The sequence below is a fragment of the Lissotriton helveticus genome, chromosome 2_2, assembly GCF_964261635.1.
Source record: "Lissotriton helveticus chromosome 2_2, aLisHel1.1, whole genome shotgun sequence".
Classification (NCBI taxonomy): domain Eukaryota; kingdom Metazoa; phylum Chordata; class Amphibia; order Caudata; family Salamandridae; genus Lissotriton; species Lissotriton helveticus.
The window spans coordinates 455,504,180-455,648,358 of NC_136060.1; positions in this window are offsets into that span (position 1 = coordinate 455,504,180).

Genomic DNA, 144,179 nt, shown 5'->3' on the forward strand with positions numbered 1-144,179 from the left:
GAGGCGTTCATATGTATCAGTCTGTCAGTAAAAAAAATGTTTATTGGGGCAGTAGTCTGTCAAACTATGTAAAAATGTGTTACTCAAAATGCAAATATGCTCTTTGCAATGCATATACATTTATGTGGTTGTATGATAGACTATTGCGAGCCACAATATTATGACACAAAAAATAAGAAACATATACATAAGAAAAAGTTAAGTACAAACTAATTTAAAAAAAATCATATTCATCTTTACATATTATATTAATATTTACACAAATTAAATAATTGTGTGAGTTAAATATATAGATAAAATACATATGTCTATTCTTTTTTTAAAACAATACACTAAAAATTGCTAAAACTCTAAAATTAACCAAATCATATCTCAAATTTTAAAACAATTACTAAAAAAGCACATAAACACAATTTAAATTAAAAAATGTTTTTTATAAATGATATGTACATTAAAGAAAAAGATAAACAATAGTAAATAAACAAACATTGGACTTCAAAAGGAGTCATATTTACTATTGTATCTTCAATTTAAACACCTTTGGAGGGGTTAGATTTCTTATTCCCACTCCAGCGTAATCAACAGTAATTAATCAACTTATCAACCGACGCCTCACCAACCACTTTAGCAATCACAAGTTCCTCAATGTCACGCAGTCTGGATTCAGGTCAAACTAGAGTACAGAAACAGCATACATCACATCTGCATGATCCTTGACAAAGAAGACACAGCAGCTCTCATTCTCCTAGACCTCTCTGCAGCATTTGACATGGTTGCACACTCCATCCTCATCAGGTCCCGAAATGAGGTTGGCTTCCAAGGAACCCCTCTCTGCTGGATCTGCTCCTTCTTAAAAGATAGAATAAAAGCTAAATCAAGAAGAGGGGTGAAAGGTGGTGTCTCTCAGCGTTCACCTGACAGTTAACACAATACCTCTCAATTCAAACAAATCAAAGTGGTGTTCATAAGGGAGAAATGATCACCCCACATTCACAACTAGGAACCCCTCACAGGGCCATGTACAATATATATGAACCCAATTGGCACACATAAATAGTACATTTACGTAATTGCATTCATAATATTCTACTCTTGAATTGTTGTGTTCCTTTAGATCCTGGACTCCACACGTCAATATGTTATTCCAAGTCTTGGACTCCACAAGTAATTTATTTTGCTTGTAGACAAAGCTGATTCTTACCGTAGCCAACACGTGTTTCCTCGACAATTTCGACTTCGTCAATGCTCAAAATTCTTAGTGAAGTCAAACTAGCAACACAGCCTCTCTTGTAAAACACCACTTGTACACCCTATCCTGTTGGACTCAACATTGTACAGTATATTCATTCTGTGTATCAACACTCCAATATTAAAACCAGAACACAGACCGTTCTCCCATTGCAGATACGCAATGGTAATTATTTAAATCAGGAATTCCTCTAGGTCGGAGTAGGCCCAAATCCTTCTGGTACCAAGGTGTGCTGAGTCTCAGGTGACTCTCCAGACTTGTGGAGTCCAAAACTTGGAATAAAATATTGATGTGTGGAGTCCAGAATCTAAGGAGCACAACAATTGAAGAGTGGAATATTATGAATGCAAATTACACATATGTACTGATTAGTGTGTGCCAATTGTGTTTATATAGAATAAAAGCTGTCAGATTGGCACCTTACTTCTCGGAAGCCCTCAAACTCATCTTCGAATTGCCTCAAGGTTCATCTCTCAAGCGCCTCTCTTCAATGCATACATGATCCCTCTGGCTAACGTAATCTGCACACACAACATTAACATCCTTTGCTATGCCAATGATGCATAACTCATACTCTCTGTCTTGGACAAGGCCACCAACACAAGAAAAAAGCTCACCGCCTGCAAGATTGAAGTTGCTAACTGGATGAAAGCCAACTGTCTCAAGCTCAATAACAGAAATAAAAAGTAGCGATTTTTGGCAAGAACACCACACCGTAAGACTCCAGCTGGTGGCCAGGAACCTCAGAATAATCATCAACAGCAAACTAGATGTGACCGTACAAGTCAAAGTGTCACTGCATTCTGCTTCCACACCCTGAAGATGCTGAGGAAGATTTTCAAGTGGCTCTCAAGCAACACTAAAAAAACTGTCACTCACAACCTAGTTACCAGCACCTACAGGACAACACCCTTACCCTTACCCTTCCCAAGCAACTCGCTGGAAGATTGCAAACCACCCAGAACATGGCATTGAGACTCATCCTCAACCTCCCACAGAGATCTCCCATCACTCCTTACCTTGGGGATCTCCTCTGGCTCCCATTACACAAACACATTAATTTCAAACTCCTCACACACATTCAAGGCACTACACAACTTAGGTCTCCTACATGAATACTCGCACCTTCTTCCACCAACCACCCAGACACCTCCGCTCATCAGCACTCCTACTTGCACACATCCCACACATACACACAACCAGATCAGGAGGGCAGATGTTATTTTATATTGCTTCTTAAGCATGCAAGGGCCTCTCATTCCACAAAAGAGCCTTCTCCTCTCTTCTTGAATTCTACAAGCTGGAGATCTGTCTTTTCAATAAACCAACCTACCACAGGCTGAGCTGAGGACACATACCTGCTCAGTGCCAGGATGCCCTTGCGGGCAGTAGTGCGCTTTGCAAATACACATAACATAACATGACAACAGTAAGGAAAGTGTTGGGCTTTGGAAGAGTTAGATTTACCATTCCCATCACAATCTGAGCAACAGTAGGGAAAGTGCTGAACTTTGGATGGTTAAATTTACTATTTCCACTTCAATGTAGCAAAAGTAGAGAATTTGTTGGACTTTTAAAGGGGTTAGATTTACCATTCCCACTAGAATCTAAACAACAATAGGGGAAGTGTTTCACTTTGAAGAGTTTAGATTTACTTTTTTTACTCCATCATCAGCAATATCAAGCAAAGTAATGTCCAACAGCATCATCTAAGGGTTCAAGGGGAGACTCCGCATTATCACCCCGCCCAGAAATTGATGTATCATCTTCCAATATCTCTTAATAATCTGACTTTCCAGGATTACATGGAATATATTGGCCTCAAAGTGTCCACATCTGAGACAGACAAGTCTAGGAGCAGTTAGTGTTATCCAAAGCCTCCATGGGTGATAATATAGCCTATAGAGGAAATTGAATTGAATGGGTCGGAGCTTAGAGGCTATGGTCACAGTTCTCGGGGCCATGCGAGCCCACAACCAGTCTTCATCCTCCAACTTCCCCAAATCAGCCTGTAGCTCCGCTGAAGCTTCCCAAAAACATCTGGGTCATTTACCATCAGAGCCCTGTATACTCTAGAGATCCACCCAGAGGTTCACTTGTGATCTAATCCTCGAGCGGTTTGAATTTCAGCACCTGCATTAAACAGTCCTCATAATATACCAAAGAATATCATACCTGAAAGTATTGGTAGAACTGAGACCTTCAGAGCTCAAATTCATTGGAAATGTGGTCAAAGGATTTGATACTAGCAAAATCCCAAATATCTGCCAATACTGAGCACTCTATAATGTGCCAGGCACGGAAAACTACAAGCAGGACACCCGATGCAACCATGAACCACACAAAAGGTGGGTATGAGGTAGTGGGGAGTCATGCAACAAAGAGTGTATTCCATAAGGCCACAACATGGCCAATTCTGACTGATTCGATGAGTCAGACCTGTCACCATACAACAAGTCAATAATGCAAGTTGCTGTGTGGCCCAGTCGTATGCCACGAGATCAGGAGTCCTGTGACCCCCATCATACTGAGGCTGGCTCAATTTAACCGTGGACAGCCTAGGTGACTTTCCTCCTCACGTGTATGTACATCCTAAGGACTCTAACTACTGGAAGAAGGAAACCTAGAAGGGAAAAGGAAAGTCTTAGAGGGTATAGGGAAATCTTGGGATGGAAGCCATTTTAAAAAGTGCTCTGTGACCCATGATAGTCAAGGGCATGCCAGACCAACCTTCCAGCTCAATCCTAGATCTTCTAAACAGTGTTGTAATGTTCCATTCTCCAGGACAGGTGTTCGTCATATTCCAAAGTACCAGAAATGGTCCCCAGAGATCTTGAGTGGGATGTGCAAGAGACCCTCTGGATTAGGGTAGGTTGTCTTATTCAAATGTATCTACAGTCCAGAGGTATCTCCAAAGACTGTGAGGATCATTTCTATTCTGGGTAGGTAGGTTGTGGCTGTTGATGTATAATACGCATATAGCAACAGCCTATCCTCCTGACCATCTGCCTAATAGAATCTCAACAACTGAGTCTCATATCTAATCCAACAGGCCAGGGGCTCCACCACAACTGCAAATAAAGGAGGTCGGGGGGACACCCATGCATAGTACCTGTCAGTCTTCAAATAGTAAAGACAGGACACCATTAACCTGCACCTGCACCCTTCAAATGGGTCTGTGCAGAGTATCCACATAAATCTGTGGAAGTTGGGCCCAAATTCCGTTTTATGGAGTATCATATGGAGAAACAGCCAGAAAATTGTATTGAAGGCCTTTTCAAAGTCACCAAAATAAAGAAGGTGCCCCATCCCAACTCCTTTGTGTAGTCCAATGCAGCATTTCCTCTACAAAGAGGGTGGCGAATGTCACGCGAGGGAATTAAACTCTTTTAGTCAGTGTGGACCAGAAAACTATAACCCTAGAAAGCTTGTTGGCCAGTATCTCTGTCAAAATCTAGTAGGAGCTGAAGCCCTGTGGTGTTTACCCTCCTTTAATATCACCACCATAGCAGCTTAATGCAGATCCAGTGGTAAGGATCCCACACAGTGGGCTCCACAAAGTTCTATAAAAGCTGTGGTTGTAGAAGTGAAGAGATTTCTTTTTAAAACTTAGCTGGATATCTGTTTTGCCCAGGGTATTGATTGAAGGCATCATGGTGATCCCCTGCTGGAACTTCTCTTGGAAGATAGGGAGATCTAACTCATGTTGATACACCTTAGAAAGGCAAATGAATCAATATTGGACATGCCAGCGTAAGGAGGTGGGATGGCAGCGTAGAGATTCTTTTAATCTTGGTCAAAAATGCCAAAGATCCCCAAACAGGTAGTGGCCAGATTTCCATCCCCATTCTTAAAGCTGTCTGTTTGCCAGCCAGTATACCTTTTCCCTGATTTGCTCATCCACTCTTAGGGGCTTATTTATGAGGGGCCTGCGCCGCTGTTGCGTCAATATTTTTGACGCAGCGCAGGCAATATTTGCAAATGGAAGCATGTGGGAAAATGCAACAGTTTTGGTAGACCTGCTTCAGAAAATACCTCTGCCTGAACTGGCTGAGCCACACAGAAACTAATATATTCAAGGTAGGCATTCCCCCATAAAATCCATCATCAAACTTGCGCAGTAGTATTCACAGTTTTGATGCATCATCTGCAAGCGGCACGCAGAGTCTGAAATGCATCAGCATTTCTGCTCATTGGCAACCAAGACATAGGAAATGATGCATTGGCTGTGGCACATAAAGACAAGTCACTCAAAACTGTTTGCCAAGCTCAACTATGCCATGGAGGTGCTCACTTTGCAGCTGGGAGTTGCAAAGAGACCACCATCCCCACCTCCAACTCCCCAAACCCACCACATAGGCAGCGCCAGAGAAGGGAGCACGTTTTTTGCCAGCAGACTTTCCACATTGACCTCAGGGAGGATGTGGTCATCACATACTACCAACTCAGGAGGGAGTCCATAAAAGAACTGCTAAGCCAGATAATACCAAGGCTTCAGACACCAACTGCCAGGCCCACCAACATCCCTCCGCAGGACAAGCTGATGGGTGTCCTCCCCTGGTTGCATCTAGGTAATTCCAGATCTCTACAGCCAGAGTGGTAAGAGAATATCGCAGCTGTATTTTTTGGCCTTTCAACCCTCTGTCCTAGATGTCATCATCCGCCTCACACCCCATTGCCTCCTCTTTCCCATTAAACAACAACAGCAGCTGGACACCAAGCAAAGTTTCTATGCCACTGCCTGATTTCCACATGTGCTGGGTGCCATGGATTGCGCACACATGTGCAAATGGTCCTTCTTGCTGCAACATCACACCTGTACAGGAAACTGAAGCACACATACTCTATCAATGTCCAGGCCATTGTGGACCATCGGGGGATGTTTATAAATGAGCTGGCAAAATACTAAGGGAGTGCACATGATGCCTACATCTTCAGGCACTCCATCATCAGTGATTGCTTCCATAACGGCCAATATACAAATGGACTACTTGTTGGTAAGCAAAACTGAAGTACATAACAGACCTAACAGTAACAAATGGATGACACAATAGCCATCTCAGTGTCTGTTGACGAACATAGGACCATATGTATGAGGGGTGTGCCTCATACATGCACTATGCATCATGGTGCACATGTAATGCAAACCTCCATGTTATACATGTTAAGACTCGCAAAGCCACTTTGTGTGCCTTTGAATGGGGTAACGGTACAGAGCAATGCAACACTGGCCAAAATGTAGTGTAGCATCACAGTGTGGAAGGGAGGTTTTCGATGAGCATTGTGGGGGTGGCTCCAGGCACCTACCATGGTTTTTGAGGCATGTCACGTATCACACACCAGGTAAACTTTGGAATGTGACAAATCAATAGGTTTCCCCAGGTCATATGTAACAATGAAAATGAACTGAGGTCATCCTAGTCACTCCTACTTTCTAGGTGTGATGCAGTCTTGGCACACAACATAGACGATCATTTCTCTGATGGTTAATCATGCACAAAGGCAATCCAGCATGTAATGCAGGCACCTGAGTGCCATGGCGCAAGTGTGTTGTTCTAGGCAGCACATTGTGTGCAAATTTAGTCTGAAAGGTCAGGAATGTGCTGCATGGCCTAAATATTGTGCACTACTGCCCTTTCTCAGTGACACAGTGCAGACAGCTGCACTGTACAGAGGCACTTTGCCAAATATCTGGCCCCTTGTGTCCTTTGAATGTAGTGGTAAGAATGCACTGCAATCAATCAATCAATCAATCAGTACATTTGTAGAGCGCACATCTCACCCGTGAGCGTCTCAAGGCGCTGGGGGGGGGGGGATGCTGCTACTGCTCGAACAGCCAGGTCTTGAGGAGTAACCTGAAGGCTAGTAGGTCCTGGGTCTGTCTTAGGTGGATGGGGAGGGTGTTCCAGGATTTTGCGGTGAGGTGGGAGAACGATCTGCCGCCGGTGGTCGCTCGGCTGATGCAGGGGACGGTGGCGAGGTCGGTGGAGCAAAGTTGGCGGTTCGGTGTAGAAGGTGAATCGTTCGTTGATTTACGCTGGTCCGGTGTTGTGGAGAGCTTTGTGAGCATGGGTGATGAGCTTGAAGGTGATCCTCTTGCTGACTGGGAACCAGTGAAGGTCTTTCAGGTGGGCTGTGATGTGGTGGGGGATGTCAAGGATGAGGCGTGCAGAGGCATTCTGTATGCGTTGTAGTCGCTTCTGGAATTTGGCCGATGTTCCTACATAGAGAGCATTGCCGTAGTGCAGTCTGCTGGTGACAAGGGCCTGGGTGACTGTCCTTCTGGTACCGGTGGGGATCCATCTGTAGATCTTGGGGAGCATGTGGAGGGTGTTGAAGCAGGAGGAGGAGACGGCGTTCACTTGCTGGGTCATTGACAGTGAGGAGTCCATGGGCGTCCGAAAGGGGGGCAAGGAGGGGTGATTGCCCCCCCTGGAGCACCCCTCCTTGCCCCCCCTGCGTACGCCCATGCTTTTATGGACGCCTTTTGTCTGTAATTCTGGGCCCTGCAGGGAGCAGAGCTGTTCGCTGTCAGAGGCCACAACTCCCATATGGAGCGCCTCGCACTCCTCCCCGCAGCCCGTCCTGACCATTGTCATTCTGTCTGTGGCTAATTGTCACATACAGAATGACAATGGCCAGTTTGAGCTTCTAAAGCATACTGCCCCACCCTGGAACCTCTAAAGTGCCTTAGCTTAAAATCACCAAGGAGCCCAGCGGAAGGGAAAGTTCAAAGTTGAAGCTTAAGTATGACACAAATGGTAGGAAAAGCAGAAGAGCACTGCTGAGTTAAAATAAGTCTCCTCTTGCAGTTGGGGCACACAGTGAAGGCAGTGAGGGTACCCTGGGGTGTAGGGGATCTGTGCAGTTGAAAGCATAATCTTGCCCTTCTCTAATAAGAAGACGCTTATCTTCTAACAGATGTACCTGCTTGTGTTCAATAAATTGTGAGGTCTTGTTACTCTCCGGTGCCATTTCATTTTGTAGTGTGAAAGGAACGGACAACGCTTTATCTCGCTGTGAAACTGTTGAAGAAATGTAAATCAATCAGTTGTTTTAATTGTCTGTAATGAAAGAGAGAGATAAAGAAATGTTTGTGCATGTCTGTCTGTATACAATAATAAACACAAACAGCTCCAATAAAAATACAAGGGCCATTTAGAAAAATACCAGACTTACTTCAGGCAGCAGTAGAAAAGATTTGATCGTGCCAGTAAAGGCGAGCAGTAGGGGATGTGAAAGAACAGTAGTGTGCGCGTGTGTGCCCTGTCCTGGGAGTTCCCACCCTTCACACCACCAATTATGAAAGATAGATCAGTAAAAGGATGGCTTGATGAGTGAAAGGGTGGATGATGGGAGAGTAAATGGGTGGATGGATGAGAGAAATGATGGATGGATTGATGAATTAATAAGTGAAAGGGTGAATGAATGGATGGATGGATGACTGAACGGATGGATGAGTGGAAGAGTGGATGGATGAGTGAAAATTGTGGCCTGGGTGAAAAGGTAAATGGTTGGATGGATGAGTGATTAGAATTCATGAGTGGAAGAGTGGGTGAATGAGTGAGAGGATGGATTGGGTAAAAGGGTGGATGGATGATGGATAATTGAAAGGAAGGACTGGGTGAAAGGGTGGATGGTTGATGGATGGATGGATAAGTGAAAGGGTGGCTGGAATGAGTGAAAGGGTAAGTGGTTGGATGGAGGAGTGGATGGATCGGTGGAAGTGTGGATGGATGAGTGAAAGGATGGCTTGGGTGAAAGGGTAAATGGTTGGATGATGAGTGAATGGATGGATTGGTGGAAGGGTGGATGGATGAGTGAAATGATGGATTTGGTGAAAGGGTGGATGGATGATGGCTGGATTGGGTGAAAGGGTGGATGGAAGGATGTATGAGTGAAATGATGGATGGAAGAATAGACGTTGGATAGGTTTGCATATGGTTGAAAAGGTTTGAATATGGATGGGAACACATAATGAATGGTGAAAGACTGAATGGTGGATGAAAGAAATAATAGATAACAGAAAGTACATTTGAATTGGTGGATGTCAGGGGTTTGATGGAAGGATGAATGGCTAGATCCTTGGACAAGAGAGCTCTTCTGGGGAGGGTTGTGATGACTTACTTTGCTTTCTTGGTGCCATAAGAGCTTTAGTTCAAAGTCGGAGGTATTTCAATTTTCTGGCTACTCCCTTGCCTATGTATTAATATTCTGTATTTGCTGTGTGCTCATGTGTGGGATCCATACATCATGCATACAACATTTTGAATTGCAAAAAACACAGTTGATGGACAGAATGTAGAACAATGTCATACATTCACCCCAGTACAAGGATCTGGGCCTAAATCCATCGTTTTTTTGCACTCCACACCACCCTGGGTTAGACACTGGCTATATGCAAATCAGCTCTGACCCTGTGCCTCATGGGAACAGTCCAGTCCGAACTACCAAGCCATGTCTTTCCCAGACCGGAATCAAGCATCCAAGGACCGGTTTCTGTCTATCAGCCTTCATCAGCCTGGATAGCTTGACTCCAGTGGTATGGAGAGCCTGGGACTCACGTCTGAGCATACCCAGCCCACTCGGGGTGAAAATTGCTAAAAATACAGTTGATGGACAGAATGTAGAACAATGTCATACATTCACCCCAGTACAAGGATCTGGGCCTAAATCCATCGTTTTTTTGCACTGCACACCACCCTGGGTTAGACACTGGCTATATGCAAATCAGCTCTGACCCTGTGTCTCATGGGAACAGTCCAGTCCGAACTACCAAGCCATGTCTTTCCCAGACCGGAATCAAGCATCCAAGGACCGGTTTCTGGCTATCAGCCTTCATCAGCCTGGATAGCTTGACTCCAGTGGTGTGGAGAGCCTGGACGACAGCAGGAATTACTTTACAAAGAAAAAGCTTCACCTGAACTGCCATCCCTGTCCCCTTGCTTTCTGTGCACTTGTATGGAATACACATCCACTGTGCTGCTCACCAGATGAATGGTCAACAGGGCCATGGATCTGTCTCCTTTTGGATCCAAGGGCACCGGCAAAGAAGCAGAGGAGGCCCAGGCAAGCAGAAACCAGGAGACATTTTAACCCACATCTATCTACACAGTGAGACCTTCGGGAGGGGCTGGATGCCAGAACGACAGTGCTGCTGATCAGCCCAACTCCACTGAATAGTGTCATAAGAGCATTACCTACTGGCTGCATATCTAGGTTAGTCTAAGTGTACGGTGTTCTAGACTCACATGCATGGAAACGTCAAGGAGGACAGTCCCCTCCGAATATGCAAATGTAGTATAAGCTTGTAGTGTTCAGCTTTTAGGGTACCAGGGGGTAACTTTAGGGTTCTGGTTGGGTGTGGGTTTTAGGGTGCCAGGGAGTAATTTTAGTGTTCAGGGTGGGTTAGTGTTTGGGGTTCCATGGGGTAATTTTAGGGTTCCGGTGGGCATGGGTTTTGGGGTGCCAATGGGTAATTTTAAGATTCCAGGCGGGAATAGGTGTTGGTGTGCCAGGGGGTAATTTTAGGGTTCAGTGGGGGTATGGGTTTTGGGGTGCCAGGGGGATAATTTTAGGGTTCAGGGAGGGTTCAGGGTGGGTATGGGTTTTAGGGTACCAGGGAGGTAATTTTAGGGTTCAGGGTGGGTATGGGTTTTAAGGGGCAAGGGGGTCATTTTAGGGCTCAGGGTGGGTATGAGTTTTGGGGGGCAGGGGTAATTTTAGGGTTCAGGGTGGGTCTGGGTTTTGGGGTGCCAGGGGGATCATTTTAGGGTTCATGGTGGGTATGAGTTTGGGGGGACAGGGGTAATTTTAGGGTTCAGGGTGGGTCTGAGTTTTGGGGTGCCAGGGGGTAATTTTAGAGTTCTGGGTGGGTATTGGTTTTGAGGTGGCAGGGTTAATTTTAGGGTCCCAGGTGGGTATGGGTGTTGGTGTGCCAGGGGGTAATTTTAGGGTTCAGTGTAGGGTATGGGTTTTGGGATGCCTGGGGGTTAATTTTAAGGTTCTGGGTTGGTAGGGGTGTTGAGGTACCAGGGGGGTAATTTTAGGGTTCAGGGTGTGTATGGGTTTTAAGGGGTCAGGGGTAATTTTAGGGTTCAGGGAGGGTATGTGTTTGGGGGGCAGGGGTAATTTTAGGGTTCAGGGTGGGAATGGGTTTTGGGGTGCCAGGGGGATAATTCTAAGGTTCATGATGGGTATGGGCTTTGGGGTTCCAGGGGGTAATTTTAGGGTTCAGGGTGGGTATGTGTTTTGAGGTGCAAGGGGGAACATTTTAGGGTTCAGGGCGGGCATGGGTTTTGGGGTGCCTGGGGGACAGTTTTAGGGGTCAGGGCGGGTATGGGCTATGGGTTTTGGGGTGCCAGGGGGCTAATTTTAGGGATCAGGGAATGTATGAGTTTTAAGGGGACAGGGAGGTAATTTTAGGGTTCATGTGTGCTCTAATTGTTGTCCAGTTTCAAATGCAAAATTGACCACTTTTTTCTCAGTTTGGACTGAGCATAACCCGATCCTGATTGTCTGACATTTTAGCCCTGTCCCCTATTGATTAAAATTAGCCATGCCCCTTCATTTTCCAGGTTAGCCCCCCTGGAAAAATGTCTGTGGACGCCCATGGCGGAGTCCAGGATGACTCCCAGGTTGTGTGCGTGGTCAGTGGGCGTCGGTGCAGCTCCCAGTGCGGCCGGCCACCATGAGTCATCCCAGGCGGAGGGACTGGATCCGATGATGAGGACCTCCGTCTTGTCTGAGTTCAGTTTCAGGTGGCTGATCATCATCCATTCAGGGATGGTCTTCATTCCTTCATGGAGGTTGGATTTGGCGTTGGTGGGGGCCTTGATGAGGGAGAGGATCAGCTGGGTGTCATCGGCACATGAGACGATGTTGAGGTTGTGCGATCTGGCGATGTTGGCGAGCGGTGCCATGTAGATGTTGAAGAGTGTCGGGCTGAGAGACGATCCTTGGGATACACCGCAGATGATCTTGGTGTCTTTAGAGCGGAATAAGGGGAGGGGGACACTCTGGGTTCTTCCGATGAGGAAGGAGGTGGTCCAGTCCAGTGCTTTGTTGCGGATCCCTGCGTTGTGGAGGCGTGTGCGGAGGGTGTGGTGGCAGACGGTGTTGAAGGCGGTCGAGAGGTCAAGGAGGATGAGGGCCGTGGTTTCTCCATTGTCCAACATGGCCCTGATGTTGTCGGTTGCTGCGATGAGGGCTGTTTCGGTGCTGTGGTTGTTGCAGAAGCGAAATTGGTATGGGTCCAGAAGGCTGTTCTTTTCGAGGAAGGAGGTCAGTTGTCTGTTGACGATTTTCTCAATGACTTTCACTGGGAAAGGGAGGAGAGAGATGGGCCAGAAGTTCTTGATGTCCTTTGCGTCAGCTTTGGGTTTCTTGAGAAGGGCGTTGATCTCGGCGTGCTTCCAGCTCTCTGGCAAGGTGGCGGTCTCGAAGGAGCTGTTGATGATTTTGCGGCGATGGGGTGCGATGGTGGAGCTTGCTTTGTTGAAGATTTGGTGCAGGCAGGGGTCAGATGGTGAACCGGAGTGGATGGTGTTCATGGTTTTGATGGCGTCTTTGTCGTTGATGTGGGTCCAGGAGAGCAGGGGGTCGATGTTGATGTGGCGGGGGGCAGTGAGTCTGAGGTGTCTGTGTCAGTCAGGGAGGCCTGTTTGCTGAAGCTGTTGTGGATGTCTGCGATCTTGCGATGGAAGAAGGTGGCAAGGGAATCGCAGAGGTCCTGTGATGGCAGGATGTCATTGGAGTTGGAGCTGGGGTTGGATAGTTCCCTCACGATGTTGAAGAGCTCTTTGCTGTTCTGTGCGTTGTTGTCAATGTACTCTTTGAAGGATGTCCTTTTGGCGGTACGGATGAGTTGGTGGTGTATGCGGATGGCGTTCTTGTAGGCTGTGTTGCTGTCTGGTGTCTGTTCGTGGTGCCACCTCTTCTTGAGCCTACGGCAGGCCTGCTTGGATACCTGGAGGTCGGTGGTGAACCAGATGGCTTTTCTGTCACAGCATCTGTTCGAGGGTTCTTGATCCGGCCGGGAGTGTTGGCGGAGTCGTCGATCCATTGACTGAAGTTGTGAGCGGCGGAGTCGGTGTCGGTAGTGTACATTGGTGGGCTTCGGGTGAGGGTGTTGACTAGCTGGTCTTCGATGACTTTGCTCCAGTTGTGGTGGGGGGCCCGTTGTGTGTGGTGATGTGTTGTTGGCTTCTCGAAGGTGAAGTGGACGCAATGGTGGTCGGTCCAGTTGAGTTCGTGGTGTGGTTGAAGGTGACCTGGAAGCAATGTGTACACAATGATGTGCCACATTGACATGCACTCACTAATCTATCAATGGCAGTAGTGACAGAATGTCAGTGAGTAGCAATGTATCATTTCAATCTGTGTGGATGGATGTAACCAAATCAACTGCAATGGGTAAGGAATCATTATGGACATCAGGTGTCATGACAGACAATCTAATTATGATTACAAACCCAACACAACAGAAAATTCTGAGGTGAGTGTGTCCTCAAAGGCCTTACAACCCTTGGTATCAGTCAAAAGTCTACAAGATCAGAGGTGTGAGAACAAGAACTGTTAAACTCAGCAAGAGTGTTACACAAGGCAGAATACATGTATATTGGCTAAAGTTTCAGGAAGAACACAGGAAGAAGTATTTTGAAAGGCTATGAGTGGCATGCCATGTCAGTGTAGATCCCAGACATATGGAAATGTCAATGCAGGATAAAATTGTGACATCAACATTTCGAAACACACATATATCTCAGCAATACCGACAGTGTACATACACACAAACACGTAGGCAGAAACCAGCATTGAGTGAATTAACCAATGTGATGTCTCACCTGTTCCGTGAATTAAGTAGCCCAGAAGGAAAGCATATGAAACCAACAATGTGAAACCCACAAAGTCAAACACAATGCTGCCAAACATGACATACATCAGTGATCAACATTATTATTATATTTAAGCTTATAAAGCGCGCAGCTACCCGAAGGTTTCCCGGCGCTAGAGACCAAAAAGTGGGGGAAAAACAGATTGATAGCTGAAGCGGCATTATTGGTTAAATAACCAGGTCTTGACTTCTCTACGTAGAATTAAATCCAACCAGGACAAGGAACCAAAGTGCACTCAGGATACCAATCTCAACATACATGTGCCACAGCAATGAGGAAAAAAATCAAGGTATAGAAGTACACAATCCCCTATAAGTTGGAGCCATGTACATAGATTTGAAAAAATATTGTATTGTGCCTACTTTTGTAGTAGACAGCTCCTTGTAACAACATCGGGATCTGTCCCACAGAAGGATGGCCCACATTCCAATACATATGTGTCAATGAAAGCGGACCATTACAACTCATCTGCCAAAAACAATAGTTTAAGCCTAACAATGAATAGCATTGCAATCCATGTGACAAGTTTGAACTGCACTAAATGTATGTCCCAACATCACATGGCACATCAATGACATCCATGGTTTACCATGGACATTTATGTGTGTGAGTGTAATACAGGTTGGAAATGTCACTACCGAACTTGAGTGGACCAACGAGCCAAAAATCTGTCCCTTCACACATATAGTGAGTGCACATAACATAGAGCTATCAGGAACATCTCCAGATAGCCATCACAGTAAGTTACTGGATAAATATGAGAGTCGGGATGTTGAACAATATGATGTATACTCATCATTTACCATTACATAGAGAAATGGAAGAGACATGTGTAAACCTATTGCCAACTGTGTAAATAACGCATATTGTGTAATACTGTCAGAAATGTGAATGAATGATTCACTACACATAGCAAACATGAACAGGAATGTTGCCGTAATAGAGAGCTAAATCATTGGCAGGTGTTATTTTTTTGTAATTTTCAGCTGATCAAGGATATGGTCCCCAGACATGGGTCATGACCCCAATAGCACATCAAACAAGAAAGAGAGTATGCCGTTCCTAACAGCCACCAAAGAAAGAGGAAGAAGAGATTGGCTATATGTGGGACAATATCCACTATATCGCAGGAGGAAAAAGGGGGAATTTCTCCTTTCGGAATTAGTGCCCTTACATACCCAGCCTTCTAGGTGTCATGCTTCATCATAGGGCATGCTCCTCATCAGGTTGGCGCTGCAATACCGACGGGCACCCTATGAGGTGCTCTTTGCTGGAGATCCTTCATTGCATGCCACTTGGTGCAGTGGGTGTGAGGGACCCCAAAGTGTAGATGTGTGGAATGTAGGTCAATAGACCATGTGAGGAATAAAACAGGAAGACAATTTTAATGAAACTGGCTTCTATCCTGATTAAAAATTACAATGTGGCATATCCCTATTGTAATGCTATTACACGCTAAGATGTGGTCAACATCTTTCCTGCCATTGTGTCAAGTTGACAGCAATTCTTCAGGACCAAAACAATATTTCTACACTGTTGTTGGTTGTCTGGTTAAGTAACAATGATGTAACAATGATGAACCACGAACGGCACCCTAGGTGTGGTACCTGTAAACTTGTTCAGCCAGCCCCACTTCAATTACTGACTCAAAACAGCGACTCCCGGCATGTAAAGTCACCATGTGTATAGTGTTGTGCTCTCATCACAAGACAGTCAGTGAACCTACCCCAAACACTGCTGATCCCGGCATAAAACATGTCGACCACATCTTAGCTCGTAATATCCTGTAGCATTACAACAGGGATACACCACATTGTCATTTTTAATCAGGATAGAGGCCAGTTTGATTAAAAAGCTTAGATGGGGTGACATGTTGGCATGAGAAGCCAATCTCATTGCCTTCCTGGGAATGGAGATTGGCAGACCTGTTGATATGGATGGTTGTTTCCTCTCATGTTTGTAAAGTAGAAATGTAATTCATGCTAAACAAAAGCATATAATGTACATCATTTTTAAAATGTATTTTTAATGACTGCAACATACAAAATGTATATCGAAAGGTGAGGAAGTCATGGACATAATGCACCTAAATTAACATTGTGGTAAAAATCTGAGAGTTTTGCTAGGCCATTGTATCCAGTTTAGTGATGTAGGGCTGGTGCAGACCTTATCTATGAGTCCATGAGGCCACTTAAATTGAGCTTTCAAAGGGGTGGCTTGCAGAGATAAATTGGCTAGGAGCTCAGAATTCTAGCTCCCGGCCGGGGATCACAAACAATCTGAAAATCTCACTGGACCCCCCACATCCACACTGCCAAAAGAATCAGGACTATCCGGAACCGATCAGGAGAAGAATCAGGGTGAAGGCGAGCCTGCATCGGAGTGAGTTCAGCGTCCTGCGCCCGATGTCTCTAGGACGGCTCTCGCTCCTGTCTGCGGTGGTTGTCGCGACGGTGCGAGCCAAATGACCCCATGGCAGCCCTGATCTGGACCTGCGGGATTTGCGAGACCGACGGTTTGCCACACCTGGGCACGGGTTGCTGGGAGCCTGAATCGGACTGCATTTCTCCGCCGTTTCTGCCTAGACTGCTGTCCCGAAAAAAAGACAGACTGACTGACCCCAAAATGACTGCTCCCGCTCCACTCTTAGCTCTCCCCACAACTTCTAATATGCCCTGCCAAGCACCAGAATACCAAGCAGAGCAACTCCCGACTCTCTCCCACTATGACCAGACCAGAGGAGTCTTTTGATTGAAGACACCGGCAATTGAATTTTTATTACATTGAAATTGTATCTTTCTCATTGAGGGAGGAATGAATTGGTAACTGAGGAAAGAACTTGAATTTGAATTAGGGCTTTTAATCGTTAGACCAGATTTGTTTTACTTTACTTGCCACTTCAGTGCCGCTCAGTTTAATCAATTACACATTGTACTTTCACTACACTCCACAGATCAGGAGGGAGAGCCTTCTCCTACATCGCAGCCAAGACCTGGAACGAGCTCCCAGTGAACATCAGATGCTCCCGACCCTGCGGATGTCGTCAGTGCCGGCGATCAGTGCAGTCTCAGTACTATCATTGGTATGAAAACTGGATTGAGAGGAGTCTAGCAGGTTGTTTCTCTCCAGGTTTTGGTGAGCTGCCAGTTGATGGCCTTCTTCAGGACTTTGGCTGGGAAAAGGAGCAGCCACATGGGTACATATATGTTGACTGTTTAGGTCTGTGTGTGCGCTAAGTTACATGTAACATTGTGATGTGTTTTGGGAGAAAATGATTGCCTACTATCAATTTGCTGTCAGTGTGTGAAACACAATGGAACCTGCCGAAAGATTAATTGAGAATGAACAAGGAAGCCTACCATCGTGAATGTAGGGTGTATGTAAGAAGGCGCACATGATGTATGCATGTAAGCATTTTGATAATGTATGCACATCTATAGTCATGTGGCTTTGGGCACAATCACAACCACCTGTTGCTGACTCTGCATGTGTTCAACATAAACACATTAGCTGGTACCAACAATGGCACCTAGCTATACAATTACATTTAAATGCTTGCAGTTGCACAGTGAAATGTGTGTTGCTTACCATGTCTCTCTAGTAGTTAGATGCTAATATAAAAAAAGGAGTTTGCACCGATGATGTGTAATATGTTCACACAGACACTGTTAGTATGCACATATGCCACATGTGTTTCATTGATGTGCAGCTTACTTAGCCCAGAAATGGGACATTCTTTAGATCTCTCCCAATAAATATATGCCTGTTTGACTGCCCATAAGATTTGAAAAAACATACCGACTATGTTACACCTTATTTGTTTGTCAATAACATACCTGTCCATGTAGAAGTATGCCAGATAAAATACATATTACATAAATAATTAATGTCTGTCATCATAAACTAACCTTTTTTGTTATGGATATTAGCAACATTAGTTTGTGAGATGGAAACGTTAATAATTAAAAATGGAAATGATCCATGACAGACAGCAGATAACATGGCTACATGTGTGACTATTGATGTGTTCATCATCTTGTGGATATCTAGATCTTATACTTATTGGCCTTCTGTGAGGTATGACTGTTGTAATGCAACCTCAGTGGTACTTAAGCCTCACTCAGAGACATGGTGCATTGGTATCCACATTATATTCTAGAAAGTTATTGCTCTGATATTTGCTCCAGCATGCATATACCTACCACTGAGTGGCATTGTCTAAATCATGATGTGCGGAGCCAAATATAGGCTTGTGATGATGTGTGTATTAAAAAATTTAAAAATATGATTAGGCATGTTTTTGGCTGCAAGTGTCAACCAGAAGCCACATGTATTATTTCCCAACAGATGCTTGAGGGTACACAATTGATAGCTATTCCAGTCATGTATGCAGGAGATAACTGACATACACATATCCATATATGGACTACCTGACACTGACAAAGTTAAATCAGCAATGCGTGGTGGCTTTTGTAACTCTAAATGGGGTATGCAACATAAAGGTACACTGCATGGATTATATCACCTTAACCACTTTAGCATATATGTATGTGAAAGTCTCTGTCCACTTGCATAATGCAATCTCTCAACCCAATTTACTGGCTCATGGCTATTTGTCCTATATGAAATCTATAAATCATAATGAGTGTGAATCATTGTTAGGTATGATATGGTTTAATTGCATTGTGAGCATATTTACATAAAGTAAAGCTACACAGAAGGCATTAGGCTCAATTTTTCTTGATCAAGTAGGGGAAGTCCATGTAGTGACAGTATTTTGTGCATATATTCATCTCAATTTTGTGAGTTGATCTGGTCATGCACATAAGATTGTGTCAAAGTTATAACAATTTTCACACACATCCTATACATGTGCAGCTTGTGCTAACAAAGTTTTACCATTACCACCCTAGATAACATGTTAGCTGAAGATTCGACATGCGCAGGGACCGGTACCCACACATCAGAAACAGAATGGTTGGAAATGGGTCCCACAAAATGGAAGGGGTTTATACATGTGCAAAGGCAGCGGGTCATGGATTGTCGCTCATTTACCAAGACCATGAGCAAGCAGACCCTAATCAGCTCTCAAAGCACGGCAGGTGCAAGCCAACTACAGACCTCACCTGACCAGGTACCAGTGGCTACATCGGCAGCAACACCAACTCCATCCACACGTGCTAGGAGGTCCAGTCAGAGGAGTGGCTCCCTCTTTAAGTATTTTCTTTTGAGGGAACTTAAGAAGATCACCTCCTGCTTAGAGGAAACAAACCACTCAGCTGTGATGGTAAGACAGAATTTAGGGGTCCCGGCCTCCGATATCCCAACTCCTATGGACTCTGTTTTGGACTTTGTTGTTCGTGGTGGGAGGGTTAGATTTAGTTAATACTGTTCCTATATAGTTATGCACAGAGTTAGTAATTAGGGTAGGTTTATTTTCTGTAGGTTTTATATTTTAGATATTTTTATAGATAAGTGTTTTTCTAGATTTTAGTAATTTTATTGGGATTTTGGTGGGAGGGGGGGTTGGTGTGTAGAATATTTTTTTTAAAAGAACCGAAAAAGACCACAAATAGATATATTTGTTTAGGTTAGTATGTGTAGGTAGTTTATGTTTAGGTATAATTGTTGTTAGTATTGTGCAAATATGTGTTTGTTAATGGGTGGGGGTTGATGTCTAACATGACTTTTGTGCTAAATGTTTTGGATAATTATAGCTGTTTATTTAATTTAAGGTAGTGTTAAGGTAGTAGTTGTAGGATAGGTAGTTTAAGGTAGGTTAGGCAAAGATATCTATAGTAACTTAGCGGCTGATTTCAATGTCGGTTGGAAAGCCACCAACCTCTGACCAAAAGTTTTTCAGCCGCGGTTGGAGGCTTTCTGACCGACACAGTCGGTTTGTTTTATTTCTTTATTTATTTATTTTAACGTTTTATAGAGCTCGAACTTGACCCGTGAGGGTATCAGAGCACTTTACAGGTGCAAGAGTAATACAGAAAGATCGGTTGACAAATGATAACAATAAATCTGGGGGGTATACAGAAACAGGGGTCATAGGGTAGGCAGGGAGTCAAAGGGGTATGTGCAAGGAGGGAGGGGGTGAAAAGGTATATAGGAAAATTTTCCAGAATAAATGGTCATACATTGACACAGTGATCTTTACAGAGTCGGGATTATACAATAGCACAGGGTATCATACAATAGAACAGGGTATCACAAAGGTAATCAGTCTCTCGGTGCTTGTGGAGCAGGTTAGCCAAGGAATTTGGTCATGAGGAAGGATTTGGCTTCTTTTTTAAAGCGTGCAAAGGAGTGGATATTTCTAATGTCAGGGGGGAAGGCATTCCATATTCTTGGAGCAGACACGGTGAAAGAGCGATTGTATTTTTTTTTTCTTAAAACGTGCTGGCCGGAGTAGGAAGGTATTTGCCGATCAAGAGTTTCTGCTTCCTCTGGATATCGCGAGCTTCTGTGCAAGATACGCAGGGGAGTTGGTGTGTAGGGCCTTGTGCGTGATGCATGCCAACTTAAGGTGATTCCTAGCCTCGAGAGGGAGCCAGTTCAACGCTTTCAGGTGGGGGGTGATGTGATCAAATTTTCTAGAGCCCGTAAGTAGTCTGGCAGCTGCATTGAGGCAGGCTTTTAAATGTGCCAGAGTGATCTTGGGTAAGCCAGAGAGGGTGGAGCAGCCATATTCCAACCGAGAGATGACTAGAGATTGTACTGCTAGTTTTAGGTCGGGAGTAGCTAGAAATGGTTTCAGTTTCCATAGGTAACTCAGGTGGAATCTGGCAGATTTGGCCATTGAGTTGATGTGGTTTCTCATGTTTAGGTTGTAATCCAAGGTGATTCCCAGTGATTTGACAGAGTCCACTATGGTCGGGGAACAGTTTAGGGCTGTGATAGCTTTGATCCAAGTCTGTATCTCAGAGTTGCTCTTGGGCGGGGAGATTAGAAGGAATTCAGTTTTGTTAGCATTGAGTTTGAGTTGGTTTGAGGCTAGCCAACGGACGGTCAACTTCAGGGCCTCATTCATGGTGAGGATCTCCGCAAGAGATGAGATTTTAATGTAGATCTGAGTATCATCAGCGTACATATGGAAGGAGATATTAGCATTGCGGAGGATTTCAGCAAGGGTTTCTAGATAGAGATTAAACAGGGTGGGGGACAACGTTGATCCTTGAGGGACTCCCACTGTGACCATGGAGGAGGAGGAGGAAAGTTCACCATTGATTAGGAATCTCTGAGATCTGTTTTGGAGGTACGAACTAAACCAGTCGAGTACTGTGCCGTCTAAACCCATCCTAAGTTTGAGGCGTTCAAGTAGCATCTCGTGGTTGACAGTATCGAAGGCCGAGGATAGATCCAGGAGGATTAGGAGACAAGTTTTGTCTTGGTCCAGGGCTTGAAGAGCATCGTCGACAACGTGGAGCATGGTGGTTTCAGTGCTGTGTCCTGGTCGGAAGCCGGATTGGCAGTCATCGAGTAGATGGAAGTTGCTGATGTGGCGATTTAGCTGTATGTGAACACACTTTTCCAACACTTTTGCCAAGAGGGGAATGTTGGAGATAGGTCTAAAGTTGTTTGGGGAGTTTGTGGTCCGACCGCCCAATTACGATGTTGGCGATTGGAATGTAAACCAGCTGATCATTCTGAGGAGGTTCCGACCAGCTCTTAGAGTCTTGTGGCCATTCAGAACTGCCCCGTAATCCCTTATGAATGGTGTTTCGGCCGTCGGCATTATGATGAGAGTTTCCCACAGCCTTTCTGTGCCGGCCTTTCCGACACAGAAAGTCTGTCAGAAAGTGACTTTGGGTGCCCGCATAACAGGGCCCCCTTGCCTCCCTGGCCTAAGGTTGGTGGTCGAGGGGGTACCTAGGGTACCCCCCTGTAAAATCCTGCAGTGTGTGGCAGGCACTATGGGGTGCCTGCCACAGAGTGCAGGGTTTACACACACACACCCATTATTTTATGGACGCTTGTATTATGGCCAGTTTACAGCTGTAACACAAGCCCCCATAGAGAAAAGTGAGTATGCAATTGAACAGTAATCAGGCAGTCAGAACCGCCGTCCGGAGTTCGGTCGGTCCAGAGACTGTGTTGGTTTGAGGCATCTCTGACCAACATCATAATAAACCCCTTAGTGTACTATAGAAATATTAAGTTCATAAGTATGATATTTTAATATATAAATATTTGTACTACTTTCACAACTTCTTAATCATTTAATGCTGAACAGTTGTCATTGTTGCTTAAGATGAGTTGAGTACATGATGTAAAGATTGCCTGTATTGTTTGTAGATATGTGTAACTTTTTGTGAGGCCTATGGATAATAGTCTGTATACATCACACTTGAGTCACTTAAGTACTCTTCACCATTCTTTATACACTGTGAGTGCTCCACTTCATGTGAATTGACACGCAACCCATCACAGACTGTCACCTATGGTTTTACGGTGTGTGTACAAGATATTGCATGTATACTATGGATGGTTCTGTCTCTCAAGATTACCCATTCTTGGATGTGCCGGGACACGCACTGTTGACTGCCACTTATGCACTCACCCTTGCACCATTGTAGTAGGAGATCATTGATGTTAGCTGGTTGTAAATCCTGGATAACCTCAATCATGCTTACTATTGAGTACATCCTTATACACATCAGGGCTTTGCCTGGCAGATGGGGCATGTTCTGTGGTAGGCAGTTCCTTTGGAGACTCTGTCACACCTTATCGTGTCCACAGAAGGTGTTCCAATGGAGTCCTGGCATTGCTGAAAGGTGTCGTCATCCATGGGGGGCAGGATGTCATCACCAACAGATGTTTTTGTCCAGGAAAGGGTGCTGCTCAGAAGGTGTTCTTTCTCCCTCTGCATTGAAATTGGTATATGCTAATGGTGATCTATGGTAGATGTTGACATGAGCTACTTTGGCTGACATCCAGATGTTATTCTCATTCACTTTGAGTTCAACATTGATGTGTAGGACATATATTACTGGTAGGAATTGTGGACAAGGTGCACTGTAATGGACATTAAACGGTCTGATAATAGCTGCTGATGTGCTCCGGCTCATGCCTTTATTGATATCTTTGCCTATTTTACATCTATACTGCCCTTCTACGCATATACTGTAATCTTATGTCTACAGTAACATCATTCGTATACTGTGATTTTTGCCTATTTTAACTGTTCTCACCAGCTAGAGGCACATCGGACCAGGCGCTGTCTTCCTAGGCGCACTCACCGTCCTTCAAGGCACATCAGCTTAACTCCTCGCCGCACCTGCTCCGCGGGTGCCGCTTCGCACAGGAGTGCGTGGAGCTTTGTTCATCAGGGAAGAGGTGCAGCAAGGCGGCGGCTAGGGCGAGAGGCTCGGCGGGGCTGCGAGCGTGCGGGGACTCCAGCAACCAGGAGTCCCTGCGAGACCAGGGAGACCAGCATCCGGTCTGCTCTCCCCGCTGGCCCGCCCCCCACCTACCTGCGGCTTGTTAAGGCGCCCTCCACCCTTACTTCCTTGGGAAACTGTTCTCACCAGCTAGAGGCACATCGGACCAGGCGCTGTCTTCCTAGGCGCACTCACTGTCCTTCAAGGCACATCAGCTTAACTCCTCGCCGCACCCGCTCCGCGGGTGCCGCTCGCACAGGAGTGCGTGGAGCTTCGTTCATCAGGGAAGAGGTGCAGCAAGGCGGCGGCTAGGGCGAGAGGCTCGGCGGGGCTGCGAGCGTGCGGGGACTCCAGCAACCAGGAGTCCCTGCGAGACCAGGGAGACCAGCATCCGGTCCGCTCTCCCCGCTGGCCCGCCCCCCGCCTACCTGCGGCTTGTTAAGGCGCCCTCCACCCTTACTTCCTTGGGAAACTGTTCTCACCAGCTAGAGGCACATCGGACCAGGCGCTGTCTTCCTAGGCGCACTCACCGTCCTTCAAGGCACATCAGCTTAACTCCTCGCCGCACCCGCTCCGCGGGTGCCGCTCGCACAGGAGTGCGTGGAGCTTCGTTCATCAGGGAAGAGGTGCAGCAAGGCGGCGGCTAGGGCGAGAGGCTCAGCGGGGCTGTGAGCGTGCGGGGACTCCAGCAACCAGGAGTCCCTGCGAGACCAGGGAGACCAGCATCCGGTCCGCTCTCCCCGCTGGCCCGCCCCCCGCCTACCTGCGGCTTGTTAAGGCGCCCTCCACCCTTACTTCCTTGGGAAACTGTTCTCACCAGCTAGAGGCACATTGGACCAGGCACTGTCTTCCTAGGCGCACTCACCGTCCTTCAAGGCACATCAGCTTAACTCCTCGCCGCACCCGCTCCGCGGGTGCCGCTTCGCACAGGAGTGCGTGGAGCTTCGTTCATCAGGGAAGAGGTGCAGCAAGGCGGCGGCTAGGGCGAGAGGCTCGACGGGGCTGCGAGCGTGCGGGGACTCCAGCAACCAGGAGTCCCTGCGAGACCAGGGAGACCAGCATCCGGTCCGCTCTCCCCGCTGGCCCGCCCCCCGCCCATTACGCCCCCAATATCACACCCTCTAACTCCCGCAGCGCGGGACGCAGCTCGGGGCGAAGACCGGGCTAAGAGCGGGCCGTTTGAGGCCGTTCGAGGACAGAGAGGACTGGACTGGCCCACCCCTTTTCGCCCTTCACTTGCTGTTTGGGATCATTGCTTATTATAATTTCTAAACTTTCTTTGTCTTTCTTTATTCAAGTGGCTAAGAGGTGTGTCCAGTTCTTAAAGTATGTGTTCCCGGTTAACCCGGAGTAGGGCCGTTAAGGGTAACCCACCAATTAATGGCCCCATGGATGATTTTATTACTCGCACTAACCTGGCCATAGATAATGAAATTTCCAAATTACAGACTTGTGTTTCCTTGGAGTTGGCAGCTGCTAGAAGGCTGTCCCTGGATATTGCTATCTCGAAAAAATCTTCCTTGGGCAACATAGCATCTGCCGTTACCCCTGAGCGTTTGGCCCTTCCACAGTGTTTACTTACACAAGCAGATGTCCATTGTACCCCGGTCCAATCCACCTCTTCCATGGCTAGGTGCCCACTAACGCAGCCAGGTGATTTGACCATACCTGTGATCATTTCTAATCTGCAAGCCAACCCTATTCCTCCCCCACTGGTATTTTCAACTACACCCGTATGTAATAATGGTAAACTACCTAAAAGGAAACGCAACCATAAGTCCGCTTACTCCCGTAAAAAGGCTAAGATTGCGGTGGCACAACAGTTGAAATTGGGTAGCGTACCTGTGCCCAATGTATCAGGCGAGTGTACACTTCAAGCACAGACCCAACAAGAGGGGGTGAAGGGGGTCCAACCCTTGTTTCTTCTTCTATCATTACAGAGGATGAGAGCTTGCATTTAGAGGACCATGAAGGGAAGGACAGGGAATTCATAGGTATAGTCTGGGAAACCTTAAAGAAACTCCTTTCTCCCCTTGATCTTAGACTCTCGCGTATCGAGAACAATTTGCTAGAGATGGAAAAGAGCATTATTGCCTTAGCCACTCTTGGCTTGAGAAGTCTAGAAAACCAAGGCCTCCGAGTTGAAGACCCAATACCGCAAGCCCCACATCACCCCCCTCTAGTACCAGCTATAGTTCGACCTGTCCCTAAACCTCGAACTGTGGGTGTGGAGCAAAATATTTCTGCTCCTACATCTGGGATTCCTAACCCCTCTATCTCTCAAACTTTTGTAACACCTAACACTAGTGCTCCCTTAAGACCCCCTGCCACTGAAGCTGCTCGCCAGCGAACCAAGGGTCCATGCATTAAGAACAATTTTAGAGGGGGTTACATCGACCTTCCACCTGAGGCCAATGACTACGTAGTTGTACTGACGGGTGTCCCTCAGATTAGAAATGGTCAGCACGAGAATCATTGGTCTCTGAAAAACAAAATAATGCACTGGCTCAATGCGAACAGGCCAATACCAAATGGACGTAGAAGCAGAGTTTTAACGGTTCGTCGTGTTCCCTGGGTAGGCCCCTCGAAGAAAACCAGTCCAGGAGACTGTATAGTGGTGACCTTCGATGACAATCTTACGGCTCACCACGTCTGCACTTGGCCCTTTGGTGTAGGTTCCCCTATCATTCCAAGGCCATTGTCATTTTTCTATCCACCACGCCCTATCCATACCCAGGAGGGTGATTGGTCATTGGTACGACATCATACATGGAGGAACCACTCGAACAACTACCAAACCCTCCCTGGTCGCTGGCACGGCCTTCCACAATGAATAGGTATGCTGGCCTAGAAGATGTAGACTGACTCCCAAGGCAATCCGCTCCTATAGCAATTAAGAAGATTCTATCACCTCTAGCTTTAGGGATCAGAGAGTGTTCAGGATCTATCGCTACCAACATCCTAGCTTTAGAAGAAATACCGCAAGCTCTGTTAAAAGAGGGGGAGTCGATCCCCTCCCAAAGCTATTTAGAATCTCAAGTTGTAGCGCAACATCGGGGTGCTTCTCCCATGTTTTCCCCGCCACCCTTCCAGGAGCCCCTAGCAGTGGGGAAGCGGACTAGTGTAGCCAGGGCTCCTATCCATCCACAGTATGTGCCCCCCCAAAGGTCTAATAGAGTGGTTGCTGTGGAGGCAGGCCCGGAGCCTTCTTCATCTACTTCTACCATACCAATCTGTTCACCGAGTCGAGAAACCCCAGACAAACCCTCGATAAAGATCATAAGTTGGAATGTGGCAGGGCTCACCCGTAACTTTGACATTCCGGAGTGGAATGCTTTCGTGAACCCTTTTGATATTTGCCTCCTGCAAGAAACGTGGTGCACAGAACCAAGGCACAGAGTAGGTTTCACAACCTATTTCACCCCAGCCTCCCAACATCTTGGCAGTAAAGGTCGCCCGTCTGGCGGCCTTCTTATATGGGTCCGCATTGCACTGGGTCTAAAAATAAGCTATAAGGCTACCCAATCTCCTGATCTCCAGAGGGTATCCATACATTGCGAGGGGGGTAGGAAGTTAGAATTGTTTAACCTCTACCTAAGGGGGGCCAGGGGAGGGGTGTCAATGCTACCTTCTACAGGATTAAATCGCGAACTTGAAAACTGTGGTATTGACTCCTACGTCCTCCTTGCTGGCGATTTCAACTGCTGTTTTGAGCCACTGGCTAGGGAAGACATTCTGGACACCTGGGATGAGGAGGCAAGGAGAGGTATCCCCTCGCTGTCTTTAGATCCGATCCAAAAATGGTCACAGAGTGCAATAGACATCAATGCACTCTGTATGGAACATGATTTGAGAGCAACTAATGGCCGTTCCAAATCGGATCTTAGGGGTCTGCACACCTATAATAGGGTGGGACATACCTCTAGAATAGATTACATTATGCTGAATTATAATTTATGGCCATTTCATCAGGACATGGAAGTCATATCGACCTGTGATAGTGACCATAATTCTCTTTCTTTAACTCTCACTGCACCATGGTATGTTAGAATCCCAGCCAAGCCCGCTTACCCGTGGAAAACATCCCATGCACTTGTTCCTTCTAACTGTGGTAGGAGGTTAAAATGGGCTAAAGTAGCATCTGATGAGGGAAGGATGATGCAAGCAAGGTCCATAATGTCAGCTGTGGGGTCAAGCTTTGATGACCCGGGAACCTCTGGACAGGGTGTTTTATCAATATTTACAGATACTATTGAGGCACTAAGCGATCTATTTATTGTTCCTCAATACAGGGTGAGGACTGTATATAGAGGCGCTATCAAAGCAAGAGATAAGTGGTATTCTTCAAAATGCCGGGTTGCCAAAGGTGAACTGATATCTGCAGTAAAGTCAAAGGACCCGGGCAGTATTGGTCTTGCCAGGAAACTCTATAAAAAAACTGTCGCCATGGCAAAGGCGGCTCACGAACACAACTTTTGGAATGAGTTAATGGAGGCGAGTGTTAGGAAAGACTCTAAGGGGTTTTGGGATCTGATGAGAGCCAGGGACAAACCCATTGATTCACAATTCACTTGTAACATTCCTGGAGAGGTCTGGTTTGCCCATTTTTCTAAGTTGTATTCTGTTCCAGCAGGAGTACAACCAACTATGGGTCTTCTATCCAGACCCCCAGAGGTCCTTGCAATTAATGACTGCCTCTTTAGTATCAAGGAAGTAGAGGGGGCGATCAGGTCTCTAGTTATTAACAAGGCTGCTGGCCCAGATGGAATTCCGGGTGATCTGCTTAAGGTAAATCCATTCTTGTGGAGCAGATTGATTGCCTCACTCCTGAATGAGGTCGTGTTGGGAGGTTCTTTCCCTGATTCTTGGAGGGGTGCTGAGGTCGTCCCGATTTTTAAGAAAGGCAGTCGGGACGACCCAGCTAATTACCGCCCAATTAGCCTGCTTGACTCGACACAAAAGGTGGCGGGTAAAGTAGTTCTAGGTAGAATTCTCCAATGGGCCGAGGAGAAACAGGTTTTGTCGGATTTCCAGGCGGGATTTAGGGCGGGGACAGGTACAATCGAGCAGACATTTCGCCTTTTAATGCTGTATTGGAAAGTGGTTGTACTGGGTGGGGGCAGTCTGTATTTAGTCTTCATAGACTTGCGGACTGCCTTTGACCTGGTCCCACGAGCCCAATTGTGGAATGTCTTAGATGGGTTGGGTATCCCCCCTTATCTGTTGTGCTTGCTAATTAAGTTTCATGAGAACAACTTTGCCCAGATTAGGTGGGGAGATCAGGGGGAGAAAACATCTCGTATTCCTGTAGACAGGGGCGTCCGCCAGGGTTGTGTGCTAGCCCCCATCTGTTTTCACTCTATGTTAACGGAGTGGTGGAGCACCTTCTTCAACAACCAGCAGATGCACCAACCCTGGCCGGTAGGAAAATTCCTACGCTCTTGTTTGCTGATGACACTCTCCTCATCTCAAAATCCCCAGCAGGCATCCAAAAGTTGCTTTCCAGCTTTAAGGTCTTTTGTGACACCAAGGGCCTTTTGATAAATATAAGCAAAACCAAATTCCTTGTCCTCAATCCCCCTAGGAAATCTGTCATCCCTCCTGTCCTCGACCTAGCCCCACTGGAAAGAGTCAAGGAGTTTGATTACTTGGGCATTCGTATCTGTGACACCATGAACTGGAAGGCCCACCACCAAAAGGTCTATTTGACTCACAAGAGGGCCACTGGGGCCCTGCTAAAAGAACAACGTGCCTCATCTCTCAAACCTATTGGGGCATTATTGGATATTTACAGAGCGAGAGTGGTGAGTGCAGCGCTGTATGGAGCGGAACTGTGGGGTACACAGAGAGTTAACACCTTAACTTACCTCGAAAATAACTTCCACAAAGATCTTATGAAGTTACCCCACAGTACCCCGACACTCCCCCTCTTGCTTGACGCAGGCACACGCCCAATAGGTGAGTAAGCTAGGTTACGCCCCCTCTTACTATGGGCCCGGATATGGAATGTTCCAGAGCTGAACAGCTATGCTGATGCCTTAAGAGATCTTCTATCCTTATCAGGCTGGCATAAGGTAATCTGGCTTAGGGAGGTCAAGCAGCTCCTATATGATCTGGGTCTGGGAGACGATTGGGTTAATAGGACAGCCCCACCCAAACAGTTGCTTAAGAAAATCTACTGGTCCTGGGTGGCAAATGAGAGACTGTCCAACCCTAAACATTGTAAATCTGCTGTTGAGTTTCTCTTGTTCAAAGAACTCCCCTATAGAGAACCTTATTTGGATCTAATTTGCAATGTGGGAGACAGATCCTTGTACTTCAAATTTAGGGAAGGAGTTCTTCCCTTGAGGCTGCTAACATCTACCTGGAAACCACCTTTACAAACTATCCCAGATTGCCCCTTCTGTGATTCAAGGGTCGAGTCCATCGCACATCTGTTGTTTGAGTGCTATGCCTATGCAGCACCCAGGTCAAGATGGCTGAAGCCACTATGTGGGTCCCTGGGTACCAGATCGCATGTAGAAGCATTGCGCTTATTACGATCAGATGCTCATCCCTTTTACGCTTGTTGCTTGGCAAAATTCTTGGGCTGGGCCTGGCGGATAAGATCTGCCAAGAAACTGTTGCTCCAATAATGTGCTCCTGCTAAAGTCTGTTTAAATTTGTCTCATAGTCTGAATCCAACTCTTTTTTTAAAAATGTTTTTGATGTCATTCCTGATCATTTCATTATCTATTGTCAAACTGTTTTTACTCCTTTTACTCTGTAAATGTAATGCTTTCATGATATGTTTATATATCGAAATAAAGCTATTCAATCAGCATTTAATATTTTTTTACTCATATTCTGTGATTTTAAGGCCACACCACAAACCCCAGCTCCTAGATACCGTGCCCACCAAAGGCCCAGAAAGATCAACATACCTATCTGTGCTTTTTGGCATTCAAGGCCCCCCTAATGCACAGGGATCTAGTTAGATCATCTTGCCTACTTCTCCTCATCACAGCTCTAACACTGGCACTCTACTCTTCCAAAGTAATGGTCACCATCTTTCCCCCTTTCCTTGAGCACATCACCATGATCTAACTGATTTACACATGCTTTCATAATACATAATCCCTAGTCCCCAACCTCTACTCAGCCCCTATAACCCCATACCTAATCCCTTCCCCGAGACCCATCTCTCTCCCTACGCCATACCATGGCCTCACTCACCCATCCCTTGGAAAGTAACGGTCATGATCCTTCCGCATTAAGTTCCAGCCAAATCTCTCCAAATATGCACTTAAAACTACAAACACAAGCTCCTCAAAGAAACACTAATAACAGAAACATTTTACAGCCCAACACATGGAGGCCACATAACAGACCTCATTTTCTTCTCCAAAACACCTGCCAAATGGAGAACCAACTACCTACAGAGCCTACACATAACCAATGCCATCAACATCCCATATGGATCCAAATCCATTATATCCCCTTCACAAATGTTCACTGGTGAACTCTTCATAATCATCTACAAATATGTAAAAATCTTCATTCAAACCACAGAACACAACCTTTCCATATTCGACTGTCTGTTTCCCACCCTCCTCAATGCCCCATCCTCTAACACCAAACCCTCCACCCCACTCACAAGTGCTGAACCTGCCTACTCACCACATGCAGCCAAAACGGATGTATGACGATACAACGCTTGGTATTACCACGCGTACCGTTACAATGCGTTTTTTACAGCACAAGTCGTAACCACGACTTGCGCTGTAGGGGTCCTGGACTTAGAATAGTTAAATTTACTATTCCGACACGAGCCTACGTACCGTAGGGAAGGTGTTGGAATAGTAAATCTACTATTCCTTGTCCTTGAGCGCCCTCCAGCGCAAGTCGTGGTTACGACTTGCGTTGTAAAAGACGCGTCGTAACTGTAGTGCGGGGTAAAATCCACGTTGTAAAGGATGTTCCCCAGCCAAAACAGCTACCCCAACCCCTCCCATCAATCCCAACCACACCCTGCACTCACTCCCCTACATCCGACTCCTACACCCCCACCAATTCCACTAAATACTGCATCTCCATTCACAATTCAGCTTCCCCTCCACTAAGCCTCACAACCTCTACACTAACAAGCCAATCACCGTCCACACAGGTTCTTTTAATCCATAACATCAGACTAGTCCCAACCCCTGCCCCCACCCCAGCCTATGATGTCCACCAGTCCTCCCCGCCACCTCACCCTGAACGAACCACAGCCCAAATGATGACCGCAATCACCCGCTTAGTGCTGTGCAGGCTTCTCCCTAACAAAATGACAGTGTATGAGGAAATAGAACATAGATGTGCAAGCCATTTTCATTCAGTTCTCTCACTATTGATCATGTGTTTTTGTATGGGCTGAAACAAGAATTCACCCTGCATTAGTAAATGATCACACTATGTTAATATGTACCTGTCACTAATTCAAGAGTTAAACGTGCCATTAAAGCGTAGCACCAGCCTTCATAATAAAGTGATTGTGAACTAGTGTCATTGTCATAAATAGGCTTTGCAGTCTCTCTAGACTCTATGGACATAAAATAATAATACCAATTGTAAAGACAAGGCAGGATTATTCATTTCCTTTCCCCATTTATTTCTCTGGAACCATCATAGGAAACACATCAATAACATAAATCAAGAGTATCATGAGTCCTTGAGAAAGAAGAGATCATAGCCAATCCTGTTTAAGCAATGGCAACAAAGCAGTCTTCAAAAGAATATTACTTAATCTTTCTTGGTGTAATTAGCCTTCAACAGTGCAACTTTTCCCAGCATATTTGAAAATCCTGCTTCTGTTCTGTTCCTGTCATCCCTAGCATTTAATTATCTATCTTATACCATATCTCTAGCAAACACAATGGTAATCCACAATAAATGCACATCTCTATAACTGCATACTATAGACACTCGTACCAAACATTGTTGTCTTGTTTCTTTACCCTGGGATGGGTTTTGCAAATTACTAGCAGCTGGGTGTGATAACCCTTGCCTCTGTGTTTATAATATAGATTTAACTTTTCTAACAAGGACATTTTGCATTCTGTGTTTGGACTGAATTCCATCTTGTGCATGTTCAAAGCTTACTGACAACCAATATGGCAATGCCTATCCATGGCTTGACCTCGAACTCTTTAAAAGTAGATTTCATGGACCAATTGGCTGCAATCAAAATATCTACTAAGTAGCTACCTAAAGGAAAGGCTTTCTAAGCCATCCACCCTCTAGTGGAGTCACCCCAAATCTAGAAACATCTATCCAGCTTCAGTTTTCTGTTTGAAATCCCTTTGCCTGACAGACCCACTTGGGTTTTGTCCTCTAAACTGGGACACTTGGCCTCTGCGTTCAGCTGCATGGGTCTACCAGGCCTGGCTCATTACAATTAACAAATGTAAGATATTGGGTTATTGATTGAAAGGAGTGAGAACACTTCTCTAACAATCCTGGGCAGGGTGAGCCACGATTGATGAGTATTTATGCAACACATAAAAATATACAGTAAAATAAAGTTAATAAAATGAGACTAAAATGACAAACATCCAATCAGTAGAACCTGATTCTACCCCGGATGTAGAGGTCTGGTTCAAGTATGTGGTTGGTAAAATATGATTGTAAACTTACTAGTAGTAACCTTGCAGTTTTAAGTTACATTTCTGCCGACTCCACACCCTAAATTGAGAGTTGAGATGTCAGTCTTTACACTTGGAAATGGTGAATAGCCAAAAGTAGTAAAGTTTCTACAAAGTGTAAAAGTAAATGCACATATGAGTAAATCTCCATGTGTAAATTTACCTATGAGAACGGGACCAAGCAGCTCTGCACCATTTCATATATGTAACTGCATGTCCTTTTGCTTTATACATTTTCTGTTTCTAAAAGTTCAACTTCTAATTCAGAATTGGTTGGCATCATAAGAACTTACAGGAGCTGGAAATTAGTAATGAATTCAAAGCTGCATAGAGCAGGGCCCAAAAAATATTTTTCCAAAAATGCTTACCTTGGACCAGTTAATTGTCAACAAACTACAGTGAGTTTTTTGTTATTCCTGTTATGCTTATGAAACTGTCGAGCTAGCTATCAGAAACATTGTACTGTGATACTTTCGAGTTAAAAAATGTGTTAAGAGTGACCCTCCCAACATCTGCTCCAAAAAATGAGAACTAGGAAAAGCCACTAAAACAAGTTGGCCCATTTGGTTGAGATGTGCACAGAAAGAGTGGGAGTTTGCTTTATACTTAGCCACAATGTAAGTAGTCATGTTCCTATTCAAGTACTATTTCATCCTTTTGTCAAATAATTGCGGGGCATATTAACAAGATGTGCGTTAAAAAACGCACATTTCACTATTGCCGGCTATCGCCGGATTTTCTCGCCTTGTTAGCGCGATATTATCAATGCGCAACAAGTAGGCAATAGTAAATCCTGCGATAGCCGGTGATAGTGAACATTAGCGCATGAAAACAAGCGTTGTTTTCACGCGCTAATGTGTGCCTTGATAATATTGGGGGTGGATTCAGCTTTATGATCCACACCCCCATGTTAACAATGCCTAACGCCTGGTCAGAGCAGGCGTTGGGAGACCTGCGATAAACAAGTTTATCGCAGGTCTTTTCCTCCCAACGCCTGCCTTGGTGATAGGGTGTTCCCACCTCCAACCACATTTTACATGTGGTTGGACGTGGGAACGCCCACTTTGCATGTCATTAGTGATGTTTCTCGCTGACATGCAAAGTGGGCTTGTGGCAGGCGTTAGCATGCCCTTGTTAATAGGGCGCTGGAAGTATCGCCGCTTTCTCGGCGAATTGTGCCGAGAAAGCGGCGATACTTCAGCTTGTTAATATGCCCCTGCGTTCTTTATAAACCTCTCACCGTTAAAGCTTCTTAAACAAACACCACAATCACAACAAATCATTCTGTCCTTTTATCACCTTTTAAAATAACAGAGAATCAGTTTTTGGATGAGGAGGAAAAATACATTCTCTGTACCAATGGTAAATATTAATGTTCAACAAAGATTCGTGGTAGTGCAACAGCTTTCAGATTACTCTTTTCTAAACCTTTGGAAGATAAGATAAATCAGGAAATTGGCTTCCTATGCGAAACTTCAGGACGTGTTGTATCTCAAAGTAAATGGTGGGCTTTTTTTGTCAGGGAGCAGTTTGAGAATATTTTGCAATCAAATTCTCTCTCTCTGTTCTGCGATGCTATCTCCAAAGCTCTCCTATTATCCAAGTCATATACTCCTGCTCAATATATCTAAAATGGAAAAAACGCTATTGACCAGATTTAGTGATGCTATTTCACTCTGTTTATCATTCGTATCGCACACTTTATTGCACATAAAGTCAAACAATTACAATTACTCAGCTTTAAAATACTATGAAGTGATGAAAAGGGAGAAAATACTTACATCCAACTTTCTTCTTCTTAATTTTAAAATGTTTACGGTTTGACCTTGGCAATACATTTGTAACGCTACCTATTATCATGCTTACATATGCCTATTTTTAATTTTAGTACTAAATTGTAGGGACGGATAAAAATTGTAATGCGCCATGTTTACAGAAATTCGAGCGAAAATCATGTGTTCTGCAAATCTCACCCCCTAAAATTGCCATTTTAGCATCTTATTTAATTAATAAAGGCGCAAAGGGGGTGTCTTGCATAGTTCTAGTCGAGGTAGACGTCCAATTAGTATGTGATGTCAACAAGCAAGAGTATGCATGTAAGATTTGTAATTTTGTGACAATTGTGCATTATGGGGCCTATTTATTAAATGTTCAAGTAAGTATGATAGCAAGCAAAGTTTCTGTGCTGCGTTTCGTGAATGGGAGATAGTCATCTGCACTAAGATGTGATACGCCTCAGGTCTGTACTTCCGCTGGCAGCTTGAGGCTGCCTGGCGCCAATGCACCATGCCGCAAGGGGGGCTGTAGTGTCCTGCGGGACACGTTCTAGCGTTCAGCAGGAAGTTGCACTCCCAGCCACTCCCTGGAGTGCTGGACACACTCGCACCTCCACACCCATCCATCACGAGTGTCAAGAGTGACGTGGCCCCGCCAATAAAAGGGCCTGGGTGCACGTGCTCGTGGCCAGTTACTACACTACATCCCGAGGTGTCTGTGTCAGTCATTTCCTGTCACTTGGGCCTGAGGCCCAACACTACATTGGCAACGAGGCGGGTAGCTAACCTCGCATGCCTGCTGCTCTGCTTCATCGTCCCTCATGGGGGAGAAAAGTGGCCTGACAGGTGGCACCCCCCACAGCGCTGTCCACGGCCACCAGTGGCGACACCGCTCTCCACTGTCACAGAGCGACGACCGGAGTCTAGCCGTGTCTTACCCCCACTGATGTCAGAAGTGGAGAAGGGTTACCAGGCGATCATGGTGAAGGCGCTGCCACACTCACTGGTATGACTGCAGTGCCCAGTAACCCGCGAGTTAAACCCCCGCTTCACTACCTCTCGCCAGTGCAGACGGCACCCACACAGCGCTACCTCATTGCATGTACCTACCGCTGCGAGGAGGGGCCATGAAAGTGCTGTCACGGTGAAGAGAACACAGCGCGCGAGGGCACAGCTCCCTGTGCAGAATGGTCAGCCCGCCCCAGCAGTGAAAAGAGCCCTCACCGGCAACCCCAGCCCGGTACTGCTTGCCGGTTCACTCGCTCACAAAACAGGACACTCACCACGGGCCACGCGGAACAGCAACCTCCCGAGTCCGATGAGAGCACCGACCTCCGCAGTGACAGAGAGGAAAGCTGCGAAGTCCTAGGATGGCTGCCCGGCACCATGCCGACTCACCTGAAGCAGAGGGTGCCGCCTCCCATCGGTGCCGCCTGAGGGAATGAGAAATATGCCCTGCGCTGCTACAGTGCTGGAGCTGTAGGGCCCTGAGGTCTGGGAGAGAAGACATGAACACGGCAGCGCCACCTGCTTGTCTCACACCACTCCGGCATCCCTGCCTAGCGAGAGTGGTGGGTGACACGGCCCCGGTCCGGAACCAAGGAGTTTCACCACCCCAGCCCCTCTAGAGTCCTCCCAGCAGAGTCATGGAGCAACAGCCAGCAGGGCAACAAGCAGAAAAGCATTCTAGTTGAGTCCTTTGAGCAACAGAGCAGTCCTTTTGATAGAGGTTCAGTTCAAGATCCAGAAATGTCTGATTTCAGGGGTCAGGGACCTAGTACTTATACCCAAAAGTGCCTTTGATGTAGGAGGTGACTTCAAAATAACTCTCTGAAGTGCACTATGATCCTTTCAACCCAGGCCTGTCTGCCAGGCTAACCCTCGGAGGTAGAGCCAAGCTATGTGTGTGGACAGGACGCTATCTATTGAAGTGTAAGTGTCAGCCCCTCCCATTCCTTCCCTGCTCAGGAAGACCCATCAGAATGCAGATGAATGCATATGAAGCTCACCTTCCTGTGTTTGTGTCTGTCTAGAGGGAATGCACAAAGTGTAGCTGTCACTCAGCCCAGACATGTATTGGAGACAGGCTGTCAGGCACAGAGGAAGGTCCACTTTCTAAAAGTAATTGCTTTACAAAATGCTAAAACACTGTTATTCACAATCTACATTTTGTTAATGCGATAATACTCAAACAATAAACTATGGACGATGATCTTCTTCTTGATTTGTTTTTTTTATTGGCACATCTACTGCAGATCTAAATCACGAAAAATTTCAATTGTCCATAACATTAATCAAATACAATGTAATGGAACTCATTCTTCAATCCCAATGCATTTCGGGTGTAACCCCCACCCTTCGTCAGGAGAGATCTACAAACAGAATTAATCACATTTGTCACATACAATAAACCATAACTATATAACTGTAACAAGAGTAAGAGGCTAGGTTTTGAACCTATATATTCCAGGAGGGTTAAAAGCTACAACATAAGTGAACTGAGATGCGTGAGTTGGTGATTAGCCACACTATGCAACTCCTGTGAAATGTGACGATACCGAAGCTCACAAAAAATCAAAAGTACCAAACCACCATTTGCATTAAGTGCGTGAAGGAACGCGGTGCCTGATGTCATGTAAAAACTGTATATCTACCTATTGAATGCAGGACTGGGTCTAACCCCAGAGCTGGTCTTCCAAAGCTGATCAAAGAACCTAAGAAGTCAAAATGAATGCATATAAGCTGAAAGGTGTCCAAGGGGTACAGTTACCACCAGTTAAAACCAGAGTGCAAAAGGCGTCTAAAACACCAGAAATGTCCAAACTTCCTGTTCTATAAAAAGATCAATGAGGTGCTGCTGGTGAATCAGAATGCGTGTTGCTAAAAATAATAAAAATAATCAATATACATTGTGGCAATCAGTTTCACCCGATTAGATCTAATTGGAAGTGTGTTTAAGCTGTATCAAACAAAACTCACTGAATATGGAGAGAGACACATAGAATGCTCGTCTTTGGTAAGTCAAACCACCACCACCATGTGAGGAAGACTGTGCAAAATAGTGTTTAAATTACTAAAAGCATGGATCTCTACACGCGTATCTCAAATTGGTATATCGTGATATTAAAAGACTTACTATTGCTGTCAATGTCTCTTGCTTCAACTCTGCCCGGATGCTGGAATCACCCGGTCTGAAATGCCGCGTTTCATTGTACCCACGACCGCAGCTAACGAGTACGTGCTGCATCTGTTTAATGGAAATGAAGGGAGGACTCCAACTACTGTTAGGTAGTGACCATTTTGGAATGGTGCGCTGGTGCCCTACTTATCTAATGCAAGTGTGGAAGAGTGTACGAGATGTGATATTGTCAGCAGTCTAGTAGTCGGGTGTGGGTGGAGTCATAGGGCTGGGGAAGAGGAGGAGTCAAGACAGGAAAGGGCCAGTTAGAGTAGGGAGAGGGACGAGTAAGGAGTAAGGCAATAAAGCTCCTTGAAACATAAAGTAAGTGTATGTCTTTATTGTATGCAAGACACTACAGCTGGCGACGAGGGTGGGATGAAGTGACCTGCCATCCCCACATGATCAAGGAAAGCGTCCTGTCCCGGGTAGCCCGAAGAACGTGGTCGCCATCGCGACACGTGTGACCCCAGAGAGACCGCCGCCTCAAGAACAAGGCCAGAGGTAATTGTGCCCGCTCCGCGATTTGCTGATCGCGTGGAGCCCTGCCTGACGAGCGCGATCGAGCGCTGGAAGAAATTGCACCCGAGCGCTGTTTCGCGCCAAAGTCGAGAGCTTACCCCGGATGCGTGCAACTCGGCACCGCGTCGGAAGTGGCCAGCGAGTGGAGCAGCCGAGTCGGGAGCCCACCCCGACCCTGTCTGGTGGGTCCAGCAAGTGAAGCTGTGTGGAGCGTCACCACCGCGTTGCTGCCTGCAAGACTGGCGATCCGGTGAGTCCCGGTGATTGAATCGGTGTGAAGGAAATGAATGAAGTTGAAATCTCGCGGGAGCCGAGATTTCTCTAACGGCGGCCATCTTGGAACTAAGCGGCCAACAGGACAATCCCTCTGTGCGGATTGGGAGCGGCCATTTTGAAGTCAGGCAGTACTAGATTCAAGCAAATGAACATTGGTAGATGCAAACAAGCATTGGTAAATGTGCAAGACAAGCATTGGTAAATGTGTAAAACAAGCATTTGTAAATGCAGAATCGAACAGTGGCAAATGCAAAGCAAACATGCACTAGTAAATGCAAACAAGCACTGGCAAAGACAAGAAGCAATCGAACAAGCATTGGTAAATGCAAAATAAGCATTGGTAAATGCAAACCAGCGTTGGTGGATGTGCTGAACAAGCATTGGTAAATGCAGAATGGAACAGTGGCAAATGCAAAGCAAACAAGCACTGGTAAATACAAGCAAGCATTGGCCAAGACAAAAAGCAATCAAACATGCATTGGTAAATGCAAGAAAACATAAGCATTGATAATTTGCAAAACAAACCTTGACGAAAAACAAGAAACAATCAAACAAGCACTGGTAAATGCAAGGCAAGCAATGACAAAGAGCAACGTGTCCAGTAGGTGGAGAGTTATTAGCAACAACTCAGTACAAAAATGTCAAATTCACCAAACCGTGGTGCTGGCGGTGCAGCAGTAGTCGCCCCAGGTGCGACTGGAGCTTCACATCTGCGCCCCCCGGAACCACTGACTCTGGTAGCCGGCGGAAGCATGAGCCCCAGATGGGAGGAGTGGCTCGAGGACTTTGAGGATTATATTGAAGGGTCAAAAGTAACGGGGACAGAGAAAAGCTGATTGCACTGCGCAACTTGGTCGGAAAGGAAATCTGCAAACTGATCAAAGAGTTGCCGACAGAGGACAAAGGAACTTATGACAAAGTGCGAGATGCGTTGAACAAAATTTTCATACACAAACGAAACGTGGACTATGAGAGATATGTATTCCACCAAGCCCGTCAAGACAAAGAGGAGATGATGATCACATTCATATCCAGGCTACGCCGGCTATCTCAGTTTTGCAACTTTGACACGTTCTCAACGGAGGATGCCATCCGACTGTGAGTCATAGAGGGTTGCCACTCAGAGACACTTCGAAAGCGGCTGCTAAGGAAAAGTCATAATCTCGATGAGATAGAGGAAATGACGAGAGTGCATGATCAAGCGGAAGAACATGCCAAAAGCATGGAGACAGGGCGTAGTGAGCGGAAAGAGCAAGCATATTGGATGCAAGCCAATAATACTTGTAGAAGATCATCAAAAGAACGACAGAGAAGGCCCCGTCCAGCATCCCGTCATCAATACAAAGGACGCAGACTTCATGAATCTGGCCGGAAAGACAGAAAACCTGATCGATCAAGGAAATGTTATCGTTGTGGGTACGACTTCCCACACATAGATGCGTGTCCAGCATTGGGGCAACAATGCCGAAAGTGTGGACGAAAGAATCAATTTGAAGTGATGTGCGGAGTATACAGTAAAGAACGACGGAGTGAAGCCACAAGGCCATCTCGCCCGGAGGCAAGGTGACATCATGCGAAAGCAGTCCAGGATCGAGCGATGTCATCATCTGGCTCGTCTCACTCCAGCAGGGAGTCTCGCAAGTCCCAGTGGTTGAGAAGGTCACCAAAAGAGTCGCCGTCAAGAGACTCTAGATCGACATCCCTGGAATCAGAATATACGGATGAATACATTTGCATGGTAGCCGACCCGGATCAACTAAAGAAATACCCCCCATTAGATATTAGAGTGGGGACGCATGCGACTAAATTTGTTCTAGACAGTGGAGCGTCCTTGAATTACATGCCTGTGACCGAATACAGCAAAATGAAGCCATCACCTCTCCTGAGTCCGGCTCATGTTAGAGTATTCACTTGGATGGCGAAAAAACCTCTTCCATGCCTGGGCAAGTTTGCAACGACACTCAAACACGAATCAACCTCTGTGCCAGCATACATTCATGTCATCGAGGGTCCGGAGGCTGATTGTCTCCTCAGTCTGCCTACTGCGGAGCGCCTCCGGCTTGTTGAGATCGTATACCGCGTCAGTGATGATCCGGACATTATCAGTAAGTTCCCCAAGCTATTCACTGGGCTTGGAAAGATGAACAAATGTTTGATTCGCCTACACATCAATGATCAAGTGCGTCCTGTGGCCCAACACCCTAGGCGAGTACCTTTCCATCTTCAGCAAGCGGTGGAGAATGAAATTCAGGAGTTGTTACAAGCAGATATTATTGAAAAAACGGACGGTCCCACACCATGGGTGTCACCGGTTGTCATTGTTCCAAAGAAAGGCACTCCTGAAAAAGTGCGCTTATGTGTGGACATGAGGCTTCCCACCACGGCCATAGAAAGGGAGCGTCACCCAGGACCTCACTTGAGTGACATGATATCAGCATTAAATGGAGCCAGAGTTTTCTCCAAACTTGACTTAAATAAGGGATACCACCAGCTGGAACTACATGAGAAGTCGCGATACATAACAACATTCGCCACTCATCTGGGTTTATTTCGATACAAAAGGCTGAGTTTGGTATCTCCTCTGCGGCGGAAATATTTCAAGATGGGATGTTCACTGCTCACGGCCAACGTCATTTAGCCTGGTGGCAATGTTTGAGCGACAGAAGGAAAAGAATTATGTGCTGCAAGGACCATCTCCTGGAGGAGGAGGATTAATCATAAGCGCAAGTCCCAGCGTGACCGACTCTGGTATTCCGGTTAGCCTTGGTAGAATAGACCTGCTGAATGGGAGCGAGGTTTGTGATGCCGAGACTACAGAGTAGGGGCGCGAGAAAAATATAATATCGAACAGTGGAGCTGTAAATACACAAAAAGAAGGGACAGAGATCTCGGAAGATGAAGCTCTAAACGTGCCAAATTATACAAAATGAGTCCCAGATCCAGGGGAACAGCGAAGTCAATGATTTGGGAGAGTTGGTGGCAGATACTGGGACTTTGGAAATACTTAGTCACTCAATGGGGAAAAGTCTAGAGGTCGGAGAAAAATTCTACTCAATGTCAGATCAATCCTCAGCGGAAAGTCTCAATGTCAGCAAAGACTGGGCGGATTCCTGTGAGGGAAGCTCCTCACCTGACGACTCGAGGACTAGTTTGGTTTCTCCGAATGCAAGTCAATTGACAGTTAAAAAACTTACGAAGAGAGGCCATCAGAATTTTGCTGGGAAGGGAAACAACTCAGCCACTAAGGCTAAAGAAAAGAGTGGTAGAAAGGATTTAGAACCTTTGGATGCTAGTGCGGCAATAATAGATAAAGGCAATCCACAAGAGATAACATTAGCAACCATATACGAAACAATGATGAAACACCGGGAGGAAAGTAAGGCTGAGAATCTACGCACTCAGGCTATGTGTTGCAAAGTTAAAAATGCGGTGAGGAAAGCAATAAAGAACTGCGCTGAGACTGCAGATAGGGTGACAGAAACTGAGTCTCGAATTTCTGTGCTGGAAGACGAGCTGGGTGCTCAGAAGGCGGAACTGGACTTAGTAAAGGGACACAGAGATGATCTTAATAATAAGCTTATGGAATTGGAAAATCAAAGCCGCAGGAATAACTTGCGTTTTCTGGGGGTCCCTGAGGAGAAAGAGGGATCCGATGCACGGAAGTTTGTGGCAGAACTGTTACAGGAAGCCTTTCCGGATCTGACATCATGGGATTGGACGAAAGAACTACAAAGGGCTCATCGCTTCCCGTTTAACAAGAAGCAAAATCGACAGACAGAAGAAAATTTTCCACGGGCAATTCTAGTATGCTTTAATAATTTTTGCCCACGGGAAAATATTTTTTCCCGAGCTTGCCCCGACAAGAGGGCGCTAGCTAAGGGCTGTAGTTTCTTTGTGAGACCTGATTTTTATGCAGCAACAGTTTCTAAACGGTGGCATTTGCACCAATTGATTCCACAATTTCAGAGCAAAGGGGCAGTGGCTTACCTGCAGAATCCTGCCAAGCTAAAAGTGTTGTTTAAAGGGCAGATGACATTCTTTTTTATGGAGAGCAAGGCCAAAGAATACTTAGAATCAATCAGTGGAATTATGTAATAAGAAAGGTGTATAGAGCATAGAGCATATGCTAGAAGACTTAAGACTTGGATATGGTATGCCCATGTTTATGTATAAATATTGGTGTTTTTTCTTCCCGGGCAGACTCGGAAAAAGGAGGCACGGTACTCCATATCATGCGGGGACTAACAGTCCCTGGGCCTCATGTCTTGGGGGTGGTGAGGGGTGGCTGGGGGGGGACTGCGGGGAGGGAGTTGGTGGGGGGGATCGGGGGGGGCGGTGGTGGCAGGGCGAAAATTCAGCATTAGAGCACAAGTGGGTTTTGAAGGCTCAGAAGTATGAGAATTATACTTTCTCGTTAATTTTTTTGAGAGAAGAAGAGGTATTGTTTAACGGCAAGCTGCTGGGGATAGAACGCTTTTTACTTTAATGATGAATAAAAAGGTGAAAATATGTACGTTGAATATTGCCGGTATGAATAATGTTAAGAAGCAACAAATGTTGGCAAAAATTGCTCAAATAATGCAAATTGATATATTATGTCTGCAAGTTATGTTATGTTATGTTATGTTATGTTAAATCTGCTTGTATAGCGCATGGCTACCCCAGCAATGGGGCGTCCCAGCGCTGCGGACAGACCTAGAAACCAGACAACACAACAGGAGGATTAAATAGAGGAAAACAGCCAAGTTTTAATCTGTTTACGAAACAGAAAGTGGTTAGAGGTGGCCCGAACCGTGAGTGGTATCGAGTTCCACAGTTTCGGCGCCAAGTGCCTAAAAGCGCGACCACCAGCTCTACATCTGTGGATCTTGGTCGTGCGTGCTACATGTGCCTTGGTTAAAAGAAGATCTTCTGAAGAATTTGGGCATGCAATTGGTTGTTTGTTCTAGACAAACCGGGATAAAAAGAGGGGTGGCTATACTGATGAGACATGGATTGGGCAAGTGTATTAACTCTGCTGCAGATATATGGGGCAGGTGGACTATAGGAACGTTAATGATCGAAGGCAGGACATTTACTGTTTGTAATATTTATGGGCCAAATCTGGATGACGCGGAACTGTTTAATTTTATTAATGAGAAATTGGCCCAATGGCCACAATCTGTGATATTATGTGGGGACTTGAATATAAACATTCCTGCTGCCTTAAATGTTAGATCGAACCACAGATATACTGGAAGAAAAACTTTGATGTATAGCGCCTTACGTGGCTTAATGATGGATCAAGGCTTGTATGATGTTTGGAATGCTTTATATCCTGAGAATTCTGTTTATACATTCTTTTCTGCACCCCATACAAAGTTTGTTAGATTAGACTATTTTTTGGTTTCTGCCGACTTGTTGAACAAGGTCAATATAGTTATTCATCCGAAATTGGTCTCGGATCACAACCCTGTGATTTTAGAGCTTGAGCTGGAACTGACACAAAAGACACAGCTGAGAACCTGGACTTTTGATAGGAAGGTATTAGGGGATGAAGACTATTGCCAACTAATGGTTAATCGAATTCAGGAGTTTTTTTAGATAAATAAGGGCACGGCCTCGCAAGGGGTAGTATGGGATACATTTAAGTCCGTTATTCGTGGGGAAACACTTAATTTCTCAAACTATAAACGTAAACAATGGCTGAGCAAGCATCACCAAGATTTTGCAGAGGTTATGCGGAAAGAACATAAACTAGCGGAAGTAATATACCAAGGTGGAGATTCAGAATTAATAAAAAAAGCCCAACAAGATCTAACTGTTATAAGAACACTGGCATATTCCAACGTGGCTGAGCAGATAGCGGAGAAATATAAACAATACAAAGCAGAAGCATATGAATATAGTGAAAATACGGGGAGATTTTTGGCAAAAAGGTTGAGGGAAAAGGCTGTATAGAGTGATATTGTTAAAATTACAGATTTGAATGGAAGGCTACAAGAGGAAAAAATTGGGATACTCCATGCATTTCACGAATTTTATCAAGCATTATATTGCGAGTCTGGAGATGGAATAAGTGGTGAGGATGAGCTAGATTATCTTTCTCCTCTAGTAACTAATGTATTGGCTGAACATCAGAGGGTAATGCTATCTGCCCCACCGGTTTGGGAGGAAGTGGAAGCGGCGCTAATGGGCTTAGCACAGGGAAAAGCTATGGGTCCGGATTCTATCCCTCTGGAATTTTATAGGATGTTTCGTACAGCAATTCAGAAAGAATTATTAGAAGTATGTCAACAGGCCTTTAATGGACACGCACCAGATTCATGGTCGCAGGCTACAATAGTTATTTTTAAAAAGAAAGGGAAAAATGCATTAGAAATGGGATCATATCAGCCCATATCTTTATTAAACTCAGACAACAAGATTTATTCAAAAATGTTAGCTAACAGGTTGAATGACCTGATGCCAGAGTTAGTCTCACTACGCCAACACGGTTTCATACAGCTCAGAGATACTACGGATCATATTCGTAGAAAAATAGCTATACTGGACTGGGCTCAGAATAGTAGATCACCGGTTGGAGTGGCCCTGTTGGATGCCGAAAAAGCATTCGACAGGGTCACTTGGCGGTTTTTGTGGGCAGTTCTAGCCTGGAAGGGCTTTCCCTCTGAATTCATAAGAGCTATACAAACGATGTATCTACATCCAACAGCTACACTTCGGATAGGGGGTAGATTATCGAAACAATTGTCTATAGCGAGGGGCACAAGACAAGGGTGTCCCTGCTCCCCGCTCTTGTTTGCGTTGTATACTGACCCCTTTATTTCTATAATAGAGGCAGATCATAATATTAACCCGGTACAGATCAGGACACAATGCCATAAAGTTTATGCATATGCGGATGACATTGCGGTTGTTACTGCAATATAACTGAAGCACTCCCTCGAATTATCCAAGCGGCTGAAGCCTTCGGGCGATACTCAGGGTATAAATTAAACGTGGTAAAAACTCAGGTGATTCATTCGAAGGCTGGACGACCTGAGAATATTAACTTAGATTCTGAGGCAACATATTTAGGCATAAAAATCACAGCCGATGTTGAGGATATTATTGCTAAAAATCTCGACCCTATTATATCCTCGTCAAATAAAACGCTGCAAAGAATGAATAACCTTCATTTATCCCTGTACAGTCGCTGTAATGTTATCAAAATGCTGATATTTCTGAAATTTTTATATGTTTTCCGGGCCATTCCTTTTTTAATACCGGCAGTATATTTTTCTCGCATTGAGAGAATGTGCTCACGTTTTATATGGAGCTACCACCGGGCACGGCGTGCTATGAATCGGTGTATTCTGCCACGTGAAAGAGGAGGCTGGGACTACCAGACTTTCAGCTATATCATTGGGTTGCAATTTTACAAAATATGGGAGTGTTATTGTTATCAGAAGACACAACTCCTGACCATGCAGCGCCCTCAATTTATGAGATGCTCTTGGGCCAAGAATCGAAGCAGTGTTTAAATCATATAATTGAGCCTAGTTATTTTAAAAAAACGATGTTTAAGCCGGTAATAGCAGCCTATACTATTTGGAGGAAAACTAAAAAAAGGTTGGGCATCGGCCAGAACTTGAATATATACACTCCACTACAAGGCTGCCCTATACTACCCATAATATTTGCCGACTCAGTTATGAAAAGATGGTATAATTTAGGTATTTGTACTTTAGGGGATTTATTTGTAGGATCACAATTTATGTCTTTTGAAAATTTACAAAGTAAATTTAAGTTACCGCGAGGGGAATTTTTTAAATATCTCCAGCTGCGTAGTTATTGTGAGGGGAAAAAAGCTCAAAATGCAATTATTTTACGGAAAATTGAGATCATGGAGCTACTTAAAGCACGAAGCAAAATGGGTCTTTTGTATCAGTTATTTTTGAGCGAGATTAAAGATGATTTAGAGCTCCAGGAGGCAAAATGGGCCATTAAATTGGGCTCTGAAGGGGTCAATTTGACGAGAAGTATTGAAATTTCACGTAATGTTTTGATTAATGGCCCTCTGAAAAGCCAGCACTTTATGGCAATTTTTTAACTTTATTACACCCCGGGGAAACTGGCTAAATGGAACACAGGTAGAGGAACTAGCTGTAGCCGTTGTGGCCAATATGCTGCGGACTCGCTCCATATGTTTTTCACGCTAAGCGCGAATATCTCCAAAATCTAACACCTGCCCTGAGCAGTTCTTAGCCATGTTATCCAATGGGAGGTGGATAACATGGCTAAGAGCATTAGCTCTGTAATGCATGAATATCGCTGACTTTTCAGCGATATTCATGCATTGCAGCCGTTTTTTATCGCATTTGCGATAAACCTTGATAATAGCAAGGTTTATCTGCGATAATTTCTGACGATGCTTAGCGTTAAAAAATTCGTTGCTAAGCATTGTTAGCGAGAAATATCGCTTAACGTTGGTAATATGCCCCTAATTCCTCTATTTCTGATCTAGCACCTTTTGCCCAGAAATGTCGAGGGTAATTATGCATTGTAATACTACATACAAAACTACTGCATTAGCTGTATAACCAGTTCGAGTGCAGACTCCACTTTGTACTCAAATCGGTATTCAGAGGCCACTCATAATGAAAGCCTAAGAAATTATCTGTTTAGATGTCCTTATTTGAAAGGGATAGCCATCATTCAGGGGGCCCCATCAGTGTTCCTTGCAGGAGGGCCCCCAGAGGTTTTGTTACACCACTGCTTATGCACAACACAAGATTCCATCGCACACCACAGGTCCCTGTGCTCAAAGCTTAAAAGTATATTGTGAACAGTCAAAGAAAGTGGAGGTGTCCCAAACAACGAAGGTCCCCCTTGGGGTTGAAAAATATAAAATTCTAGCACCCACTGCACTATTTACCTGCACAACCACCAAGTGTGCATCTAAAGTATCATATCAATATGCAACATTTCTGTAAAGCCTAAGCAAAAATGACAGTAGATATGAACATTCACAGCTTCTTAAAGTCATACAAGAGATACATTTTGCATAAAATTGCACATGATTTTATTACATTTGATAGTTAAAAAACATTGTTTTACACAATTGTCAATTGATATCCGAAGAAATCACAAAAAATCGGTACACAGTATACAAAGTAATGCACAAATAAATTAAAATAGGTCAAAGAAACAATAGTCTGTAGAGACTATCCAATGCATAAACTATTAAAAATAATCTTAGAAACAAAAGTCGACGCGGCGTTTCGGTAAAAACCTTCTTCAGGACAGTTTCTGTTAAGAAAACACAAAATTACTTAAGCAGTATTGACAATATACGTGCAATTTCTTTAATCAAGTACAAACACTCTGACTGTCATGCACTCGCATATCGAGAAAAATACTATGCAAAAAGAAGCTCTATGTGCCTACAGTATCTCCCTAATCATTATTATTGTCTACATTTTATCAAAAAAGCACTATGTCATATATGAATAGTAAGATGACTGTACAAAGGCGGCCAGCTAGGTAGAATCTATTCTACCTAGCTGGCCGCCTTTGTACAGTCATCTTACTATTTTTACCGAAACGCCGCGTCGACTTTTGTTTCTAAGATTATTTTTTGCTTAGGCTTTACAGAAATGTTGCATATTGATATAATACTTTAGATACACACTTGGTGGTTGTGCAGGTAAAAAGTGCAGTGGGTGCTAGAATTTTATATTTTTCAACCCCAAGGGGGACCTTCGTTATTTGGGACACCACCACTTTCTTTTACTTATTCCCCTGGTCCCTGAATCTTCATATCAGGGGGCCTCCTATACTTTCTTTATTGTGAACAGTCACCATTGGATTTTTGAGTAATACCTCTTGAAAATCCTCGGCAGAAGAGACTGAAAAAATGATGATTTTTAATTATAAGGCAGAGATGGTTAGCAAGGAAGTGATAGCAATGCACCAAACTGGACTGTACTCAGTGTATGATTATTTAAATGTTACTCATTATTGTGACCGAAGCATTCAGATAAAGGCCAAATTGTTTAAGAAGACTTCTTGTACAAGGTCCTGATTCAGCCAGGTCCAGGCATAGAGTCCTTCCCCTTGAAGACACTAATAAAAAAAGAGGTAATCCCACATTGTCACCTGAATTGTTTCTCCCTTTCTCATTTCCTCAAATTACATTTATCGTTTATCCTAGCGGATTTATTATAAATTATGGTAATCTTAATCACTGTTCTTTCAACCTTGGTTGTAGAATGAGCATCAGCAAATACTGATTCTCATTCTGGTTGTGTGTGCTACAAAATAATATTAACCTCCCATTCCAACAAGGGGAGGACTTTTGAAATAAATTAGTGATAGATAAAAAGCGCCACCCTTATCAGTAGATGTTCTCCACGGATGTTTGATAGTACAACGCGATCTTTTTGATCGTGATACTTTACATCGTGGATTTTACAATGCAAGTCATTACAACGACTTGCGTTGGAGGGCGCAGATTGAGGATTATTATCATTTTCTATTCTAACACCAGTCCACGTAACAGTAGGGAAGGTGTTGGAATAGAAAATTACAATATTCCTTAACCAACAGCGCCATCCAGCGCAAGCCGTAATAATGACTTGCGTTGTAATGGCAGCGTGGTAAAGGTCATGCGGTGTAAACACCGCGTTGTAAACGGCGTTTCCCGTTCTCCACCATACCTTATATTGGAAAGCCAACAGAGCCAAGGCATGGAAGTGCCAGGAGCAGAATACCGTAAGTCAAACAAAGACGGAAGGGCAACCAAAGCAATAGTATGGGGGTTCAAGGAACCATCGCGTGAATCTACAGAGCAACACCCTCAATGTGATGCTTCAATGACTCCACAAGAGAAGGCTCAGAAGGTGAAGAGTTAAAATGAAAATAAGACATGGCTCTTTAACAATTAACCGGCTACCATGTCTCCAGCCTCTCCTTGGATCTGCGGTCTTCGCCAGGAAACACTTTTTGGGTAGCTGTTGCGCATTATAAATTCAAATTCAAATTCAAATTCCAGTCACATCACATATAAGGAAGCTGATGATCATTTGGGGAGCAGAGAATACTTTACTAAGAAGATCCATAGGCTAATTCAAGACCGGGGCAAACTCCCCTGCCCAATCAGCATATTGAACAAAGAAAGTCTCTTAAACATCAACGATGCAAAGACCTTTATCTGCAGCAATGTCACAAAAAAACAAATTATCAGAAAACAGTGTTTCCCTAAAAAGCAAGATCTACAAATTACTGAATAGAACAATCTGTGGTGAAACAGTCTTCAGGAATGGCATCAAATTGGCAAAGAGGATGCACATACCTGAGGGGGCAACAGCAAACAGAGCAGCCAACCCAACTAGCCACAAAAATGTTGTTATACCTGACAGCATTTGATGTGGTCTTCCCCCAAACCTTTTGCCTTCTCCCATCATGTTTGCTGGAATTCATGTTTCTTGACTTTAGGACTCTGTGCACTTTACCACTGCTAACCAGTGCTAAAGTACTTGTGCTCACTCCTTTAAACATGGTAAAATTGGCATACACCAGGTTGGCACATGTAGTTGACTTATAAGTCCCTAGTAAAGCAGAACTAAGTCTACCAAGGACATGTAAATTAAATGCTACTAGTGAGCCTGCCGCACTTATTGTGCAACCTACTTAAGTAGCACTTTAAACATGTCTTGAGTCTGCGATTGCAGCCTGTATGTAGTTTTATGTATCAATTCTGTTTATTGTTTAGAGCAAAAGCAAATCAGTCGAAATACACAATTGTCCGCCTACAACCGTGGGCCGGCAGTGTCATCAATGCAAAATCAAAGTTATAACTCATAGAACCCCCAAAGTAACCTCCCCCTTTCCTCCTTCCAATATTATAGCTTTGGTGATCCACATCTGCTGTAGGGTGGCTCGGATTGTAGACCTGTGTGACCATTGGCAAACAAACAGCGTTCAGGGGGAGACTTGTTCAGTGGGAGCCTGCACCTCGGGGAGCAGGTGTAGTATTTTGAGGTAGCCCGGGCAAGTAAGTTCATTGAATTCGGTGGACAAGATAGTGATAAACGAGGCCTACAGTACAGAGTAGGAGTCACGCCTTGGATCTGTACCACCGGAAACTCTTCAGCATTCCATCTAACGTCCTAAGGACCATGTGGGAAGATGTCCGGGAGTATGGTACTAGTAGAAAACTATGTTGTATGCTGTCTCTGTACTCACCATGTTATGTGCAGTGTGTCGTGCTCAGTAGTAAATGTCCACCAATCCTTTGGAGGTAAGTGCCCTGCCCATTTCTGCCTCTCAACGTCGTTGACCTGCCTTCTTGTTTGGTGTTGTTGCCATCTACAAGAGTGCATAGAACTCTGTTATCAAATGTCTGTCATCCCCCTTGAGGAATACCTATTTCTCAAAGGGTATCAGGAGACACTTTGCTTGCGGCTTGGTGTCGAGATGCATCACCCAATGTTGAATTTGTAAGTATTGGAGGTGGTTTGCCTTTGGAAAAAAGGGGTGGTGATGGACAGAGTTTCTGAATGATGCAGAATACTCTTACCAAGTCAAGAGATCATGGTTTTAATCCATCACCTGTTTTTTAGCTCATTGCACCATCCCAGCTCAGAACCTGGCTATATGCAAATTAGTCTGTTCCTGTCCCAGTGCATGATGGGAACAGGGCAGACCAAACTACCAAGCCAATTCTTATACTAGGAAGGAAACAAGCTCCCGGGGACCGGTTTCTGGCATCACAGCCTTCGTCGGCCCGGTTTGCTTGAATCCTGATGGTGCAATGAGCAGGGGACTCATGTCTGAGTATACCCTCCCACACATAGTGTGGATAAAATCGATTTTGGAAAAAAGGGGTGGTGATGGACAGAGTTTCTGAATGATGCAGAATACTCTTACCAAGTCAAGAGATCATGGTTTTAATTCATCACCTGTTTTTTAGCTCATTGCACCATCCCAGCTCAGAACCTGGCTATATGCAAATTAGTCTGTTCCTGTCCCAGTGCATGATGGGAACAGGGCAGACCAAACTACCAAGCCAATTCTTATACTGGGAAGGAAACAAGCTCCCGAGGACCGGTTTCTGGCATCACAGCCTTCATCGGCCCGGTTTACTTGAATCCTGATGGTGCAATGAGCAAGGGACTCACGTCTAAGTATACCCTCCCACACATAGTGTGGATAAAATCGATTTTGGAAAAAAGGGGTGGTGATGGACAGAGTTTCTGAATGATGCAGAATACTCTTACCAAGTCAAGAGATCATGGTTTTAATCCATCACCTGTTTTTTAGCTCATTGCACCATCCCAGCTCAGAACCTGCCTATATGCAAATTTGTCTGTTCCTGTCCCAGTGCATGATGGGAACAGGGCAGACCAAACTACCAAGCCAATTCTTATACTGGGAAGGAAACAAGCTCCCGGGGACCGGTTTCTGGCATCACAGCCTTCGTCGGCCCGGTTTGCTTGAATCCTGATGGTGCAATGAGCAAGGGACTCATGTCTGAGTATACCCTCCCACACATAGTGTGGATAAAATCGATTTTGGAAAGGAGCTTGTCTCAATGAGCTAAAAAATAGGTGATGGATTAAAACCATGATCTCTTGACTTGGTAAGAGTATTCTGCATCATTCAGAAACTCTGTCCATCACCACCCCCTTTTTCCAAAATTGGAGGTGGTTTGCCTCCTCTAAGCCAGAGTTCGTTTTCAGGCAGTCAAATGGATGATCCACTGGGTGTCGAACATGCAACCTATGCACTTGCAACCTCCCTCTTGCCAATTAATATACCTCTCCTGTAGCATGCCTGGTGGGATGTCAGGGTTAGCTGCTATGGGAGTCATGGGGGAAGGGGAAAGAGGTCAGTCCCGCCGTAGTGCCACAGTATCCCAAGCCCTGATGGTGGAGCTTGTCACAGGGGACGATTATAGACCCCACACTCTATGTCTACGGGGAAGCCATGGTTCCTGCCAGATATGGGACCCTGTCGCCACCTGGTCCATCAAGCACCAGTGCTTCTTGGAGGCAGAGCGACTCCACTACACCAAGAAGTGGAGTTGAGAGGCTTGGAAGTATCTGGCTATCAAGGGGACGGCTATTCCCCCCAATAAAGGAGGTGCCTGTGAAATCTGGGCTACTTCCCATCCCAAATAAATTTATGGAACCCCAGCTGTATGATCCTTAAGGTGTGTTTCAGTGGCATAAGTGACAGGTCTTGGCAGATATTAAGAATCAGTTGGAGTACTGCCATTTTGACAGCTGTTATCCATATTAGCCGGGACTGCTGAAACCGGTGCCAGTTCACTACGTCGGAAAAGACCTGGGAGGTGAGCGAAGTGTAGTTAAGTATCACTGTGTTTACGAACAATCAGGCCAGGTTGATGCCGAGGTAAGGTATAAACTTACCCACCCATTCAAACGCACACGCGGAGTGGAGATATGCTTCTCTTTGTGGTGAAAGAGACAGGCTTAATATTTCGGACTTTTGTCCATTAATCTTGAACATAGAGACTTTCCTGAATGAGGAACGTTTCGTCACAGGGCAGGGAAGTATGAAATTGGGTCATAGAGAGCAATAATAACGGCATCAACGTAGAAGTTAATGATGTGGCTATCACATCTAAATGGGGCTAGTGATTCCATGTATAAAGCAAAAAGCAGAGGTCACCCCTGCCGAGTACCCCTTTAGATTGGGAAAGGTTATGACAAAACTCCATTGACTCTCACCAACGGCCGAGGGGAGCTATAGATGCTCTGGACCCAGCTTAGGAATCTCCTCCCAAAATCAAACTGTTGCAAGGTCACGAAGGGATAGGGCCAATGTACCCAATTAAACGCCTTTTCAGCGTCGATTGGAAAGGAGGAGAGCCTCTCTCTGGGACCGGTGGATCTTGTCCATAACGCGGAGGATACACTTATTGTTGTCTCCGCATTAGTGATTGGGAATAAATCCAGCCTGGTCAGGGTCAACCAGGCTGGGCATTAGAGGGTTAAGATGGTGGGCGAGGATACTGGTAAACAGATTGGCATTGACATTCAGAAGGGATACAGGTCAATAGGACCCAAAAGCTGAGCTGTCTTTCCCAGGTTTAGGGATGACTGAGATGGATGATTCAAGCATGGTGTGGGTAAGGGTTGCCGTGTTGACAATGAAGTTAAAAAGCCAGGAAAGCAAGAGGGCCAGAGCATGATAAAATATTTAATGAAAGTGAGGGGACTAGCCAGCTTTAAGCGAGCAATAGCCGAGATCACTTCTTCAACCTGGATAGGTTTCTCCAAATTTTCAGACTCAATAGCTGTGACAGGGTAATTGATGGTGCATCTAGGTATGAGGAGATTTTATCTACACAGCAGTCAGCAGCTGTGTCAAGTCTCAAAAGAGGTCTGCGATTTGCGTATCTCCCTGAACCTTAGATACCTAATTATCATGTATCATTTTGGCAGTGTTCCTATCGTTTTGGTCCTAAACCAGTGGGGCCAGCATCCGGCCGCACCGGTTATTCCAGAGGTCAAATTTATGCTTCGAACGGGAAAGAAAGTATTCTGCCCTGCGGATGTCCAGGCAAATAAGTTGTAGGTATGCTTTTCCCAACTACCTCCAAAGCCTCCGGGACCCTGGGCGTTTGTGGATGTCCACTTTTACTTCCTGCAATGATTGTCTGCCGCAGAGTTAGCAATCAGTTACCCTCAAGCTGCCAGCTTTAAGGCCTCCCAAAGTGAGGCCACTGACTTCTCCCCGGTTGTGTCAAAGGAAGTCGGCGATCACTTAACAGATCATGGCAACTATAGATTATGGCTGCAGGAGGCCATCCCGAGGCCTCCAGTGAGAAGGCTCAATGGAGCCTCTGTCCACTCGAAGAACCATTGAGATGGGGACGTGATCAGGCAATGACATGGAGGCAATGTGCACATCCTGGACATGGATTTGTATGGTAGGGGAGGCTAGAGAGTATTCAATGTGGGCATATGTTCTGTGGGCTGCAGAGTATTATGTATTATTTATATGTATTATTCGCCATCGCCATCCCAGAGGGCTACAAGATCACCCGAAGAGACCGCGACAACCAGACGGGAGGAGGCATCGCCATCATCTACAGGGACACCATCCGCATCAAGACCAACACCGACGACACCCTGACAACCGCCGAACACCTGCACTTCCAGATCCACATGGACCCCAAAACCACCCTCAGAGGCACCCTGATCTACCGACCCCCGGGACCACGCACACAATTCAGCGAGGACATCGCCGACTTCATCAGCCCGCATGCCCTCCCCTCCGCTGACTACATCCTCCTGGGGGACATCAACTTCCACCTGGAGAACAACAACGACCGCAACACCACCACCCTGCTCGACAACCTCGCCAACCTCGGTCTCAAGCAGCTGGTGTCCACCCCCACCCACCTCGCCGGACACACACTCGACGCCGTCTTCTCATCCAGCAAAGACATCGCCTTCAGCCACGCCACCGGACTCCACTGGACGGACCATAGCTGCGTCCACTTCACCTTCAAAAGAACGACGATCCACCACCACCAGCAACAGGTTGCTCGAAGAAGCTGGAACAAGATCACAGCCGACCAGCTCGCCACTTCCCTGAGCCAGCACCCTCCCGCCAGCTCAGCGAACCCCAGCCAGGCCGCCGACAACCTCACGAAGTGGATCAGCAACTGCGCAGACAAACTCGCCCCACTGAGGACCCCGCCCAGCCGACCCGGCTGCAAGAAGGCCCCATGGTTCACCGACGAACTCAAGAGCTCCAAGAAGAACTGCCGAGCCCTCGAGAAAGCCTGGAGAAGGGAACCAACACCGGATAACATGACCACCCTCAAGCTTGCCACCCGGAAGCACCACCAACTGATCCGCGCCACCAAGAAAACCGCATTCAAGGACCGGCTGGACAACAACGCACACAACTACAAGGAACTCTTCAACATCGTGAAAGAGCTCTCCAACCCCAACGCCGGAAACACACCATCACCCCATCGCAAGACCTCTGCAACTCCCTCGCCTCCTACTTCCACAACAAGATCGCGGACATACACAACAGCTTCAGCACCCAACCGACGCACGCCACGACCGAACCACCGCCCCCTACCACCACCCTCCGAACCTGGACCCCGATCAGCACCGAAGACAACATCCGCACGATGAACTCCATCCACTCCGGATCTCCGACAGACCCCTGCCCTCACCACGTCTTCAACAAGGCCGACGCTGTCATCGCACCCCACCTGCGGGACATCATCAACACCTCCTTCAACACCGCCACTTTCCCGGAGAGCTGGAAGCACGCCGAACTCAGCGCCCTACTCAAGAAACCTACAGCGGACCCCACCGAACTCAAGAATTACCGCCCCATCTCGCTCCTCCCGTTTCCAGCCAAAGTCATCGAGAAGACCGTCAACAAACAGCTGGCCGCCTTCCTCGAGACGAATGGATCCCTCGACCGCTCACAGTCTGGCTTCCGAGCCAACCACAGCACCGAGACCGCCCTCATCGCTGCCACCGATGACATCCGAGCCCTGATGGACAACGGAGAAACAGCGGCCCTCATCCTCCTAGACCTCTCCGCGGCATTCGACACTGTCTGCCACCGCACCCTAGTGCAGCGCCTCAGCAACGTCGGAATCCAGGAGAAGGCACTGGAATGGATCGTCTCCTTCCTCGACGGAAGAACACAGAGAGTCCGTCTACCACCGTACAAGTCAGAGGCCACCGAAGTCATCTGCGGCGTCCCTCAAGGGTCCTCGCTGAGCCCCACCCTCTTCAACATCTACATGAGCCCCCTCGCGGCCATCGCACGCCAACACAACCTCAACATCATCTCCTACGCTGACGACACCCAGCTGATCCTCTCCCTGACCAACGACCCCGCCGCCGTCAGAGCCGACCTTCACAAAGGGATGAAAAACGTAGCCGAGTGGATGACGACCAGCCGTCTGAAACTGAACTCGGACAAGACGGAAGTCCTCATCCTGGGCTCCTCGCCCTCCGCCTGGGACGACTCCTGGTGGCCCCCCGCCCTGGGCACCGCACCCAAACCGAGAGACCACGCACGCAACCTGGGCTTCATCCTGGACTCCTCCCTCTCCATGACCAGACAAGTCAACGCCGTCTCCTCGTCGTGCTTCAACATCCTGCGCATGCTATGGAAGATCTTCCGGTGGATCCCAACCGAGACCCGGAAGACGGTCACCCAGGCCCTCGTCACCAGCCGACTGGACTACGGCAACTCCCTCTACGCCGGAACCACCGCCAAGCTACAGAAAAGACTCCAGCGGATCCAGAACACCTCGGCCAGACTCATCCTCGACATCCCACGACACAGCCACATCTCCGGACATCTAAGAAACCTGCATTGGCTCCCCGTCAACAAAAGAATCACCTTCCGTCTCCTCACCCACGCACACAAAGCCCTACACGATCAAGGCCTGAGCTACCTCAACAACCGCATCAACTTCTACGCTCCCAAACGCCATCTCCGATCAGCCAATCACGCCCTCGCTGCCGTCCCCCGCATCCGAAGAACGACAACAGGAGGAAGGTCCTTCTCCTACCTGGCCGCCAAGACCTGGAACTCCCTCCCGACCGACCTGCGACTGACCCAAGACCACCTCTCCTTCAGGAAGAAGCTCAAGACCTGGCTGTTCGAGCAGTAGCAGCACCCCCGCCAAGCGCCTTGAGACCCTCCGGGTGAGTAGTGCGCCATACAAATGTCTTGATTGATTGATTGATTAATCTCAGGTGGTAGGATGGGAGAGTTGCCATGTGTCCCTTAAAGCAACAGTCGCCCAACCATGGGAGAACCTGAGTAAAGAAGGCACCAAACTAGCCAAAATATTGACCAGAACAATCGAGGTTCAGGTGACCCCATCCCCCCATCAAGATGGCTGCATCAGGGGATTGTGGGACCTATGTGAGGGATCCCTCAATAAAGTTTTTCTGGTGGTTGTTGTGTACAAACTGGGAGGCAAGCGTGATGGGGAGGTGGCCCACTTAAAGCCGGTATGCAAGCATCCGCCCTTTAATCTCCTCTACTTTAGTCAATATCTCACCCCTAAAAGCCCTAGAGAGGAGGATTGCTACCCTCTTTTTTTTTAAAGCCCAGGTGACAAGTACTAGCGTGGGAACCAGCGGGATTTCATCCTATGCTTATCCTGAAGGAGAAGGCCTCTGAAGGAGGAATATGTTGCTGCCAGACCCTTCTAGATAAGTATGGGCTAAAAATCTGTTCCGTTCGCGGAATTTGCGGATTTTTGGCAAATTCGCAGTCCGCAAATCGCGCGAATTCGCCCAAAAATCCGCAATTCGCAAGCTGGCGGATTTTTGGGCTTGGTCGCGCTTGAAAAATACAATCTTGCGCGCGCGGCGATGACTTACCGTGATTCTGAGTTCGCCGAGTTGTTTTTCCTCCCGGTTTGCATGTGCTGCGCCATTTTGGATCTTGCTGCGTGATCACGCGAGAGTTTTCGACCGCGAGTACGTCATCGCAGCCCGCCATCCTGCACAGCCAGAGTTTGACAACGCGAGTACGTCATAAGGGCCTGCAATCACGCATCACGGGAGTAAACAATTGCGAACACGTAGATGCTGCACGCAGCTGACTTCCGGCGGGAGATTTGAACTGCTCGCTTTCCCGAACTTGCAAAAATTGCAATTCTGCACAAGAAATCCACCGCAGGCAGCATAAACCTTCTGAAAATGATGATTTTGATCAGAATACCTCCTCAGATTGACATTTGGCTGCACTTTTTTTGTACAAGGAGTCCATTTTTGGGGGGTGGGAGGAAGGAAGTGCCCCAGAGTCTCCAACTTCCTGTTCCTGTCCAGCAGGCTCCTCCCAGTGCTTTGTCCATGTCCTGGTCACTTTTCATTTGGATCTGGAGCTGGAAGGATTACTTTTTGGTGGCTGCTGCTGGATATTTGTATTTGAGGACTTTTTGGACTTTGGATCACTTTTGGATTTGAGATTTTAAAAGTAAGTTGGTGTTGTTTGTTTGGGGTATTGCAGTTGCTGCAACTACAATTTTAAAACTTTTTCACAACTTAAAAAAATATATAATGTGGGTAGCCACAGTATCCAGTAGGCCCAGGGTTAGTCATGGGTGCATGATACAACTGTTTCTGTGAGTTTTGTTGAACTTATATCTCATTTATGTCATGGAATTTTAGCTCACTGTTATATGTGTAAATTTTTTTATTTATTTTGTGGTGCCTGTAAAGCCACACTAGCCAGTAGGCCCAGGGGTAGTGAGTGGTGCATGGACCAAGTCTTTCTGTGGGGTGTCTTGAATTTAAACATCATTGATGGCATGGATGGCATTTGATTGTGGTGATTTGTGTGTGTTTTTTTACTTTTTGGGGTGTTGTTGGGGCCTGGCCATGTGGGTGGGGCCATTTTGAGGCCTGGTCCAGGCAGGGCCTGGCCATGTGGCTGGGGGGTCAAGGGGCCATTTTGAAGCCAGGCAGTGTGTTCAGGCCTGCACCCAGTTTGCTTTGCTTTCATCCATTATGCCCAGGGGTAGTGAGTGGTGCATGTACCAAGTCTTTCTGTGGGGAGTCTTGAATTTAAACATTATTGAGGGCATGGATGGCATTGGATTGTGGTGATTTCTGTGTGTTTTTTGACTTTTTGTGGTGTTGTTGGGGCCTGGCCATGTGGGTGGGGGCCATTTTGAGGCCTGGTCCAGGCAGGGCCTGGCCATGTGGCTGGGGGTCAAGGGGCCATTTTGAAGCCAGGCAGTGTGCTCAGGCCTGCACCCAGTTTGACTTGCTTTCATCCATTATGCCCAGGGGTACTCAGTGGTGCATAGACCAAAGTCTTTCTGTGTGGTCTCTCTTCTATTAATGTAAAGATCCATTTTTGATTAGAATTGCTATTATTATTTTGGGTCTTTGAGTGTGTTGTAATAATAATAGTTGCAAATATTAATTGAAGCACGACATATTAACATTTATTTAACTGATGTTCCTCTCGCTTCCTTTGCTTTTAGGTGCACAAGAGAACCACATCAGTCATCGTTCATCATGAGTGCCGGGAAGAAGTCCTGCAGCGGTGTGTGCAGCACAACGTCACATGACGTCACGTGTGGCCACAGACAACTCTGCAACTCGTGCAACTGCGGCCTGCTGTTCTGACATCTGAAGAAGATGGGCCCAAAGAAAGGTGGCCGAGGCTCCTCTACCAAGAAAGTTGCCAGTGCCACTGCCAGTAAGAAGGAGCAGAAGAAGCAAGTGGGCCACTTACCAAGGAGACTGGTGTGCCCACAAACACTTTTTTCGGGGCGAAAAAACTACGCCTGCAGCAGCGGTGTCCGCTGGGGACCAAGCTGGGAGCAGCACCTCCACTTCATTGGGCTCAGTGCCACCACGCCAAGTTAGGCCCAAGTCCATGAGTGCTGCAGAGGCAGCCACTTTAATTGCTCAATCACCCTCGACCAGTGATGTTGGCTCATCGCAAGAAAGTAGCATCCAATCAACGCAGGGCGTAACTCATCTGACGAGTGTTCGACAACCACAGCCGCAACGACAACCACAGGTGCAACTAGTACAAGCGCAAGTACATGCGCAAGGAGAGGCGTAAGGAGAGACGCAAGTAGAGGCGAGACCAGGAAGACGGTCACCCAGGCCCTCGTCACCAGCCGGCTGGACTACGGCAACTCCCTCTACGCCGGTACCACCGCCAAACTCCAGAAGAGACTCCAGCGGATCCAGAACGCCTCAGCACGACTCATCCTGGACATCCCCCGTCGCAGCCACATCTCCGGACACCTGAGAGACCTGCACTGGCTCCCGGTCAACAAGAGAATCACCTTCCGTCTCCTCACCCAAGCACACAAAGCCCTACACAACCAAGGCCCAGGATACCTCAACAGCCGCCTCAACTTCTACGCTCCCACACGCCAACTTCGATCGACCGGCCACGCCCTCACCACCGTCCCCCGCTTCCGAAGAGCCTCCAGAGGGGGAAGGTCCTTCTCCTACCTGGCCGCCAAGACTTGGAACTCCCTCCCGACCCACCTCCGCCTGACCCAGGACCACCTCGCCTGCAGGAAGCAGCTCAAGACCTGGCTGTTCGAGCAGTAGCGGACCCCCCCCTCCCCTAGCGCCTTGAGACCCTCCAGGGTGAGTAGTGCGCTATATAAATGCTTTGATTGATTGATTGATTGATTGATAGAGGCGCAAGTAGAGGCGCAAGTAGAGGCGCAAGGAGAGGCGCAAGGGGAGCCGCATGGAGAGGTGCATATAGAGGCTCAACTAGAGGCGCATGGAGCGGCACAACTGCCCACAATGCTTGTTCCTCCGGAAGTAGGGGCACATCAGGAAATCGAGATTCAAGCGGAGGTATCATCCGAGGAAGACACTCCTCCTGATGATGATCTATTGTCTTCCAGATCCCTAGCAAGAAAAGGTCAAGGAGGGCTACTACAAGTTCTTCTTCAAGCCCCCTTCATTATGATGATCTTGATGTTGATTGGAACCCACCAATGCAGTCTGAGAGTGAGGCACACCATGAGCCAACAAAGGTAGCTAAGCCTAAAAGGAAGGTTCCCGCAAGGCTTTCACTTATGGGTGATGACAACGAACAAGAAGTGGTGTATTCTGCTGCTGATGAACAGTCTGACGACGACCCAGTCATCACAGTCGTCACTCCAGCCCCAGTGGGCATGCAGCAGACAACCATTTTTACCCTATCACGAATTGCTGCTGAGCAGGATGTGGGCGGCGTGGCACTGGTACCACCACCAACACAGGTAACTACTACACCAACACGATCTACAGCTTCTATATTTTCTCGTCAGAAGGGCCGGCAGGGACCTCCATCCAGCTCGACCTCCATTACCTCAAGTAGTGGTGCTGTAAGTGCACAACAGAGTCAAATTCAGCTACGCCCATCCTCCACTTCATCTGGCATTGAAAGTAGCACCTCCACCACCAGCAGACATCTCAAGTCCCCAGTTTGAGACTTCTTTAGTGTTAGCAAAAAGGGGGAAATCATGGTCGTTTGTTCGATTTGTAAAACTGTAGTTAGTCGGGGTAAGCTTGGTACCAACTATGGTACCGGAGGCCAGAGAGGTCATCTCCAAAAACACCACACTATAATTTGAGAGGCGCACCTAAGGAAGATCCGGGAAGCCAAATGTACAACAAATCCAAATGTATCAATTCATATTGCATCTGATGATGACGAGGGGCTGATCATGCAGGGGGGAAGTGAAGAAGCACCAGACATTTTTTCTGGGACACCCAATACCCCTGTCAGCAGCACTGCAGTGGTAGTGCCCACACCCTCTACCCCAGCAACATGTATGTGGCACACTAAGAGTCTGGGAGAGACACCAATGCAAAAAAGTACATCAATGAGCCTAACTGGGCTGAAGAAGTCTGCATCATCATCATCATCACGTATGAAAACGGTCCAGACCACCATTAAAAGCATGTTTTGATCGGATGCGCCATTTGAACGCAACCACCATACGGCACGTCTTTATAATGCAATGCTGGCTAAAATGTTAGCGCTGTACCTTCTCCCTGTTTCTTTCGTGGAAGGGGTGGGTTTTCTAGAATTTGTGGCAACAGTCTGCCCTAAATGGAAGGTTCCGAGCCGGTCCTATTTTGCCAGAGTTGCGGTTCCAGCACTACATCAAGATGTGCTGGAGGTGATTGGGGCAGCTTTGCAGAAGAGTGCTGTTCACACTATCCACCTGACAACAGACATGTGGACCAGTTGCCAAACCCTTGATTACATGTGCATCACTGTACACTGGGTCTCTTTTGCAGGGGTTAGAGACAAGTTATATGCAGGTGTTGACCCAGACACAGTTTTTCAAGCTACTCGGAAACATGCAACAGTAGCCATGTTTGCCTTGGAGAAATCTCATACTGCACTAAACCTTTTGGATGAGTTTCAGAGTAAGGTCTATAAATGGCTGCATCCAAGAAAGCGCATGATTGGTTATGTTTCCACGGATAATGGCAGTAATATAGTTAAGGCCATGCATGATGGTGGCTATTTCAGAGTGCCGTGTTTGGCGCACAGTATTAACATTGTTGTTCAAGATGTCTTGAAAAAAGAAAACACAGACAGCAAGTTACTGACCACCTGCCGAAGAATCTGCACACATTTCAGCCATTCTTTTAAGGCCCGGAATCAGCTGAGGAAACTTCAACATGAACGTGAAGTGCCAGTCAGAGGACTCATCCAGGAGGTGGTAACACGTTGGAACTCAACCTTCTACATGCTTGAGCGTCTGTTTGAGCAGTGTTTGGTAATCAATGAATATGTCTTTGCACTGGGTTCTGCTATGAAAGACATGAGGCTAGAGTTGGAGGAATAGAAGCTAGTTAAAAGCCTGACAGACATGCTTCGTCCTTTTGAGGTCTTCACGTGTGAAGTCAGCAGGGAGGACTGTACTTTGGGCAAAGCTATCCCTTTGTTGCGCATGCTAGAGCACCAAGTGAAGGCGGTGTCTTCAACGTTCAAAGGTGATACTAATAAGCAAGATGCATATTAGTTGGCTGTGAGCCTATTAACCCGCCTAGTTGACAATGAAAGGCTTAAAAAAATACATACAGAACAACAAATATATTTGTGACACTATTCTGGATCCACGGTAAAAAAAGGCAGTGGCCAGCAAAGCGTTCATTCCTTTTAATGAAGCAGATGTTTCAACGTACAAACATTGGCTAGCTTTGTCAGCCACTCGGTTCGAAAAAGAGCGGCAAGAAATTGAAGGAACTAGCAGAAGTACTACTGAATCAGCAGGCCATCCGGCGTCAAGTTCCACTTCTGTGGCCGAAGGTAGTCTCTTTTCCTCACAGCTGTTAACTACACCAGCAACCGTATCATTATCCTCACCTGCACCAGGCCCAGTCATAATATTGTCGGAAGCGGATTGGATAACTCATCAAGGGTTTGCTCATTCCAGTGCTGATGCAAAGGCCACAGATGGTACGCATAGTGGAGCCCCCCTGGAAAACCTTGAGTGGATGGTGCAGGCCTATCTGGATCACCCAACAGAGGTCTTCTTTAATCAGAACCCATTGCTGTATTGGTGTGGGAAAAGGGCTAGGGGTCAATGGCCACTGATTACCAACCTGGCTCTAAATTATTTGTCTTGCCCACTCGCAAGCGTGTCTTCTGAACGTGTTTTCAGTGCTGCTGGTGCCATTGTAACTTCAAAAAGGACTCGCCTCTCGCCCACAAATGTGGAGAGATTAACAATGATCAAGATCAATCAGCACTTCATACCACCAGATTACAAAATATGTGAATGCACACAGGAAGAAGAGGACACCGACTTAGGTGACGGAAGTTCCTCTCTGTTAGCTGACCTACTCCCTTCTCAATTCACAGAGTTTGAGGACGAGCTCTACTTCCCTGACACCGAGGCCTGAAAATGACTTACTCTTATTTTCGTCCTTATTCACTTTTATTCCTGTGTGTCTTTCTTTGTTTTACAACTTTTACCACAACAAAACCATCAGCAGCAGCACTGTCTTCATCTTATTTCCTTATTGATTTGAAGGTGCCACTGTCTGCATTCCTGAGGTTCACAAGTTCACAACTCAGTCATGCTCCTCTATCCTCCTTCTCCAGACTCCCCCTATCCATTTCCCTCATGGCAGATGGCTGGATTATGCAGAATCAAGAAACTTTGGCTTCGTAGACGAGTCCCCTCAAGTGGGACTGGAATTACTGACTACATGCTGATTGCTGACAGTTACTTCTGAAATTGGCAGGAGAGGCTGCCCTGTGGGCCTTAACTTTCAGAACAAGATGCGGACAAAAAGTGGAACAGGTAATGAATAATGAGAATATGGCATGCAGTGGACAGCAAAGGCTGTCTGGCTCTGATGAAAGCAATTGCTGTTTGTTTGTTGTGCATGAAAAGAATGATATGTCTTCTGTTATTATTTAATCTTTTACACTCTAAATGTCACTCAAGTCTACTCTGTTTTTTTTTTACCTTGTTTAATTCAAATTGTACTTCAATGGCAGGGGCCACTACGTTGCATTTTCCAATGTGCAAAATGTCCTTGGACTCACTGTTTGCCAATATACCATGATGATGATGAGTGTTGATGATCAAAGTTAAATAATATATCTTTTTTCTTTACAGTCACTCACTGGGATGAATGGATTATCATCGTTGGTTTACAGAAGAACTATGGCCAATTTGTGAGTGGCAAACAGGTAAACCAGTCAACAACAACTACTACAGCAGAACTACATGTCTGTCTAGTCGTGGTATGGAGTGGTCGAGCCAGTGTAGTGTTGTTATGCCAGAGTTCAGACAGCAGTTCATGTAAAATTGTGGCTATGGGGCTTGCTGCATACAATTAGATATGCTTTGTCTGTCTGTGTCAAAGAGGTATGCTACATCAGGTTGCTTCACTCAGTGGTGCCTGCCTGACCGTCTGCATGGCCCTGGCCTGCTGTGTGCTAATTATCACTATCCTTGAAAAGGAGACTCCAAGTACGCACTTTAGAAATGATGCTTGTTTGTAATACTGTCGCCTCTGAAACTGAAAGTGTTATTTTTCCACTACACAGCGTACCTTATATTTTTTTCTCCATGGTGTTTTAATATCACTTCCTGTTTTTCCATCAACAATTACAGGCCGGCTTTTACCCTGTGCGATGAGAAAAATGATTAACTCAGGCTTACCATTAGCGATCCACAATTCCGCATCCGCCAGGCAGGCAGGGGACAGTGTGTCTGGTCACCAAGATTGATCGACGGAGCGTCAGATGGAATGGAGGAGTACCGCGAATAAGAGGAATGGTTGGATGCATGCAACTTCTCAAATTCAACAGGACAACTACAGCATACAGTTACAGTATCCTCTTCACTTCTCCTTATCTTTTAAATAATGTTATTGTTGTGAACTTCTATGAGTGTGACTCTGTGCATTTGTTTGCTATCTGCTTCAAATTCATCCCTCCAGCCATTGTATACGTTTTTCTTTGCTATTTTTAAAACTAATTTAATGTACTAAGTGTTTATTCTCTCTGAGGGCAGATAGACAAGTGAAATTGTGTAATTACTGCAGCCCTGTATTGTGACGTCACATTGTTTCTTCATAGTTAGTAAATTGTAGAACGTATTACTTAGTTTTCAGTAACCTAACCATCCATTTAGCAAACAACTTCATGCATGCAGTAGTGCATGCACTTCTTTTATGTCCCTTAAAAGATCTATGGATAGCTTTGTATCCAAAGATTTGCTATCTTCATTTGTTGTTTGTCCATGCTGTGTTTTTTTTTCTCTCTCCATAAAACTTTCCCAAAAACGCCCATTCCCATCCAATTTTCAAACCCTAACCCTCTTTCCCCAGGCTGTGTGGTTTTCATTGAGGTGTGACTAAATGACATCAATAATTCCACACAGTTGCTGGGGAGGATAAGGTCAAAGCAACAGAAAAATCATTCAAATCATAATTTCATGTGCACCATCGTGGATTGATCATCAACAACATCCTCCTCCTACACGTGACAAATCGAATGCTTAATGCTTATGCTCCTGTGTCCTTCGCCTTCAATACTATTTCTTATAGTAGCCATACTCCACGCAACTAGTAATTATATTTTGAATACTTTAGCACTGCTTGGGCTACAATTTATGGCACTGTTCTCTACCGTACTATCTATCATACTGTTCTAATGCTACGCTCAGGCCACTCAATGTTTCATTTCCTTTTTTTTCATATGCTGCTACTGCCAGTGTGTACCACTACTGCTACCAGCACAACTATGACATTTCATCCGTCCAGGATTCCATACCCAACCTTAATCGCCATTTGCCATGCAGCCATCCCCGTGCCTAGCCCTATTCTCAAACATGAATCACAGGTAAGATAAGCATTTTGGGGAGGTAGAATAATGGGCTAGGACTCGGAGGAGAGGAGAGACTAACAGTAGTACTAGTAAAGTACCAGTAGGGCCATTGAATTCACTAACTCTGTTAGTGGCACTTTTGTACATTTTTGGACGTTTAGATAATTCATGCTGGTAAGTTTGAGGAAACCAAACTTACAGTAACCCCCGCCCACCACCACACAAAATAATATGAACGCGTATACTATGTTTAAGTATGTAAAATAAATAAATATATTTTCCCTAACAAAAATAAACTATTCAAAAGACCCAACTCACCCCCCTCCCTAACTCCAACCAATGTCCAAATGTCCTTCAAAACTCCCTTTGAATCCCCAACGCCCCAATTCCCACCCCCTCAACAGTCTTTAAAAAAGGGGCAACGGACAGTCACTTTTCCCGGCGGTGTCCTGTGGACAGGTAGTCCCGCATCTCTTTGCGGAGGTCCCGGAGCTGACACTAGGAGCTTCTCTACCACGCGCTCCAGGGGGGGCAGCTGGTGTTTTACTTGCTGCTGCGCGGCGGCAGCAGGAGGCTGTCGGACCGCGGCGCCGTACAACTGGAGGCTGCTGGCTGGTGGCAACGGGGGCACTGGAGGAGGATGCAGTTGTGGCCGCCTCCTCCTCCTGCTCCCGAGCCCACAGCTGCCGATATTCAGCACAAATGGCCTCCAGCTTCCGGGCCCTGGCCCGGACGGCCATCTCCTTCCTGGAGAGCCTTTGTGGAGTATCTATATGAAGAAAGAAATAAAAATACTGTAACCAATACTCTTTAACATTAACACAAAATAATTCAACAGAAAGTTGTCTCACAGTAACACTAGCAACTTGCAAGCACAGTATAACATTTTGGCATGTATCTTTCCACCGTCTTCGTAGGCCTGTAACATTAGTGGGAGTTTCAGGAATTCTACTAGCAGCACTATGGACTCACTACATAGTCAGTGAGTCAAAGAGTGCACCAGTCTTCCTTTTTTTTCTCTTGTTTTGCAAAAGAAATTACTTGTACGTGAACTTGTGGTATCCGGCATAATGCCAGCTCACTCAGCTTGCACCCAAGAAAAACAGACACAAGCCATGATGATGCAGACTCGCATTACTTTAAGCAGTATATGCAGGTGGGGATAGGGAAGCTCTTACTTTTCTATAGGGGTGGCACTGGCCATACTCTGTTACATCAAGGGCTACTGCTCAATGTAATTTATATTTCGCACTGCCACCCCCGGGCCTTGACTACTACAAAAGGAAATTGAAGATTATTCATTTCTGATCATATATCCTGCCGATCACATGATCTTTGTTTATATGATGGATGACTTTAGGTGCTTTGTTTTGATAAATTGAGTGAACAACAGCGATAGTCCACCCATGACACAGCTGAAAGAAAATTATTAACATAGGGAGTAAGTGTGGTACCCATAATTGCCGGAAGAAGGGACTTGATTTGATATAATGTCAACTATACAATACATACACAATGTATGCTTTGCTTGCAAAGCAAACTACTGTACTGTTAGTTAGGGGAGTATTTCTGAACAATCACAACTTCTAGTATTTCGATTTCCTCTGCTTTTCTACTCTGGCACGGACATGCTTTTCAAAGTAATACTCTTCATCCACTGAGCGTCTGCTCTACATACACCTCTGCTATCTATGAGGAAACAGATACAATCCAGGCTTCCAAAGTAAACGTCTATCATTCTTCTTAATGTCTCAACTGTACCAACTTTACTTTTTCTCAACAACCAACTAACACCCTTTTCATTTTATTTGGTAAACCACTGCCTTGACTTGCATTTGAATTTCACCCAAATGATATATTGCAATGCACACCACACCTGCATTTTCTGATTCACCCACACAGGCAGTCATCTTTTCTTTCTCCTCCAACCATCCTTGCTTCAAGCAACCATGGATCTGATTCCTTCCTATCAGCCACCTCTGCCTGCATTCAAAAACTCCCTCAAGTTCATCTGATAGGACTTGGCTTCACGATAAAAGTTTCCCAGCTGAGTTGAAGTCTAATAGAGGGGGCCATTGCTTACTCGAGAACTACCGCCGTTAATGCTATTTCTAAGTCAAGGGTGACTGTCTTCTCCGTGATTGGCAAAAATGTAGTTCTAAATTAGTAACTGTTCTTAACAGTACAGTGTACTTGTACTAGTGTACTGTCTACTGTACAGTACATCATACACTCCTTTGAGAGCCTACTCTAAAATGTCAATAAGTAAGGAGTATAATAACTTACCACCGTCCGCCGCTGCTGAGCCATCCCCCACAGCTCCTCCTGGTGGCACTTGTGGCGCCGCCGCATCACCCCCTGGAGTGGACGCCTCCGCGCTGCTGGCCCCGGCACTGGTGGTGTTAGGTGCCGCATTCGATGTTGTGACGCCTAGAAAAAAGATGTCATATTTTTAGATGCCATACACCACCCCCTATTTCGTCTCGTAATGGAAGAAAATGTAAATAAAGAAACAATTTTTAATTATTGGGACTCAAAAAAAAGTGAAGGTTTTGGGGAGGGTGTTAACCTTTTATATGCTTAGCCATTACATGCTACACTTTTTGGCACCACTGATGAATGCTTGCTTTTTAACGTGCACCATTTTTCTAATTACAGACAGAAGATTCCATTGCCCTTCTGCCAACAAGAGCTTTTCAATTCACCACCTACTCCTCATCTCCACCAGTACTTGAAGTTCAAACAAGGTGAGGGCTCCCACACAGTTATTCTAATAATTAGATGTGTTAAGTTGAAGTATATTGATTCTAGGGAAGGGTGTTTAAACTTTATGGTCATCTATCACCACTGCTCGCTCGGAATACTGCGCTATTAAAAATAAAGAAATTGTTTTTTTATTTCTTATTTGAAAATAAAACTTTAAAACTAAAAAACACCGTGTGGTTTTTGTTCACGAGTGAGTGAGCGGAAGGGTTTGCACTACTGCACTTTGCAGGCATGCTTCCATGACTCTGATAGGTCGGGACTTGGCGGTAGTCTTCTTCTATTCTTCTGGGTCGTATAATCATTGGTCCGACACACTAGATAGTCGGTCAGGGGATTGGGGGTTCAACTTCTGTTCGGACTGAGGTATGTGGAAAGTCGAACTGCACCTATCATCAACAATGTCCTATTTCTCTTGTCCATACTTCTGTATGTGCAGAATAGTCCCTGAAACGCTAGCGGTATACTAGCTTATTCTTGGTGGACACATTGACATTTTGTTGTTGGAAATTGTCAAAGCACTTACATTTAGAAAACTGGAATAGACAGCAAGGGCAACCCAGAGGACTGCACTCAGTGCCTAGAGCTATTGCTGGATCACAGTTTTATTTAAAACCGTTTGCTGACTGGACAAGCTTAGCTACCTACACAGACCGAATCATAATAATAGCAAATAGTAATAGCACAGAGAGTGATAGTAGAGGCAGGATAAGAATGTAGAAACAGTCTACAAGAAGATCAAAGACAATTTTGTAAAAATAGAATTAGGAAACAGTTTGGAGTATTTTTATTAATATTAACATTACAACAGAACAACTTACTGGGGCCAGCAGAAGAGAGCTCGGAGGACCGATCCTGCCCACCTTGTTCCGCCGGCATCGCTGTCGTCCTCTTGCCCCTGGGAGTTGCTGATGATCATGAAATAAACACAAACATGGATGATTGTTTTTTTGAAATATTTGATTTCTTTGACCACAATCTAAAATTACTCGGGAAACAGAAATTACCAACAATTGCAGTACATGTATTGACCTATCTGATCTGGTCAACTCGGAGGATAGTACAGCATTGCTGTATTCGCAGACCGTCTACTTGGAAAGTTATGTAAATCACTAACTAAACCAACAACAAAAAGGTTCTACTATGACTGCCAGCACTCAGCAGCACGCAATGTGACACACACAGTCAGTCATCATGATTGCAGACCACTAAAAAATGTCCTACTACTAATAACAAGTCATAATATACTCAACCTATCAATCCACCACTATCTCTTCTTCTTAGTGGCAGCAGGAGTACAAAGGAAGGACTAGACTTGAGTCTCTAGTCGCTCTAGCATTACGCAGTTCTGTAAAGTACTACACTCATACATAATCAGGCCAAATGAGCACAAAGTTCAAACAAGTAAGCATAGTAGCAACGCCACTGAGCAGGCGAGCACCTGCAATCACAGAAGCTATAAACAATAATTTACCTGCAATGTAATCGAATTGGAAGCATTCTTGCTCTTCGGGAAAAACATATATTAGCAATATATTAACACATAGGACATAATAAGATCCAGAGATCATGAATGTACACCTGCATGGAGCGAGTCCTGACCCACCACGTGGTACCCAACTTCTTCTGGACCCTTGAAAGTAGTAGTAAAGGTGCTTCTCCACCATAATCTGAAATTTGGGACTTAGAAAATATTCGAACAAAATGTGGCTAGAGAACCAACAGGAAACCATGACCTACCTGCTTGCCATTGTATTCGAGGTGCATCGCAGGTCGGCCTGACTTCACTGTACCCCCCTGTTGGAAAATAGGTTATTGGTAGGGGAAAATATAGGTCTGCCACTAGCAATAAGGCCACAAACACATGGTAGGACTCAACATAGGTCTTAGAAAATTATTCCTATGCTCAACCCTTGGTAACATGGCTGCGAGCAGGCAGGCTTAACTTCAAAGACAGGTATGTAAAGCATTAAAAAACACAATTTCAGTAAATAATTAAGACACAACACGAAATAAAAATCCAACACCAATTTATAAACATAGGTAATATTTTATCTTTAAATGACACCAAAACGCAAATAAACCATTGTAGGGAACCAGAGACAGGAATGTCCAAAGATTAGTCACTTTCTAGTGCTTAGAAACCAATAGTGCCCCTTTTAGTCATTTCGTTTCCTCTGACAGGGACACCTTTAGAAATTGTTCTGGAGAATCTCACCAAATGTGTTGTGTCGCCTTCTCCAGCTGGCGGGTCCAGGAGGAACTCCTTCCTGAATTTCTGCTTGCGGGTCCCAAAGTATCCAACACACAATCCAAGGTTCTGGAATATCCAAGAGGGTCCTTGAAAGTGTGAAACCTCAATTCCACAATCCACTTGAACAAAACCCTTGCAAATCCACTGGTACTCCAGGCTGGTTATTATTTGTGGGGATGTCCAGGGAGTCCACTCTTTAGTCCTTTTGCAGCAAGGTAATCCACAGGGCTGCAGTTTCAGTTGGTTCAGGCTTCAGAGGTCAGGCCTCAGAAATCTTTGCACAGCAAAACCTCTCAGCAGGGCACTTCTTGCTTCAGTAAGTTTCAACCAGCAGATCTGGAGGGCTCTGCCCGTCTCAGATACTTATTCCAAGTTATCTGGGTCAAGCAGGAGGTCACTTCTGACCAATCGGAGCAGGGTAAGTCCTCATAGTTATGACCACATCCTGTAGAGTGTGGCATTATTTTGTCCCAGAGTGCATCAAATCTTTCAATTCCATAATGGCTGATTTTCCAGCAAGGAAGTAAGAGCTGGCTAAACACACCCCCTAGGATGGCTTATTTCCATGCACTGTCTCCCTACCATCTGCACATACCTTCCCTAATCCTGGGTCTGGTGGGGCTCAAAAGTGTAAAGTGGTAACTGACACTGCGGCCATCCCTCTGCCTTTGAAGACCATGATTTACGACCCCTTCCCCTGGCCTGGCATTCCTATTGAACAACACACTGCCCTGCCAGCAGAGCTGGTTATCCCCAGGGGCTCTTTATCACCTCTTCAAGGCAGCCTGGCTAATCCACGTAACTCTGACCAATCAAGGCAGACCACTGGAAGGCTGAATTTGGACTTACAAACAAGAAAGTCTTACAACTTCTTGTATGTACACTTTAGGAGAAATTCAACGAGATGATATTGTTGGATTAACTACTACCATTCTGGAAAGTGTTTGAATGGCCATTCTAGTCCTCTCCTATCGAGAGCTATTAATCAATAACTTCCTACCATGTTAACCAATGTAACAAAGGATTTGCAATGGGCAAAATTACTTGGGCCATCTTTCCAGCACCAGGACTTACAAAAACATGTTTTATTAGTACTTGCCTTATATCTACAGGAACCCCACCCCATGGGCAACTAGGGGACACTTTAGGGGTTCTGAATCTGTAGAAATATTGCAGATTCACCCTTTACTGTGCTCCTTGCATCAAAGTCGAATTTGAGCAGCACTTTACCACAATGTAGGGAGTGAAAGGTGAAATTTCACTTTATCCAGATATATAAAACTCATTTTATAAGGGATGCCTAGTGAAGACCATGGGGGTCCCTAATACGCCAAAACATTGTAGGTTATCCATTTTTAAGTGCCCTACCACCAAAGTCGAGGTTGGGCACAATTTACTTTTTAGAAGCAGTCCTGGCACCCAGGGCTGTTTTTAAACTGACCTCTCGCTTCAGCAGTGCACACATGCAAGTGCAGAAAAAACTGCTGGCCTCTAAACTGCCATGCCCCAGGGTAATGGGAACTTCAAGGTAGTTTCAATCCCCTGCCCTATTATATACTAGGGGCTTATGGGGTAGGTCATGCTAATTAAAGGGGTTAGCCCACCATACCATAGTGTACCCTAGTGTATGTTAGGTGTTTTAACTGTATTCTAATGTGTCTCTTTCAGTTTAGCACTGGCCCTGGGCCTGGTTAGGCAGTTACCACCAGTATCAGTCAGCAAAAAGTTGGGGGTGCCCAGGGCACAGGATGACTTTGCAACACCCCCGCTATGTTCTCCAAAACAGTAAATTCTGTTCAGATGCTCCTACACGAAGGGTTTCAGTTTCAGTTTTTATTGTTGACTGTTCAATTATTTAAAATCATTACAGTAAAAATAAAATAAAATGCTAAAAAAAATAAAAAAGTAAATAAAAAAGTAAATAAAAAAAATAATAAAAGTTGGCTCCCACCCCCCCCCCCATATTTTGCCCTCCCCTGCCGCCTCCCACCCCCATCGAACTGCGTGCCTTTCAAACCCTGTTTCTGGCAGTCTGGTCCTGTATTGCCAGGTCCCTTTTTGCCTTCAGCTCTTGTAGCTTGATTTTGCTTCGGCAGAAGATCATCGGGCTGGCTCCTCAGTGACTTTGCATTATTGCTGAAGCACATCATTTGCCTGTTTCTGGCTCTATATTGTTCGTACTTATGGTGAAGCACTCGCACCTAGGGCCAGTCTGATGTGATGAATGAATTTTGCTGCTCTGGCGAGGGAGTGGGTTGTTGTTTCTGAGAAGCACCAGTCTGATGCCTCCCTGCATGTCCTAATGCCAAGGTTTCTGAAGATAGGGCGAAGCATCCTTTGTCGCTCGTTGATTAATTTGGGGCAGCAACATAGTAAGTGGAACCAGGATTCCATTTGGTAATTGCAGAGGCGACAAGAGGAAGCACCAGCTGCCCATTCAGGATTGAGGTCCGCTGTTCTTAAGGCCACTAGTCTCATGAAAAGAATTTTCCGACGGGCCTGGGTCCCTAGTGCTTCATTTAGATATGGTTGGGCTTTCCCCATGATATAAGATTCGTTCAGTGCCTTAGTAAGGGTATTCTGGCGAAGAGCGTTTAGATCCAGTTCGAACGAAATAGAGCGAACCTGCCGTCTCATGATGTTTGACCAGGTCTTATGCGGGATTTCTGTTAGGCACAGGCTTTGTGGTTCAATGTTAAGGGTCTCTATTGCTATACCCAGCTTGATGTGCCAGGGGGAGTCCTTTTCTCTAAAGATTGGTTCCAAATGATGTTTAAGGGAATCTTGGGGTGCTTTCAGGACTCTAATGTAGTACTTAATTAGGTCCCCCTGTAGTGCCAGTTCTGGTCTGCTGAGCCCTAGTTCCAGCCGTAATCTAATGTTCCTTGCATACCTTGGTGCTTGCAGCACGATTTTGTGTGCTTTGACCTGCGCTACTGATATGAGTTTGTCAAGGTCTCCTGGGAATGCCAGATGCCCGTAATTGATGGCCGGGTTTAGTTTAGCCTTAAGGACCTTCAGCGTGGGTTCCGCTGTAGGGCTAGTTAGACGTTGGCTGAGGCGTCTCATTGATAAGAGTACGCTCTTGGATTTGACATTTAGATGTTTAGCTTGGGTTGACGATGTTGCCCTCTCATGCAGCCAAACCCCAAGATAGTTATAGGCTGTGGTAGTGCCAATTTGAAGATCACCCAAGGTCCAGCGCGCCTGCTTTTTGTGAGGGTATCTGCCGAATACCATTATCTTTGTTTTGCTTTGGTTGACTGTTAAATGATTTTCCTTATTGTACTTCCCCAGCTCTTTTAGTGCTCTTTGGAGTCCCACCCTTGTGTGATCCATCACTACGGTGTCGTCTGCATACTGAAGAATTGCCAGTCTTACCGTTCCCACTTTAGGTGGAACTAGGCTTGCCTCTTTCAGGGCTCCCCCCATGTCGGCAGTGTAAAGATTGAATAGTAGAGGGGCTAAAACACAGCCCTACTTCAGACCGTTGTTGGTTTGCACTCTTGCAGATAACGCTGTGGGGCTTAGCTTAATTTGTACCCAGGTCCCCTCGTAGAGGGATATGATGACTTTCAGTAGCTTTGATGGAACTCCCCAACCTGACAGTTTTCCCCAGAGTTTGCCCCTGTCCACTCTATCAAAAGCTGTGCTGTAGTCGATGAAACAGCAAAACAGTGGCATATGCCTGTCTTTAACTGCACGTTTCGAAAGGTAGGACAGGGTCATGATGTTGTCAATGGTTGCACTGTTAGCCCTGAAGCCGGTCTGAAAGAATGGTAGTATTTCGTTGTTGTTGGCCCAGTCTTCTAATTCCCTCAATAATAGTTTAGCATAGGCTTTGGCTTCTACATCCAGCAGGGCCACTAACCTGTAATTGGCGGGATTGCAGTGGTCGCCTTTCTTGTGGATTGGAAAAAGGATTGAACCTTTCCATGTTTGTGGAATTAATGCTGTTGAGTATGTGTAATTATAAAGAGGGGTGAGAATTGAGGAGAAGAATGATTGAGCTGTTTTAAATACCAGGGCTGGTATGCCGTTTGGGCCTGGCGCCCCATCATTCCTCATGTTCTTTATTTCCCTTGTTATTTCAGTCTCTGTGAAGCCTTTGCTCCCAGGTATCATTGATCCTGCTTCGTCTATATTCCCGGGGAGAGTGTCTGTGTCGATCTTTGTTTCCCAGGTGTTCTTAGGAGGGGTTTGCTCTGAGGTTGGTGTTTCTTTATTATATAAGCCCCTTACATACTCTTCCCATTCGTAGCTTCCAATGTTGTTCGCCTTGCCTATGGGCTGAGAGCTCAGATGGTTTATGTACCTCCATAATTTGGCGTTGTTCTTTTCCTTTAACAGGGCAAATACTGTCAGCCATTTTTGTTCCATTTCTGTCCTCTTGTGTGCGCCTACTTTCCTCCTGTAGGCAGCTCTCAGTTTGCTGATGTTGGCCCCCTCTTCCGGTGAGCCTTTATTTTTCCTTTTCCTTAGTGCCTTCATTAGGGTGCCTTTGCGTTGTCTTATGCTTTTTGGTATCTGTTTTGCCTTTCAGGAAGGTCTTTTTCTGACTTGCTCTTTACCCAGTTTCTGCCAAAGGTCTTCCATAAGTGCTTCCCAGTGCCCAAGAGTGTTGTGGTTAATCTCCCACGGTCCTCTGACTTCCTGCATTGCTGCCCACTCCTGCGTTTTCCCCTCAAGTTTGATTGTCCATTTTATTCTTTTGATGGCTCTATATTGTTCCTCCCCTATGGTTTCTCCCACCAATTTCTGGAGCTCTGCTGTTTCCATTCCTATATCGAATGTGGCACGTAAAGGCCTATGATCGCTTTCTCCTCTTTCGTCGACCTGAAATTCTTTCAATTTGTCAGCCAATTTCTCGTTGGTTAAGATGTAGTCGATGGTAGATATGTTTTGAAATGATGGTTTTGGGCGCCAAGAGGGTGAGCGTGATTTCATCGTGAAGTGGGTTGATTTGAGTTTGACATTTTTGAGAAGCCAGCGCAGTGGACACGCCTTGTGCCCTTTCTTTGGTGTGCTGGAAGCTCCTTCCAGACTTCTCAGGTTGAAATCACCTGCGACGATTACATGGAAATGTTCATATTTTAGGATTATATCTTCCAGCATGTTGGTGAAAGATTCTATGCTGGCGGCTGTCATTGCTGGATTGATATAACAGTTTATGAGCAGCAGGTTGAGCGGTCGGTGACCTTCCCTTAAACCGGTGATCGTCATTGCTTGCATGTCTGAGGAATTTACGCTTATTTCCGTCGTTCTAAGTTTGTGCGCATGACATATGAAGATGGAAAGACCCCCAGATGGGCGTCCAAAGATGTTTATTGTTGTTGCATTTTTCCGATGTTCGTGGAAGCCCTCTAGGGGGGTTGATGTCATTGACCAGGTTTCTTGGCAACATATTATATCCCCTTTAGCGAGGTAGTCCTGTACTTCCTTGTTCCCTACTTTTTTGTTTAACCCTGCTATATTCCATGATATGAGGGTTAATTCTTGAGGAGAGTTAGGTTTTTGCCCTTTGTATTGGTCTGCCTGCGCCAGCTTTGCCCTTCCTTCATTGTTGAGTACTAGAGTTTGGCTAGGGTTGCTGAAGCCAATTGGCCCCACTTACAGCATGTTTTGGTTGACCAATTAGTACTCGACGCAGATTGTTGCTTTGAAGGACAGAAATGTTTATGGGAGTGATAAGGCGTTCATTGATGTGTTCCCCATGTTTTCTATTATTGCTGGTGCCTTTCAGAATTGATGTGGCTCCCTGGCCCCTATTTTGGGGTTTAAGCACAAAGGGATAGTTGGGTTGTTTAGGTTCTGATGTATCAATGCCCCAGCATGCGAGTTGTTGCGCTTCTCCCAGAACAGCCCGTTGGAGTGCTTGATCCTTGAAGCCCAGTAACGTTGAGTCCCCGTGACTGTCACCTGGTAATCTTTTGAACTTTACCCACTCTATGTTTTCCGATGTTATCTGACACAAGGAATTGATGTGGGCAAAAAGCCGTAGAATGTTATTTCTGTTTAAGATGTCATGGGTGCCTTCCATGTGGTACCTGGGAGTTAGCAAGACCTCATAAAATGTGGGTGTTTGTTTTTCCTACACGAAGGGTTATCTGGCCTTGTGGAGCCCTTGTCCGCTACATCCATCAGTTTCGACCCGCTGGAGATTTTCAACTTTCAAAAAAGTGACAGAGTCAGAATGTTGAAATCTTCCATCAGAGCTCATTGAGCGGCTTCCCAACAATGATGCCTCCTCCTCTGGAACCTGTGGCTAGCTTGCCCCACTGAACGTTATCTTCTCAGGATCTTTTGTTTGAAATTTCTTCTAAGTCTGAAGGTAAGGCGAGACCCTGTCCCATCCACCTGGTGTATCCTTATCGCAGTCCATCTGGGTCGGCCATAACTTTTGACTTTGCCCCTGTCTAGATGCCCATGGTTGGCGCTTTGATCTTTTAGATACTATTTTTCACTAAAATCTTCTAAAATGTATAACTCTGATTCTACTGGTTTAATTTAATGTGTTTTGGTGTCAAATTATTTAACACATTTCATTCTATTTTTCTAAATTGGTGTGGAATTTTTCTTGTGTTGTGTTTTCACTTTCTTAATGTTTGTGTGCTGCATAATTATTTTACACATTGCCTGGCTGCTTTTGTTTCATGCAACAGAGGGTTTAGTACAGGTTAGCTTGGTGTCTTTTGTGGTTCACCCTGAAAAGGATTGGGGTTGTTACTTGAGAAGGGTCTAAAACCCCTCAATCAAAAACACAATTTCTTACAAATAAAGTTGACACTACTTACACAGTCACGGTGGCACCAACCTACACTCATTTCCAGGGACCGCCAGACCCAACACTGGTGATCGGTCTAACAATCACTAACATTGCACAGTGGCATGACTTATTTGCAATCAGGTACTCTAGTAACTAAGAAAAATGTTTCAGTACCACAAAGAGCATCAGAAGCCACACATAAATCCCACAAAACACAGATACCCAGTGCATGAGGTCTTAACAGATTACAAATGCAAAACAAAGCCACTCATAGCAACCATTAGCTAACCTGGAATGAAGTAACACTAATCAGGGTGCAAAACCCGACAGAACTAATAGCAACCTGAGGTGCAAACGCACGTACCCCTGCAACTTCTCCTTCATCTCCACATGTAGTGAATCATCACAAATGGGTGTCTTTCAACCCTTACACATCGCCACACACCCAGCATTTCAAAATGGGTATCACTATCTTCCAACCCTAAAACAGGTTCAACATATCACTCAGCAAAACACCATCACACCTCCACAGCATGCATGCCAGACCTTTCCGTGCATAAACCTAAACACATGACACCAACATGGAGAAGCTGAAGATCATGCAGCATTCCACTGCTCTACAACGTTTGGGTGCTGCCATTCATAAAGCACACACATCCGACACAACAAGTTTAAAACTAATCAATATAAGCAAAGCATTTTTCAATTCAATACAGCGTTCAAAATTAATCTCAGCAGCAGCAGGCAATGATAACATAAGCATAACATTTCTCAATCCAATACAGCATTAAATATTAATCCCAGCAGCGGTGGGCATTATCATCAGCTGTTTGCAGGGTTGAAACCTTTAATTTTCCTCACGATAGCAGTTGAACACATTCCGCTGTCTGCAGTGCACTTGAAAGTTTTAATTTCTCCTCATGCTCTCACAAGTTCCAAAGCATGTAGAATCCCCACAGCTTACTCTGAACACACTGTGACTGACACAGTAAGCTGTATACAGCTACGCTGGTCACGTCCTATTCTTCTCCTGTTCTTTGTGACGTTGGTTGATATGAGAGGCTGTTACACTGCCTGACACCGCTCGTGCTCTAGTCTCTTTTCACTTTGTTATGACATTGGATAGGGTGCACGGTTGTCAGCATAGTGCGTTTAGGACATCCGGGCTCACATCACAGTAAGCCCCACGCAGCCACGATTAGTCTACTCAAGAGAAGCCTTAACCACTTTGCTGCGGTGGACATTCCGCCGCGGTGCAGAAAAAAATGACGCGTGCGCAGTTCCGATGGCGACGACCACCGCGTATTTAGATAATAGTTTTATGATTAAAACAAGACCAAAACAACAAAAATCCGAAAGGCAGAACCAGAGTTATGAATTTTTAAACATTAAATCAAAATACAGTGCTTAGAGTCATAAATCACCAACCGGGGTCATCTGGTCATGTTAGACCAGGGTAAATCCAAACTTCAGGCTGACGGCGATGGAGGGCATGCCGGCTACACGACTCATGCAGGTCCCATTGAAAAAGTAACTTTAATGGAGGAAGGGTTGATGTCGAGGACCTGATGCAAGGAGCAGAGGAGGCAATGTGTTGTTGTCATTCCAGTGGATGTAGGCGATGCATGGGTTCCGATCCGTTCAGTCAGTAAAGCCTCAACGATGAACTCCTTTCCGATGCGTCATCATTGAGATGCTCAATCCTCCAGCATGGCGTTGCAGTCTGTTGAAGCGATGTCATCGGGCTGCAGCTGCCGCAGGGTAAAATGGTGATGCGTAAGTTCCTATCGGCGCAAAGGTGTCAATGGATGGACTCTGCTGGTACAGCACGGAAACAAGCACTTCCAAGGGCCCTGGACTGGTTTGGCACCACTTGGCAAGGCAGGGCTCACAGATGGCAGAGTCCAGGTGCTGATGATGGGTTGTAGGAAGTCTTTGATGGCCCTGCGATTTCACAACAGGGGGCAAGTCCTTGGAATCACCCTGGGTTGAAGTGAGATGGGCCTAATCCTTTTCCTCAGCAGGAAAGAAGATAGCAAGCAACTGGCCACAGGCATTACATCAGAGCAGAATATCAGTTCTTCCAGAGCAGTAGTCCAGCAGAGTGGCAGTTCTTGTAGCAGCACAGCAGCCCTTCTTCCTGACAGGGTTCTTCTCAGGTCCAGTAGTATACTATCTTGGTAGGGTCAGAGACCCAGTACTTATACCTAAGGGTGGGCGTAGTGGGCGTAGTGGGGCTACACAAAGCATCGCGAAGTGGGGGGGAATCTACGCACACCCACACACTTCGCATAGCCCCAGTAATCCCCAGTAATCTCCTGAGGCGGAAGCCGGGAGATCGATCGATAGCAGTTCTTAACTTTTGTGTGTGATACTGTGTTTTTAAACTTACCAATTCTCTATCCCTGGGCACTTATTATTTGTATTTCATTCACTGGGCATCCCCCGCGCAGCGGATTTTCCGCTGCTGCGGACTACAAAGGATCTTACAAAATCATCTTGCCGCCATTCCCTGGGACTCCCCAGGCCACGCCCACTATTGTTGGCCACGCCCCCCGCCAAAGACTATTTAAACGCGCTGAATTCTAGCTCGAACCTTGAGACAGTAATCTCCTGAGGCAGAAGCCGGGAGATCGATCGATAGCAGTTCTTACCTTTTGTGTGTGATACTGTGTTTTTAAACTTACCGATTCTCTCTCCCTGGGCACTTATTATTTGTATTTTATTCACTGGGCATTCCCCGCGCAGCAGATTTATCGCTGCTGCGGACTACAAAGGATCTTACAAAATCATCTTGCCGCCATTCCCTGGGACTCCCCAGGCCACGCCCACTATTGTTGGCAACGCCCCCCCGCCAAAGACTATTTAAATGCGCTGAATTCTAGCGCGAACCTTGAGACAGTAATCTCCTGAGGCGGAAGCCGGGAGATCGATCGATAGCAGTTCTTAACTTTTGTGTGTGATACTATGTTTTTAAACTTACCGATTCTCTCTCCCTGGGCACTTATTATTTGTATTTCATTCACTGGGCATCCCCCGCGCAGCGGATTTATCGCTGCTGCGGACTACAAAGGATCTTACAAAATCATCTTGCCGCCATTCCCTGGGACTCCCCAGGCCACGCCCACTATTGTTGGCCACGCCCCCCGCCAAAGACTATTTAAACTTGCTGAATTCTAGCGCAAACCTTGAGACAGTAATCTCCTGAGGCGGAATCCGGGAGATCGATCGATAGCAGTTCTTAACTTTTGTGTGTGATACTGTGTTTTTAAACTTACCGATTCTCTCTCCCTGGGCACTTATTATTTGTATTTCATTCACTGGGCATCCCCGCTCAGCGGGTTTATCGCTGCTGCGGACTACAAAGGATCTTACAAAATCCTCTTGCCACCATTCCCTGGGACTCCTCAGACCACACCCACTATTGTTGGCCACGCCCCCCGCCAAAGACTATTTAAACGCGCTGAATTCTAGCGCGAACCTTGAGACAGTAATCTCCTGAGGCGGAAGCCGGGAGATCGATCGATAGCAGTTCTTAACTTTTGTGGGTGGTACTGTGTTTTAAACTTACCGATTCTCTCTCCCTGGGCACTTATTATTTGTATTTCATTCACTGGGCATCCCCCACGCAGCGGATTTATCGCTGCTGCGGACTACAAAGGATCTTACAAAATCATCTTGCTGCCATTCCCTGGGACTCCCCAGGCCACGCCCACTATTGTTGGCCACGCCCCCCCACGTCTCTTCTCGCCTATAAATCATGTGCACCTACCGGACGCGCAGCGGACGAGCGCAGCGGGCGCGCCGAAGGCAAGCCCGTCTGCGCCCGTCCGCGCCGGGACTGGGCCCAGGGCCACCCCCCCTGGCCCATCCACCCCTCAGATCCCCATAGCCCCTGCCTTGATCAAATATACCCCCTCTCAACTCTTAGAACTTAACCCTTCAGCCAACCTACCGCACATTATACCACAATTATTATATACGGATCCTCTGATAGGACCTTATAAATGCCCTGCTTGTACTAACCACGCTTCCCCTGCTAATACCCCCAAACAGGTTCTAGCAGCACTCATTAATGTACGTTCCCTCCCAAAACACAAACTCGACATCCTAGAGTTCATTGTTTCATACAATCTAGACTTATTATTTATCACTGAGACTTGGGGTGACAACTCTTCTGGCCCTGACTTCAAAGCAGCCCTCCCTGAAAACTACTGCGTCCACAGATTGGATAGAACCAAAAAAAAGGGTGACGGTATAGCCATCATCTACAGAAATCGTTATAAAGTCAAAACTACTGATCTTAATTATAGAAACTGTGAAGCTTTTTCTTTTTCGATTAGCCTCTCCGGCAACCAGTCATTCACAGGCACTCTGCTCTATCGCCCTCCTGGCCCTAGATCCAACTTCCTTAACAGCCTCAACAATTTAATCGAAGTTACAGCTGGAGCTCCTCAATATACCATATTAGGAGACTTCAATTTTCATTTAGAATCTCGAGGCGACAATGACACTATTGCCCTTATCAGTGATCTTTCAGCAGCAGGACTTCATCAAATTGTCACCCAGCCTACCCACAAAGCAGGTCACACCATTGACGGGATATTCACCAATAACCCTGACATTCTGATCTCCCCTCCTATTCCCCTTATTTGGACAGATCATTCAGCAGTCCGTTTCTCTATTAAAACCAAGTCCCCTTCATCTCAAATCGGATCATCCTCCACTATCTCAACACGAGACTGGAAAAACATCGATATCTCGCATCTTGCCTCCATGCTGACCGAGGGCATCAATACAATGGAACCGGATCCATCACTAGCTTCCAGTAATTACCTCAACATCTTGGACACGGCATGCTCCAAATTGGCACCTCCCAAAACCTCTCATCGAAATAGAAAATCTCCTTCCGCCCCATGGTTCTCCGAATCTCTACGTCTACAAAGACAACATTGCAGAAATTTGGAAAGACACTGGCCTAGGTACTATAACCCTACTGACAAAAATTCATATAAAAGCACCCTATCCTAATACAAAGACTTTATCGCCTCAGAAAAAATGATTTATTATACATCTCAAATTAACCAGGCTCAAAACTCCGCAAGAAAATTGTTTCAAGTGGTTAATCATCTCTCAAACCCCTCTGTTCCCCCGTCCGATACGTCCCAATCCCTCTGCAACTCCCTTGCAGATTTCTTTATGGACAAAGTCACTTCGATCTTTTCAGTTTTTCTTCACGAACCTTCTTCAATCACCATAGCTAAACAATCTTCAGCCATCAACGTTCCTTCTTTCTGTAACTTCAAGTCAGTTTCTGAGGAACAAGTCTCTCGCTTAATCGCCAGCACCAAATCAGGATCACCCCTGGACCCTTGCCCACCTTCCATTCTTAACCTCATCCCTGACGCCATTTCCCCCGCTTTGACCAATATTTGTAATACTATGTTCACTACCGGCTCTTATCCCACAGTTTGGAAAAAGGCCATTATCAAGCCACTCTTGAAAAAACCCACCCTCGATCCTGCTTCCCCATCCAGTTACCGACCCATTGCATGTCTCCCTTTCCCTGCAAAAATATTTGAAAAATTAATGAATATACAGCTTTCCAAATTCATTGATGAAAATAACCTACTGGACGACACTCAATTTGGATTTAGGCAGGGACACAGAACCGAAACAGCCTTAATAAAAGCAGCGGACGAAATAAGAATGACGTTAGACAAAGGTGGCGCGGCAGTATTAATACTGCTTGATCTATCTGCGGCTTTTGACACGGTCGATCATACCACTCTGATCGACCGTGTCTCAGCAATTGGCATCCAGAACAATGCCAAGGAACTTCTCGCATCCTTCCTGGCCAACCGTTTACAGGCTGTAAAACTGGGCCCTTTCCTCTCCCATACGTTCTCCCTTCCTTGCGGAGTACCAAAGGGCTCCTCGCTAAGTCCGACCTTGTTTAATATCTATGTTTCGGACTTAGCGAAGGTGATTAAGTCCTACAGCATTAGTCTCACAACCTATGCCGACGACACCCAGCTGGTACTATCTGTACATAAAGATGGACCGACAGTTGCAGCAAACTTTCAAGAGGGAATGCTCGCCATCAGCTCCTGGATGTCTTCAAATTGCCTCAAATTGAACTCTGAAAAGAAAGAGGTAATGACATTCGGGAAATTGGAACCAGTCTGGTCCCCCCTATGGTGGCCCAATGAAATGGGACCTCCACCAGAACCTGTCAATAAAGTCCGCAACCTCGGAGTCATGTTCGATGACAGACTGCTTTTCCACCACCATGTTAACTCGGTAGTCACCACCTCCTTTTTCACTCTGAAGAAGATCAAGAAGCTTCTTCCCTATCTCCCCACTTCAGCTGGTAAAACTCTGATCAGCACTCTCGTATTTGCTAGAACGGACTATTGTAATGCCCTCCTTCTCAATGCACAGGAAAAAGTTCTTAATAGGCTACAGTTGGTGCAGAATGCCTCAGCCAGAATATTACTGGGCATTCCCAAGTTTACCTCCGTCACTCCTTACATCCAACAGCTTCATTGGCTTCCCGTCAGAAGCCGCACAAAATTCAAGGCACTGTGCATTGCTTACAAAGCCATGAACAACTCAGGCCCGCAGTTTCTCAAAGATGCCTTCCGTCCTCTCGAAAACCCCAGAACTCTTCGCTCATCCTCAGCTCATCTGCTCAAGGTCCAGCGCACAAGGAAAGCTAACTGGGGTGACAGATGTTTTGTAATCTCCACAGCTAGACTATGGAACTCACTCCCTCTTACCATCAAAACTGCCCCAACCCTCCTTAGCTTCAGGAAGAAATTAAAAACCTGGCTGTTCCCACATTTGCCAAAACATAAACATAAACATAAACTACAACTACGCGCCAGAACCCTCTTCTAAATGCCCTTAAAATCATTTAAACCATTCTAAAACTAATCAAAACGACTTACCTGCGATGCGGCGTCCCGGGGCTCCCTCTCCCTGTTTCTCGCCGACTTCTTCCTCACAAATGCGCATGCCCGGGTGCCCGCGCATTTCACGCAAGAAATGCGCATGCGCGGGCACCCGGGGTCTAATGCTGTTGGTGGTTAGACCAGTGTTAGATGCTACAACCTTAGGGGGCATCGGGGACACCGAGGCATTAGACCAACTGAAATATGATCATGATGTGTACATATCAATTCAGCCAATGTTAATTAGGAGAAGAAATGAACAGGGGAGTTAAAGATGGCAAAAGTTTAGATTCCCATTAAGGAAACCTACCCAGTATTCAGGGAAGCATAAAGGGAAACAAACGGGTAGTAAAAAAAGTAAAGTGTAAAGAAGATAAACCACTTGTAACACATGTAAAAACAGTAAGAAGAGACCCCTTTATAGTTTCTAAAAAGTAAGGGAAGAAGAAGCAAGAAAGCCCCCAAGATGTAAAACTGGAGAAAATAAGAGAAAAAAGGTTCCAACAAAAAAAAAAATGGGAGGTAGCAAGAGAGCAGAAATGGTCCGAAAAAAGGGTAAATCTAAGGGAGGTGCAAAGCAATCCAAAGAGTATAGGGAAAGGGGGTGTTTGGCTAAATGGCCAATATAGGAAAAGAGACATCAGTGAAGAAAAGAGTAGAGATCTGGAAATTACAGATCCAATTGATAAAAAGTGGCTATACTTTGAACCACAGGATGTACCTAAGGGCAGGAAAAAGCTAAGGCAAATGATCCCGTTAAATCGCTCGCAACTTTTATTTTCCTTCTCAAAATGTCCAAGCCTATTTAAAATAGAATCAAAAGATTTAAGGCAGGTTGAATTTTTAACAAGTAGCAAAGGTAAGGAATTGACAAAATTTGACGTATATTCAGGGATGATTAAATCTGCAATAGTAAATGCTGGAAAGAAATTTTAAAGGAAGGAATAAGATTAATCACAGAGGTAGAATTAGAAAATGTAAGACATCCAGATAACTTTTCCTTGAACTGTCGTGCAGGTTTGGGGATAAGACAAGCAAGGTTAATTACAGGAGCATGTGGAGCATGAGAGGAAATCAAAATTGTTGTTGAAAACCACAAGTCGGACAAGAACTGGGGAAATTGGAGTATTGAGTATAGAGACCTAAACGTAACTTGGTGAGCAGCAAATGAGTCTAGTCATTTTAGCAAAATAGATTAGGGAAATGGTTCGTCGCATAGACTAAAATTAATCTCGTGGAACATTAATGGTCTAAAAGAGCAAATAAAGATTGATTGTGTAAAAAATGTTTCACAGCAGGTAGACATTATTTGTCTGCAAGAGACTTGGCTATACGACTGTACCCCTGTTGTTGAAGGTTTTACCAGATTTATAAAGCTGCAACCAAAGCTAGATTTGGATGCCCATCTGGTAGGATCATGACACTAACTTCCACAAGAACAATAAATAAGGTGACTTTGTTAAATACCTCTTGTTAATGGATGCTGGCCAGTGAGGTATGTTTACAGGACCAGGGAAGGCAAAATGAATATGTGATTGTGGTTAATGTATATGTACAGTGGAATTCTCAAGAAGAATATGTAAAAGAAATGGGGATATTTAAAGAAGATCTGATATCCCTAAATGATAAATATTGTAAGGATTTTCTCTGTATCATGGGGGATTTTAATTATAACGCCTGCTAATTTGGACCCTTGGATGAAGGAAATTCTAGACGCATATGAGATAATGCTGGCCCTTTTTCCCAGTGATAATATGAATAGGCAAGAGGAAGAGCTAGGGAAATTCCTAGGGTCATATGGATTAGTTAGCATAAATGCTAGATCGGAATCAGATAGACCAGCAGAGCAAACATTTAGAAGGGGCAATCAATTGTGCCCCATAGACTATTTCTTTGTACACACCTGGAATGTTGCCTTAGTAAAAAAGTTTAAGGTAAATAAGCGCAATGAAAGCGACCACTTTCCACTGTAATGTGAAATAATGAGAGTTCCCCCAAGAGTCTGTGAAAAAGTTCTACCTCAATCTATGGATTACCCAAAACGACTGTCTGCAAAATTAACTGAGGAATATATAACAAAATTATCTAGTTTTCAACAAAACCTAGCCTCTGAGATAGCATGGAACCTGAGAGTCCCATGGCTCGAAGAAAAAATCACGCAGGCAGTACAATGCCTTTGTGTCAATTCAATTCAATTCAATTCAGCTTTATTCGATTTAGAAAATATAAATCATAAAAGCATACAGATTATTAAAAACAATCATAATAATTACATCTCACTAAAAATAGTTATTTACATGATTAAAAAGTAACAACATTTTACAAAGTGTAATATTTAAATAAGAACATGTTAAGTTAATCTTAAATCGGTTAGGGGCTTCCCCTGTCTAAATTGATGAAGTGTAATCCACGCCAAAATCTGGGCAAGGTCTAAAATTGATTTGAAGTCGGCATTTTATATACATTTCTGACCAACTGATAGTTGCTCTCTACTATAGGTCTTAGCGGGTTGAGGTAAGACGCCCTAGGATAGAAGTCATGTAGTTGCCATGTAGATATGGGGCCATCTCCCAATTGGGGCTGCCAGGATTGTAGATAGGGGACAACTCGTTCAGATCCCCTTTAGTGTCCTTAGGGAGCGCTCCCAGCCAACCCACCCTTCTGACACTTACTATCGATCCGTCAATATTAGATGGCAGGGGTCTGTTTTTCGTTAGCCAAAAAACGACTTTATTTCTTAAGTCGTGCTGTCTTTCAGGTATACCTTTCTTAAGTGCTGGGACACCCGAAAGAACACATACAAAAGGGGCGGCTATTGGGGGTAAATTTATATGATCACTTCTGCCAGAAATGAAACCTTGGTTATCAGCTATCATATTTTGAGGTGTTGGGCCTACGGTCGACCTTACTTTGGGGCTGGGCCTCTGAGTTGTAGTGGAGTGGCTAACTACGTTTGGATTTTTCCGTGATGTCCTATGTGCAACTATTGATTTATTCCCACTGTTTTTGCTTTGAGTAACTGATTCCTGCACCACAGTGGCAGCTAGAACAGGTTGCTGGATGGGTTCTACCATGCTCTTTATTAATGACGTGCTGGCGTTAATTGTCATCTCAATTTCACTGAGCTTTTCTCCTAAACTATTTATTCTTGCTGTCAGTGGGGATATGATAGAAGTAACCAGCCGTTCTATAAGGTCCAGTAAAATTTCCTGGGAGGTAGGAGCAGGAAATTCCAGAGTTTTGTGTATCTTAGCTGCTGTCGGGGTAAGTGTGGTCGTTGCTAGGGTACTTGAACACAATTTTCCTTGTGCGGCTTCATTCCCCATGCGTGTAGACCCATGTTGTTTCCTTTTGGCGGGTGGGATATTAAGGGGCCCTGTATGATTACTGTTAACTTTTACTAGTGGAGGTGGGGAGAGGGCATCTGGTGTGTTATCGTCTGTCAGTAACGGCCTAGTGGGCTGGACATTAGAAGTCGCTAGGGGACTAACCAGAGCATGAAATTGCTCGGTTGCATAATCTGCAGCGACATACTGGGTTTTACAAAGGTCATTCAGTTCATCCAGCAAGGCTGATCCATATGCTACATCAGCTGTATGTGTGACAGGGTGATTGCAAAGCACGCTATCTCTGGGCAAGCGTTGTTCTAATCTATCTAGTTCATAAGTGATCGGTGAGATTACCCTTTCTAGATAGCAATCCATAGGCCCCTTGACATCGCTTCTCTGCGCGCCACAGCTCTTAGAAGCCATCTTACGTGACATGAAGGTACTAGATCAACAGTAAAGTCTCGAAATAGGATCCGTAGTGGGGGTCTTAGAGTGAGCAAGTGATAATAAGCATAATGTCAATGTCACCTTTACCTTACATACGAGACCAAGGGGACAGGCCCGGTCCGGTCTCCTCTGGCCTCTGAGGGCCACAGAGGGCCCGCTCTTTGCCCGGTCTTCGCCCGGCGCAGCCCCGCGCGCTCCCGCGACGCGGACACTGCCGGTGATTTTTAAACGCGCCTCCGGGCGCTCCGCCTTCACTTTCCTGGACCTGGGGCACCTGGGAAACGTAGTCTCCCTCCGCTCGGCGGCCGCGTTGGTAGTTGCGGCGGCGGGAGGGAGACAGGACAGCAACAGGACCTCTGATGGCTCCAGGCAGGGTAACGGCAAGCTCTCTCCACGCAAGCTCAGCCCCCCCCCCCCCCTTGTGTCAATTTGAAAGAAGACGGAAAAGCAGGGAAAAACTCAGCAAGGGGATGGCAGACAGCAAAGGGGCTGGTTTGACTCCGCATGTACAGAGAAAAAATAACTATTGAGGAGAGAAGACAGAAAGATGAAGTTAAGATACGATCAGGAGGGCTATAACAATTTATTAAAATTGAGGAAGGAATACAAAATGTTAGGGAGATCCAAGAAAAGAAGTTTTAAAGAAAAATGTTGGGCCTCTTTACTGGAAACCATTGAAAGTAAAAACATTAAAGGTTTCTGTAGGTTGATCCAAGATGCAGTGGATCGATCTCCGGGAACCTTGAATTGTGAAGTATATGAGGCTTACTGGGAGGAGTATCTAAACATATTATACAAGTCTAATAATGGGCCAGAATTTAGTGAGGAGAGATACCGTTTGCGGTACGTAGTCAAAAATCTAATTCCTTTATGCTCTCTTGAAAATGTGAAGAATACAATTAGGAAGCTAAATCTGACCTGTGCAGCAGGGCCTGATACTTTACCTGCAGTAATAATTAGAACAGAGCTAAACTGGTGGGCCCAATTTTTTTCAAAGATGTTTACGGCTGTACTAACCTCAGGTATAATTCCAAAGTCTTGGAGGGGAGATGTAATCAGGCCATTGAATAAAAAAGGGGATAGAAAGGACCCAAAGTATTATAGATTAATTAATCTATTAGACGTTGGTGAGAAAGTGTTTTCCAAAATAATCTTTGGAAAACTGAAGGAATGAGTCTAATTAAATGCGATTGTCCCGGTAGAACAAGGAGGGTTCAAAGAGGGGCACTCAACACTCGATCATTGTTTTGCCCTGTGGGCTATGGCTCGGAAGTCGGTGGAACAGCAGGGTAGATTACACTGCTATTTTGTTGACTTCCGGGCAGCATTTGATCTAGTAGATAGAGAATGTCTATGGGAGACGCTAAAAAGATATAATATCCCCGAAGACCTCTCAGCAGTCATTCAAGGGCTGAATAGTGAAAATTGGGTTCAGGTTATTAAAGATATAGCGGGAGGTTTGGCCAACTTGCGTGCTGGCCCCTCTGCTTTTCTCAATTTTTCTTGTGGATTTACCTAATCTATTAAGAAATGAAAGAGGAGCAAGTCCAAAGGTAAATGGAAAGCATCTGTTGTGCCTACTGTATGCAGATGACCTAGTTATGTTCAATCTAACAGAACTAGGACCGCAAAGAAAGCAAAATGCATTTGAGTCATATTGTTTATCCAAACACCTAACTGTGAATATGAAAAAACAGAAAATTTGAGTTTTGGAAAGAAAAATAATAAATATAGTTGGTTCTTAGGTCAGACAAAATTAGAAGTTGTTAATGAATGTAAATACCTGGGAATATGGTTTGATAGAGCTTTGAATTAGGGCATGCATTTACAGGCCCAGAAAACAAAAAGTCTAGCAGGAATTTGTGGGTTGAAAAAATGTAATAGTAATTACGGAGCTATGTTGTACAGACCGGTGTTGAAGGCATTTATTGATATGATCCCCCCACAGATGCAATATGGAGCAGAAATTTTGTGTTTAGGAGGGAAATGTTCATGGGACAATGAGGAAGGGAAATGCTTAAAAACTCTTCTTTCTTTGCCCAGCTCTTCAATGATACAGGCCATTAGGTTAGAACTTGATTGGCCAGCATGGACCATACAAGTTCAGGTAAATCTATGTAAATTTTGGAAACGGCTAGGATCAGGAGAAGAGGAGAAAGTGTCTAGTTGGAGTAGGAGGTAGATCCAACAGAGTGAGCTGAATTGGGTAAAAGCTACTAGAAAGAAACTCCACTCCATTTGTGATAATCTAAAGGTGAAAATTGACCCGGAGTCATTATGTATTGAAGAACAGAAGAGTGTTTTAAAAACCTTGGGAAATGAAAAATCTAGACAAATTGATATGGATTACCTGAAGCAAAAAGAGTCTGTGCATTTTTTGTTAAATAGCTGGAGAAATGATTTTATTTTATTTTATTTTAAAAGTTATATATATAGCGCTAGCTAGACCCGGAGGTATCAGAGCTCTTTACATGAGCATCAGATCATAGTAACAGGTTACATCGTTACAAAGGTTACACAGTTCTTAGAGCATGGCAACATAGTTACTTGTACGGTAGGGATAAACAATAAGCACAAATACGAAAGGGGAACAGCAGGCTAGGTGAGAGATTTGGGGGAGGGGGGGTTGGAGCGGGGGAAGTAGATAGATAATGAAGGCGGGAAAGAGGAGGGGAGGGTGAGAGACACAGCATGGGAAGAGGAGGGGAAGTGTGACGGGGACACAAACCGGTAGACGAGTCAAGGCAACGTCCAAAGTCCAGTAAGCTGTGATCCCAGGGGAAGTGGTATCACTTCCCTATCTTTGTTGCGAGTGGCTCCCTTTACGCAGTGGACTCTCTCAGAGGGGTCTCTGAGACTCCAAGGCCTACACACTGGATCCTTCCCCAAAAAGGGGAGAGGGAGTGCTTTGGCAAGGGGTGCCATACCATACCTCAAGTGTGAGTGGCTCCCTTGGCGCAGTGGACTCACTCAGCTGGTTCACTGAGACTCCAGAGTATAAATATTGGATCTTTCCCCAACAAAGGGAGGAGGAGTGCTTAGTCAAAGGGCACAAAGGACAGGGGGTAGGCAGAGTAGCAGGGAAGGGGGAGATTCAGGAGGGAGGGGATAGGAGCTAGGGAAGAGACAATAAGGAGAGACGAAAAGAAGTCTGCCTAAAGACCGACTGGGTAGGTGACGACCAAGGAGGGAATCCACGGCCCATCTCCCCTATAGCTAAACCAAGTAGCTCCATCGGGCATCAGACAAAATAGTTTAGTTTCAATACATTGAGAGAGGAGGGAAGGAGAGACATAAATAGAGGGAGGATGCGGTAGGAGACGACAGGAGAGACGAATGGAAGTGCAACAATGTGGTTCAACAATATACCAGAAAAAGATCAACAAGTAAACATTATATCAAACAATCAGCAATACATTAGGGGAGGAGAGAAAGGAGAGAAGGAGTAGTGGGGGGTAGGGGAGGAGGGAAAGTGAGGATAAGGGAAGAGACAACCGTAGAGACGAAAGGAAGTCTGTCTAAAGACCGACTGGGTAACTGACGACCGAGGAGGGAATCCACGGCCCATCTCCCCTATAGCTAAACCAGGTATAGCTATAGGGGATACTATAGATACTGTACCGAATTACTGGTTAAGATTGGAATTGCTAAAGGTGAGAATAGGCATTAACCCTGCACGTTCAAATGAGAAAATAAAAAGCATACTAATTGATGATGACGGTAAATGTACATGCGGGATAGGCTCAAAATGTACCTGTGTCCATATTGTAATGGATTCCCAAAAATTGTTATCTGTACGGCGGTTGATTTTAAGGCCAGTTTTTTCAAAATATGGAATAAGTTCAAGGACGCAAGCAATTGAGTTCCTCATTGACATGCAGTTCTTTGACATTGCAATTGCTTTGGCGAAGTTTGTCCAAGTAGCTAAGAGATTTCTCATGGAAGAATGGAAAATAGGGTCCATGGAGGGACATACAGAGCTATATTGGATAATTGTAATTATTTTATGTAATCTGCAAACATGGAATTTGTATGCACTTGGACTTGATTTACTGTATGATAGTATGAAAACAAGTCTTTTATGAGAAATAATGAACTCTTGTTTCTAGGTATTTTTATATATTTTAAATTATTGTATTTTTAGCTGTTTTATGATGGTATATGCAGTTTAAAGACCAATTGGTCATAATAAACGTATTTTTGATTGATTTATTGACCAAAGAAGGTATTTGGCAGTCCATTAGTACTATGAAATCAGACACTTAAAACAAGGGGCCCAATTCACAAAAGTAATCTGAGACAAAATCCTAACTTTACAACTTTCGGTATTCACAGAAGGTATTTAGGAGTACTAAAGTTAGGATTCCTAACGTTCAAGTCAAGTCAAGTTAGAATTTATATAGCGCACTACATACCCATAGGGTCTCAAGGCGCTTGAGGAAGGGGGGGGAGGTTTACTTATCGAATATCCATGTTTTAAGTTGTTTTCTGAAGGCTAGGTGGTTTTGAGGGAGGCGGAGGTGGATGGGAAGGGAATTCCAGGTCTTGGCCGCTAGGTAGGAGAAGGATCTTCCACCCATGGTGGCTTTGTGGATGCGCGGAACAGCGGCGAGGGCTTGGTTGGACGAACGCAGCTGGCGGGTGGGGCTGTAAAAGGAAAGGCGCGTGTTGAGACAATCAGGTCCAAGTTCGTATAGGGCTTTGTGTGCGTGGGTAAGGAGACGGAACGTTATTCTCTTGTTGACGGGGAGCCAGTGAAGGTCTTTCAGGTGAGCGGAGATGTGGTCTGTGCGAGGGATGTCTAGTATGAGTCTGGCTGAAGCATTTTGGATGCGTTGGAGTTTTTTCTGTAGTTTCGCGGTGGAACCGGCGTAAAGGGTGTTTCCGTAGTCCAGACGGCTTGTAACCAGTGCGTGGGTGACCGTTTTTCTTGTTTCGGTGGGGATCCAGTGAAATGTTTTTTTGAGCATGCGTAGGATGTTGAAGCATGAAGATGAGACGGCGTTGACTTGTCTGGTCATCGAGAGTGAGGAGTCCAGGATGATGCCCAGGTTCCGTGCGTGGTCCGTCGGTATGGGGGCTTTTCCTAGGGCCGTTGGCCACCAAGAGTCGTCCCAGGTGGAAGGGGATGAGCCTAGGATGAGGACTTCCGTTTTGTCCGAGTTCAGTTTCAGACGGCTGTGCTTCATCCACTCGGCTACTTCTTTCATCCCTTCTTGTAGGTTGGTTTTGGCGGTGGTTGGGTCTTTGGTGAGTGAGAGGATCAGCTGAGTGTCATCAGCGTAGGAGATGATGTTGAGGTTGTGTTGACGTGCAATGGTTGCGAGGAGGCTCATGTAGACGTTGAAGCGGGTGGGGCTGAGAGATGATCCTTGCGGGACGCCGCAGATGACTTCGGTGGTCTCTGACTTAAAAGGGGGGAAGCGGACTCTCTGAGTTCTTCCAGCGAGGAACGAAATGATCCAGTCCAATGGTTTTCCTTGAATTCCGATGTTTCTGAGGCGTTGTATCAGGGTGCTATGGCAGACTGTGTCGAAGGCTGCGGAGAGGTCAAGGATGATAAGGGAGACTGTGTCTCCGTTGTCCAGTAGTGTTCGAATGTCGTCTGTTGCTGCGATGAGGGCGGTCTCGGTGCTGTGTTTGGCTCGGAAGCCAGACTGTGAGGAGTCGAGTGATTTGTTGGTTTCGAGGAAGGTGGCGAGCTGATTGTTGATGGCTTTTTCAATGACTTTGGCAGGGAATGGGAGGAGCGAGATGGGGCGGTAGTTTTTGAGTTCGGTGGGGTCAGCTGTGGGTTTTTTCAGAAGGGCGCTGAGTTCGGCGTGTTTCCAGCTTTCTGGGAATGTGGTGGAGTTAAGGGAGTAGTTGATGACATCTCGGAGATGGGGTGCGATAATGGAGTCTGCTTTGTTGAAGATGTGATGGGGACATGGGTCTGTAGGGGATCCTGAGTGGATGGAGTTCATCAGGCGAATGGTCTCTTCTGTGGTGATTGGGTTCCATTCTGAAAGGATATTCGGAGGAGGTAACGGTTCGGAGGTGAGTGGGGTGGACTGGTTTACAGGTTGGTTGTCAAAGCTGTTATGGATGTCGGCGATTTTGTCATGGAAGAATGAGGCAAGGGAGTCGCAGAGGATTTGAGAGGGGGTGATGTCGTTAGAGCTGGCGGTGGGGTTGGTGAATTCTTTGATGATGTTGAAAAGTTCCTTGCTGTTGTGGGCGTTGTTGTCTAGTCGGTCTTTGAGTGCTGATTTCTTGGCTGTCCGGATTAGTTGGTGGTGTTTGCGGGTGGCGTTTTTGAAGGCGGCTTGGGTGATAGTGTTTGGGTCTGTTTTCCAAGTTTTCTCAAGGGAACGACAGAGCTTCTTGGATTTCTTAAGGTCGTCGTTGAACCAGGGGGCGTTCTTGCTTCCTTGCTTGATTTGCATTGCGCTGTGGATCTCATTAACGCGCTGCTGACCCTTTTAGCGCTCGAAAGTGCCTGTAGCATTACCCTATTGTATCCATTAACTGTACTTTCATTATTTTCGGCGTGCCTACCTGCTAGCTCGATTGTGCCTGCATCTGCTCATTTATTCAGTGTGCCTGTGCTGCCTAGCCCGCATTGCTGCTTCGTTGGTCTAATAACTGAAACTGACAGAATCTCTCTCTGCCAACCCGGTCTGAACTCGCGTTTTCAGCCGCCATTATCCGTGTTGTTGTTGTTTTTGCCTATAGCCCGCCCCCTCCACCACGCACCCGCCTCCCTGCTGCTCCTCCCTCCCACTAAGAGACTAGGTCGCTCCCGACCACCTAAGCGCTGTGACCGCCCTGACTTCGTTAGAAGTGGTCGCTCCCTGCTGCCCTGCTGACTCCTGCCTAATTGGGACTGGTATCGTTTGCATTGCGCTGTGGATCTCATTAACGCGCTGCTGACCCTTTTAGCGCTCGAAAGTGCCTGTAGCATTACCCTATTGTATCCATTAACTGTACTTTCATTATTTTCGGCGTGCCTACCTGCTAGCTCGATTGTGCCTGCATCTGCTCATTTATTCAGTGTGCCTGTGCTGCCTAGCCCGCATTGCTGCTTCGTTGGTCTAATAACTGAAACTGACAGAATCTCTCTCTGCCAACCCGGTCTGAACTCGCGTTTTCAGCCGCCATTATCCGTGTTGTTGTTGTTTTTGCCTATAGCCCGCCCCCTCCACCACGCACCCGCCTCCCTGCTGCTCCTCCCTCGCCCCTCCCCTCCAATATCCGCATATGATAGATGTACTCTAGCGCAGCGGTCTCGCGCAGCGGTCTCGCCGAAGGTGCGCCAAAGGTAAGCCCGTCTACGCCCGTCCGCGCCTGGACCGCGCCCAGCGCCAGACCCCCTGCCCCTCGCGCAGCCCAGCCCCCCCGCGTTACCTATGATGCCGCCTCCCTCCTAGCCCTTAACCCCGGTCGCGCCCCCAACTGCGTCCAAGCCGCTCCTGGACACACCCATGGACCTTTCTCCTGCTACTCCTGCAAATTCAGCGGCACCGACAACATCTCCGATACGACCACACCACAGATTCCCAACCCCAACCACCTACAATGCATCCTTCTCAACACCCGCTCGGTCCACAGACACGCCATTGACCTATGGAACCTTCTAGACACCTTCTCTCCAGACGTCGCCTTCCTAACGGAAACATGGATGAACGCTTCCTCCGCACCAGACATCACCATTGCCATCCCTGAAGACTATAAGATCACTCACAAAGACCGTACCAGCCACACAGGAGGAGGAATCGCTATCGTCCATAAGAAATCTATCCGCATCTCAACCAGCTCTGACACCAACCTCGCCAACTCCGAACACCTTCACTTCCAGATCCACATCGACCCCAAAACCACTCTCAGAGGCACTCTCCTCTACAGACCACCAGGACCCCGCGCAAAATTCAGTGAAGACATCACGGACTTCATCTCTCCACACGCGCTCCCCTCCAAAGACTATATTCTTCTAGGAGACTTCAACTTTCATCTTGAAAAGATAAACGACCACAACACCGCCACCATCGTGGACAACCTCGCCAACCTTGGACTTAAACAACTAGTCACTTCCCCAACCCACATCGCAGGTCACACACTCGACCCCATCTTCACTTCCAGCAATCATGTCTCCTTCAGCCACACTACGGACCTCCTATGGACCGACCACAGCTGCGTTCACTTCACCTACAACAAGCCGAAACCCATCAACCACCCCCAACCTACCCTGCAAAGAAACTGGAAGAAAATCACCACGGACCAAATCTCCGCATCGCTCCTTCGAAACTCCCCAGCCCTCTCTTCTAACGCCAACGAAGCCGCAGCCAACCTCACCCTATGGCTATCCAACACCGCTGACACCTTAGCACCACTGAAAAAACGTCAAAGCAAACCTGGCAGCAAGAAGGCCTCATGGTTCAACGATGATCTTAAGAAATCCAAGAAACTCTGCCGCTCCCTTGAAAAAGCCTGGAAAAAAGACCCATCCACCAGCACCAAGGACGCCTTCAAAAGCGCCACCCGCACTCACCACCAACTGATCCGAAAAGCCAAGAAAACAGCATTCAAGGACCGACTTGACAACAACGCCCACAACAGCAAGGAACTTTTCAACATCGTCAAGGAATTTTCCAACCCATCGGCCAACTCCAACGACATCACCCCCTCTCAAACCCTCTGCGACTCCCTAGCCTCCTTCTTCCACAACAAGATCGCAGACATCCACAACAGCTTTGACAACCAACCCGGAAACCAACCCACCCCACCATCTGTTGACCATCTTCCCCCCGTAAACACCCTTAACGCCTGGAACCCAATCTCCACCGAGGAAACCATCCGCCTGATGAATTCCATTCACTCTGGATCCCCCACAGACCCATGCCCTCACCACATCTTCAACAAAGCCTACTCCATCATAGCACCGCACCTCCGAGACGTCATCAACTGCTCCTTGATATCCGCGACCTTCCCAGAAGACTGGAAACACGCTGAACTCACCGCCCTTCTGAAAAAACCCACAGCGGACCCCACCGAACTCAAAAATTACCGCCCCATCTCGCTTCTCCCATTCCCGGCCAAAGTCATCGAGAAAGCCGTCAACAACCAGCTCGCCGCCTTCCTCGAAGCCAACAAATCACTCGACCCCTCACAATCTGGCTTCCGAGCTAAACACAGCACTGAAACCACCCTCATCGCAGCAACAGACGACATTCGAACTCTACTGGACAATGGAGACACAGTCGCCCTCATCCTCCTCGACCTCTCTGCAGCATTCGACACAGTCTGCCACAGCACCCTTCTACAACGCCTCAATAACATCGGAATCCAAGGAAAAGCACTTGAATGGATCACCTCATTCCTCACCGGAAGAACCCAGAGAGTCCGCCTTCCTCCATTCAAGTCCGAGGCCTCCGAAGTCATCTGCGGCGTGCCCCAAGGATCATCACTCAGCCCCACCCTCTTCAACGTATACATGAGCCCCCTCGCGGCCATCGCCCGCCAACACAACCTCAACATCATCTCTTACACGGACGACACTCAACTGATCCTTTCTCTCACCAAGGACCCTAGCACCGCCAAAACGAACCTACACGAAGGAATGAAAGAAGTCGCTGAATGGATGAAACAAAGCCGTCTGAAACTGAACTCAGATAAAACAGAAGTCCTCATCTTAGGCACATCCCCCTCTGCTTGGGACGACTCCTGGTGGCCGGAAGCCCTCGGAAAAGCACCCATTCCGACAGACCACGCACGGAACCTTGGCGTCATCCTGGACTCTTCACTCTCAATGAACAGACAAGTCAACGCCGTATCCTCTTCCTGCTTCAACATTCTTCGCATGCTCAGAAAAACTTTTCGCTGGATCCCCTCCGAAACAAGGAAAACAGTCACCCACGCTCTGGTCACGAGCCGATTGGACTACGGAAACACCCTCTACGCAGGTACCACCGCTAAACTCCAGAAGAAACTCCAACGAATCCAAAACGCCTCAGCCAGGCTCATATTAGACATCCCACGCAACGAACACATCTCCGGTCACCTTAAAGACCTCCACTGGCTACCCGTCAATAAGAGGATCACTTTCCGACTGCTTACCCACGCACACAAATCACTCTACGACATCGGACCAGATTGCCTCAACTCTCGACTGTCCTTCTACACCCCCTCCCGACAACTACGCTCTTCCAGCCAAGCCTTCGCCACTGTACCTCGCATCAACAAGACCACCATGGGAGGCAGATCCTTTTCATACCTGGCTGCTAAAACATGGAACTCACTCCCCGCTTACCTTCGCCTCACCCAGAACCACCTAGCGTTCAGAAAGCAGCTTAAAACGTGGATATTTGACAAATAATCCTCCTCCCCTTCCTAAGCGCCTTGAAACCCTCTGGGTATGTAGTGCGCTATACAAATTTTTTGACTTGACTTGACTTGACTTGATGTTTTTTCAAGGGTGCTAGTTTGTCGGCGGTTTGGGTTAACCATTGTGTGAGGTTGATGGCGGCTTGGTTAGGGTTCGTTGAATAGGCAGGGGGTTTTTGAAGAAGCGATGTTGAGATCTGGTCGATGGTGATTTTGTTCCAATTTCTTCGCAGAGTTGGTTGAGGGTGGTTGTGGATCGAGGTCTTAATGTAAATAAAGTGGATGCAGCTGTGGTCCGTCCAGTGGAGGGGTGTGGTATGAGTGAAGGAGATATGCTTGCTGGAAGTGAAAATCGGGTCGAGTGTGTGTCCTGCATAGTGTGTGGGGGTGTTAACAAGTTGTTTGAGTCCGAGATTGGCGAGGTTGTCCAGAAGGGTGGTGGTGTTATTGTCGTTGCTCTTTTCCAGATGGAAATTGAGGTCTCCAAGTAGAATGTATTCTTCCGAAGGGAGGGCGTGTGGGGTGATAAAGTCAGTGATGTCTTCACTGAATTTTGTACGGGGTCCTGGTGGCCTGTAGAGGAGGGTGCCCCTAAGTGTTGTCTTGGGGTTGGTGTGGATCTGGAAGTGAAGGTGTTCGGCGATAGCGAAGTTGTCATCTGAGCTGGTTGAGACGCGGATGGTGTTCTTCTGGACGATGGCGATGCCTCCTCCTGTTTGGATGGGGCGGTCCTTGCGGATGATCTTGTAGCTGTCCGGGATGGCTATGGTGATGTCTGGAGCTGAAGAGGCATTCATCCACGTTTCTGTTAGGAAGGCGATGTCGGGAGAAATGGTGTCGAGTAGATTCCAAAGGTCGATGGTGTGTTTGTGAACCGAGCGGGTGTTGAGAAGGATGCATTTGAGGTGGTTGGTGTTGGCTCTCTGTTTGGTGTTTGTGGATTTGGTTTGGGACTTGACGCAGGTGAATTTGCAGGAGTGGCAGGTGAAGGGTCCATGGGTGTGTCCTGGTGCTGCTTGGGCGCAGTTAGTGAGTCGGCTGGGGTTGAGTGCAAAGAGGGAGGAGGCGTCGTATGTAATGCGGGGAGGATGGGTGGAGCGGGGACCAGGGGGTTTGGCGCTGGGCGCGGTCCAGGCGCGGACGGGCGTAGACGGGCTTACCTTTGGCGCACCTTCGGCGCGACCGCAGCGCGTGACCGCTGCGCGCCTAAGCATCTGTCATAAATGGATAGTGGAGGGGGAGGGGCGTGGGCGGGTCAGCTGGGAGGCGGGAGCGGGGAGGAGACAAGGGCCACGAGGACAACAAACAACCAGATGGCAGGAAACGAAACTGGGGCACAAAGACCAAAATGCTATTCAAAGCGCAGAAATTACACAGCAGTGCAGCGCTATTAATTTAAATATTAATACAGGACACTTGGCTATGATGCGAGGCAGATAACGATACCAGGCACTATGTTCGCGTTGCAGCGCTCTCAGAATGCAGGCCATGTCGCTGAGGCAGGCAATCCGATGTAGCTGGAGGAGGGGTGCAGGCAGAGAAGGGGCTGAGGCAGGGAGCGTGTGGGAGCGACCTCCACGGAGCGAGTCCAGCAGGTCACAAGTTGGAAGAAGGAGGAGAGAGCTTCCTCTACCAGTGGGTGGGCGGGTCAGCTGGGAGGCGGGAGCGGGGAGGAGACAAGGGCCACGAGGACAACAAACAACCAAATGGCAGGAAACGAAACTGGGGCACAAAGACCAAAATGCTATTCAAAGCGCAGAAATTACACAGCAGTGCAGCGCTATTAATTTAAATATTAATACAGGACACTTGGCTATGATGCGAGGCAGATAACGATACCAGGCCCTATGTTCGCGTTGCAGCGCTCTCAGAATGCAAGCGATGTTGCTGAGGCAGGCAATCCGATGTAGCTGGAGGAGGGGTGCAGGCAGAGAAGGGGCTGAGGCAGGGAGCGTGTGGGAGCGACCTCCACGGAGCGAGTCCAGCAGTACGTTAGTACTCCTAAACTGAGAAAAATGCTAACTTTACGACATGCTTGGAAGAAGACCATGGCATGGAAAGAGCTGACAATACCACCCGCTTGAAAATATCTGGCTAATGTGAACATGGAACATTTACCAAATCCACAACCAAGCACCAAGTTCAAACATCCTAGCTCAATATCCTTGTCAAACAATGTATATAAGACACAAGCATTGTAAATGCAATAGGTCTCACATTTATTGGAGTTGCTGCTTTTGGCATTGCAAATGGCAATATTTTTTACTTATGCAATAGGTCTTGTATTTGTTGGAGCTATTGGCATTGTAAATGGCAATTTTTTTTTACTTATGTGTTATGGAGTGTATGTATGTCCTGTGTTGAGGAATTATGTGGATTGGATTAGTTAGTTGTGTAATTGTGTGATGGGGTGGTTTTGTGTATTGAAATTATGTGGCATCTTGTGCTGATGAATTATGTGGATAGTAATTATGTGGTAATGTGTGTACTGGAATTATGTGGAGTGGGATTGTGTGTTTTGGAGGGTAATTATGTGGGACGGTATTTTGTGTTGTGGAGTGGTTTGTAGCAGAGTTTATTAATGTGGTGTGCTATCGAGGGCTGCCTTTCATGGCACAAAATCACCTATAAATGATACTTTTAAAATGACATAATATGTGACATGAACAGCCAAACATTAATGCCTTAGTAAAACAAAGAACTCTGTCTTGCGTCTTGTGTCTATTTATGTAGTGTGTGTACTCTGACATCAGTAATGCTCAATTCTGTGAGCCAGGCTGATATTGGTAGTGACAGTCTGACATATGGAGTAGTCAGCTCCATATATGACACACTGACATCAGGGACTCACAGTTCTATGAATACACAGCTCCATATGTCACAGATTAGCATCAAGAATTAAACACTGCATATGTAACGCCCAACATTTAGGGTTTAAAGGGTTCGCAAGTAGTCTAATGGCACACTTCACATGCTAGCTATGACGTTTACCGAGTGAGCAATCAATCAATCAATCAATCAGTGACACTTATAAAGCGCGCTACATACCCGTAGGGTCTCAAGGCGCTGGGGGGGGGGGATGCCGCTACTGCTCGAACAGCCAGGTCTTCAGCTTCTTCCTGAAGGAGAGGTGGTCTTGGGTCAGGCGCAGGTCGGACGGGAGGGAGTTCCAGGTCTTGGCGGCCAGGTAGGAGAAGGACCTTCCTCCTGTAGTCGCTCTTCGGATGCGGGGGACGGCGGCGAGGGCGTGGTTGGCTGATCGGAGGTGGCGTTTGGGAGCGTAGAAGTTGACTCGGCTGTTGAGGTAGCTCGGGCCTTGGTCGTGTAGGGCTTTGTGTGCGTGGGTGAGGAGGCGGAAGGTGATTCTCTTGTTGACGGGGAGCCAGTGAAGGTCTCTCAGATGTCCGGAGATGTGGCTGGATCGTGGGATGTCGAGGATGAGTCTGGCTGCGGCGTTTTGGATCCGCTGGAGTCTCTTCTGGAGCTTGGCGGTGGTCCCGGCGTAGAGGGCGTTGCCGTAGTCCAGTCGGCTGGTGACGAGGGCCTGGGTGACGGTCTTCCTGGTCTCTGTGGGGATCCACCAGAAGATCTTCCGTAGCATGCGTAGGATGTTGAAGCACGCCGAGGAGACGCTGTTGACTTGCCTGGTCATGGAGAGGGAGGAGTCCAGGATGAAGCCCAGGTTTCGTGCATGGTCTGTCGGTTTGGGTGCGGTGCCCAGGGCGGGAGGCCACCAGGAGTCGTCCCAGGCGGAGGGTGAGGAGCCCAGGATGAGGACCTCCGTCTTGTCCGAGTTCAGTTTCAGGTGGCTGGTCGTCATCCACTCGGCTACCTCTTTCATCCCTTCGTGCAGGTTGGCTCTGGCGGCGGCGGGGTCGTTGGTCAGGGAGAGGATCAGCTGGGTGTCGTCGGCGTAGGAGATTATGCTGAGGTGGTGTTTGCGTACGATGGCCGCGAGGGGGCTCATGTAGACGTTGAAGAGGGTGGGGCTCAGGGATGATCCTTGGGGGACGCCGCAGATGACTTCGGAGGCCTCTGACTTGTACGGTGGTAGGCGGACTCTCTGTGTTCTTCCGTCGAGGAAGGAGATGATCCATTCCAGCGCCTTGTCCTGGATTCCGACGTTGCTGAGGCGCTGTACTAGGGTGCGGTGGCAGACAGTGTCGAATGCCGCGGAGAGGTCTAGGAGGATGAGGGCCGCTGTTTCTCCGTTGTCCATCAGGGCTCGGATGTCATCGGTGGCGGCGATGAGGGCGGTCTCGGTGCTGTGATTGGCTCGGAAGCCGGACTGTGAAGGGTCGAGGGATCCATTCGTCTCGAGGAAGGCGGCGGGTGCCTCTGCTGCCTGCCTTTGCCCTGCCCGTCCTGCCCAACATTTGCTCCAGCCCACCTCTGGCTCACATACATGCACAGACGCGGTGTGTGCTAACTAGTCTGTGCAGGAGGGGCCACCCAGTGACAACCATTGGCGTGTCCTCCACTCCTCTCCCGCTCTCATCCCTAAGTTTTCCTTTCCATCCTGGAAAGGCTCTCAAATCTGAAACTATTGGCTCAGAGACCTGAACGCAGCTCCACGTGCACAGACCATGACACCTCACCCCCTGGTAAATTCTTACGTTTAAGACACCATGGGCATCTAGACACGACTAGTGTTGGAAAGAGTGCTCACTTCCATACGCATATACTAGAATATATGGGTAGGTATATAAACAACACGTAGCCTCAAATAAGACTATCGAAATCTACTAAAGCATATAGGGGCATATTACCAACAACTAGCGATAATTATCGCTATGTTGGCTAAGCGGCTATAATTTTATCGCCGTGTAGCAACGATTTTTATCGCTTAGGAGCCTTGATATTATCAAGGTTTATCTCCTAAGCGATAAAAATCGGCCGAAATGCATGAATATCGCTGAAAAGTCAGCGATATTCATGCATTACCGAGCAAATGCTCTTAGCCATGTTATCCACCTCCCATTGGATAACATGGCTAAGAACTGCTCAGGGCAGGTGTTAGCTTTTGGAGATATTCGTGCTTAGCGCGAATATCTCCAAAAGTTGGTAATAGAAAATAGCGATGTTAGCGACTGTTTTCAGTCGCTGACATCTTGGCACGCCCACTTTGCATGTCATTAGTGATAAATTTCTCTGACATGCAAAGCGGGGCCCAAGATGGTCGCTATCTCCTACTAGCTTAGCGACAGCTAGGTAATTTTATCTCAGCTTTCTTTGCTTTTAAAGCCAAAAAAGCGGAGATAAATCCCTTGATAATATGCCCCATAGTCACTGGTATAAATAATTCGGGTTTTATTGAAAATCACACTCCACATTTCGGTCTGCTGAGATGTTGAGGGTTCAGTTCAGTCGCCAGCTCTGTCCCTATGCACTTGTTTCTATTCCCACACAAAACACCAGCGGGCACAGTGATGAGAGCACGGATGCTCGTAGCCTGCATATGGTGTAGTTTTTAAAATACACCTACCTGGTCGCTTGAGTGAATTACTACTCCTGTTGTGTGTGATGGCTGAGCACGATAGGAGGGGCCACCATGCGCTGTACCAATAATCTGTTATAAACATAGCGCTAACTATTAACATTTTCAAAAACAGGGTGTTAGAATTCTTTCACACGAACAGCAGGAGGAGCAGGGGAGTCGGGCTTTAATGACACGTGAGGCAGATCTGAGGAGGGGCCAACACACGCTGTAAGAGGAGGAAGGGTTAAAGTAGTATAATGGACAACAAAAACGTTATCTTAGTGAAATCGCCTGGGCGGCAACCAAGCGCCCAGGGGAGGGACTTTAGAAAGCAGTCCATCAATAGGGGGCCAGCATTTCTGATTGGCAGAGCAGAGAGCGAGTGGCGGTCGATGGGCTGGAGTGGTGTGGCTCACTGGTTAGAGGCGGCAGACCCGGAAGCAGAGAACGGCCCGGGATCAGGGTTCAATTCCCGACGCGGCAGGGTCGTGGACCAGGGTCAGCGGACCCGATAATTCTCGCCTCGGTGCCTACTCTAACCAGGGATCACACTCGGCAACTCTGGGCATTAGCTTGCCTAATCTCTACAACGGCCCCCCACATTCGCCGGGGATGCCTGGTTTCACCTTGGAGATACCCAGTAGGGACCATCTCACAGGGATAGCCAGGACAGGCTCCCCAGCGGTCTACAGCACCACGACGCCTCAGGGCAGAAGTGCGCTTTATAAGACACATACATTTACATTTACATTTTAAAGCTCATATTGTAGATGCATAAAGTCTCGCAGTGCATGCGAGCTGACTTTAGGTTCAACCTAAAAAGTAGCAAAATATCAATTAGAATTCTAGTCAAAGAAAAGTATTATTTGGCTATCGGATATTTGCCAGTCTCAGTTTTAATTGCATCAGCCATTTTTGCAGTAAAAATTGCTGCTTGCCTTTCTCAGTCATAAGTCACTATTGGCAAATTTATCAAAAGTAGCGCAATGCAGTGTTGCATTATGCTAGAGGAGGAGAGCACTGCAAAGCCATATCATTTAAGATATGGCTCTGTTGATCTCTTCCCCAACGCTTTCAACAGACCGTATAGCACCATGCACCTACCTAGGCACTATAGTGCAACGGTGTGTGTGTGATGTCTAGCATAGGTTTTGTATGGAAAGGCACCCTCCAATACAAAATACAATGCTCAAACTAACCTAGAAACTCTATCCACATATTATGTGTGCTGTATAATGTGGCGCACATAAATGAGGAAAAATACAAAACATCCTTGTTCCATGAAAAGTCAAAGCATTTTTAATAGATGAGGGTTTTGTATCTCAAATTCTGTGAGTGATACCTGATAACCAGTTGCTTTTGCATCCATTATAACTTGTATTTTTCACAAAATGCTATTGTTGAAGCTGAATCTGAGTATCAAAAAGGAGAACAGTGAGACTTGGCAATCAGAAACAGTGTAAGTTTAAGTTTAATTAAGCAATAACAGCCTGGAATACCAGCCACATCTCTTACAGTTGCGTTCTGTGCAATGGGCACAATAAAGTGAATCTCATCCCCTCTGGGCAGGAAATACAGGTACAGTGGGCCATAAATTGCTTGTTCACATGCTTGTTCCTACTGTGGTAGAAGGGGCCATAAATACCAACTAGAGGTCACACTCTGAGGTGGTCCAGCTGGCTGAGTGTGTCATGTGTGTTATATAGGGTGAGGCTTAAAATTAGCCATTGTTTGGTCTTTATCTGATGAATGCAACTGACCAGCTGCTCTGGAATCGTGTCCTTGGGCCACATCCAGGCCCTCTGCTTTACATTTATTTGTGTTTATGAGTGTGTGCATCTTACTCATTTCTATTACATCCTGGGGCTGTACGTGATTTACTGCTGCAATCTTCCAGGTGTGTTTGAGGCTCCGGTGTTTCCATCACAGGAAGCTCTAGGGGTGAAGAGGGGGCAGCTGTGTTATGTTGATCTGATAAAGGGTCACTATGAAAGTGTTTAATGGTGAATTTTAGTAGAGCGGGCAACAGTTGCTTTGTGGTGTGCTGGACTCCCAAGAGCGGGACATTTCTATAAATCGATCTGATGCTAAAATTCCACCCGGCAATTGATTTATCAACTACTACCCTGGATGTTTGTCTCCATGTCTTAGGCATGGGGGGGTTCCTGTTTTTGCCTTGTGGTGCGTGTGTTTCCCTTGGCAAGGGATGTCCTAATCAGGTGTATTCCCCCTTTTTTCTGTGTACCTTTTTTCACACAGGCACATATAGTTGTAGGGCACAGAACAGCAAGAACAACATTACAACTACTGGTAACACGGCCTTGCACAGGTCCTGTTATCACACTTGTTCCCCAAATTGATGGCTTTCAGGTGAACTGAACGTTGGGGTTCTCCTTGTTGTTCATAAATATAGCGTCACTTACACTAATGGCTAGCTTGGTCCACAGGTTGGTCCTTGTGCGCACACATTATTACACTGGGATGAGGACTTCGTGAGCTCGAGGAAATCCTTGTGGGTGCGGGTTTTTGGGCCTGTGTTCCAATACTGTGTCTGCTCCTTTTTCTTGAGTTTGTCTAACTTGAACTGGATCTCATCCTGCTGTGTCAGGATATGTAGGAATTTGAGTATGATATCGTACTTGGTGAGGTTCCCGGTGCTATGGTGTGGGGTTGGAGGTTGGTTTCTGTTCGGCTTAGGTATACGTGAATGTGTCATGAGCTTTTGTTGGGCGGTACCTCCTGGGACAGGTATAGTCTTTCTGAACCTATTGCATGGGATATCAATGAACAAACATATCAGGAGTTGGTAGATGCTTGGCTGCCTACTGTGCTGACATCAGGTGTTATGTAATAGTGCACTGAGTAATGCATATGGTATTCTGTCGTTATGTGTGGGGAAGTTGCATGTTGAATGGGTTTTATCCCGGGACTCATGCTGGACCATTTTACTTGGTGGCCTTGGCTGAAACTTGACCTATTCCCGTACGGTGACACATAGCTGAAAAAACATGAAAGCACAAAGGACAAAAGACATTACACAGGTGAATGTGTTTAGTCAGCGTATGAAAGTGTCGATATAAAGTCCTGGCGAGAGCCCTATAGGCGCACCGATCCGTAAAGTGTTGGCAAAGTCCGGGGAAGCGCTGCGGGCACTGGTGTCCCCGAATAATGTAAAGTTCAGTTTGGAAAAGTCTGTGATGGTGACTTCTTTGGTGGTGGTGGTAGTGATGGGTCCAAACGAATATCTGACAAGTAGTAGCAAGACCTTTCACTTCTACCTTGAAAGCTGTAGTGGTTGAAAAGATTACTTTGAAGCGCCCTTCGAACTTGCTGTCCTCCACTGATGATGAAAGTTATGGATCAGGACTCGGTCATCAGGCTTCGGGATGGTGAAGGGTTGTTCCATAGAGGTGGGTACTGCCTTATTTTGGGTGACATTGTTTAGAGAGAGTCTGAAAGCTTCGTTCAATTTATATGGGGGTCAGGTAATGGTCTCTGCTTGGGGTGTTCATTGGAGGGAACAGTACCAGGGGCAAGCAATGCATCCATTTCTTACCCATGGTGGTGCACAGTTCCTTAGCTTGTTATATAGAAGGCAGTTGAGGCATTTCACCATGCCATTGCTTTGGGAATAGTATGCTGAGACCAGCTTGTGGGTAATGACCACAGTGAACATTTTGCTAATGAAATGACCTCTGGTACTACCCCCGCCCCCACCTGGGTATGACTTCTTGAACCACAAAGGTAGCTGTGGATAGGTGCATATTTAGGGTCACAATGTGTGCAGGGGCCTGCTTCTATCCACCTAGAGAAGGGGCAGACCACCACGATTAGGAGTGGCACATCGTTCTATCATGTTGATGAAATCTAGGTGTAGTGCCTGGAATAGCTCAGAGGGTCTTGGTATACATAATTCTATAACCTCAAGTGTGGGTTTAGGTGAGTGCAGCTGGCATACCATGCACTCATTTATGTGCATAGAAATAATTTCTGCCACGTAGGGAATAAACTAGTCTAGGTATGAGTGAGTGAGCATGCTCTCTTTTTGGGTGTGTGCCAGGAGGTGGAGCTGGTTCAGGGTGGTGTAGAGTAGGCTCTGGGGTATGATGAGAAAAAGTGTCCCTGTTGATGAGATTGTGGGGGGTCTGTGTGCATCCCCTAGATTCCCAGAGTTCTCGCTCATGTGAGAGAGCCACTTCCTATATTTCCTTGAGGTATAATCTAACTGTCTCGGTGTACGGTTTTTCGAAAGGGTGTGAGACATCCACTGGAGGTTCGTTCTCATCCTCCTGTACTGGGAACTCATGGTCTTCTCCCGGGCTCCCTTAGGCCACCTCCTTTGCGGCCCAGTCGGCAAGCGCATTGCCACGGGAGAAAAAGTCCTGGCCTCCTGTATGTATTCATGACTGCTACTCATTTTGGCAGTGTCAATGCATTGATGAGGAGTTCTAACAGATCCCTTTGTATTACTGGTGTGCCAACAGATTTGAGGAAGCACCTGCTCTTCCATCTACTCATACTGGAATGTACGACTGAGTCAGAATATACTGTGATGATGTCCCCTATGCCTTGTTGGAGGGCCTCAATGAGTGCCACCAATTTGGCTGCTTGTGAAGAGAGCCACAAGAGCAATGTCAGCTCTGCTGTGATTTGCAGGGAATCTGAGGCCGTCTAAATAGCTCCTGTGACCACTACTGCCCCTGTGTGCCTAACATTTGCTTCTTGATCTATGAACATGACTTTAATATTGAGGATTGGGTCTTCTTCTGCCCTGGCGTATTCCTCTGGTGTCCTCACTGGGCAGTCATGGGCTTCCTGTTCTTCTTGTAATTTATTGGCAATGTAGGTGGCTTAGTTGATGATATGGCACCGCTCTATGTTGAGCGCAGATCTGGATAGCATAAGCTCATATTTGGAGACTCATTGTGTGGTGTGAGTGCCTTTCCCTTTCTGTATGATCTAGAACAAGTTGTGTTCAGTGTACAGTGTGAGAGGTGCCCCCATGACAATGGAGGTGCTTTTGTCCAACACGAAGGTTGCGGCGGTCATGCCTGCTCACAAGCAAAATGTGCCTGCATTACAGAGTACTGTAATATGTGATGGGTATTCATGGGTGAGCACAGCCATCATCACCCATCCATCTCTATGACAGAGCAGGAATCACTTCTTGTTATAGTCTATGAGTATGTGATTTCTGCATCTCAGGGGTCCATGTCAGGTGTGTACCACTGGACTTTCCATTTTTCATTGCGGCCAGCAAGCGGTCTACGAGGGTGCTCTAGTTGAAGTCCCATTGCCTGATGTAGTTGCAGAGCCCAAGGAATTTGTGCATCTCCTTCTTTGTCTGAGGTGGCGGCATTGCTCTAATGGTGTGTCTTTGCTCAGGTGTGACTCATCTTCCTGAAACAGAGATCAGCTGACCCAAATAGCTGTCCTCCTCTAGTACGTATTGTACTTTCTCTTTGTCCACTTTGTTGCCTCTCTTTGCTCATGTAATGAGGATGGCTATAGTCTCCTGCCTGCATATTAGCACAGTGGGGCTGCATAAAAGGATATTGTAACAGGGTGCTGTTACTTTGGAAATTGGACAGTCACGCCTCAGGATTATATTAAAAATACTTGGTGACTCACAGTACCCTTGAGGCAACCTCAGAAAGGGCCATGAGCTCCTCTAAAAGTGAATGTCGTTTGGTTAGTCCCTAAAAACCCCTGCGTTTCCATGGTGTGCCGTGATAGGGGACCATTCCCTCCCTTGAGGCAAGATCTTGTGACCCCAATGTCCACTAGAAAAAAGGTGTAAGGTATGTCATTGATAGCCACGGTCACAGTAGGTTCCTCTTCTGACCCGTGCATTACTGACAATACAGGCCACATGGAGTTTCCTGGGCACCTTCATTGTATCTGGTATGAGTTCTGGGACTGAAACAGTAAGCTTCCTCCCCATACTGTTGCTCCTCCTTATGCAGCAGGGAACCCTGGACCCTTTGCTAATGTTTGGGATGGGTTCCTTGCTGTTTGCTAATCATGCTATATGTGTGGCCCGTCCATCCATGTTTGCAGTGAGTAGAGGGCTCCTAAATGTCCTCCTTGTGGTGGGGCCCACTAGGGGTACAAGTGTTCAGAGTATGAAGGTGTGTGGCTTGCTATTGAGCTGGGCCTGTGTGTTGTATGTTTTCCTTGCCTCTCACCTGGATATCTGTTGCTCATGATACAGTCTGTCCTGCAAACTCCTGCAGAGTGTCCCATCTTACGGCAGTAGGAACATTCTCTATTGTCTTTCATTGGTCCTCCCCTTCTTCTTTCATTGAAACCTCCTCTTGCCTTTCAATCATTAGTTTGGAATCCCTGGAATTTCTGTGTGTCTCTTTTCATGGGGATCGTGGCCATCTGTTTTGGTGAGGCTAGAACTGATCTCTCCAACATTACCTTTTTAATTTCTGTTGTACCAACTTGGTTGTGTCCCACTGTACTTGGTCCTGCCTGACTTTGTATTTTTCTATTTTCTTCTTGTAATAATGTATGATATGGGCCTGTATCTCTGTCCATGGTTTTGTCTCCAACCTTACTATGTTGTCCAGTCTGTTTTGTACTTCAGAGGGCAGCCCCTTTTTAAGGATATTGAAGAATATTGTGAGCTGTGGGCCTGCATTAACCCATGACGGTCCTGCCTCCTGGCCCCATCTTTCCTTCATTCTTCTGAGATAAACATGTATCCCTCTGTCAGTCTTAATGGTCTCTTTCATTAGTGTGTGGGCGGTCGAGGAACATTTCTCTCAGGGCCGTTCAGATCTGATGCTTATATATGTTAAACACTGTTCCATCATGTTGGGTGTTGGTTAGAGATATTGCTAGTATGCAGGCTAGGGCAAACTAGGTGTTAGTCTGGTCACCTATCAGGCTACTTTGTAGGCTTTTAATGCCCCCTATAGGGAGTGTAAAACCTGCTGTGCTCTTTTCAAATCAGTTTATCCACTTCCCTGCAGCCTTTAATAGGGATGGAAGCTCAGTCCTAGGCCCTTCCTCATCCATTTGGGCCCAAGGGACATAAACAATCCCTGCATCCCCCGCTGGAGCAAGGGTAATTGCCCTGCTGCTGAAAGGGTGGTGGGCCTGTCCTTGATGTATTTTTTCCATTACATGAGACACTGGTGCATGTAGAGGAAGTCCAATCTGGGTTCCCCACATGTCTAATGCAATCCTCTGCTATGGCCATATCTTCTGGCTCAAATGACCCTTCTTGTGGACAGGGCCTAGCATACTCACCCTCTCCCCTTGTCCATTGGGCTAGCAAACTACAAAAAAGGTTCAAGTAAAATTCACCTTTCCTCAGTGCAATTATCTCCTTTGGGTATAGTTACCCTTCCCACATTTATGTGATGTGTCATTGGTTGCTGTTTCAGGACAGGGGCTATGTCTCTGTGCTATTAGTATGTTATTCTTGGAGGGTAAGGTTCAGTGAGGAACAGATGCCCTTGAATCCTGATCTCCTTGTCTGCCTTATGTCTCAGGAATTTGGACTTGGGTGGCATTCTGCTGTGCAGTGACCTTGACTGGCGAGTAGCCTCTCATTGTCTAATTCCTGCTCCCTTCACTCTCCGCCCCTGGCCTCACTTCTATCTTCTTCTTCCAGAGCGTGGGTAGTTCTTCTCTCCTCCAAAATCTCCTACCTATGTCCCTGCATTCAGATCTATCTTTGTCCTAGACCTTCCTGTGCTTACCCAACTGGGTGTCTTCTTCAGTAACTCTTATGCCCCCTACAGCTCTGTCTTTGTTTTCTGACCCTGGGAAGCCATAGCTTCCTTTGTCACCCAAACTTGAGGGATCACTATCTAGGACGGCTAAGAGCTGCCCAGATTGCCACCCCGCCTCATCTGACCCTAAAGGGTCCACTGTGTTGTACTGCAAGTTGGTTTCCTAAATGGGGTGGCCTTGGGATCGGGCAGTCTAGGCTATGTGGATTGGTTGGGGTAACTGGGATCCCCTCTTTGTGGGTAATTCCTCTGCTTCTACTATGGGAGGATTACAGTACCCCAAGGCTGGTGTTGCAGGGGTAACCACACACATGACTGTATGGAGGGGAAGGTGCTGAAGCCTCAACAGGCTGGGCTTCGGGTTCCTATATTGCCCTTTCTTTTAACAGATTCTAGAAGTGAAGGGTTGTCTCTCTCCTTTCCCTCTTATGTCCTTTGTGTTTGGTCATTAACAGCCATATTCATCAAGCTTAATTGCGCTCGCAAAGGGCCAGATTCTGAGAATCTGGCCCTTTGCGAGTGCAATTTTTGCATTTGGGATTCATCATCCCAAATGCAAAATTCGCTAATAAAGAATTCGCACATTTGCGAGGAATTGCATTTAAGGAATCTCTATTTGAGATTCCTTAAATGCAATTCATGAACCATTTTAAAATTGCGAAATCGCAATTTTGGGCCGCTATTTACCGCGAGGTCAAACCTCGTGGTAAATAGCGAAAACTTAGAAAAATGCATTTAAATGCATTTTTCTAAGTTGCATGTTACACACACACATGTCCTTAGGACATGTGTGTGCGCAACACCAATGTAGATTACATTTCAGGGGTGCTACAGGGTGTCCTTTGGACACCCCTGGCACCCTTGACATCGCAATCTTATTTGCGATTAGCAAATTGCTAATCGCAAATAAGGAATGACTCCCCATTCATTCCTATGGGCCTTTAGGCCCAAAGGAATGAATGGGGAGTTATTCCTTATTTGCGATTAGCAATTAGCTAATCGCAAATAAGGAATCAGTGGGAATCGCAAATTCAATTGCGATTCCTACATGAATCCCGTTTTGCGAGTCCCTAATAGCGAATCCTTAAAATTCGCTATTAAGGACTCGCAATTCCTTACCTTGATGAATCTGGCCGTATGTGTGTTTTGGTATGCTAAATTACTTTAGGATCTAATGTTTCCTCCCTAGGCCATGGGTACATGTGCACTTCGGTTTGCAAGTGCCACTCTTGGCAATTTTTACAAATGTTTGCCTAGTCATTGGGGAATGCACCCTCCATGTGCCACAGAGGAGTGCACCCTTTGGTGGTTTGAAGGGCCAGGAGAGGGATGTGATTTTGACCCTGGTTGGTGACAGTGTAGGTGTTCAATGGTGCCCTAATGGTCTGAACGTGCAGGGCTCGGAGGGGGCAGGTCCACTGGGGTGTGTCTTGTCCGGAGCTAAAACGTATGTGGAAAAAAGCAGTTCACTTGTCAACCTGAGGCAATCCAATGTCTATCAAAAGTACTTTTTGCATGCATACAATCAAAAGCATTTCAAGACAGCAAAACCTTTCTTTGCTTTATGTTAGTAAGGACAGTGTGAAAAGGCTGGTGGCAGGAGGACGGAAAGGCGAGGGGTATAACAAAAGAAGGTGTTCATTAGAATGAAGAGTGCGCGTATTAGTGGGATGCATGAAGCAACCCTCGAGGAATCACATGCACTTAAGAAAGTGCGCGTCTTGAAAGACCTGAGTTGGGCTTGTGTGATCAAAATAAAATTAGGGACATGAGGCCAATATGCACATGATAGCAAACAGTATGCTTATGATCAGAATTCACATTTGAAACAGCCCCAAAGACTAATGCGCAAACAAGAAAGTGTGTGTTCTGAAAGCGGGGTGAACAGTAGAACAACAACCAAATTATGAAAAAGTAGTCAATATGTGCAAGAAAACAGAAAGTGCGGATATGACCAGAACTTGCACACGAAGCACCCCCAAAGACTAACACGCACACAAGAAAAAGAGCGATTTGAGAATGGGGTGCATAATAAAACAATCAAGTTATGAACAAGTAGTTAATAAGTTCAGAAAAACAGTGAATGCACACGGACCAGAACTTGCATGTGACGCACCCCAAAAACTAACGCACACACAAGAAAAGGCTCGTTTTAAGAGTGGGGGCACCATAGAACAACAAGCAAGTTGTGAAAAAGTGGTCAATATGCACAGGAAAACAAAGAGTGCTCGTATTACCAGAATTTGCATATGAAGCACGCTCAAAGACAAACGAGCACACAAGAAAATGATTGTTTTAAGAGTGGAGTGCACAGTAGACATCAATCAAATTATGAACAATAGTCAAAACGCCCAGGAAAACTGAGAGTGCACATATAACCAGAATTAAAAAAGAAGCACCCCCAAAGAATAACACATACGCAAGAAGATGCACATTTTGAGAGTGGGGTGCACAGTGTAACCGTTTGAAGAGTGTTTTTTTGTTAGCTGGGGTGTGCGAGGGCTAGGAGAGCAGCTCGCACTTAAGAAGAAACTGTGTACAAAGTGTGGAGAGTTGTCGCGCACACTGCAATATAAATAGCTGATTAAGATAACAGAGCAAGACACATCGTTAATGTGATCTTGCTAAAGAGGTTCTTCTTGACCACAGACAACCAGTGAAAATGCTCTTCGGAAACACAAGCTTTTCTTACTCACACAACAATGATGCCAACAATATTAATGCGTTCCTGCAGCCCAGGCTTTCATGACTCAGACAACAATGATGTCAAGAATAGCAATGTGTTCCTGCAGTGCAGATTTCCCTCACACAGTAGCACTCATACCTCATTCATACAGCATCTCCATACACAATTACCTTAACTCAAGGGCGCAATTGGTGTAGAGGCCCTCCTGGGCTCTTCTAGAGTTAGGAATGATCTCCTAGGTACACTGTCCCAGGTCCAAACTGAAAATGGCTTACTCCATGTTTAGGTCTCGGCCTGATCCAGCGCATGCGCTGATCTGCTAAGATATTTAGTAGCTGCTTTGAAAAGTGCTACTTTCCCGGCGGTCAGCTTACTATCACACGCACAAGAGCGCGCGCGCATGCACGTAATAGCAAGCTGGTGGCCAGCAAGGTAGCACTTGTGGTGACGCGCGTGCGCCGAACTCGCGTTTTTTTTTTATTTCATTTTGCAGCCGTGCGGCTTTACTTTTACGGCCGCGCGGCCAATGCTTCTTTTTTCATTGTATTTCATTTTTCTTCTATTCAGTGACCAGTCACCAACGCTGCACGTGGAATTTTAAATTGTGCCCTTCTAGATGTCCAGATCCGCACAGGCGGCTTCTCCCCGTGTGCTTCAATCCCTCGCGTGCTTCAATTCCCAGAGCTGAGAGTGCCTAGAAACAGGCTTAAAGCTATTCAACGTTTTATTTAATGGGTGAAGATTCACATTTAATCTACCCTTTTCATGCGAAGCAGCCGCCATGATGCAACACATTACGATACATGACTTCTATAAGCATTCGCAAATGCTAAAACCAGGTAGTAGTTCGAAGTCACTGCCCCTTGGTAAGTAGCCGCCTGCCTGAACACGACTGACAAAAAGCTCTCTGTGGCAGAGGATCGCACAAGGTTACTGAGGCGCCGCGCCAACTAGCATCCTTCAAATCCAAGCACTTGGAATCAAGAGCTGTTTGCCCGTCGAAACGGGAATGAATACACCGCTGAGCACAATTACTGGCAGAGCATGCATTTCGGATTTGATTCATAACAAGGCCCAGTTAGCAAAAAAACCACACACACAATAAGGACTGACAGCCTTATTCGATCTGCTTCTCTCCTTAAGATTTAATTTCCCAGGCTCACTCTCCCTCCCACTAGAAAATGTCCTCCGCCATCCTGACGGATGTCACGCCACCGGACACACTTACAATCGGGCCCTTCTAAGAGTGTGCAGTGACTGTAGTAATGCATGCCTTTGCGGTGCATACTGTCCCCTCCCTGGCCAGACAACTTTACAAACTCTCTTGCAGTAGGCATTTTTTGCTATACTCTGCCCATTCCCTCACCCATGCAAGTTTTGATGTAGGCTAAAAAATGCCATCCATTTCTTTTTATGGATTTAGTATTTTAAACATGTGCACAGTGACTTGATTCAACAGAAGTTGTATGTTTTTTGTGTGGTATAAATGTTCGCAATTGCAGAGTGCATTCTCTATGTGTTCTCATTATAACACCTTATGTGGGTGAAATAGCGTGTGTATGCCACTGTTGCTCAATTGTGCTAAATTACAATATATGCTCCAAGTATGTAGGAACAACCTGCATAACCTCCGATGACTGCGGAGGCCATCTTGGGTCTCTCTTGTGGCAGTGGCACTGTTTTGTGTGCCTGTTTACCATGTCCCTCGTTGCCCTTGGGGCACCCTGTACCATCTTACATGAGCTAATAAATCTACTTATCTACACCTCTGGCTCCTGGTCTACCTATGATGATAGTACTTCTTCAGATACAAAACTGTGAAGTTATTTCTGATAACTGGAATTATGAAAGATTTAGGGACGACCCTCGGGCAGTGGGTGTTGTGCTTCATCCCAGAGTTTGTGCAAACATGTGCCCTGCCTCCCATAGGCGCACCGCATTGTTCCGTCTCCTCATTTTAGCGACATAGGAGATATTTGCTGCTTGTGCTGTCCTGCTGGCCTGTGCTGGTCTTGTGGCAGCGCTCGTTTCAGTGTAGAGGAGACACTGAATGTTCCTTACCCTGATTTACTTTCTTGAGGAAGTCGATTTAGCAGCGCAAGATTAATGAAATATCAACTTTGTTATGAAACCATGGCTTTTTCTGCATGCCTTGGTAAGATGTAGAAACAAAGTCATGGGACCATTCTCCTGGTTTTTGGGTGTGTCTCCATCTGCTGTGAGATTTGTGGCCCAAGTCCACACCTGCACACAACGAAATGGCTACAACATTGAGAGAAGATGTTTCAATCTCAAACTATGTTAAAACTTTTAACGGTCTTCTGAATGCCGTACTTTACAAAAGACTTGAATTCAAGCAGTGAATGTCTCTTCATTATGTAAGATGACTGGCCACTTATCACACCGAGCAACGCTCTTTTTAGACCAAAAAATAATTCACACTTTGTTGTACTACAAATGTCACCGAGAACCTTATCCTTTTCGCAGCCACGTGTGAGCCATGTTTCAGGATTTGATTTCAGGTACTGGAGACCTCTTCCCATCTCAGTAGCCGGCGTTTCCACCACGTTGGGGAGTCTGAGCTCTTTAATGGTGGTGTGCTCTGGGTTCTGCCTGTTTATGTGCATGATTTTTAAGGTCTTGTATTGAGTGGGTTAGTCAAATAGACCATGCAGAGTTGAGTAACTGCAGTTCTGTTGCTCTAGGGTACAGAGGTTGCTGACAGTAAGGACTGTTTACCTTTTGTGTTATGACCGAGCCACAGAGCTGAGCGGCGTGGAGGCGCCATACTACACTAAGCAGGTGTCTGTGGGATATAGAATGGATGGGACAAGGATCTTCTTCAAATCGAAGTTTAATGTGGCATCTTGGATGTCCTTAACTATAAGCAAACAAGCACTGGCATAGCAAATAGGTCTCGCTTTTGAGACCTTATAAGTATTTAGTTATGCAGCACAATATCCTTGGTACAACAGCATCAACTGTTGCATTGCTAAGCACTTATAAGGTCCCAAAGGCGAGACCTATTGGCTATGCCAATGCTTGTTTTCCTTTCTCAACACTCTTTTCAATTAAAGGGGGTGCTAAGAAACACTCTTGCGCTAAGCTTGCGGTTAACTAAAAAATTTGAGGTTGAGGCTCAGGTATCTCCAAGCACTCTGATCAGGAGTGGTGGGTGAAACTATCTTTACGCATAAGCGTATCTCCAGGCCACTATGATCAGGAGTGCTGGATGATATAAAATTCCTCCAGGCCTCTTTTATCAATGAGTGCTGGATAAATCTATTTTATGCTTACAGATTCCGTTTACCTTGGTATTCTGTTCGTATTGTTAAAAAAAGAAAGCTAATCAGGGCATAAAACCCTTTCCGATGGCTGCCAGTGAATGGATCCGGCCCATTGAATATTAGCGTAGTGGTAGTATCCGAATTATACGTTCCAGTCATTTAATTTATCACATCGTTCTAATACTTCAAAGGCCCAACATGTAGTCTTTGAGGCTGATAATGGCTTACCTGGTACTGGTGGAGTGATACATCTGAATGTTGAAGTAATGTGACAGTACTGTAACTTAACATGTGCAGCATGCAACTATGAGAAGTTAAACCTTAGGGAAAAGGAAATTCCCATATGGAATTGGATATAACGGGTATGACACCACACTGAAATCCCAAATCCTTTGGGTTGAACGCATATATTTAGGGAATTGTCACTGCAGACTTTGTATTGGTGGGCATAGGTGGGGGTAGTAAGGAAGGAAAGAGGATCCAAAGCTCTGTAAAGGTGGGAACACTCTATGCTTCACCCTCACAGGAAACAACATGGGCAAAAGCCTGGCCACTGCTGCAGCAAAAGCCTAATGTGATTTTTCCAGCCCGGTATTACCGCCCGGTAATATTGAGTCTAGTTTTCACACATCTGGAAAACCAAGTGGCTTATTTAAAAGCTCTACGCCACTGGAGCATCACATTTTTGACACTCCAGTGGCGTTGTGTGCTGGCCCATATTTAGAAGGCCACTAAAAGCCACCCTGCGTGACTTTTCATAGCCTTGTAAATACTGCACCTTTTCACAGATCACTTTGCGTGAAAGAGGCAGCAATGGCTGTTAGTGTCGGCGTTCCACCACAACACACCTTGCTTTTTGACTCTGCCTCCCAATTTACAAGGATCTCTAAATCTGAGGCAGCGCCAAAAACTACCACCATTGAAAAGCAGGTGTTAGAGTGGCACAACAAGAAGAAATACTTTCATTTCTCCTAGTTTTTTCTCTTTCTATGTGTGCTGCATTTTGTGGCACAAATAAAAAAAAGGAGCAAAATGCCTTTAATGAGTGTTTATATGCAGGAAAGTATCACTTCCAGCACATAAACAATCATCCCTGCAACGCAGGCACCGTGGCCAAGAGTGTCTGAGTAAGCGCTAGTCAGCTTTTTAGCGCGGGCGCCATGGAAAACACAGGGGTGCGCCGTATTCTTGTGAATAGGTGCATCCCTGCATTTTTTAAATGACGCAGCGAGCCACTGCTAAATTGCTTGCAGCGCTGCACTGCTTTTTGTAAACATGCCCCAGGTGCGTGAAACCCTTGCCCACTTAGAATAAGGCTGAGTGGAAATAGCCTTTAATGATTGTTTATTTGCAGGACATGTCCTTCCAGCACATAAACAATCATCCCTGCATCGCAGGTACCATGGTGCAAGGGTGTCTGTGTTAGCTCTAGGCAGCTTCTTTAGCGCCAGTGCAAGGGAAAATACAGGTGTCCGCCATATTCTTGTGAACATGGTGAATTCCTGCATTTTTTTAAAATGCCGCAGTGCCGCGCTGCTAATTTCTTTGTAATTATGCCCCAGGTGTGGGAACCCTGGCCCACTCAGAATAAGGTCGAGTGGAATCCCAGCATATGATTCCTCTCTCTCTATTTATTTTATTTTATTTTTTATTTTATTTAATGCGATTTTATATTGCGCAAACATTACCCGAAGGTGTCAGAGCGCTTTACTGAGAAACCAGTTGCGATACATAAAGACTTAGGATTACATGCGTTGCATACAAGATACAAACAGAAAAAAATTGCAAATGTACAAGTTATAGAGTCACACAAGGAGGAGATACAAACAGAAAAAAAAGAAAAAGGAAAAAATTGCAAATGTAAAGGTAGTAAAGTCATTCAAGGAAGGGAAACGAATGGATATACTCTAAGAGTAACTCAGCATCAGGGCTGTGATGTTTTTCAAAGTCAAACTATGAGGTTATTTAGCTGGCCTTAATGAAACGACTAAACACATACATAAACATATTTTTCTTCAAATCTATTCTAGTTAAAGTTGAGTTCACTTTCTGTTGTAAGTGTCCATTCTCTATTCTATGTCACATTCCTCACTGCCTGTCAATTAACCCCAAAGCCAGAAACATTAACCGCTTCCTTCACATTCCTATCTCTCTGGATTTGTGTCTGCAGAGGTCAAACTATCCACAATCTACAGCATGTCTGGCATTCTGCTTAGAAGCAGAGTTCTGCATTTCACAGAGACGGTATCACAACAAAAGTACTTAACATTTTGACATGTATTTCAGCGAGTGAAACTTTTCTGGCTGCAGAGCAAGTGAGGTACACAGGACTGCAGTGTTTCTTTTCCGCAAATCAGACATTTCTATCAAATATGGTTGAGCCTTGGTTAATGCTGATGTAGTAAGAGATAATAACACAGGATCACAGTAATAAATAGAAGTGCGCAGGGTTAATTAAAAAAGAAAGTTTTCACAGCAAAATGAAGTGGTGCAGGGTAAGGTCAAGGGGTGCAGGATAGAGTGCAGATGTGTGAAGTAGAGTGGCATAGAGTGCAGTGGAGTGATGCAGAGTGTAGGGCCATATATTGTAGTAGTTAGTGTAGGTGCGGTGGAATAAAGTTGAGTGGTACAATGGCATAGTGTGCAGTGGTGCAAAAGCCCAAAGTTTTCAGTAGCCCAATTAAATCTGTCTAAAATTCCGATTTCATGTAACTTTGGAATGTTTTTGACAATAATAACAATAACCAGTTTCAAAATGCAACATGAATCAAATAGAAATTTCTTCATAGTAGTTCAATGGAACCAAATGATAAAATCATCGCCACTATTAAAATGACCTAACCCTTTGAGAAGAGTGTATTGAAGCCCCTTTCAGGAATTATGTGATTTAAATATGGCTATTCCCTCGTTTGCTTGGGCATTCGGAAATATGCGATTTAAATACGGCTATTCCCTCGTTTGCTTGGGGTCATAGACCCATACAAATGAGTTTGGCCATTTTGCCTTTTGCCTGAAGGTATTATCAAAGATTGTGCATAGATAAGGAGGCTCCCATGATGTACATGCCGAATACTCCCATCGGGAGAGACATTGGGCCAGATGTACGATGTTTTTTTGAGGTCGCTAACAGCCCGATTCGCAAAATCGGGCTGTTTACAACCGCAAAAAAACCCATTTTTGTACGTACAAATGCCCAATTTGCAATTCAGTAACCTATGACTGAATTGAATATTGGGTTTGCGATTTGGTATTAGGAAGGGTCGTGTTTAGGGCATCCCTTCCTAATAGTGACTCACAGTAGCATATGTGAATGTTTTGGGACAGAAATGCAGTCGCAAAACATTTGCATTTTACTGCCAACTCCAAGTTGATGGTAACCCATTCCCAAATGGGACCGAGGGAACCATTCCCCTTTGTGAATGTTGGGGAAAACATTTTTTGAGGGCAGGCAGTGGTCCCACTTACCACTACCTATTCTTAAAAAATGAAAAGAACACTTTTCAACTTTTCATTTTAAGTTTTGAAATGTATCCTGATTTTCTTTAAGGACAACGGGCTGCATTTAAAAAAATAGCTTTATTTAAAAGCAAACACAGACATGGTGGTTGGTCTGCTAAACTCAGCAGACCACCATCCCTGTGATTTTTGCAATTCCTAATGGGTCTCAAACCGAGAACTACCTCATGAATATTAATGAGGTAGGTATATTTGCTACCCACTGGGAATCACTAAGGGCCACATGCATCAACATAAAAACCAGTCGCAAACGGGCAGAATCGCAGAATCTGCCCCTTTGAGACCTGTATTTTTGCATTGGGCATGCATCATCCCAAAGGCGAAAATCGCAATAAGTCATCTTTAGACCCATAGGATGGAATGGGAAGCAATTCCTTAATTCTGAGTAGTTATTTTTGAGTTGCAATTAAGAAATGTGTAGGAATCGCAAATTGTTTTGCGATTCCTACATGCATAGGAAATTGCGATTCTTTAATTGCGATTCCTTAAAAATTTCAATTAAAGAACCGCTATTGACTATTTTGATGCATGTGCACCTAAATGTGTTGAACACGCATTTGTGCATCGCTGTTCGTGATTACCAAACAGTGAATCGCCAAAAATCACTATTTGATAATCGCAAACCCTAGGATACGTACATCTTGCCATTGTTCCTTCAATTGTTCATTGAAATGAGGCTGCAAGGATCACAATAATCTGGCAGGCATCCCTCCAATGGCTTAGTGTGTAGTTATGTAATATATATTCCTGCTGGGATAAGATAGTGTCTGGTGGTAATCACTGACACCTACAATGTAGCGTGGGATGCTGAGTCAATATCTGCACATGGATACCCTGCCTCCAAGTCCTAGCAGAGTGCTCTGAAGTTTGCCCATGTGTTCCTCAGGGACCCTTCCGAGTCCAAGTACACAGACATAGAGCAGCCGGTCGACCAGAGACTCGGAATCTAAATGCTGCCATCTCTTCAGTAAATGCACTACAAGAATCTATGAATCTATGATTTGTTTTGATAACTGTTCATATGGTGGTGCCCACTCACCCAGATTGGGTTCAAATTAAGGACTGAGTTTTGTTTCCTAATGCAGGTCTAGATCTATTAGAACAATATCTCAGCCTCTAAATTCAGTAGAAAACATTTGCAAAGCTTTAGGTGGAATTTCCATCAGGATGTCTGAGGGATGGCACACCTTATAAAGAGAGAATAATTAAAAAGAGCATGACTCTTCTAGCCCTTTCCAGATACATGAGGCAAAAGAGCTTTGGTTGTTTCCATTCAGGGATATCTGCTTTGGCGACAACGTCCACTGGTGTAGACAACAAAAATGAGATGCTCATATGCTCTGTCTTATTTTATTTACGCCGAAACATGTTAAGGCTCTTCGGTTACAAAATAGAAGTAAGGACTTATAACCAGTTCTTTCAGGATATGCAAATTAAATTAGAGCAGGTGTAATTTACAATGGATTTACCACAGCAGAGGGGATCATGCTGGACCTTAGCGATGTGTATCCCTAACTGCAGTGTGCTTCTCTCACCTCTATGGTGTTATGGAATGTCCAGCTCATCAGTGTCATGTCTGGTTTGCTCTGGGGGTTTCTAAACTGGATCATGGTGTGAATGGTTAAGTGTGGTATGGTTGAAAGTGCTTCACAAAGCCAAAAGCACAAATAACCAAAAGCACAATAACACAAATAACCAAATAACCATTAAAAAAAAAATGTTTAATGAGTTCTTAGGGATGTCCTTAGGATGTCTCATCAAAGTGCTATTTGTACGGGTAGGTGATGTGGCATAGTACTTAGCCACATCGGAGGTCACAAGAATTGTTTTCTCTTAGGCTGAAAACAATTTACCATAAACACTCTGGTAACTGATTGAACCCCCAATCTCATTGTAGTACAGATTTTTCTAAATATAATAATACATTGAACTTGGAGAGCAATCGTTTTTTAATGCATTGTACACAAGAATCAATACAATGCATCACTTCCACTAAACAGTTTTCTTGTTGGAATGAGTGTGTACAATCAGGCTAATGGCTCACTACAATGAGGTTGGTGGTTTATGCTTTTTAGTTTCACTGGTTCTAGTTCTGTTTACTGGCGGTTCACAAATTCTTATGCAACATGTGGAAAACCTAGCTCACTACCAGGGCTCTTCCCCTAAAAGATGAGTGGTATCTGACAATTTATTCTGACATCAGCTCTCTTTAGGTTGGATCCCGCCAAAGATGGCCTCTCACACATGCACAGACCTGCACTGGTATCAGTGGTGCTGCAACTATGTTCTGACTGAGGAAGCAGTGAAAACAAATCATATATGCAAAGTGTGGGATATCCAGTTAGGCTGGTTGTAAGATGCATACCTGTAAATTCACATGTGCATGATGAGTCTTATCACCTACACTTTGATATAAGATGCACACGATGCTGTGGGATTAGTCATTGTTTCCCTGCAGAATTAAACATTTTCACCATACTATGAGCTGTCTCTATTTAAGATCCATTGATCTAGATGAAACTTCTTTAAAAGCTTCTCACCATCCAAGTTTTATTTTAGCTACACCTAAATGAAATTTTGAAGATTTTGCCTTTGGGTTGTATATTGAATTTACACTTTTATGGTCTTTGTTGACCAAAATAAAGTTATCAATGATGATGATGAATTTACATCACATTCAAGTTTGGACCCATTGAGGTGGACCTCTCCTTAAAATCAATAGGTTTACAATCTTACTTATACCCAGACATTCACAGTCTCCAATATCATATGCACACCCCAGGCTTCGACTTTAATGTATGGGTAAATCCCTGTACTTTGTGCGTTTGTATTGAGAAGCATGTTCTTGCCTAGATGTTTCAAAGATTCATGGTGGCTCCTCCAAGACATCAGAACAAGAGTGTTGCTCTTATCTTAGTTCAGGATTCTAGCTGTTGGGGAGCCTTTCAACAAGTGTTAGAATGAAAGAAGGTTTTGCTAAATAGAAATTGTGCTAATTGTTTTTTTTTTACCTATTATCAACTGCTTGGTGACAAGTATCTTGTGATACTAGGTCAGGAAATACAGGATGTGTTAGACCTGGCACCAGTGGCGTGGGTCTCCCTTCCATTTTTCGCTGTTGTCTCCTCTGTTTTTGCTGGTATTAGATGCTCTAAGCGATACAAAAGGGGATGATGGATGGAGCATTTGAGCAAATCAAACACTCACCCCCAGTCAACTGATCTGGGTTTAATCCATCACCATTCTTTAGCCCACTCAGCCACCCCATTTCAGACATGGCCATATGCAAATCAGTCTGACCCTGTGCCTCATGGGAACAGTACAGCCCGAACTGCCAAGCCATGTCTTCCATGGATCGGAAACAAGCATCCTGGGACCGGTTTCGGATTCATAATCCTCATCAGCCAGGCTATCTTGAATCCAGTGGCCAAGTGAGCAAGGGACTCACGTCTGAGCATACCCTGCCACACTTAGGGCGAACAAAGCGATACAAAAGGGGATGATGAACGGAGCATTTGAGCAAATCAAACACTCACCCCCAGTCAACTGATCTGGGTTTAATCCATCACCATTCTTTAGCCCACTCAGCCACCCCATTTCAGACATGGCCATATGCAAATCAGTCTGACCCTGTTCCTCATGGGAACAGTACAGCCCGAACTGCCAAGCCATGTCTTCCATGGACCGGAAACAAGCATCCTGGGACCGGTTTCGGATTCATAATCCTCATCAGCCAGGCTATCTTGAATCCAGTGGCCAAGTGAGCAAGGGACTCACGTCTGAGCATACCCTGCCACACTTAGGGCGAACAAAGCGATACAAAAGGGGATGATGGACGGAGCATTTGAGCAAATCAAACACTCACCCCCAGTCAACTGATCTGGGTTTAATCCATCACCATTCTTTAGCCCACTCAGCCACCCCATTTCAGACATGGCCATATGCAAATCAGTCTGACCCTGTGCCTCATGGGAACAGTACAGCCCGAACTGCCAAGCCATGTCTTCCATGGACCGGAAACAAGCATCCTGGGACCGGTTTCGGATTCATAATCCTCATCAGCCAGGCTATCTTGAATCCAGTGGCCAAGTGAGCAAGGGACTCACGTCTGAGCATACCCTGCCACACTTAGGGCGAACAAAGCGATACAAAAGGGGGATGATGGACGGAGCATTTGAGCAAATCAAACACTCACCCCCAGTCAACTGATCTGGGTTTAATCCATCACCATTCTTTAGCCCACTCAGCCACCCCATTTCAGACATGGCCATATGCAAATCAGTCTGACCCTGTGCCTCATGGGAACAGTACAGCCCGAACTGCCAAGCCATGTCTTCCATGGACCGGAAACAAGCATCCTGGGACCGGTTTCGGATTCATAATCCTCATCAGCCAGGCTATCTTGAATCCAGTGGCCAAGTGAGCAAGGGACTCACGTCTGAGCATACCCTGCCACACTTAGGGCGAACAAAGCGATACAAAAGGGGATGATGGACGGAGCATTTGAGCAAATCAAACACTCACCCCCAGTCAACTGATCTGGGTTTAATCCATCACCATTCTTTAGCCCACTCAGCCACCCCATTTCAGACATGGCCATATGCAAATCAGTCTGACCCTGTGCCTCATGGGAACAGTACAGCCCGAACTGCCAAGCCATGTCTTCCATGGACCGGAAACAAGCATCCTGGGACCGGTTTCGGATTCATAATCCTCATCAGCCAGGCTATCTTGAATCCAGTGGCCAAGTGAGCAAGGGACTCATGTCTGAGCATACCCTGCCACACTTAGGGCGAACAAAGCGATACAAAAGGGGATGATGGACGGAGCATTTGAGCAAATCAAACACTCACCCCCAGTCAACTGATTTGGGTTTAATCCATCACCATTCTTTAGCCCACTCAGCCACCCCATTTCAGACATGGCCATATGCAAATCAGTCTGACCCTGTGCCTCATGGGAACAGTACAGCCCGAACTGCCAAGCCATGTCTACCATGGACCGGAAACAAGCATCCTGGGACCGGTTTCGGATTCATAATCCTCGTCAGCCAGGCTATCTTGAATCCAGTGGCCAAGTGAGCAAGGGACTCACGTCTGATCATACCCTGCCACACTTAGGGCGAACAAAGCGATACAAAAGGGGTCTGCCCTGTTCCCATGATGCACTGGGCCAGGGACAGACTAATTTGCATATAGCCAGGTTCTGAACTGGGATGGTGCAGTGAGCTAAAAAACGGTGATGGATCAAGCCCTGATCTGTTGACTGGGTAGGAGTGTTCTGATTAACTCAGATACTCTGTCCATCACCACCCCCTTTTGAAATTATTTTGGCCACCACAAGTGTGGAAGGGTATGCTCAGACGTGAGTCCCTTGCTCACTGCACCATCAGGATTCAAGCAAGCCGGGCCGAAGACGGCTGTAATGCCAGAAACCGGTCCCCGGAAGCTGGTTTCCTTTCCAGAGAAGAATTGGCTTGGTAGTTTGGTCTGCCCTCTTCCCATGATGCACTGGGCCAGGGACAGACTAATTTGCATATAGCCAGGTTCTGAACTGGGATGGTGCAGTGAGCTAAAAAACGGTGATGGATCAAGCCCTGATCTGTTGACTGGGTAGGAGTGTTCTGATTAACTCAGATACTCTGTCCATCACCACCCCCTTTTGAAATTATTTTGGCCACCACAAGTCTGGAAGGGTATGCTCAGACGTGAGTCCCTTGCTCACTGCACCATCAGGATTCAAGCAAGCTGGGCCGAAGATGGCTGTAATGCCAGAAACCGGTCCCCGGAAGCTGGTTTCCTTTCCAGTGAAGAATTGGCTTGGTAGTTTGGTCTGCCCTGTTCCCATGATGCACTGGGCCAGGGACAGACTAATTTGCATATAGCCAGGTTCTGAACTGGGATGGTGCAGTGAGCTAAAAAACGGTGATGGATCAAGCCCTGATCTGTTGACTGGGTAGGAGTGTTCTGATTAACTCAGATACTCTGTCCATCACCACCCCCTTTTGAAATTATTTTGGCCACCACAAGTGTGGAAGGGTATGCTCAGACGTGAGTCCCTTGCTCACTGCACCATCAGGATTCAAGCAAGCCGGGCCGAAGACGGCTGTAATGCCAGAAACCGGTCCCCGGAAGCTAGTTTCCTTTCCAGTGAAGAATTGGCTTGGTAGTTTGGTCTGCCCTGTTCCCATGATGCACTGGGCCAGGGACAGACTAATTTGCATATAGCCAGGTTCTGAACTGGGATGGTGCAGTGAGCTAAAAAACGGTGATGGATCAAGCCCTGATCTGTTGACTGGGTAGGAGTGTTCTGATTAACTCAGATACTCTGTCCATCACCACCCCCTTTTGAAATTATTTTGGCCACCACAAGTGTGGAAGGGTATGCTCAGACGTGAGTCCCTTGCTCACTGCACCATCAGGATTCAAGCAAGCCAGGCCGAAGACGGCTGTAATGCCAGAAACCGGTCCCCGGAAGCTGGTTTCCTTTCCAGTGAAGAATTGGCTTGGTAGTTTGGTCTGCTCTGTTCCCATGCTGCACTGGGCCAGGGACAGACTCATTTGCATATAGCCAGGTTCTGAACTGGGATGGTGCAGTGAGCTAAAAAACGGTGATGGATCAAGCCCTGATCTGTTGACTGGGTAGGAGTGTTCTGATTAACTCAGATACTCTGTCCATCACCACCCCCTTTTGAAATTATTTTGGCCACCACAAGTGTGGAAGGGTATGCTCAGACGTGAGTCCCTTGCTCACTGCACCATCAGGATTCAAGCAAGCCGGGCCGAAGACGGCTGTAATGCCAGAAACCGGTCCCCGGAAGCTGGTTTCCTTTCCAGTGAAGAATTGGCTTGGTAGTTTGGTCTGCCCTGTTCCCATGATGCACTGGGCCAGGGACAGACTAATTTGCATATAGCCAGGTTCTGAACTGGGATGGTGCAGTGAGCTAAAAAACGGTGATGGATCAAGCCCTGATCTGTTGACTGGGTAGGAGTGTTCTGATTAACTCAGATACTCTGTCCATCACCACCCCCTTTTGAAATTATTTTGGCCACCACAAGTCTGGAAGGGTATGCTCAGACGTGAGTCCCTTGCTCACTGCACCATCAGGATTCAAGCAAGCCGGGCCGAAGACGGCTGTAATGCCAGAAACCAGTCCCCGGAAGCTGGTTTCCTTTCCAGTGAAGAATTGGCTTGGTAGTTTGGTCTGCCCTGTTCCCATGATGCACTGGGCCAGGGACAGACTAATTTGCATATAGCCAGGTTCTGAACTGGGATGGTGCAGTGAGCTAAAAAACGGTGATGGATCAAGCCCTGATCTGTTGACTGGGTAGGAGTGTTCTGATTAACTCAGATACTCTGTCCATCACCACCCCCTTTTGAAGGTATTAGATGCTCTGGCACTGTGCCACTGCCATTCAGTGCCACAGCGCGAATACTCTCTGTGTAAATATGACTGTGAATTGGTATATCCCTGATTGGCTTATTTGGTTTAACTGTTAGTCCCTAGTAGTGTGGCCTGTGTGTGCCCAGGGCTGGTAACCCAAATGCTGCTGTTGGGCCTGCAGAGCTTGTTTGCGCCACCCACAGAAGAAGCATGTAAAGTGTTCCTCAGACCTGCCAACGCAGTGCCTGTGTGCAGTCCAGGACTGCCATCTTGGCTGAGACGTGCCCACATTTCCCAGCCCCTGAACCTTCCCTTGGCATCATATCAGTCACCCCTATGGTAGGGTGCATTGTATGTGTAAGGTAGGACATGGCTTGATATGGGTAGCATGTCCTGGTAGGGAATTACACCCCATTTCATCTTTAAGTACTGCAAGGCTAGATGTTCTCCATAGGCTAGAATGGGCAGTTTGGCTATTGCATCTTACAGTCCTAACTAACTCAGGGGACATGGTAGAACTAAGAATGATAAAATACATCTTTTAACGAAGTTGGTTTTAATATTATGTGTTTGAAAATACCACTTTTAGAAAGTAGGTATTTTTTTGCCTAAGCCTTCTAGTGTGCTCTGCTGTCATGTGTATTGGCTGTCTGGGTTTAGAGGGGCAAGGCAGGCTGAGTCAGACCTGAGTTGAATAGAGAGATTTGCATTGAGTACTGGGTAGGGGTAGCTCCTTGACATGAATAGGGCTGTGCCTGGCAAGGTGAATGCTGGCTCCACCTCCTACTGTGTGTCTGATGGCAGACCCCCCTCTTTCTGAAAGGAAAGATAGAGACTGGTAAACAAAGTGCCCCAGGCCTGAGCAGAACTGGTTTTGACTGGGTTCAGTGACTAGTGACTTTTTAGAACAAAGACTTTTAGGGTATAAATATCTGTGCCCACACCCCTGATTTTTGTATTGCTCCTGGATGTCAAGAAGAACCTCTGTCCGTGGCACTGAAGGAATCTGCAGTAGTATCCCCTGGACTTGAAAGAAGAGGGAAAAGGACTTTGAGAGAACTTTTATTACAACTTCCTAAAGCAATCACCCAAGGGATGGAAGAGAGCTAGCCTCCTGCTGAAGTCACAGGCACATCTGACTCCCCCACCCGCCTCCTGATTCCTTCCAGCGAGGATTTCTATCTGCAAGTGAGGCCCCTGTGAGTTCCTCGTATCACAACATTGCAGTGCGGGCGCAATGCGTCCGCCATTTTTATCGCATCACGCCCAGAGCGTCGCTCCCACGCGCAGCACCATTTCTTCTCATCGCAACAGTGTCGCATATGCAACCAGTTTGACGCATCATCCTCCCTTGCAGCAAGAATTCCACGCATGGCCTAGCGTGAAGAAGTTTGTCGCGTTGTCCCGCGCGCATCCGCAGATCGACGCATCATCCTCCCTTGCGGCCAGGATTCAACGCATCACCGGCCTCGCGTGAGGAAAATCATCGCTACAGCTCATTTGCAACATTTTGTTTGTTTTGCTATGAAATCCAGGTACTTTGTAAGTAAAAGGGTCGCAGAGACCACTGCTTTGAACTGAACTCCTCTTTGCACACTTTGAACTATTTTTACAGCATTTCAAGAGTAACCCTATTTTACAGTATAGTGGCTTTTTATTGTTATTGGTCTTGTGTTAAGCCTGTATATATAAAGATACTTCTTTTTTATAACTACTTGTGTGGTGTCCCTTTGTAGTGTTCTTCACTGTGTTACTGTCTATGATCATAAATGCTTCACACACTGCCTCTGAGATAAACCTAGCTGCTCGTGATACGTTACCATAGGGTTGAGCAGGGGTAATCAAAGGGTGTAGCCCCCTTACTCTGACTTAGGAAGAAGGGTCCCTACTTGGACAGTGGCCAACCATTGCCAACTAGAGACCCCCATTTCTAACAGGATGCTCCAGCAGAACTCCTACATTGCACTCTCCCTTGGCTTTCTAAACGTTCATATCAGCATGGCAGGAACTCCACAACTATCAGGTGCTGCTTCCCAGGTCTTTCTATGGAATGATAGGCACCACTGCTTCAATGGTGAAGCAGGAAGGGAATATTGCAATACTAATTAGGCCTTCTTAATCCTAACCTAGCTCTTTCAAAACACACTGAGTATGGGGAAATACTAAAGGATTGCTTCCACCTTTTTCATTCGTCTAGGAAAACATGAACTGGTTTATGTAATCCATGCATACCCCACACCTGTACGTGATCAAACCTAGGATTTCCTGAACTATGAAAAATTACAGGCAGGCATAGGAACCCACCAAATACTTGCATTGCCCAATTCTCTCTGTGACAAGAATACTTGCCTAGCATACTGCATCATGGGATTTGAGGTTTATCAAAAATCCTAGGTGTTCCTGTGAACAAAGACACCTCTAACATGTATGCAGTGCAAATAAATTGCAGCACTCCTTGAATTTTGTGCTGAGAATTAAATAATATTTTTCTTATTCATCTTCTGCTAACAGAAACTCCAAAGAATCCAAGTGGATCACCTGTGTAACAAAACCAGTTGCTCTTCGTGTAAATTATTGGGTTATGAATCAGGCCTGGCCTAAAGGAAACTCAGGTTTGGATAATCAAAATTGCCTTTCCAGCCTTATGAAATTAGTATTTGTTTTATAAGACACTATACAAAGATTTAGACACATTTTCAAACAGTTCAAATTGACTTATACATTTAATCAGAATTCGAACTATGAATGTCAACACCTTAACAACAATTTACAAGCAATATCTTGTTTTGAGTACGAGGTTTATTCAACTAAATGACATGGGATCTGCTAGAACTCCAGCAGAATGGCAGACTCAAAACTATAAGAATAGGTAGTTAAACCCTGGTTTAGCAATAGAAATGTACTCAACAGTTCAGTTCGCAGTCACAGTAAACACATAGGTATTCATTTTTTGAGTAACAATGTGTTCCTGGTACATTGATAACATTGTTAGGTTTCACCTGCACAGTGCTAGTGCTGCGCTTGTGAAATCTATTGTATTAAATATATCTTTAAAGGGGTTTACATCCCGCTTTCACTTTGCATTGGTCCTTTGGCTTGTCACTTAACTTTTCCCCATTTCTATTGGTTGTAGGCTTTCTATTTCCTGTCCTTCTGTCTGTGCATGTGTCTTATCAGTTTCCAATCGGTATAGTACTGTGCTCATCTGCCTTGGTTGAACTTCTTTTCTCAAACGATTGGAAACTAAATAAAAACAAGAGCTACACCCTTCCTTTAAAGTTACAGCACTGCCCAAGTGCTGTGGGATAAGAACAATGTAATTATCTCTCTGGAGATCCTCCGACTGTGCCTTTTGTTCCTTCTCCATGCTTTGACGAAGTACCCACTACCTAAAGCCCCTGGGCACAACCAGGGACCCCACTTGTGTGCGTTCCTCATAGGGTGCACTCCACGGTCCCCCGGGGCACAAGCAGGCATCTGTAATGTTGCCCCTCGTGGGCCAGCCCAGGTACTTGGCACTTAATCTCCCCAGTACCATTTATATCCACGGCCACTGAAATTATGTGGCAGAGGAAGGCCAAATAATGAGACAGGGTTGGCTAAATTATGTGGTAAGAAAAGGCAAATTATGTGGCACATTTGGGATAGTATTATTTCATTATTTCATTATTTTGCCATTTTTGCACTTATACACACTGTCTGCACATAGGTTGCACCTCATTGGTACCAGTTGAATGTCTACATAGAGCAAGAAGCAACAGAAATTCTGTTTAAAAAAAACACAGCAGCTGCAAAATTGCATAATTCCAGTGTCCCTGCTTATAGCCTATCATTAAAGTAGCTAGTACTTCACTGCAGCATAGAGGAAAGCAGTATATTTTGTCTATATGACTTAAATTTAGGCCTCTCTATGCCACTGCATTGTGCCCCACTGAAATCTGTGACACTCTACTCTGCAACACTGCACTCTTTGCCGTTAAACTCTATGACACTCTACTCTGCACCACTACACTCTAGGCCACTGCACCACTGAACTCTATGGCACTCTACTCCACTTCACTCTACGTCACTCTAATCCACTGTGCACCACTGCACTCTAAACCACTTCACTCTACACCTCTCTACTTTGCACCACTCTATGCCAATGCACTCTACTTTACCATGCACCACTGAGCTCTACACCACTCCTGTCTAGGCCACTCCACTCTACTCTGCACCATTCCACTCTACGCCAGTGCACTGTACAATACTACTCTGTACCACTCACTCCACTCTAGACTGCACCACTCTACTCGACAACATTTCACTCTACTCTGAAACAATCTACCGACACCACTGTACTCTATGCTGTGTCTCTCTGCACAACTCTACTCTGCACCACTCTACTCTGCGCCACTGCACTCTACACCACTCTACCCTAAACCACTGCACTCTACCCCATGTACCATGTACTCTATAACACTTTATTCAAACTAATCCCAATTACTCTGCAACATTCTACTTTATGCCACTCTATGCCACTACACTCTATGTCACTGCACAATACGCCACGCTACATCATTGTGTTCTATGCCACTGTACTCTACACCACTCTATTCTACTCTTCAACAACTGTTCAGTACACAACAGCTCTCTACAGCATTGTACTCTGCAACACTCTACTCTACGCCACTGCACTCTAAGCCAATTTACTCTACACCAATGCACACTACACCACTGCACTCTAAGACACTCTGCTCTGCAAGACTGCACTCTCCACTATGAACGCTGAACTCTATACTACTCTGCACCACTGCACTCTATGCCACTCTACCACTCAACTCAATGCCACTGTGCCACCGCACCTACACTACTACAATCTATGGGACTACACTCTGCATCACTCCACTGCACTCTATGCCACTCCACTTCACACATCTGCACTCTATCCTGCACCCCTTCGCTTTACCCTGCACCACTTCATTTTGCTGTGAAACAATCTACTATACGCCACTGCACTCTCCTCCACTCTACTCAACTGTGCGCCACTCTGCCCTACACCACTCTACTCTATGCCTTTGCACTCTACGCCACTGCAATCTATGCTGCACCACTCCACTCTACTCTGCACCACTCTACTCTCCGCCAAAGCACTCTACACAACTTTTCACAAAATCAATGCACCCTACGCCACAGCAATCTATGCAAATCTAATCTGCACCATTGCTCTTTACAACACTTCATTCTACGCCACTCTACTCCATTCTACAGCACTCCATGCAAAAGCTATAATCCATTAAAGTCTACACCACTCTACTCCATACTATGACACTTCACTCTACATCACTCCACGCCACTCTATGATACTACCCCACTCTACTACTCTCTATGCAACTCCCTCTACGCCACTCCTTGCCACTTTACTTCACTCTATTCTACAATACACTACCTCACTCTAAAATTCTCCATTCCACGCCGCTCTACGACACTGTATGCCACATCACTCGACAACACTATACTCCATTCAGTCATTCCACTCTACTACACTACACCATTTTATGCCACTCCACTCTATGACAATCTACTCCATTCTATGCTACTCTACTCTACAACACTCCACTCTACATAACACCCTCTATGCTACTCCACTCTCCTCTACATCACTCCATAACACTCTTTACCACTCCACAACAATATACTCCATTCTACACCCTTCCACTCGGATACTCACTCCCTCCACGACTCTCCACAACACTATATTCCACTCTACTCTATGAAACTTCTACTTATTCTACTTATTCAACTCAACTCTACTCCACTCAACGCTACTCCACGACTCTTTACGGTACTCCATAACACTCCACTCTACTCCACGCCACTCTCCTTTACAACACTAACTTTTAGCCATGCTTAACAGCAGCCAAGATGGTGTACAATGCTAAAAATATTGACAAAGGCAGTAGGTCTTGCCTAAGCGAGAATTATTGGTTTTGCCATTGCTTGGTTTAAACAGTGCACTCTTCCCACTGCATCTGCAACCCTGAAACTTACTTACAGATACCATAATGATAACATCATATCTTAACCCCTTGACTACACATGCCATCTGGAGCTGAGCAAAATAAACTGTTAGTTGCTAAAGCGTTTGTGGTATTAGTGCAATAGCAATGCATTCATGTGCATAGGCAAGATGGAATCAGTTTAGTATTTTTGTCTGCAGCCTAGGTGCACACAAAACAGTGTAGCAAAATTGGCATCAGTTTTCATTTGTACTAAGAAAACGAAATCCCTGTTCTTTTGTACTAAAGTGTTATGGTTTGTTGCAGATCACATTGTCTGTTGCCAGAACCAGTAGGTATCATGAAAAATAGTTTCCTGACCAGAACATCAACTACCATGTAAACAAATCAAGAGAGGTCTTGCTATTTTGTTCCCTAAACAGAACACTTGTGACAAATATTTAAAGAGAAGCCTAGTTTTCCCAGAAACTTCACTCTCGTTAGGGAGAGGTAGATGGTAGTATTTGTAATAATATATGTAAGCACACGCTACCCACATAAAAGCCTGTTCTTTAATGTCTTATAATAGAAGTGTTCAGACATCAGAACAACTGCAAAATGAGAGAATGATGTCACAGCTCACCTTTAATAATTTATTACAAGCAGAATAAGAAATGAAATTCAAATAGTGATGTCCTTCACACCAGCACAGAATAGATGACCTCCCATTTCATTGGAAGCTCTGAAAGAATTGACGTGCAGCGAGCCAAACACTCTCAGAGTGTCGCAAGATAATTTTTTGCCTTTAACCCTCCTGTTTTGCTGACTTTGTTTTTGCCGCTCTTAGGACTCTACTCATTTTAATAGTGCTAACCAGCATTATAATGATTGTGCTCTCTCCTTAAAACATGGTAGAAATGGCCTTTACCCAATTGGCATATTTAAGTTACTTGTAAATCCCTAGTAAGGTGGCACTAGCTGCGCCCAGGGCTTGTAAATTAAATGCTACTAGTAGGCCTGCAGCACTGATCGCAACCTATGTGTACAGTTTTAAACTAACATTTCGACCTGTCAAAATAAACCTTTTGCCCGGCACAAATCTTCTTTTTTAATACATGTAGGCCGCCCCTAGAGTAGGCCGTGGACAGCCTAGAGGGCAGGGTGCAGTGTATTTAAAAAGTAGGATATGTACATTTAAGTTTTACAAGTCCTGATAGTAAAAAAACTCTTACATTTGTTTTTCATTGTTGCAAGGCATGCCTTTCCCATAGGATAACCCTGGATTTACCTTATTACTTTTAAAAAATGATAATTTCTAAGTGGGAGCGGATGGCTAGTTCATATTTGATTTCTTTGGAATTGTAATAAAAAAATCTTCTCTAATGGTAAAGTTGGATTTTAAATTACAGTTTTGCCACGACTCCCAGAGTGACACCAAGGGCTAGTCTGTTGGCCTCCTGTTCAGAGTCACAGGGACATAACAGGTTCATAACTACCTGCACCAGCACCCAGATCCAACTGGAGCAAGCCACTGACCCTCAAAGCAGTACCCCTCAGGCCCTGAACCCTAGGTGTGGCGTCAGAGAGGCTAAATTGAATTTGTGTGGCTCCTCACAACTGTGAACGGACCTATAGGCCACAAAACCTTGCCACTCGCACAGCCCAGCAACGCAAAGATCCGTCAACTTGACCCTTCGCGCTACAGCATTGACGACTCGCAGAGAGCAACACTGCAATGCTCCGAGCCTGCCCATTTGTGATGACAACAGTATCTTCATGCTACAGCGATGACTGCCTGCGACGCAAGGCCTGGTCTTACTCTTCACACTACATCGACAACTGTCCATGATGCAAATGGGACTCTTTGAACTGGACTAAGAAGATAACTTTTTCAACAAGACTAACCTGGTCCCTGTAGCCGACCCGTGTTTCATCGTGGTCAACCTTAAATTGTGACTTTTCCACGATCTCACATGGCCAGATAGGTGTGAGTGCTGCGTTCCGCTTTTTGATGCTATTTTCACATAAATCTTTAAAATTGCAGGTTGTATTTTTGTCATTTTTGGTATTGATTTATTTATTCAATTGTGCTCTACTTTTCTAAATTGGTGTGGGATTTTTCTTGTGTTGTGTTTTCACTTTACTGTTTGAAGTGCTGCATAAATACCTTACACATTGCCACTAAGTTAAACCTGACTGCTCTGTACCATGCTACCAGAAGGTTGAGCACAGGTTAATTTGGGATTTGCTTGATCCTCAAAGATTGTTGCTGCTTGAGTAGAATTTCAGCCCCTCAACCAGTTACCCAATTTCTCACATTGGTGATCAGTGGTGAGGATTAGGACTTTTGTTTCTGCTGTGCCATACAGTGATTTTGTGTAACTCTGAAAATCACAGCTAAATAATGTGAGACCAATTTGAGTTTGAGATTTTCTATGGTTGGCCTTTTTGTATTTTCTAAATTCGCCCTTACTCTACCTGACTCTTTGAGCCTGTGACTTCACCTGCAACAACTGAATTTGAGCTCCTCAATCTAGAAAGCTACACAGTGACTGAGTTCAAAGCGTTTTGTAAGGAGAGGGGGCTGGCTGCCTAAAGGAGCACCAGGAAGGCAGAGCTCCAAAAGGCTCTGAAAGCATGGACAGAGGCCCACTAGTTGCCAGTTACAACAGTGGACCAGTATGGAGAGGATGATGTAGAGGAGCCGAAGCAGGGTCTGGATAAAAGCCCTGTAATGCAGCATACATCTGAGGAGTTGAGACTTCCTGTAGTAGCAGAGAGCAGTGTGTCTTCTTGAAGCCTGTCCCCAGATAAGCTGGCATATAGGAAGTCAGAGAGGGAGTATAGGCTACAGATGGCCCAGTTGAAAATGGAGAGGAAGTTGGTCATGAAGGCAGAGCAATTGAAGGCTGAGAGGGCCTTAGCCAGAGAACAACTGGCCATAGAGGAGAGAAAAGTTATTTTGGCTTCTGAAGTTAGTCTTGAGGAACTGGACATCAAGGCCAGACTGGCGGAGTAAATTGATACTTGTATAGCGCACTACTCACCCGCAAGGGTCTCAAGGTGCTTGTACGAATACCGCTGTGGAACCCATCCTGACTTTCCCTGTGAGGTGTGTGGTTCTGAAATTCTGGACTCTACTGTTGTCCCTGTATCGAGGCCCGATATCCGTGTCCCGAAACATCAACGTACCATGACGAATTTGGTGGCGACGAACCGATAATGATTAGGACATCATTCCTATGTATTTGCGTCATGATCGAGGCATGCTAACCTCCCTGAATCGTAGTTTCCGTCCCAAACCCCAGACTCCATTTTGTAAACGGTATCCATCTTGTGTCTTGCCCTCATGATAAGTCAATTAAAGGTCGAGCTTGATCTAAAAGGACACGTCCACCTTCCCTGACTTCCCCCTGACCTGTCCCAACTGACTCCCTTGCCTCCAGCCAAACCTGTTTAGGCAGCTCCTCGCCCAGTGGCCAAACCAGATAGCATCAATGTACAACATACCATAAACCATTCACTGCGCACAGATCATGTTTTCTACACACATACACACCTGTCCACACTCCCTGTTTATGGCCAGTTTTATGACTAGGAGGTGCCTTCCTTTATTGGGGTTTCACCGATATCTGATGGGAGTTCCGGGCTTGGCTGAGTAATCTATCACGAATTGGACATCTAAAATACGGGCTTGCCTACATGACTTCGCTCTTTTGTATTATTGTAGAAATATGTGTATAGCCATATCATAAACTCAAGAATTCTTGCTTGCAGCTATTATTTTTGTATATAAGGAGAAGGCTGGTTCTGTAAAAACAAACAGTCTCCTGAGAACACATGACCCGTGTTTGTCGTGCTTCTAGGACACCTGTTACTTGGTAGCTATCAATAAAACCTGATCTCTGACTCGACTAGAAGACTCCGTGTTTCTGTGGTCCGGAACAGGGAGAACTCAGAGGTCTTCGGGTGTTATCCCCTGGCACCAAACGGGTTCCTAAAAACCCATTACCTCAGTTGGCGCCCAACTCGGGGCGGTATCAAGCGGCGACGGTCCAAGCCAGATGTTCGTGAGGAGCTTCGTGTGAAAATTCCGGAGGACGGCCAGCCACTTCAGCGACCCCTGTATGTTGACGTGGTTCCGAAGGTCTTTGCTGCGAGGTTCCCCGCGTCCCGACGGCTACGAAGGACTGCTGCCCTGACTATCGCCTTGTTTTGGACCCAATGATCCTTGGTAGAGCGAAACGATAGACGAGTCTTCTAGCGACGTCACCGATCTTCAAATACTTCAGTTAAGTATAAGTGGAGCGTCTCCCAGTCCTTAGTTTGTCCTTAGTTTTTGGTATCCTTGAGATACGCCTTGATTTGGTACTTGCAAGCCCCAAAGCCGAAGGACTTGTGTATTCACAAGAAATATCGTAACAGATAATCCTTTGAAGTTTGAAGCTAGACTAGTGAGCAAAGATGCCTGGTTTTAGCAGACTTGGAAACTTGTTTTGTCTTGGTTGTAGTAAGGACTCCCGATTAGAGGATTCCTGTCCGGTTCCTCCGATTGGAACTCCAACATACGAGCTCTACGTAAAGCACGGCGTAGGCCCTATCATATATAATGAAGTGTGGATAAAATACACCCGCAAGGATGGTGTTTTAAAATGGCCCCAATATGGTAGTTTCGACTCAGAAATATTAGATAACCTAGAGGTCAAATTATTTAAGAGAAAAGCCCGGCCGGCGATGTTTGACTCTTTTCGCTTATGGCGCAAAGAAGCCAAACAGAAAGAAATAAAGTTAGCAAAAAGGAATAAAAGAGGTATGTCAATGGTGCAAGCTGCCGTTGCATACAGGGATAACGAGGAAGAGCAAGAAAACGAACAAATACTTAGGAGCAAGAAACTAGCAGTAGATAAATGCTACCCGATGTTACCAAATAAGGGACAAGGTCAAGAGGAAAGATCCGAGAAAGATCCATTAATGTCCCACTTATTAAGCTCACCTCCACCGTATGCGTTAGACGCTACTACAACGCCAAAGCGTTTTTCTATACCACGCCCCGGCGCACGAAACACAGCTCTTGCACACACGCCAGCTACTCTTCAGCTGGTTCCTACTTCTCCGGCGCAGCCTTCTCAAAGGCCGCCATCTTTGCTACATACTCCATCTACCTCTACCACTTTGCCTACAGCTCCAACTGTTCCCTATGATACTACGTCTGTCACTGTTTCAACTTCCTCTACTATTGCCTCTACTTCTTCTTTGCCTCAGCCTGTTTTCTCCGATGCACTTGCTCCTCCGCAAGCTTCTCCTTCTATTAGACAAAGAGTGACAGGTACCGTCACTGGTCTGCTTTCACCTTTCTTTGGGTCACCTAGAACGACCCCTAAAACAGAACATAGACAGTTGCGTAGTCAACTGCCTGATTACGAGGAAAGACGAGTGCTGAATGAATTAGCACGCCAATGGATTACGGATACTGTTAGATATGATGTTCAGTCTGTTATGGAAGTTTTCCGTCAATGGAATGCACCCACTCAGAGATACGTATTCGAAGAAATGTGTGTATATCTAGGCGAAGATGTAAAGACAAATGATCCCAAATATACAATGAACGAACTATGGCGTACACGCTTTAAGTTCTATGAAGGTATGATTATAGGTGCAGATGTTGAGAAAGCGATAGAATTATTGCTCTCTTATAGGAGTAAAGGAAACGTCTCTAGAGCATGTCATGAAGACGATGCACCAGACGGGAAAAGAGCGAGACAGTACCCCATGAGAGAGGTTCCTCCGGTTTGGAGGGAAGGTGATGCGAATGCGAATCCACCGATTCTGCCTCATTTCCAGCGTGTATGGGTACATGTCCCCTGGAAAAGATCCGACGTCTTAGCACTAAAGCAGACATTGCCTGATCCTCGTAAAAACCCGACTGGGTATTACAAGGAGTTATCGCAAACTGCAAGCTCATGTATAATGAATTTAGCGGACATAGACATGTTGTTCGGGAACGTTGTTCCACATCCTCTGTGGAGCAAAATACGTCATACGAACCATGACCAAGAACTAGGTGACTCATGGGCGAACATTGCCGCTATCGATGCTAGACAAATTGGTGGTTCTAAACCTGAGCCGTTAATAGCTGAACTTCCCGGTCGAATTATCGCGTACATGAAAACGATAATGCCCGAGGTACGCGTAAACTGGGACAAGCTATCTGCGTGCAAGCAGAAGAAAGATGAGAATGTGTCTGACTTTTTCACAAGATTTGAGGAGACTTTCATCGACCATAGTGGTCAGGATATGGCTACCGAGGGTGGTCAAAGATCGTTTGTAGACAAGTTCGTACATAATTTAATCCCTGAACTGTGTAATAAACTAAAAGATTCAGAGAGTGCTTGGGCTGTCTCTACGTCAGCTCAAATTTTAGCTACAGCCCAGTACTATGAAAATAGGCGCAAAGACGAGCTAGATAAAGTCGACAAAAAGACGAAAGATTTAAAAACTAAAGTTCTTCTCCAGCAAGCTTATCCGCCTCGTACGGCTAGTCAGCCCAATTATCAACCACAACAGCAGTACTTGAGAAACGCGCAAGGAAACGAGTTTTCCCACCAGCGTATTGCTTATGGCCCGAATCAATGTGCCTATTGCAAGGAAGAGGGTCACTTTAAAAGTAATTGTCCGGCTCTTGCGCGACGTCTGAGCGGTGCTTCAGGTGTAAGGGGAAGAGGTGTTCAACATGCCCCTAGAGGTAGGGGCCGTGGAAATTTCACGCAGAATACAACTTCTTTTCCGCCTCAGAGTTCGATGAACAGCTTTGACCAACAGAACAATGCATCATCTAGGTCAGCTCAGTACTATGCTGACGACTATTACACCGAACACGAAAATGAGGGTAATGATTGCTAGGACAGCCATGGACAAAGAGAGGGAGTTGTTTTAGTTCCAGTAGATCAGAATGGACCTTATGTCGAGGTAATCACCTCAGGAGTGTCAGAGCCATTTCTGCTGGATACTGGTGCTACAAAAAGTTCTATCATGCACTCAAAACTTCCTGGCGCACCTTTGTCCGGCGAAATGAATGTTTCAGTAGGTTTCTCTGGCGCCCCTGTTAGAAACCCGATCTCCAGTCCTGTATCTCTTTCTATTGGCCCGTGCGAATTAGAAGCACCCCTCATTCTTACCACAGGTTGCGGTGAAAATTTGTTAGGTTTGGATTTGTTAAAAAGGTTATATGCGACTTTGTACTGTTCACCATTGGGAGTACAGCTTACTTTAGGTAAGAAAATAGTTTCTCCAATGTATGTGTCAAAAGAAAGTATTGCAACTGAATTGTCGTGTCTTCCTGATGTACTCTGGGCAAAGGGCTCTAATGATGTAGGTCGTTTGGAGATAGCACCGTATGTCATAACGTTGAAAGCCAACGTTAGGTTGCCACGTATTCCCCAATACAAAATATCTTGCGAATGTGAAAAGGCGTTATTGACGATTGTCTATGACCTGATTGATAAAGACGTCATCGAAGAAACAACAGGAAATGTTTGTAACAGTCCAGTCTTACCGGTTTTAAAACGTACCGATCCTTCACAGCCCCCTGTGTATAGGTTTGTGATCGACCTCAGAGAAGTGAACAAGATAGTTATCCCACAGTTTCCAGTTGTCCTCGATATTACTGCTTTATTGACGATGGTTCCAGCTTCAGCAAATTGGTTCTCGGTGATCGACCTAAAGAACGCTTTCTTCAGCATCCCGATTGCTGAGGAGAGTAGGGATATTTTTGGATTTAATTTAGGAGGACGAAGCTTCCGCTTCAAGTGCGCTCCTCAGGGCTACTGCGAAAGCCCTTCAATATTCAGTCAGGCCCTGAAAACACAACTAGACACGATTGTTCTACCGAATGGTTCAACTCTGATTCAGTACGTAGACGATCTGCTGATCGCTGCAGACACTGAAGAGATTTGCAAGAAAGCTACATTATCATTATTGCATCACTTATGTGATATGAAGCACAAAGTCTCTCTTTCCAAACTACAATTTTGCCGACAAGAAGTAACCTACTTAGGTCACATCTTGTCGAAGGAGGGAAGGAGACTGACACCAGAAAGAATACAGGCAATCGCAGAACTGAGTGCCCCAAGGACACAGAGAGAGGTTCGAGCCTTCTTGGGCATTACATCGTACTGTAGACAATGGATACCGAATTTCTCACTACTAGCTAAACCCTTGCTGGCACTACTCTGCAAAGACACGCCAAATCCTATGCCTTGGTCTGAAGATTGCCAGACGAGTTTCCACGAGTTGCGTGATGCGTTTTGTTCGGCTCCTGTGTTGGGAAACCCCAACTACAGCAAGCCTTTTACATTATATGTCCATGAGAAGGAAGGTTGTGCCTTATCAGTTTTAACACAACATTTTGGGGACAGACAGCGCCCATGCGCGTATTTTT